This window comes from Artemia franciscana, chromosome 10 (genome assembly GCF_032884065.1).
Source record: "Artemia franciscana chromosome 10, ASM3288406v1, whole genome shotgun sequence".
Taxonomy (NCBI): Eukaryota; Metazoa; Arthropoda; class Branchiopoda; order Anostraca; family Artemiidae; genus Artemia; species Artemia franciscana.
In genome coordinates, this window is record NC_088872.1 from 27288116 (window position 1) to 27426452 (window position 138337).

At 35.5% G+C, this 138337-nt stretch overlaps 2 protein-coding genes and 1 long non-coding RNA gene across 5 annotated transcripts; 2 read left to right on the forward strand and 1 right to left on the reverse strand.

Annotated features, from left to right (window-relative positions):
• Positions 1–800: 800 nt before the first annotated feature.
• LOC136032007 (uncharacterized) lies at positions 801–12035 on the reverse strand. Its single transcript, XR_010618624.1, has 2 exons — positions 11926–12035; positions 801–3003 (listed from the first exon to the last, which is right to left on the reverse strand). It is a non-coding gene; the product is annotated as an uncharacterized LOC136032007 (long non-coding RNA).
• LOC136032006 (enhancer of polycomb homolog 1-like) lies at positions 12016–73373 on the forward strand. 2 transcript variants are annotated; one of them, XM_065712073.1, is made up of 12 exons: positions 12016–12369; positions 19210–19348; positions 39954–40054; positions 44784–44927; positions 47544–47666; positions 50362–50492; positions 52655–52790; positions 61150–61308; positions 64070–64260; positions 65430–65656; positions 68695–68749; positions 73016–73373. In XM_065712073.1, the coding sequence occupies exons 1-12, from the start codon at positions 12229–12231 to the stop codon at positions 73080–73082; spliced, it is 1614 nt and encodes a 537-aa protein (XP_065568145.1). In that variant the 5' UTR covers positions 12016–12228; the 3' UTR covers positions 73083–73373. The 2 variants fall into 2 exon arrangements, with proteins under 2 accessions (XP_065568145.1, XP_065568146.1); XM_065712074.1 differs by having other exon boundaries at positions 52655–52784.
• A 12447-nt stretch (positions 73374–85820) lies between these two features.
• Positions 85821–123637, forward strand: LOC136032008 (ARF GTPase-activating protein GIT1-like). Of its 2 annotated transcripts, none has more exons than XM_065712075.1 (2): positions 85821–85866; positions 118463–123637. In XM_065712075.1, exon 2 carries the CDS (start codon positions 118469–118471, stop codon positions 120338–120340), a length of 1872 nt encoding a protein of 623 aa, XP_065568147.1. In that variant the 5' UTR covers positions 85821–85866; positions 118463–118468; the 3' UTR covers positions 120341–123637. The 2 variants fall into 2 exon arrangements, with proteins under 2 accessions (XP_065568147.1, XP_065568148.1); XM_065712076.1 differs by having other exon boundaries at positions 85855–85896.
• The last annotated feature ends 14700 nt before the right edge of the window (positions 123638–138337 follow it).

Consider the following 138337-nt stretch of genomic DNA (forward strand, 5'->3'; position numbering starts at 1 on the left):
GGAATATATAATTGACATATACCTGTCAGGACTTGATTAACATATATTCAACCTTCACTGAATAAAAGAATTAACCAGTTGATCAAACTGGTTTTGACTCATATTTCTGCATTAAAAAATTTAACCTTAATGTCTAAGTAACCATATACTATAATGTATGTACTTGACATTCTTTATTCAAACGAAAACTCTATGAATAAATTTTTTAGAGGGAATTGAATACAACCGGTTTACATTTTTATAGGAACCCTATATTAAGTGAATATAAAGCGGGATTTTAAATGTATTAAATTAAAAAGCGCCAAGAATAGAATTTTATTAATCGTGAAATAAAAAAAATAAAACTATGTCCAAAAAAATAAATAAAAATAAAAAATATAAAAAAATGAAGAAAATAAAAAAAATTATAAATGAAAATATAACGAAAATAAACAAATTTTATTTTTTCTAAATTACGAAAAATAAAAACAAATTTTAAAATGAAAGAAACTATTATAAAATAAAAATAAATTGAAAAATGAAAGGGGTTTACTCGTAATGCAACTTTGCATGCTCATCGAAAACTTAACACGAAAGAGAAGCCATAGTCTTTTTTTTATGAATTGCCATTTTTGCATGCAACAAACTCAGGTAGTAGGAAAATTCTTTTAGTTACTGAATGAGTACCAAAAATTTAACAAAAGCACTTTTGACTACAATAAACCCAGGTAGCTGATACATTCCGAGTATTTTACGTCTTGGCTGAGCACGACAAAAATTAACAAAAAGCACTTTTGACTGCAACAAACTCAACTACTTGGTAAATTTCAAGTCTTTTAATTTTTGACTGAGTATCAAAAAGATAATTAAAAGACACTTTTGCACAGAACAAATTCAGCTAGTAGGTAAATTCCGAGTGTCTTAGTTGCTGATTGAGCATCGAAAATTTAATGAAAGCACCTTTGACAAAATCAGTTCGGTAAATTTTTGAGTGTCTTAGTTGCTGACTGAGATCAATAATATAGTAAAAACACCTTCGACTTCAATAAACTCAGGTAGTTGACAAATTCCGAGCATTTTATTGCTGTGTCAATATAAAAAAATTAATAAAAACACTTTTGACTATTACAAACTCAGCTATTTGGTAAATTCCAAGTCTTTTAATTGGTGACTGAGTACAAAAATTTAATAAAAAAGCTCTTTTCACTGAGCAAATTCAGCCAATAGGTAAATTCCGAGTGTCTTAGTTTCTCAATAGTTACCGGAAATTTAACAAACGCACTTTTGAAGACAATAAATTGAGGCAGCTGATAAATTATGAGCGTTTTAGTTGCTAGCTGAGTACCAAATAAAAATTAATAAAAGCACTTTTGACTACAACGAAGTCAGCTACTTGGTAGTTTTCGAGTCTTTTAATTGGCGACTGAGTATAAAAATTAACCTAAAAGTACTTTTGCACACAACAAACTCAGCTTCTAGGCCGATTCCAAGTGAAATAATTGCTGACTGAGTACTAAAAATTTAATAGAAAGCACTTTCGACAACAATAATATCAGGTAGTTGATAAATTCAGAGTGTTTCACTTGCTAGCTGAATACACAATAAAATTAATAAAAGCACTTTTGACTAAAACAAACTCAGCTACTTGGTAACTTCCAAGTCTTTAATTGGTGAATGACTATCAAAAAATTAAAAAAAAAGTACTTTTGCATAGAGCAAACTCAGCTAGTTGGTAAATTCTGACTGTCTTGGTTCCTGTCTGACTATTTAATAGCTAATAAAAGCACTCTTGACTACAATAAACTCAGGTAGTTGATAAATTCCGAGTTTTTACTTGTGGTTGGGTACCAAAAAATTAATAAAGGCACTTTGGCCAAAAACAAACTCAGCTACCTCGTAAATTCTAAGTATTTTAATTGGTGACTGAGTATAAAAAAACACTTTTGCATACAACGAACTCAGGTCGTAGGTAAATGCTGAGTGTCTTAGTTGCTGACTGAGTATCAAAAATTTAAGAAAAGCAAATTTTCACTACAATAAAATCAGGTAGGTGATAAATTATGAGTATTCTACTTGCTGGCTGAGTATCAAAAAATTAATAAAAGTACTTGCAATTATAATAATCTCAACTACTTGGTAAATCCCAAGTCTTTTAATTAGTGACTGAGTATCAAAAAATTAATAAAAAAAACTTTTGCGTATAAAAATCTCAGATAGTAATTAAATTCCGAGTGTCTTAGTGGCCGACTGAGCATCAAAAATTAATAGAATCACTTATCACTACAATAAACTGAGAGAAGTGATAAAATCCGAGTTTTTAAGTTGCTAGCTGAGTACAAAAAAAAACTAACAAAACAACTTTTGACTACAACAACTTCAATTACTTGGTAAATTTTAAGTCTTTTAATTGGTCACTGAGTATTAAAAAATTAGTAAAAAAGCACTTTTGCATTCAGCAAACTAAGGCAGTAGGTAAATTCTGAGTATCTTTGTTGCTGTTTGAGTAGAAAAAAAATTAATAATGACACTAATAACCACATTAAACTGAGGGAGCTGAAAAGTTCTGAGCGTTTTAGTTGCCGACTGAATACTAGAAAATTAATAGAAGCGCTTTTGACTACAACAAACTTTGGCTACTTTGGCTGCTTGCTAAATTCCGAGTCTTTTAATTGGTTACTGGGTATCAAAAAATTTAATAGTAGCACTTTTAAATACAACAAACTCAGCTAGTAGGTAAATTTCGAGTGTCTTAATTGTTGACTGAACATCAAACATTTAATAAACTACTTTTGACCACAATAAACTTAGGTAGTTGATTATTTCCAAGTGTTTTACTTGCTGGCTGAATACCAACAAATTAACAAAAGCATCTTTGACTACAAAAAATTCAACTATTTGGTTAATTCCAAGTCTTTTAATTTGTGACTAAGTATCGAAAACTTAATAAAAATCACTTTTGCATAGAACAAACTTCGCAAGTAGCTAAATTCCGAGTGTTTTAGTTGCTCATTCAGCATCAAAAACCTGAAAAAAGAACTTTTGATAACAATAAACTAAAGGACTTGATGAATTCCGAGTTTATAAGGTGCTAGCTGGGCACCCACAAAATTAATAAAAGCCCTTTTGACTAAAAAAACTCAAATACTTTGTAAATTCTCATTCTTTTAATTTGTGACCGAGTATCAAAAAATTGACAAAAAAGGAGTTTTGCATACAACAAACTCAGCTAGTAGGCAAATTATGAGTGTATTAGTTGCTGACTGAGCATCAAAAATTTAACGAAAAGCCAGTTTGACTACAAAAACTCAGTTAAGTCATAAATTCTGAGCGTTTTACTTGCTAGCTGAATACAGAAAAATTAATAAAAGCACTTTTGATTAAAACAGTCTCTTTATTTGGTCACTGAGCATCAAAAAAGTTATAAAAACCACTTTTTCATAGAAAAAACTCAGGTAGTTGATAAAGTCTGAGTGTCTTAGTTGCTGACTGAACAACTAATATATAATAAAAACACTTTTGACTACAATAAGCTGAGGAAGTTGATAAATTCCGAGTGTTTTACTTAATGGTTGAGGACCAAAAACTCAACAAAAGCACTTTTGCACACATAGAACTCAGCTACTTGGTAAATTTCGAGTCTTTTAGTTGGTGACTGAGTATCAAAACATTAATAAAAAGCAGTTTTGCATAAAAAAACTTGGCTAGTAGGTAAATTCCCAGTACCTTAGTTGCTGACTGACTATCAAAATATAATACGAGCTTTTTTGACTACAATAAACTCAGGTAGTTTATAAATTGCTAGTGTTTTACTTTGTGGCTAGGTCCAAAAAGAAATTAATAAAAGCAATTTTGACAAGGATAGTAGTACCAGTATTTTTATAGGGGTTCAAGAGGGCTTCCTATTCAGATAGTCAAGGGGTATAAGCTATAAAAAAAGCTTTCTCCAAATTATTGGGGTGAACTGCCCCCTTGCCCCCCCCCCCCAACGACGCCCCTTCTTTTGACTACAACAAACTCTACTGGCTGATCAAAACAAAAATTAATAAAATCGCTTTTAACTACAACAAACTCAGCTAATTGGTAATTTTCAAGTGTTTTAATTGGCGACTGAGTATAAAAAATTAATAAAACCCCACTTTTGCATTAAACAAACTCAGTCAGTAGGTAAATTCCTAGTATCTTAGTTGCTAGCTGAGTACCAAAAATTGAAAAAAAACACTTTTGACTACAACAAAGTAAGGGAATTGATAAATTCCGTGATTTAGTTGCTGGCCCAGTACAAAAAAAATTAATAAAAAGTACTTTTGCATAGAAAAAACTGAGCTTGTAGGTAAATTCCGAGTGTCTTAGTTGCTGGATGAGTACCAAAAATTTAATAAAAGCACTTGTAACTAAATTAAATTGTGGAAGTTAAAAAATTCCGAATGATTTATTTGCTGGCAGAGTAACAAAAAAAAAACAATAAAAGCACTTTCAACTACAACAAACTCAGCTAATTAGTAAATTCCAAGTGTTTTAATTGGTGACAAAGTATAAAAAATTAATCAAAACCCGATTTTGCTTTAAAAAAACTCAGCTAGTTGGTAAATTCCTAGTATCTTAGCTGCTAGCTGAGTACCAAAAATTGAAAAAAAAGCACTTTTGACTACAGCAAAGTGAGGGAATTGCTGAATTTCGTGTTTTAGTTGCTGGCAGAGCACCGAAAAAACTTAAAAAAATGTACTTTTGCATAGAACAAACTCAGCTTGTAGGTAAATTCCGAGTGTCTTAGTTGCTGGTTGAGTACCAAAAATTTAATAGAAGCACTTTTGACTAAAACAAACTGTGGAAGTTAAAAAACTCAGAGTAATTTATTTGCTGGCAGAGTAACAAAAAAACTAATAAAAGCGCTTTTGTTTACAAAAAACTCAACTATTTCGTAAATTCCTAGTTTTTTAATTGGTGACTGAGTGTAAAAGAGAAATAATAGCACTTTTGCATGCAACAAACTCATTTAGTAGGGTAAATTCCGAGTGTCTTAGATGCAGACTGAAATTTAAAAATCTAATAGAAGCACTTTTGACTATGATAAACTGAGGGAGTTGACAAATTTCGAGTGTCTTATTTGCTGGCTGAATACCAAAATTAATAAAAGCACTTTTGACTACAACAAACTCAGCTACAAGGTAAATTTTGAGTCTTTTGATTGGTGACTGAGCATAAAAAATTTAATTGTACCACTTTTGCATACAACAAACTCAGCTAGTAGGCAAATTCCGAGTGTCTTAGTTTCTGACTGAGCAACAAAAATGAAATTAAAAAACTTTTAACTACAATAAACTGAGGTAGTTGATAAATTCCTAGTGTTTTACTTGCTGGCTGAATACCAAAAAAATATCAATAAAAAACTTTTGACTACAACAAACTTAGCTAATTATTAAATGCCGAATCTCTTCATTGGTGACTGACTGTCAAAATTAATTAAAAACACTTCTGCATTCAACAAACTCAGTATAAGGTGAATTACGAGTATCTTAGTTACTGACTGACAATAAAAATTCAATAAGAAAAACACCTACAAATACACAGAGTTATGAACACAAACATGAAAAGGACACTTGAGCCCACGCTAACTTAACCAAAACGAACCTAACTTAAAAGTAGTTATCTGAATGTAACCTAACCTTACGTTAATTTGTCCTTTGTGTGTCTAACTCTGTGTGTTTATAGGTGTTTTTCTTATTAAGTTTTTGATGCTCCGTCAGCAACTAAGACAATCGGAATTTTCCTACTAGCTGAGTTACTTCAATGTAAAAACGCTTTTTATTAATTTTCTTGAGACTCAATCACAAACCTAGAGACTCAGAATTTACCAAGTAGCTGAGTTTGTTGTAGTCTATAGTGTTTTTGTTAGTGTTTATGGCATTCAGCCAATAAAGTAAAACACTTGGAAAAACTCCGAATTTACCAATTAGCTGAATTTGTTGTAGTCAAGTGTACTTTTATTATTTTTTTGGTATTCAGCCAGCAAAGTAAAACGCTCGGGATTTATCAGTTACCTGAGTTTATTGTAGTCAGAAGTGCATTTATTAATTTTAGGTGCTCAGTTAGCAAATAAAACACTCGGAATTTACCTACTAGCTGAGTTTGCTGTATAAGAAAGTGCTATTATTAAATTTTTTATACAGTCATCAATTAAAAAAATAGGAATTTAACAAGCAGCTGAGTTTTTAGTAGTTAAAACTGCTTTTATTTATTTTTTAGCATTCAACCAGCAAGTAAAACACGTGGAACTTATCAATTCCCTCAGTTTATTGTAGCCACGTGTGCTTTTATTAAATTTTTGATACTCAGTTAGCAACTAAAACTCTAGGAATTTACCTAAGAGCTGAGTATGCTCTATGCAAAAGTGTTTTTTCATTCATTTTTTTATACTCAGCCACCAATTAAATGACTTGGAATTTACCAAGTAGTTGAGAGTTTGTTGCAGACGAAAGTACTTTTATTAATTTTTTTGGTACTCTGCCAGTAACTAAATCACTCGGAATTTATCAATTCTCTCAGATTATTGTAGTCAAAAGTGCTTTTTTAAATTTTTGCTATTCAGACAGAAAGTAAGACACTGGAAAATTCCATACTGGCTGAGTTAGTTCTATTCAAAAGGGCTTTTTTTATTAATTTTTGATGCTCAGGTACCAATTAAAAACTTGGAATTTACCAAGCAACTGAGTTAGTTTTAGTCAAAAGTGCTTTTTCTTGGTACTCAGCCAGCAAGTAAAACACTCGGAATTAGTCATGTACCTGAGTTTATTTTAGTCAGAAGTGCTTTCGTTAAATTTTTAATTTCGAGTTAGCAAATGAAACACTCGAAGTTTACCTACTAGCTGAGTTTTGTTGTGTGCAAAAGTGCTATTATTAGATTGTTTGATGCTCAGTTACCAATTAAAAGACTAAGAGTTTACCCAGTAGCTCAGTTTGTATTAGTCAAAAGTGCTTTTATTAATTTTTTAGTATTCAGCCAGCAAGAGAATCATTCGGAACTTATCAATTTCCTTAGTTTATTGTAGTCACAAGAGCTTTTATTAAATTTTTGATGCTCAATCACCAACTAAGACACTCAGAATTCACCTAAGAGCTGAGTTTTTTCTATGCAAAAATGCTTCTTTATTCATTTTTTTATGCTCAGTCACGAATCAAAAAACTTGGAATTGACCAACAATTCTACCCGCAGCTAATTCACTCGGAAGTTATCATCTCCCTCAGTTTATGTTAGTTAAACGTGCTTTTATTTAATTTTTTGTACTCATCCATAACAACCACTCAATCACCAATTAAAGGACTTGGAATGTACCAAGTAACTGAGTTAGTTTTATTCAAAAGTGATTCTATTATTTTTTTTAGTACTCAGCCAGCAACTAAGACACTTGTAATTTATCAACTATCTGAGTTTATTATAGTTTAAAATGCTTTGATTAAGTTTTCTATACTCAATCAGCAACTAAGGCACTCGGAATTTACATACTAGCTGAGTTTGTTGTATGCCAAAGTTTTTTGTATTAATTTTTTTATATTCAGTGACCAATCAAAAGACTCAGAATTTACCAGGTAACTGAATTTGTTGTAGTCAAAAGTACTTTTGTTAATTTTGGTATTCAGCTAGCAAGTAAAACACTCATAGTTTATCAACTACCAGAGTTTATTGTATTCAAAAGTCCTTTTTATTAATTTTTTATGCTTAGTCAGCAATTAAGACACTCGAAATTGACCTACTAGCTGACTTTGTTGTAGACAAAGCTACTTTTTTATTAATATTTTGATAACTCAGTTACCGATTAGAAGACTCTAAATTTGCCAGATAGCTGAGTTTGGTGCATTCAAAAGTGCTTTGATAAATTTTTTGGTACTCAGTCAGCAAATATAACACTCGGAAATTATCAACTCCCTCAGTTTATTGTAGTCAAAAGTACATTTATTTAATTTATGATGCTCAGTCAGCAACTAAAACACAATGAATTTACCTACTGGCTGAGTTTTTTCTATTCAAAAGTGCTTGTTTATTAATTTTTCGATACTCTGTCGCCAATTGAAAGACTTGGAATTTACCATGTAGTTGAGTTTGTTGTAGTCAAATATGCTTTTATTAATTTTTTGGTGCTCAGCCAGCAAGTGAAACACTCGGAATCTATCAACTGCTTGAGTTTATTGTAGTCAAAAGTGCTTTTATTGAATTTTTGCTACTCAGCCAGCAACTAAAACACTCTGAATTTACATATTAGCTGAGTTTGTTTTATTTATGAAAAGACATTCGGAGTTTACCTACTGGTTGAGTTTGCTCTACTCAAAAGTCCTTTTTTATTAATTTTTCATAATCAGTCACTTATGAAAAAACTTGGAATTGGCCAATTAGTCGAGTTTAATGTTGTCAAAAGCACTTTTATTAATTTTTTGGTAGTCATAAAACAAGTAAAACACTCGGAACTTATCAACTAACTGAGTTTATTGTAGTAAAAAATGTTTTTATTAAATTTTTGATAGTCAGCAACTAACAAAATCAGAATTTACAACTGCCTGAGTTTGTTGCATGCAAAACTATTTTTTATTAATTTTTTTATACCCAGTAACCAATTAAAAAACTCGGAATTTACCAAGTATCTCAGTTTTATTGCAGTCAAAAGTACTTTTATGATTTTTTTGGTACTCAGCCAGCAAGTTAAACACTAGGAATTTATTAACTACCTGATTTTGTTGTAGTCAAAAGTGCTTTCGCTAAACTTTTGAAACTCATTCAGCAACAAAGACACTCAGAATTTACCTAAAAGCTGAGTTTTTTGTGTGTAAAAGAAGAATCTTATGTCTCAGATGCTCCATTTTCAACTCGAATTGGATCCGGGGACAAAGGGGGTTGGAGGAGGGAAACAGAAATCTTGGAAAACGCTTAAAGTTGAGGAATCCGGATGAAGCTTGGTGGATAGAATAGGCAAATGTCGTAGATACGTGATTGAAGTAACCGTACTGGATTCGCTCTCTTTGGGGGAGTTGGGGGGAGGGTTTCAGTGCTTTGGTGATTTTGGCGCTTCTGGACGTGCTAGGAAGATGAAAATTGGTAGGCGTGTCAGGGAGCTGCACAAATTGACTTGATAAAGTCGTTTTCCCAGATTCGACCATCTGGGGGCTAAAGGGAGAGAAGAAATTAGAAAAAATTAGGTATTTATAACTTACGAGTGGATGATCCGATCGCAATGAATTTTGATATTTAGAAGGACATCGTGACTCAGAGCTCTTATTTTAAATCCCGACCGGCATTAAGCCTCTGATTTTCCATTTAAATCAACCTATCGAGTCTTAGAATTTTGTTAGAGCTCATACCATATGAGGTCTTGGCTCTTAGCTCTTCTGGCCTCGTCACAAGTGCCATGTGAGCTCTTAGCTCTTGTTCAGATATATGTTGCATAATCTGTGAAGCAACAATTTTTGTTCATTTTAAGGTTAAAATTCCTTCTTTATTTCCATTAAAAAACCTTGTTTTTTATGTTAATTATTCTTCATTTTTAGTAAAATAAACCTTACAAATGATATTTGTCTAGCTAAGGTGAAGAAACTGAATAAGTCAACATGAGTTTCTGTTAAGATAGGGCATTAAATGCTCTATTTTGCAGTTCTTTTAAAGTTTCCTTAAAAAACCTACAATTTTTCACACAGAAAGCGAAAGGGATATTATTGCCGGTATTTTCGCGGAGTTCCAGATAAAAATTCAACTATTTATGAAATGTTGTCCTATTTGAAATATTTAAATTTTAAGCATAATTTTGCACCTCTCAATTTGTGATAAAAGTGAACATTCTTGTGCAATATATAATGCAAGGAATCTTCGAAAAACGAGTTTATGACAGCATTTTAAAGAATGTGACTGCATTTCAGGGAATCAGGTAACGGAGTCACTCAAATACGGCATAAAACCCCAGAGAAGCAACTTTTCAAGAGAAATATGTATTATAATACCTTGTCAGCGAAAATTCGACTTTGGTCTATTGAAAATTATTGGTTTGCCAAGATGAGGTTTGCCGAAACTAATCGTTTATGGTTTTAAACTATGTCAAATAAGTGGCTTTCTTAGAAATTACACTCTTTGTTATTTTGACCCTCTTTGGATAAAAACTTATAATTAATGGCACAAATTGACAGAAACACAACAAAGACACCATTTTCGAGGGGTTCCAGGTTTTTTTTCAGAATTGACACAAATTCGTTTTCGCAGTAAACTTAAACTATTAAGACTAGCCGATAGAAAGTTACAATGTTTTATCAGCTTCAAAGAATGACTCTTCCTAACTTGATAAATTTTTTTTTTCAAGATTCCTTTTTGAACTTCCGGTTGCTATTAACGCTCTTTACTAGGTTGCAGAAATAGCTGCAATCAAAATGAATCCTCCTATTAAGGGTATTCAACGATATAAATTCCAATGATGTACTTTATGCTTGAATCGGATGTCAGGTTTGAGGGCCCCTTTTTTTATTGTGGAGCAGATTTCCCTAAAAATTTGCACATTACAATGCTGTAATTTATGCTTGAATATTTTCACACTCTCGTAACTTTGAACTTGCCGAATTGTACATCCTCATAATTATTACAAAAAGTTTATAACTTAGTTGAGGCTATCCTAACTTCTTTTGAAGTTTTCCTTACTGTAAGCAGGAGTCAATCTTTACTTATCACTCGTTGCTGTATATATGTTTAATATATAACATGAGCATAAAACCCAATATTTCCATTCAAATGTTGATAAAAAGTTCTTGGCAGCACTTGTCTCTCCCCTCCTGGAAAGCTCTCTGGCATTTATCATGCTGATCCACAACTTTATGTTCTGGAAAGAATATGAATGTAGGCTATTGTTATATAGCCTACAATACATATTGTTATATGTTATAAAGAGAAAGAACCTATTGAAACTTATTGCCATTATTTGCTTATTGTGCAAGTATTTGCTCATTGTGCTTGAGAGCCTAATAAGCTATAATTTGTTTTTTTACAGTTAGAAAATCCTTGTACTATTTGTTTATTTTATTCAACATAGGAAAAAGCCTTAGACTTGTCGCAGGCTTATCTATTAGATTAATCTAACAATATCTTAATATTTTGGGCTATCTTCAAATAATCTATGGTATGCAAGCTTTCTTTAAAAAAGAAATTTATTTTGATGTTTAAACTTTGTTTAATAGAGACAACATTTGCGCTTACTCAATGGGCTATGGTGATTAACTCTGGCCTAATGAGTTTCAGTGGTAGGAAATGAGCAGATTATATTTAAAAAATATAAGAAATTATGGGTTAAATTGTAAAAAATATAGATTTTGTTGTGAATATTTGGTCAAATGTCCCCTCCAGCATAATTCTCTGAAATATATTAGTAAGAAAACTGTGCCTAAAAAAAAAAAGTAATGCTGGTAAACTACTCCGAAAAGTCTTGTGTCTCCCAAACTCGACAGTTACACATCACTTTTGTGCGGAAAAAACTCCCTAGCAGCTTAAAAGAAAGAAACCGAAAGTTCTAGTTGTGTTCAGCTTGCATAGAAAAAATTATAAACCTTGAATTTTTTTTTACAAAATATAAACGTCAATTTCTGAAATTTGTAAAACGGTTCACTGAAAATAAAACTAAAAAGTTTTATTTTGTAAGAATTAACTAAAACCAATTGAAACTAGGACCGGGGGCTTTAAATCTCCCCATCATATGCCCCTCAAAAATCTGAAAAACTGCACAATTTCCCAAATATTGGAGGGCGAGTAATGAAGTAATTAACACAGGAACGCAACACGATCTTTTCTTTGGTTAGTTAGTGAATTTTGTTCTGAGTCTTGGTCCTTATATGAAGCCCCATCCTTTCTCAAACAAGTTACACATCTAGAAAATCATAACTTTTCTACGTTTTTACATACGCCAGAGGTTCTAGCAGCTGTACTATACATACCTGCCACCTATTCAGAGAATCCATTGCGCAAGCGTCATCGTTAAAGCCCCGCCCAGTTTGGCAAAATGTGGAATAGAATATTAACAGTTCTCCGCCATTTTCTGTATTGCAACTATTGAAAAATGAAAAATATTGGAAAATATTTTTGTGATTATTAAGCTAAGTGGCTGTCAAATAAGGCACATTTTATGCTTAGAATATGAAAGAGTGACTTGTGAACATAAATTAATACATATACCCTACGAGGGTTCTCGATTTTAAGAGTTACTGGTGTTTTTGTTGGTCTTTCTTTTCCAGTCCAAGATGAGCAAGCTGTCTTTTCGTGCCAAAACATTGGACAGCTCAAAGCCCTTGGCTATCTACCATTCCAAAGAAGTAGATATTTCACATATAAATAGAATAGTTCCTAAAATGCCTACTGGAATGGAAAAGGAAGAAGAATCTGTAAGTTCAGAATTATTTTTTTCTAATTAATCATGGCGGACATCCGCCATGTTTGTTTACATGTCAAGGCAAAAAATTTGAATATTTGAAATGTGACTGAACACCAATGACCTTAATGAAGGAGGGGCGTAAATAAATACTTGTTGTTAATGCGTAAATAGCAAGTTTTCAGAAAAACTTCGCTGAATAGGATATGAAAATGGAATTTCTTTAAGCTGTGAGCTACTGTGTTAATGTTGTTTTTCTTGGAAATATAAATGCAAGAAAAAAATCATTTGTTTTGTAGCAGGCTATTAAGTTCTAGGGTAAAATTCTAGTTTAGTGACTTTTGGCCATCTCAGAAAGGGGTTAAGTTAGGAAAATGAAACTTTCAGGGATGGGTCTAAAGGCTAAAGTATATCCCAGGAAGGTATTTCAAAGTACCCACCTCTACTCCTTCTCCCTCTAGAGGGCCCTAAAATTCACCTACATGACAGGTCCCTCTACCTACTGAAATTTTGACAAAACAAAATCTTACCTTAATTTTCATATACAAGTTGCTTTTTTTCTGCCTTTAGTTCTGAAAATACAATTCTTGTTATTTTAGTAGTTAACTAGAATTTTACCAAATTCTGAGCCATATCATTTTTTTTAATTCAGGAAATGTCATTGTATATCTTTAAAACCTTATAAATTAGGATTGAGCAAAATTGTAAAGCTCAAAACAAATCTGTTGTACTTCATTAAAGCCAAAGATCTATTTTTCAAGTTTTCACTTTTATAACACACATATTTTAAAGGTCAGGACCCTCTAGAGAGAGAGAGAGAGGGAGTAGAGTTAGGTACTTTAATATTCCTTCCCAGGACATACTTTAGCCTGTAGACCCATCCCTGAAAGTTTCATTTTCCTAACCTTACCCCTTTCCAAGATAGCAAGAAGCCACTAAACTAGAATTTTACCAGTTCTAGTTCAAAAATTTCTACCAGTTCCACTATACTTAGGTCTTTTCTGGCTAAAATTTTTCTTTTGGCTATCTTGGAAAGGGGTTAGACTAAAAAAATGGGTAAATATTTTGCTGCTCATGTAATTGACTTGCCTATAAAGTGAACATACCTCTCAGTGCCTTTTTTTCAAAATAAATAATGGTAATTGTTTAGTTTTGTCACAAGCTGTCTAAAGTGGAAACTAAGCTGCAAGGCAGCATAGTTTCTAAACTTTAGCACTTAAAAATCCTAATTCTAGAAGGGCATTCATTTCTGGTTGACCCTCCATCATGGGGCAAACTAAAAATGCATAAAGTAGGCAGGATTTTCAAGCTGAGGGACAAGTTGGGGTTGTACAAATTATGTTTTAAATACCAATTCCAGTTATCACTAGTAATTTTTGTATAGTAGGAAGTCAAAAGATAAGTAAAAAACTCATGCATCCATTCATGTTAATATCCAAGATTCTACACTTTCACTTTTGAGTTTAAACTAACCAGCTCCTGTCATATAGTCTATGTTATCAAGCAGTTTGTGGTAACGAACTGTAGTAAGGAGTGACCCAGCTCAATAGTAACCAAAACTCTAAAAAATTGAATTTTGATATCAATAGCTACATCAAAAGAATCGCATTTTAATGCTGATTTTAAATATATAAGTTTCATCAAGTTTAGTCTTACCCATCAAAAGTTACGAGCCTGAGAAAATTTGCCTTATTTAGGAAAATAGGAGGAAACACCCCCTAAAAGTCGTAGGATCTTAGTGAAAATGACACCATCAGATTCAGCGTATCAGAGAACCCTACTGTAGAAGTTTCAAGCTCCTATCTACAAAAATGTGGAATTTTGTATTTTTTGCCAGAAGACAAATCACGGGTGCGTGTTTATTTGTTTGTTTTTTTCTGTTTTTTTTCCAGGGGTCATTGTATCGACCAAGTGGTCCTAGAATGTCGCAAGAGGGCTCATTCTAACGGAAATGAAAAGTTCTAGTGCCCTTTTTAAGTGACCAAAAAAATTGGAGGGCATCTAGGCCCCCTCCCATGCTAATTTTTTTCCCAAAGTCAACGGATCAAAATTTTGAGATAGCCATTTTGTTCAGCATAGTCGAAAACCATAATAACTATGTCTTTGGGGATGACTTACTCCCCCAGAATCCCTGGGGGAGGGGCTGCAAGTTACAAACTTTGACCAGTGTTTACATATAGTAATGGTTATTGGGAAGTGTACAGACGTTTTCAGGGGGATTTTATTTTGTTTGGGGGTAGGGCTGAGGAGAGGGGGCTATGTTGGAGGATCTTTCCTTGGAGGAATCTGTCATGGGGGAAGAAAAATTCAATGAAAAGGGCGCAGGATTCTCTAGTATTACTATAAGAAAACAATGAAAAATAAACATGAAAACGTTTTTTCAAATGAAAGGAAGAAGTAGCATTGAAACTTAAAACGAACAGAGATTATTACGCATATGAGGGGTTCTAAAAATACTTTAGCATAAAGAGCGAGGTATTTAGGAGGAGATAAATACCTTGCTCTTTATGCTAAAGTATTTTTAGTAATTTCAACTATTTATTCTATGGCCTTTCTGATTCAGGGGTCATTCTTAAAGAATTGGGACAAAACTTGCGATTTAGTGTAAAGAACGAGGTATTAACGAGGGTACAAACCCCCTCATATACATAATAATAATTAAAGAATATAAAAGTTTGTTACGTAAGTTAATTCTAAAGTTACATATATTTGTTGCTAATAAAAAAATTCGTTAAAATTAAAATTAATAGTTAGCCTCCTTCCCCATCCCATATTTCTCAAAATCGTATGATCAAAACTAAGAGAAAGCCATTTAGCCAAAAAAGGAATTAATATGCAAATTTCGTTTGAATAGTTTACGTGTGGAGAGTCAAAATCAAACATGCATTAATTCAAAAACGTTCAGAAATTACATAAAAAAACTAGGTTTTTTTAACTGAAAGTAAGGAGCGACATTAAAACTTAAAACGAACAGAAATTACTCCGTATATGAAATGGATTGTTCCCTCCGCAATCCCTCGCTCTTTACGCTAAAGTTTGACTCTTTGCCACAATTCTGCTTTTTAAAACAATTAAAAACTTTAGCATAAAGAGCGTGGGACGCGGAGGGGACAATCCATTTCATATACGGAGTAATTTCTGTTCGTTTTAAGTTTTAATGTTGCTCCTTACTTTCAGTTAAAAAAACCTAGTTTTTTTATGTTATATTCTAGGGACTAGAAACTAGGGAAGGATAGAGATGATAGCTGTATAAGATTTTCTTTAGGAATGTTTTGGCCCCTGAAACCTTCATTCGCCTAGCACAATTACTTTCCAAAATAGCAATAAGACCTTCAGGTTGAATTTTACCTGAAGCTTTCTACCATCATGGCAAATAGTTGGTTTAAGTCAATAAAAGTTTCAGGAATGAATCAACAGCCTAAATTCTTCTCTACTGAGGTGTTTTCAAGCTCCTTGTCTCTATTTTGGTAGAGTTCTAGAAGCTAGGATATTTTCTATCTTAGGAAGTAAGTGAGCTAGGTAGCCTAAATGAAACTTTTATAAACAAGTCCAAAGTCTAAAATATACCTAGAAAGGTTTTAATCTATTATTTCTGCTCTTTCTTTGTTTCTGGGGCTGCTAAGACAGAATTATACCTATCTAAGTTTTGACAAAAGTGTTTCCTTAAGTTTTGGTTTTTCATTTCCTTCAAATGTCAGTGCCCTTTATTGGTTAGAAATAGATACTTTGAAAGATCTTTCCAGGATATCCTTTGGGCTTTGGATCTAGTCCTAAAAGTTTATTTGTCTAACTCAACTGCTTTTAAACATAAACAATAGCCCCTCATCTAGAGTTTTACTTTTTTTACTCTGGAATATTTTTAAGGAATAAAAATTGCAGAGAAGACAGGTCATTCCTGTATTAACCTTGGAAATATGATTTTTCATTTATTTTGGTTTGAGTCTATTTGCATTTTTTTCAATGTTTAGAAAAAATAATACATGATTTGAGTAGAATTAAAAGTTCTTAGGATTTTTTATTTTATTTTAAACAAATTTTTCCAAATTCTTTAAAGCTTTAGAATTGAGGATTTAGAAAAAATTTGCTTTTACAACCCAAAGTTTGTCCAAGTTCACCATACACTGCTGTCCTTTGGTAGGGGAAAGGCTAGGGGTAGATGTTTAAAAACATGTTTTCAAAGCTTAGTCCAGGCTTTGGAGACATGCCTAAAAGTTTTGTTCACTTAACTCAACTTCTTTCCAAGATGAGAAATAGTCCCTTTTACAGAATTTTACTGTTTCTTTTAACTGAATGTAAATCCCTGGGCTATATTGGTTCTCATTATGGAAGGGGGGATAGGAGAAGTGCATGGATGTATAATGACAGTAGTATTTAGTAGATTTAGAAACCTTTATCGAAATCCTTAAGTAGAATGTAATAGATATGGAAACCTTCACTGAAATTCTTCAGTCAGATGTTTTGACAGTGGCAATCTTAATGGCATGCTTTTTATTTCAATTTAATGGAATGGTTCTCTTTTGTATTGTAATTTAGTTCATCAAGTTTTATGAATTTTCATGATGAGTATTTAATCTTGAAGTATTTTGTTTGAAGTATTGTGTTGTGACACTATGATTGGATGAAGCTACAACTGGGAACTATGGAACTATGGTTCAAACCTTCCTGTCACTAGGGACATATTGAGCTGCACCCCATTGTGTAAATCTTACAGTGGCATCAAATAGGGGGGGAGGAGCAGGCACATGTCTCCCTAGGTTATTTTGTCCCTGCCTCTGAGATTTTGAAAAATAACTTTTCTTTGGATTTTAATTAAATATAGCTTTTGGTATTTTAATTAAAAGATAGAAAAACTCCACTAATTTCTATGGCACTTGGTATTAACTAAGAGACCTATAGCAATCACAAATTCTGTTGGTCTGTTGGTCTTTGGGTCCTGGTTTTGCTACTTTAGGCACTTCCAGGTAAGCTAGGACAATGAAATTTGGCAGACATATCAGGGACCAGACCAGATTAAACTAGAAATAGTCGTTTTCCCAATTTGACCATCTGGGGGGAAGTGGGGGCCAGTTATTTCAGAAAAAATAGAAAAATGAAGTATTTTTAACTTATGAATGGTTGATCAGATCTTAATGAAATGTGATTTTTGGAAGGATATTGTGTCTCAGAGCTATTATTTTAAATCCCAACCAGATCTGGTGACATTGGGGAAGGAGTTGGGAGGGGGAAACCTAAAATCTTGGAAAACACTTAGAGTAAAGGGATTGGGATGAAACTTGGTGGGAAAAATAAGCATGAGTCCTAGATACATGATTGACATAACCGGAACTGATCTGCTCTCTTTGGGGTATTTGGGGGAGGGGGTTAATTCTGAAACATTAGAAAAGATGAGGTATTTTTAACAAATGGGTGATCAGATCTTAATGAAATTTGATATTTAGAAGGATATTGTGTCTCAAAACTCTTATTTTAAATTCTGACTGGATCTGGTGATAACAGGGGGAGTTGTGGGGGGGGGGGCTAAATAATGGAAAACACTTAGATTGAAGGGATTGGGATGAAACTTAGTGGGAAAAATAAGAAGAAGTCTTAGATACATGATTGACATAATTGGAACGGATCTGCTCTATTTTTTTAATTCAGAAAAACTAGAAAAAAATGATGTGTTTTTAACTTATGAAGGAGTGGGGGAACCAGAAATCTTAGAAAATACTTCAAGAGGAGAGATCAGGATGAAGCTGGATGGGAAGAACAAAAACCTGTCGAAGATGCATGACTGACGTAACTGGACTGGATCTGCTCTCTTGGTGGAGTTGGCAGGGTAATTTGGAAAAATGAGGTATTTGCTACTTACAAATGGGTGATCAGATTTTAATGAAATTTGAGATTAGAAGGATCTTGTGCTTTAAAGCTCTTATTTTAAATTCCGACCAGATCCTGTGACATCAGGGGGAGCTGGAGGGGGAAACCAGAATTCTTGGAAAATGTGAAAATTGAGGTTTTTTTATCTTACAAATAGGTGATTGGATCTTGATGAAACGTGATATGTAGAAGGATCTTATGTCTCAGATTACGTTTTTTCTTCTCAAAGAGTAGTATCAAGCCATAAGCTTTCACCCAGGACAAACATAAAATTAGATGGTTAATAAGACTAACCAGGAAACCTTCTCTGACATAGACACCAACTCTTCTTCTGTAGTTTCTCTGCCAGATTAGTGAAGAACTGAAATCCAGATATTTGCAACAAACTTTTGGTAACAGGAATTGTAGTAAATTTTGGTAGAATCTCCACTAACCCAGCAATATCTGCTTCTTCTTTAAAGATCTAGAGGCTTGTTTATAAAATAATCACCATTGCTTAAGCTGACACGTAGGGTATTGTTGTTCTGTTTTCGTGACCTGTCATCCAGCAGCAAAGGTCGTGTAGGTGTGACCACATTTGACACAGGGGGTTTAGAGGTAAGTTAAGAGCTGTGACGATTTTTTTTGTCTATATGTAATATCTTTGCAAAGTTTTGACATAGATATAAGTGTGATATTGGAGGTTAGATCACATTTTTATTTTTTTTTATTTTTTTTCAATTTCCAGAGTCCTTTGGTTTACTTTCAGGGAAGGATTGGGAAGCCTAAAGCCAGGATTTGTATAGGGAAATGAGGAAATCTGCATTGGAAGTTTCTAATTATCTTCCTTTAGAAGGAAATTATTCCTTTTTGTATAGATTTCAGTTTCAGTTGGCAGGTCTACCCCCACCCCCCATTTTGCAGCTAGACCCATAGACGTCATTACTTAGGCCAGCTTGTTAAAAAAAAAAAAAAATGTGAAGTTTGCTTAAGCATTTCATTTTTTTCAAATCAGGAACACCATTTACAACGAGCCTTAGCAGCTGGCCAAGCCATTCCAGTCCCTGAAGTTTTCAATGTTCAGGATAAAGATAGATATAAAAGATGCTACCCAGACAAAGTCAAAATGTCAAGGCAACTTATTCATATGCAACGTAAGTAATCCTCTTTATTTTATTTGTCTCATGACTTAAAATCTATTCTAGTGATTTATTTGTCTTATTGTTTATAAGCTTTTAAATGCTTGAAAACTTATCAATACAAAAAACGAAGTTATTTAATGTTATTTTAGATCGTGTTGTATTTTCAACATCGATAAAATTTTGTTTATGACTAGTTGGATCAGTTTTGTTTATGACTAGTTGGATCAGTTTTTTTTAGTGCAAATATAGGGGAGCTTACAAAAGATGCGAATCCTCAACCCTCTTAAAGTTGTGATTTAGGAGCTGTAAGGTTGGGAATTTGTCCTGATAGAGTGTTTAGCATGTAATATTCTTGAACCTGCATTACATGCACACATAGGTATAGGCATGGATCAGCCAAAATTTGCCTTCAGCCCTCTCACTCCCCACAAAAAATCAAGATTTGACAAGTTCTTTATTATTTCAAATTGTTCCTTTAATTTGTCTGTTTTAGGTCTCTCTAAATCCGTCCACTCTCCGGTGTTGAGCTAAAATTGTTTGACAGAACTTGAGGTTCTTTCCTAGTGCACAATCTGAAATCTGTTTTGGATCTAATTTGCCTTGTGTTTTCCTGGTAAACAGGACGATTAAGTCGTCCAGGTAAACCTGGACGACTTAATCCCTTATTGTCCCCAAGGGAAGGGCTGCAAGTTATGAAGTTTGCCAAACTTCGAGTTTACTGACGTTTTTAGAGGGTTTTTCTGGTGGTGGTGGTGGTGGTGGTGGGGGGGGGGGGTCTGCGGTTACGTGGGAAGATCTTTCCATGGGGAAAGAGAATTTCCATGAAGGGATCGCTGGATTTTCCAGCATTATTAAAAAAAAATGAGAAATCAAATAAATAAAAAAACAAGTTTTTTCGACTGGAAGTAAGGGGCAACATTAAAACTTAAACGAAGACAAATTATTACGTATATAAGGGGGTTCGTCCTCTTCTCAATACCTCGCTCTTTACGCCAAAGCATTTTTAGTATTTTCAAAAGAGCTACTTATAATTAAACGGCCTTTGCGATTCATGGGTCATTCTTAAAGAATTGGAACACAATTCAAACTTTAGTGTAAAGACCGATGTATTAACGAGGGGCGTACCCCATCATATATGTAATAAAAATATACGAATATAGAAGTTCGTTACGTGAGTTAATTCGTAAGTTACGTATATTTATTACTAATAAAAACGTTCGTAAATAAAATTAAAAGTTATTGTGGCCTTTTTAAGTAACCAAAAAAGTTGGAGTTTTTGTTTTACCTGAAAGTAAGGGCGATATTAAAGCTTAAAACGAACAGAAATTATTCCATATATGAAAGGGACTCCCTCCTCCTCAATGCCCCGCTCTTTACAAGTTTGACTCTTTGTCACAGCTCTACTTTTTAAAACAATAAAAAAAAAAAACTTTAGCGTGAATTGCACTCTTCATCACGTTGCTGCGATCCCAAAAGATAGGAAATTCAGTGAAAATCCTCCCCCCCCCCTGGGGAAAGCTGTGAAAAGGGTTGGGCTACGGGCTGTGATCCAAACAGCCTTAAAGCTTACTGACCCAAAAGCTTGTATCTTATTGTGAAGACAATGGTTTATTTTGGATGATTATGCTTTATTTTATAAAGCAAATATACTAGGTGAACTCTTTTTCTTGGTGTAGTTTCACAAAAACTCAAACTCACAATATAAAGAGAAAAGTCTGAGTGAATGGTGCCCCTACTTGTAATTAGGGCAGTCTAGTCTCTGCAGGTAATAAATTACTTTGTAATAAGTTACTTTTTAGACTTTGAGATGCCATAGACATAAGTTTTTATTGAAGAACAGTGCGGTTTTAGAAAAGGTAGAGGATGTGTAGACCAAATTTATACTCTTAGGTTAATAATTGAAATGTACCTGAGTTATCAAACTCCTTTGGTACTCAGTTTTATAGATTATGAGCAAGCGTTGGATTTTATTGATAGGACCATTAGCAAAGGTTTTATCCTTGCATGGTATACCGTACAAATAGCTAAAGTGATTAGTGGTATATGCAAGAAAACACTGCTGCGGTTAAGACAGGAAATGAAGTTAGCAGCTGGTTTCGCGTTAAATCAGGAGTTAAGCAAGACTGTGTTCCATCCCCCATTATATTGACCATTTTGATGGATTTTGTCTTAAGAAGCACAGGAAAGGCAATAAGAGACCACGGAATCAAATGGGTAGGAAAAACTCTCCTGGTCTTAAATTATGCTGATGATTTAAGCATCCTAGATGAAAGTGCTGCTTCCTCATCAACGCCCCGCTCTTTACGCTAAAGTTTGACTCTTTCTCTCAACTCTTCTTTTTAAAACAATAAAAAATTTTAGCGTAAAGAGCGGGGCGTTGATGAGGAAGCAGTCCCTTTCATATACGAAGTAATTTCTGTACATTTTAAGTTTTAATGTCGCTCCTTACTTTCAGCTAAAAAAACTTGTCTCTCCGCAGAGGAATAATTAAAACGAAATTTGCATTTTTTTTTTTTTTGGCTAAATGGCTTTCTCATAGTTTTGATCGAATTATTTTGAGACAAAAGGAGCGGGGGAGGAAGCCTAATTGCCCTCCGATGATTTGGTTACTTAAATAGCAACTCGAACTTTTAATTTTTTACGAATGTTTTTATTAGTAAAAGATGCACATAACTTATAAATTAGCTTACGTAACGAACTTTTGTATTCTCATGTTTTTATTACATATATGAGGGAGTTCACCCCCTCGTCAGTACCTCGCTCTTTACACTAAAGCTTAAATTTTGTTCCAATTCATTAAGAATGACCCCTGAATCACAAAAGCCGTAGAATAAATAGTTGAAATTGCTAAAAATACTTTAGCGTAAAGAACGAGGTATTAGGAGGAGGTTAGCCCCTCATATGCGTAATAATTTCTGTTCGTTTTAATTTTTAATACTGCTCCTTACTTCCAGTTGAAAAAACTTTTCATATTTTTTTCATTGTTTTTGTTTTTAATAATGCTAGAAAATCTTGCGCTCCCTTCATGGAAATTTTCTTCCCCCATGACATATTCCTCGATGGAAAGTTCCCCCAACATATACCCCTCTTCTCAACCCCTCCCCCAACCAAAAAATCCCCCTGAAAACGTCTGTGCACTTCCCAATAACAATTACTATATGTAAGCACTGATCAAAGTTTGACTTGTAGCCCCTCCCACGGGGACTGTGGGGGAGTAAGTCATTCCCAAAGACATAGTTATTATGGTTTTCGACTACGCTGAATAAAATGGCTATCTCAGGATTTTGATCCGTTGACTTTGGGAAAATAATTAGCGTGGAAGGGGGCCTAGGTGCCCTCCAATTTTTTGGTCACTTATAACGGGCACTAGAACTTTTAATTTCCGTTAGAATGAGCCCTTCCGCGACATTCTAGGACCACTGAGTCGGTACGATCACCCCTGGGAAAACAAAAAAACAAAAAAAAAACAAATAAACATGCATCCGTGATTTGTCTTCTGGCAAAAAAAAGCGAAATTCCACATTTTTGTAGATACGGGCTTGAAACTTCTACTATAAGGTTCTCTGATAATAATAATAACAATAATAATAATAATAAGTAAGGTCAATAAGGATCATCTGATGGTGTTTCATTTCCGTTAGAATGAGGCCTTTCGCAACATTCTAGGACCACTTGGTCGATACGATCACCCCTGGAAAAAAAAAAAAAAAAAAAAAAAAACAAACAAACAAATTGACACGCATCCTTACTACAGTTCGTTACCAAGAACTGTTTGAAAACACTTAAATCATAAACTTTATATCATAAACACATCTACTCAAATTAATAATCTCTTTTAGACGAATCAATCCGATGGAAAATAAAACACGTTTTCAATGGCTTTGAGACTTGATGATCCTGTTGTTATTTAAGAGTCAGTGATGATAAAGCACCTTGGTAAATATCTTTTTCTCACTGTTATATTTGGGATCAGCATGAAAAAATATATTCTTTAAATAATATTGTAGTAAGAAACCTTTTTTTAATGTTTGGTTCTACTGGCACAGCTATCTCTTCATAACCAGCTTGTTACCACAAACAAAGTTTATGTTTAAACAGGTCGTTATCAGAAGCTGTAGTACAGTTTTAGTGCAAAAATGCTTCAAGAATGGAGATCTACTCTAAAAAGGGCACATCCCTTTTTTGACAGGGATTGGAAGGCTGAAATAATGAGAATCAATTTTCAGGCTATTTCACAAATTTTGAAGATGGTTCGTTTGAAAGAATTTTGTTCTCAGAGGACATTTTCCCCATTGCTTTCATGTCTGGGCTGGGATGCACATGAATGTAATCTTTCATTTATATTTGGACTGTGTTTGCAAAAAAAAACGAAAGGTGAACAACCACCCCTTGGGCACCTATAATGCAGGCAATGCAACTCAGAAACTCCGTTGTAGTTTTCATCAAGTAGCTTTTGGGTAGTGCTTCCAACCTTTTTCTTAAATTAAACAAAAAACAAGTTTATTTTATCCACACGATATCAACACACTGAATCTGTTTTTACTGCCTCATGTTCTCAGAACATCGTGAAATTTACGAACTTATTCTTGGCTATACAACTAGTTCGTTTACAAAGCTTCAGCTCTCATGTATCTTTTAAGTTAGAAATTAGCAAAGTTTAGAAAAAAACGTCTGTTTTGGTACACATTAATATCATCAAAAAAGAACATCCCAGATCCTAATTAAGATAGACTCAAATTCTGTACCAAATTGAAATTTATTTTTAAAAAGCATCAATATGGTGTGCAACAAAATTACTTTTGGAAACTAAAAATTTTTGTACTAAGATGATTTTTTAAAGCAATTTTGATCAAATTCAACTTTTTGAAATACTGGAAAAATATATGTTGTTCATGGGTGTAACCTCAGAATACATTCAAAATTATTGCTAAGTTTTATACAGACTAAAAGACGTGTATATCCCATGGCTTTTAGTCTGTTGGCCTGGAATGATCTAACACATTCAAAGTCAAGTAACTGGTGAACAAAAGTTTTACGAGTCTTAAGTGATACCCTTCATCCTGTGTTGAATATAGACGCGTCTTCTTCCATTATCACAGGCAACGAACTGGCGTTGCACTAGTAAGAGCCATGCACCTCCCTGGTATTTTTTGTCTATTTTCCTCTGACCACTTTGCAAATAAGGCGTGATGGTAGAAACTTGGGAGGGGGCTCTGTCGGTGTGAAATCGAAAGTCCCGTTGCCCTCTTGAGGTCCAAAAGAGATTGGAGGGCAACCAGCCTCCTCTAGGACTTTTTACCTTTGGCAAACCTCTTACTACCCTTGGTATTGAATCAAAACTTAAGGTAGCCATTTTGTTCCAAATATTCTGAACTTATAATAAGCATGCCCCCGGGTTGATGCGACCCTCCTGCCAAAAGGTAATGGTAAAGAATCGTGCCACCCACATATTACTTTTTTTCCTGACCAATTTGAATGGAACGGTTTATTGTAGAAACTTAGATGAGGGTTTCTTTGACTGGCAATATAAAGTTCTAGTACCCTTTTCAAAGGTCGATAGTGATTTAGGGCACATATCCCCATAAGTATGGCTGCAGAGATTAAATGACCCTTCATCAGTCCCAGTCCCTTGGGTAAAGGCCGTAAATCTGGCAAATTCTAGCTGCTTACAGATGGATTTTACAGGTAGAGATGCTTGATCTGTGATCTCCCAATTGGCTCGGAGCTTTCAGGGTTTGTGTGGCCTGTACCTAGAGGAACACTTGTTTTGTTATGAGGAGGGAGGTACTTAGGGGGCTGAAGTCCGACCAATTTTTTTCCCTAATGAGATGCAAACTTCTGGTCTTAGATCCTTGGGCCAGAAGGAACCTAATGTACCAAAAATGCATTTGGGGCACGGACTCTCCAAAAAAGGTCCCAAAAAGGGCAACACGTTTTGATGTTCTGCTTAAAACTATTATCCTCGAGTCATGGGACCAAGAGGACCAAAATGCACAAGGAAAGGGAGAAGGTGGAAATATTTCCCCCCCCCCCCAAGAAAGGGCAACTAACTTTATTCCCAGATGGCTTGAAAATTACAGCCTTAAGCTCATGAGCATATGCGTAAAATAAGTTTATGCTGGAGGCAAGAATTACCTAAAACTGGTGCCAGAAAATATTTCTTTGACTGGCTTGAACCTTATATCTAAAAGTCCTTGGGTCAAGGGGACCCGAACACACACCGAAAATTTAAGTTTTTCGGCAGAGGTATCCCTCAAAATTGTGTCCAAAAAGCGGAACTCCTCAGGCCAGTAGGAATCCCATGCTGAAGAAACATTGGTTTCAAACAGTTCGTGGTAACGAACTGTAGTAAGGAGCGACCCGGCTCAATAGTAACCAAAACTCTGAAAAATTGAATTTTGATATCAATAGCTGCATCAAAAGAATCGCATTTTAATGCTGATTTTAAATATATAAGTTTCATCAAGTTTAGTCTTACCCATCAAAAGTTACGAGCCTGAGAAAATTTGCATTATTTAAGAAAATAGGGGGAAACACCCCCTAAAAGTCGTAGAATCTTAACGAAAATGACACCATCAGATTCAGCGTATCATAGAACCCTACTGTAGAAGTTTCAAGCTCCTATCTACAAAAATGTGGAATTTTGTATTTTTTGCCAGAAGACGAATCACGGGTGCGTGTTTGTTTGTTTTTTGTTTGTTTTTGTTTTTTTCCAGGGGTCATCGTATCGACCAAGTGGTCCTAGAATGTCGCAAGAGGGCTCATTCTGACGGAAATGAAAAGTTCTAGTGCCCCTTTTAAGTGACCAAAAAAATTGGAAGGCACCTAGGCCCCCTCCCACGCTCATTTTTTTCCCAAAGTCAACGGATCAAAATTTTGAGATAGCCATTTTATTCAGCATAGTCGAAAACCATTATAACTATGTCTTTGGGAATGACTTACTCCCCCACAATCCCTGGGGGAGGGGCTGCAAGTTACTAACTTTGACCAGTGTTTGCATATAGTAATGGTTATTTGGAAGTGTAGAGACGTTTTCAGGGGGATTTTATTTTGTTTTGGGAGCGGGGCTGAGGGGAGGGGGCTATGTTGGAGGGTCTTTCCTTGGAGGAATCTGTCATGGGGGAAGAAAAATTCAATGAAAAGGGCGCAGGATTTTCTAGCATTACTATAAGAAAACAATGAAAAATAAACATGAAAACGTTTGTTCAAATGAAAGGAAGGAGTAGCATTGAAACTAAAACGAACAGAGATTATTACGCATATGAGGGGTTCTAAAAATACTTTAGCATAAAGAGCGAGGTATTTAGGAGGAGATAAATACCTCGCTCTTAATGCTAAAGTATTTTTAGTAATTTCAACTATTTATTCTACGGCCTTTCTGATTCAGGTGTCATTCTTAAAGAATTGGGACAAAACTTACGATTTAGTTTAAAGAGCGATGTATTAACGAGGGTACAAACCCCCTCGTATACATAATAAAAATATAAGATTATGAAAGTTTGTTACGTAAGTTAATTCTTAAGTTACGTATATTTTTTACTAATTTAAACGTTCGTCAAAAATTAAAAGTTCTAGTTGCCTTTTTAAGTAACCGAAAAATTGGAGGGCAACTAGACCTCCTTCTCCACCCCTTATTTCTCTAAATCGTCTGATCAAAACTAAGAGAAAGCCATTTAGCCAAAAAAAAAAGAATTAATATACAAATTTCATTTTAATAATTTATGTGCGGAGAGCCAAAACCAAACATGCATTAATTCAAAAACGTTCAGAAATTAAATAAAAAAAAACTTATTTTTTTAGCTGAAAGTAAGGAGCGACATTAAAACTTAAAACGAACAGAAATTACTCCGTATATGAAATGGATTGTCCCCTCCGCAATCCCTCGCTCTTTACGCTAAAGTTTGACTCTGCCACAATTCTACTTTTTAAAACAATTAAAAACTAGCGCAAAGAGCGAGGGATTGCGGAGGGAAAACCCATTTCATATACGGAGTAATTTCTGTTCGTTTTAAGTTTTAATATCGCTCCTTACTTTCAGCTAAAAAAATTAGTTTTTTTTTTATTTAATCGCGAAAAGGGGCCAATAAACTTTTTCCCTGAATAAATGTAAATTTAATGCCGAAAGTTCCTTGGCCAGGTAGATCATAATGTCACTGTTTCCTCTCTAAAAATGGTGCCCAAAAAGGCCTAAATTGCTTTTATTTCGATTGGCTGTGAAATTTAAAGGACTGGTGCCGTTTTTATGGCACTTGGTATTAACCAAGTGACATATAGCAATCGCAAATTCTGTCGGTCCCGGTTTTGCTACTTTAGGCACTTCCAGGTAAGCTAGGACGATGAAATTCGGCAAGCTTATCAAGGACCGGACCATATTAAATTAGAAATAGTCGTTTTCCCGATTTGACCATCTGGGGGGTGAGGGAGTGGGGGGCCGGTTAATTTCGAAAAAATGAAGAATTTTTAACTTATGAGTGGGTGATGGGATCTTAATGAAATTTAATGTTTCGAATGATATTGTGTCTCAGAGCTCTTATTTAAAATCCCAACCGGATCTGATGACATTGGGGGGAGTTGGAGGGTGGAAACCTAAAATCTTGGAAAACACTTAGAGTGGAGGGACCGGGATGAAACTTGATGGGAATAATAAGCACGAGTTCCAGATACATGATTGACATAATCGGAACGGATCCGCTCTCTTTGGGGTAGTTGGGGGAGGGGGTAATTCTGAAAAATTAGAAAAAATGAGGTATTTTTTACTTACGAACGGGTGATCGGATCTCAATTCAATTTGATGTTTAGAAGGATATCGTGTCTTAGAGCTGTTATTTTAAATACCGACCGGATCTGGTGACATTGGGGAGGGGAATTGGGAGGGGAAAACCCAAAACTTGGAAAACACTTAGAGTGGAGGGATCGGGATGAAACTTGGTGGGAAAAATAATCAAAAGTCATAGATACATCATTGACATAACCGGGACGGATCTGCTTTCTTTGGGGTAGTTAGGGGAGGGGTTAATTCTGAAAAATTAGAAAAAAATGAGGTATTTTTACCTTACGAACGGGTGATCGGATCTCAATGAAATTTGATATTTAGAAGGATGTCGTGTCTCAAAGCTCTTATTTTAAATCCTGACCGGATCTGGTGACATTGGGGGAAGTTTGGGGTGGGGGAACCTAAAATCATGGAAAACGCTTTATTGGAGGGATCGGGATGAAACTTGGTGGGAAAAACAAGCAGAAGTCTTACATACGTGATATACATAATTGGAACGGATCCGCTCTATTGGGGGGGGGGGGGTTGATTCTGAAAAATAAGAAAAAAATGACGTATTTTTAACCTACGAAGGAGTGATCGGATCTTCATGAAACTTCATATTTAGAAGGACCTCGTAACTCAGATCTCTTATTCTAAATCTTAACCGGACCAAGCGTAATTGGGGGGTGGGCAGTTGGGGGGACCGGAAATCTTAGAAAATACTTAAAGCGGAGAGATCATGATGAAACTGGATGGAAAGAATAAGAACCTATCTAAGATACGTGATTGGCATAACCGGACCGGATATGCTCTCTTTGGTGGAATTGGGGGGTGGGGGGTAATTTTGAAAATCGAGGTATTTGTAACTTACGAAAGGGTGACCAGATCTTAATGAAATTTGATATTTAGAAGGATCTTGTGCTTTAAAGTTCTAATTTTAAATTCCGACTAGATCATGTGACATTGGGGGGAGTTGGAGGGGGAAACCGGAATTCTTGGAAAACGTGAAAATTGGGGTATTTTTATCTTACGAATAGATTATCGGATCTTAATGAAATTGGATTTTTAGAAGAAATTCATGTCTCAGAGCTCTTATTTCAAATCCTGACCAGATCTTTTGACATTGGAGGGGGTTTGGAGGTGGAAATCTTGGAAAAACACTTGGAGTGGAGGAATCGGGATGAAGCTTGGTGGATAGAATAAACAAATGTCCTTGATACGTGATTGACAGAATCTTACTAGATTCGCTCTCTTTGGGGGAGTTGGGGGGAGGGGTTCAGTGATATGGTGAATTTGGTGCTTCTGGACGTGCTAGGATGATGAAAATTGTTAGGCATGTCAGGGAGCTGCACAATTTGACTTGATAAAGTCGTTTTCCCAGATTCGACCATCTGGGGGGCTAAAGGGAGAGGAAAAATTAGAAAAAAATTGGTATTTATAACTTGCGAGTCGGTGATCGGATCTTAATGAATTTTTATATTTAGAAGGACATCGTGACTCAGAGCTCTTATTTTAAACCCTGACCGGCATTAGTTTACTTTTTAAATCAATCTATTGATTCATAGAAATTTATTAGAGCTCATACCATATGATCTTTTGGCTCTTAGCTCGTGACAAGTGCCATATGAGCTCTCAGCTCTTGTTTTTTGATTTGTTACGTCAGAAACCAAGCCACAATGTTTTTTCCATGTCCCCTCTATAATCCAATACAGTGTATCGCCTGTATGGTCAAATCTTGTTTCCTTTTGACATGTGCTTTGTTTAAATGGAAGTTCTACAATTCTTGGTCGATGGAAAAATAACTTACCTTCATGTTGCAAATGTCCTAGTGCTTTTTTTAAGTGACCAAAAAGATTGAAGGGCAACCAGCTTTCTCTCACACGCTGTTGTTTCTCCAGACACATCTGAGCAAAATTTTGGCGTATACATTTTATTCAGCATGATTGAAAGGTTCAATAATTATGCCTTTGGGGATGACATGCTCCCCCTCCCCCATAGTCCCCGGGTCAACTTCTAAATTTTTGCCGAGGGAGAAGGGGATGATGGTTTGAAGCTTCGTAAGTTTTTGGGACAAAGGGGCCCAGTATAATAATTTTGGGTACATGCCTGCTCTCCCTAAAAAGTTAGGCCCGTAAATGGCCAAAAGCGGATCTCGAATCCGTTTTCAGTGAATAGTCAATTGTCGAATGATAGTGTGTGTGTTTTATTTCTCCTTTTTTGCTTTTGTCTTTTGCTTGTTTTGTTTGCTTTTTTTCCCTGCAAGGGGGGGGGGGTGTTTTTGTTTTTCAAAACAGTCGGTGTGTTTGGTGGGTATTTGTTTGTTTTTGTTTTGTTTTTTGGTTGATTTATAAATTTTAACTGCTGGGTCGGGTTTGAAAATTAAATTCTGATGTTCTTGCGACGTGGGTTCCCTAGTATAGAAATAAACTGAGACAAAAAAAGGCTCCTCCGAAAAGGGAAAAGAAATTCATTTTTTATGGGCCAACTTATCCGAAAGCCCATGGGTCAAAGGGATTACAATGAATAAAAAAAACAAATGACTCGTCGGAAAAAGGAACAAAAGTGTGTATTTTACCGAATTGACTAGTCACCGATAAATGTTACTATTTCACCAAAAATGTTGGGTATTGGGGTGGGTGGGGGACAAAAAATACGCTGATTTTTTTGTGTTTGGCCGGTTTAAAACATGCAATCATAAGCCTTGGGCCCAAGGAAACCCTATAATTGTACAAATTTCATTTTGGGGTGATGCACACCAAAAACAGGACCATGAAACTTTCTTTCCAATCGGCTTGAAAATTATTTCCCGAGTCGATTGGCCATGGCCCCTCCCCTCGAAAAAAAAAAGATTGGTTCATCCAAAAATGGGGCCCGAAAAGGGCCCCATTTTTTGTTCATACATTTCCTATAAGATAAATTCTATACCTCCTCCAGTCCCTAATTATTAAAATTCTTCGCTCTGCCTAGCTCTGGCAATAATGCTTTTGCTTGAAAAATAATACAAGTAGGCCTACAATATCTCAATAGAATTGGTGCTCAGAATGCGTGCTATTCTAGTTGCTCAGTGGCTTTTCTAAAGTGTATTGTTCATTGAGAAAGGTGCTATGATACTCTTTGAGTCTCTTGGGGGTCACTGGGCTAGTATTTTCATATAGCCCTGACCAGAAGGATTTGCTTGGTGATTATCCATGACCAAAGGACTTACTGATCCATGACACCCATAAACTGGCTCATAAATGACATGTCTCTGGCTGACCTGAGAATTTCTTGCGCCGTGTAAGTCTTAAAACAGCCAAGAAATTAATTTAATTTTAAGAGAGTTCTGTCAGCCATCAGCATAAAAGTTTTGTGTTATTGAGCCCCTGGTACTTAATTTTTATGGCACTTGCTATTAACCAAGTGATATAGTAGCAATCGCAAATTCTGTCGATGTGTCTGTTGGTCCCGGTTTTGCTACTTTAGGCACTTCCAGGTAGGCTAGGACGAGGCAGGCGTATCAGGGACCGGACCAAATTAAATTAGAAATAGTCATTTTCCCGATTTGACCATCTGGGGGGGGGAGGGGGGCGATTAATTCGGAAAAAATAGAAAAATGAAGTATTTTTAACTTACGAACGGAGTGGAGTATATTTAAACACTTGGAGTGGAGGGATCGGGATGAAACTTGGTGGGAAAAATAAGCACAAGTCCTAGATACATGATTGACATAACCGGAACGGATCCGCTCTCTTTGGAGTAGCGGGGGGGTGGGGTTAATTCTGAAAAATTATGAAAATGTGGTATTTTTAGCTTACGAACGGGTGATCGGATCTCAATGATATTTGATATTTAGAAGGATATCGCGTCTCAAAGCTATTATCTTAAATCCCGGCCGGATCTGGTGACATTGGAGTGAGTTTGGGGGGAACCTAAAATCATGGAAAACTCTTAGAGCAGAGAGATTGGGATGACACTTGGTGGGAAAAATAAGCAGAAGTCTTAGATACGTGATTGACATAATTGGAGCGGATCCAATCTATGGGGGTGGGGGGTTAATTCTGAAAAAATCACGTATTTTTAACTTACGAAGGAGTGATCGTATTTTCATGAAACTTCATATTTAGAAGGACCTCGTAACTCATATCTCTTATTTTAAATGTCAACCGAATCCAGCGTCATTGGGGAGCAGTTGGGGGGGGAATCTTAGAAAATACTTTAAGCGGAGAGATCAGGATGGAACTGGATGGGAAGAATAAAACAAGTCTAAGATACGTGACTGACATAACCGGACTGAATCCGCTCTCTTTGGTGGAGTTGGGGGGGTAATTCTGATAAATGAGGTGTTGTAGCATACAAATGGATGAGCAGATCTTAATGAAATTTGATATTTAGAAGGATCTTGTGCTTTAAAGCTCTTATTTTAAATTTCGACTAATCCTGTGACATTGGGGGGGGGGAGTTGGAGAGGGAAACCGGAATTCTTAGAAAACGTGGAAATTGGGGTATTTTTATCTTAAGAATATGTGATCGGATCTTAATGAAACTTGATATATAGAAGGATCTTATGTCTCAGATGCTCCATTTTCGGCTCGAATTGGATCCGGGGACATTGGGGTTGAAGGAGGGAAATAGAAATCTTGGAAAACGCTAATAGTGGAGAGATCGTGATGAAACTTGATGGGAAGAATAAGCGCAAATTCTAGATACGTGATTGACATAATTGGAAGGGATCCATTCTCTTTGGAGGAGCTGGGGTGGTGGTGGTGTTAATTTGGATGAATTAGAAAAATTGAGGTATTTTTAGCTTAAGAACGGGTGACCGGATCTTAATGAAATTTGATATTTAGAAGGGATTCATGTCTCAGAGCTCTTATTTCAAATCCCGACCAGATCTGTTGACATTGAGGGGAGTTGGAGGGGGAAGTCAGAAATCTTGAAAAACGCTTAGAGTGGAGGAATCGGGATGAAGGTTGGTGGATAGAATAAGTATATTTCGTAGATATGTGATTGCCGTAACCGTACTGGATTCGCTCTCTTTGGGGGAGGGGTTCTGTGCTTTGGCGAGTTTGGTGCTTCTGGACGTGGTAAGACGATGAAAATTGGTGGGCGTGTCAGGGAGCTGTACAAATTGACTTGATAAAGTCGTTTTCCCAGATTCGACCATCTGGGGGGCTAAAGGGAGAGGAAAAATGAGGTATTTATACCTTACGAGTGGGTGATCGGATCTTAGTGAATTTTGATATTTAGAATGACATCGTGACTCAGAGCTCTTATTTTAAATCCCGACCGGCATTAAGCCTCTGATTTTCCTTTTAAATCAATCTATTGGTTCTGAATTTTGTTAGTAGTAGTAGTAGTAGCAGTAGAACAATTTTAGTAGAAACTAGATCTACGTTGCATGGGCAACGTGAGGTGTTGCGGCAACCTTTGCTCGGCTTCGCCGAGTAAAGTGTTGCGAGACCAACACTTTGGTTTTGTTTACTCGCTGCGACTAAACGCTGAAGTTGTTAATCTGTAAGGATGCTAAAATACATACAAGGTACACCAACTCGCAAAAGTTGCAAACTCCTCATTGCTAAAGATGATTGTAGCCTTACAGCCGATTATTACTTACAAGTCCCCTACATGTCTTACCATTGGAACCAAATTGGTCGTACCATCAAATACAACGGAAACAAAAAATAGGTACACCAACTAGTAAGAGTTGCGAACCCCTCATTGCCGAGGATGATTATGAGCTAACAGCCGACTGTTGCTTATAACTCCCCTATATGTCTCACAATTGGTATCGGCCTATTTTTGGTTTCAGTGTGTACCTTACTACTGAAGTTGTCAACCCCTTTAAACTTTCAAACTGGTATATCTCATGAAGGAATTTTTGTACAAAAAAAATGGATGACATATACTTTGATCAGCTCATCAAAAGCTATCGACTGCCGTCGAAAAAAAAAAATCTATCTGTCTTAGTTCAAAAGTTGACTTTTTTGCCGTAGGCCAACTTTCTAACGTCATCACTTAGAAAGGAGCAAAGGATAAACTCTAATTTCTTTAGCAATGAGAGAACTTTTAAAGTTTAAGAGGCACATCTGAAACCATTTCTCTACCGCAATCCCAAGTGCGAAAAACCGAATGATAAACTCAGCTGAAATCACGAACAGAAATGGGTAGAAACAATAGATGGCAGCACTTACGGACCCGTGGGAAAATGCCGCTTTTTTGCTTCTCTAAATTTTACTATTTATCACTCAAAGAAGATATATTGGCTGTGGGGCAGGGTAACTGTCGCATATATTTAACACTTATAGATTTTAGTCCATCTTCAATTTGAAACTGGTGCCTGCCTGCTTGCCTGCTAGAACGGAGCTTTCCACTCGAAAGCAGAAACATGGTTTGATGAAACGAAAGCTTTGCTGCATAACTTCAGATAGTCCTGTCTGACATAAGCTATACAACTCCTCTTCTCACTTCACACACTATAGGCTCTGGCTCAAGGACAAGCAAAAACCATCCTTTTTGGCCCCAGGCAAGAGTTCTACGAAGCTTTCCAAAATGTAAACTCATATTCATCAATCCGGCCTAAGGTCCACGCTTTCCGTAAAAACCCGCAGAGGTTAGACCCTTACCACTTTCTAGGAATAAGCTGAAATCGGGGTGCTAGGAACAAAAAAAAAAAAAAAAACCACGACAAAACCAAAGTGTTGCTCTTGCAACACAATAAACATTTCTTAATCAATAGCACAATATAAGCGAAGCTTGCGAGGCTCTGCTAAATTCAAAGAAAATAAAGAGACAATATGGAGAATAAGAAAATATGGAGAATGAGACCATATACCGAAATCAACACAAAAAAAACAAACATAAACAATACACTACCTTGCGTGACCCCAAGACAACAACAAAAACAAACAAAAAAAATACATAAATATTACAAATGAATAACCTATGTAAAATTTATTTTAGTTAATCTGTTTCAAAAGCATACCTACCGAGCAACTCCACATGTAAATCAGACTTAAACTGGCCAAGGCTACCTATTTCCTTGATATCTATACTCAGTTTATTCCAAAGTTTTGAAGCTCTGTAAATAAGTGAAAAAGAAGACGTACTTGAAACTTATCGAGGAACCTCAGTATTACCTCGTATCCGAGTAATGTGGTGGTGAACATCAGACCTCTCACTAAATATTCCTGTAAAACAATCAGGAAGGCTATCACTGTAGTACTTATATATAAAAATCAACGTATAAAAATCACGTAATCCAGCTGCAGGCATTATATTTAAATCTCTATACACAGACCTCAAAACTCAAGACTCCTGGTTCCCAACACCACAAAAAACTCGGATAGCATTATTCTGGATCACACGGATTGGAGGAACTATCGAAGGGAAAGTACCCAGCCAAATCGACGAGCAATACAAAATGTAAGGGTGAATCAGGGAAAAATATAACAATCGTAGAACATTTGGGGGAAAAATATGTTTTAATTTGCGCATGATACCTAAGTTACGTGACAATATTTTCGAAACTGACTTCACATGATCTTTGAATGATAGGGTTTCATCAATATTGATTCCGAGGTATTTGGTGAATCTTGTTCGTTTAATAATTCCCCGCTCCGAAATCATTTCCGTAAACCAAGGGTAAAAATTCGGAGATCGAGAGAACAAAATTTGACTTATCTATATTCAGGTCAAGGTGGTTTATTTTAAGCCATGTACATATCCTGTTCATTGCGGCATTTATCGTTGACATGAGCAGTTGTTCTGCAAGGGCAACACACACCAAGGTTGTATCATCAGCAAATAAGGGCATAGTAAGCTGGGTCTTACTCGGACCATTGTCAACAAAGTCGTCATTTCTGGGCAGAGCTTTCACAACTTGCGGTAGATCATTAATAAAAATCAAAAACAGAGTCGGACCCAGTACGGATCCTTGGGGACCCCCCCCTCTATTAACAACATTTTTATTAGACAAAAATCCTTGTAAATTGACATACTGCTATCTATTTTGAAGATAACTGCAAAGCAATGTAGCACCCCTTAATCCATAAAATTCACATTTTTTTGATAATATTCGATGGTCAACAGTGTCAAACGCCTTAATTAAGTGTAAAAATACACCAGCTACCTTAAGCTTTTTATCAAGAGCATCATTAATTATAGTAGTAATAAATGAAATCGCCATTTCTGTTGTTCTGCCCTTCCTGAAACCAAACTGATTTGGATGTAGAAGTCTATGACGCTCCAAATGCTCATAAGTTCTAATATTAATACATTTTTCTAAAACTCGTGAAACAACAGGCAATAATGAAATTGGTCTATAATTCCCCAAATCATTCTTGTTACCACCCTTAAACACAGGAGTTATTTTTGCAATTTTAAGACAATTGGGGAACTTCTCTTGCTTAAAACAAGCATTAATAAGGGACGTTAATGTATGTGAAATGCTTGGAAACGCGGCTTTTAAAACAAGAAGGTTAATGGAATCACTCCCAGCCGAAGAACCTTTCATCTCAAAGATAATCTTACGAACTTCATCATGAGTGACAGGTCTTAGATACATTGATACATCGACAGAAGTACCCATAAAAGTCTCATGCGGAGGATCATTATCAGAAGCTACTGTAGTACGAGAAAATCGAGCCCCAAAGTTGCAAAATGTTCCGAAAGAGCATTACAAATTACATCAGGCTCATTCGATTTTAACCCATCACTTGTAGTAACTTCATCAGGCAGAACCGGATCTGTTGAAGATATAACACTATAACACTTATAACACTAATAATTGTCCAAGTTTTAGCTGGGTTACCACAAGCATCTTTAAATTTACACTCAAAATATTTTTTCTTCGCGTTTCTCAAAAGTTTATTAAGAGCATTTCTATTATTTTTATAAACTCTTGTGCAAACTGGATCATTTTCATTCCTTATTGAATCCCTGTATAACTGGTCTTTCTTATTTATGCACCGCAGAAGACTAGGTGACAACCACGGCTTTTTGGGCATCTTTTTCCTTGACCTTGTCCGATTCATTACACAAGTTTTACTCAAAATAGAGATCAATTTATCATAAAATCTCTGAAAACTTATATTTATATCATCTTGATTTTCAACTTTTTTTATTCCTATCAACATTAGAAATCTCTTCTTTAAACTTTTCTAAGTTACCCTGGTTGAGCACAGGTAACATACTCATTTTCAGTCTAGGGCCTTGCTGCCTCGGGAAACAAGCTTTAAAACTTGCCGAAATCCCAAAATGGTCAGAAACATCAGTAACAATAACCCCTGGATCTGAAAATTTAGAATTAGAAAAAATATTATCAAGTAGCTGTGCCGTTAAAGTGGTAACACGCGTACAAATATTAATAGTGGGAAATAAACTATATGACATGGAAAGCTGTAGGAAGTCCGTAGGAGTATTCGAATTCATATCATTAAGGTCAATATTAAAGTCTCCAAGCATGAAGAATGGGTGCGAACCAGTAGGTAGTTTATCCAACTATTACTCCAAAATATCCAAAAAGGCCGGTATAGACCCAGATGGTGGTCTATATAGTACAACAACATAAACATCTTTTGGCTTAAGCCTGAGCTGAAGGATAAGTGGCTCAAATAACATTTCGTGAAACAGCACTAGATCACTTCTTACCAAAACCTCGATATCGCTCCGTATATAAGCTCCAATACCTCCATGTTGACGAAATTGACGATTCCTATGATAAAATTTATACCCTGGAATATCCAAGAGAGCAGAGTTGTGCTCATTTAGCCATGCTTCTGTGAGACCAATAACCTGAAAAATGGAAAGTTCACATATCTCGGGATGAATTCACACCCTGGCAGTTAAGATGGAAAAGTCTGAGGTCTTCAGAATCACCACCACTATCCCCGGACCTCAAACCATCTTTAAATAGGTACTTTGAATTACAAGAAACATATTCACCAGCAATCCCAATATCATAATTCCGGTGGAGCTGCTCCGTAAATATACTACCAAAATCCACAAATGAAGCTTCCAAATTTTTAAGACGGCTGTTGCCCGGGGTGCCACGATCACCATCAACCATATTCATACAGTTTTACAACAAAGTAATATGGTCTCATCTCCACAACAAAAAAAGAAGAAGAAAAACAAATAAACAAGAACAAAATAGAATGTAACAAACAACAAAAGAATGACACTTTCCATCTCGGAAAAAAGCAAACCAAAAAGAAACAGGCCGTATTTGGTTTGCCCGTAACGAATCCATATACAAGTTACCAAATACAACGGCTACTAATTCCCACAATCATACAACCATAATTGTCGCGACAAAATAGCAAGTTTTATTTTTTATTTATTTTTTTATTATTATTATTTTTTTTTTTAATTGATTTTTTCAATAAAAAATAAACACTCACTAATTTTAACAACAGCAAAAAAAAGAATCCAACAAAGTCTTAGCATTGTACCAAGGCACTTTAATAACATGGTTGTCCTTTTTAACAGAGATGCTGGGTGGTAGGGTAGGAGGTATACAGCATTCTTCACCTTTATCCGCCAAACGCTTACGTAACCCAAGTAATTCTTTACGCAAAACCCGCACACGCGGTGAGACATCATCACTAATAAAAACAGACTTATAAACACCGAACTCTTTCCCTTTTAATTTTTTCGCATTACTTAGAGTCAAGAAACGTGCCTGGACACTGTCCACCACAGTGAATGGTGGCAACTTGTCAGTTGAGAGTGACAAACCAGCTACAATCACCTCGGAAACCCGAGATGCAGCCTCATTCAAGGGTACATCATTAAGGCCCCAAAACAGCAAATTATCCAACTTGTCCCGATTTTCATCAACAAGAGACTGGGACACAACCACATTCATTTCCTCATTGCATTTCTTAGTCAGCTGTGACTGGGCTTTTACAATACTTTGCAGAGCTAGAAATTCCGATTTCACTGTTGCAATTTCGTTGTCCGTTGCACTACTTTTATTTTCTAGCACCATAACACGACTTTTAACTGTATCCAAATCGTTCTGAATTTCAAGTACACTCTGCTTTAGGGTTTCCATGTTCACATTTTTAGATTGGATCATTTCCAAAATTTTAATGATATTCTCTGCATTCGTTTTCTTGCAATCCGCATTGACACTCGTATCCGAATTACTAGTAGAATTCATAACCGGATCCGATAACTCAGCTTCTGTCCGGTTGCGTTTGGGTCTGGCTTTCTTTCCCATTCTGACTTTATCAAAATAATATAAGTCACCTTCCTTTGCAAAAACTTATTTTTTACCCACGCTAGTTTACAGCGTGCAATTTGCATAAACCGTTAAAAGAGCAGGGCTAACACCCACATCAGGATTCCTCAAGAACTAGCTCGAACGCAGAACTCACTCCTTTGTATACAAGATTATATTGTAACAATTAATTTAAGCAATTATCACGATATTATTCACATAAGTCTACGACATGGCATAGCAACCGTTGTATCCGGGCAAAAGCAGTCAGACAAGTTTATCACAACTAAGTGCGAAATACCATATGAGCTCTTGGCTCTTAGCTCTTCTTGCCTCGTCACATGAGCTCTTAGCTCTTGTTTCACGATGAATTTGCGAGGTAAATTAAAAGACACGTACCTAGGTTGTTAATATAGTGTGTGTGGAATATCTTGCGAACGGGATTGGATTAAAACCTAGAGAGGGCTAGGGGCTAAGTGGACCTTAAGTTTTTACTTGGTTAGATATCTTTTCTCTCTCTCATTCTGTCTCTCACTCTCTCCGTTCATTGCTCCTTCCCTTCTTCTTTATCCCTTGCTCTTTCTCTTGTAATATAGTATGTATTGCTGGATCATGGTATTTAATGGAATATTCTCTATTGCTTTTTCTTTTTCTTTTAGCGTTTACCATGCAAGGTGATATTCCTGAATATGATATTGATTCATCTGATGAAGAATGGTTATCTCAACAGGAAGGAAAATTAAAAATAACACCATTGCAGGTAGCTTTGTTTTCTTTCCATCTTTATCTTTTCACATGTGTAAGGTATATATGCTCATTGATGACGAAAAATTACCCATTAAAACTGTATATTAATATATGTTGAAATGTAAATGCTTTGGTTTTAAGTGTTCGTCTTGATGGAAAGGGCCTCTGGCAGCTCCACGTTAAAGTATATTAAGAATTCATTTGTGCTACTTTTACTACTATCTCACCGCAGCACCAAGTCGCCTGAGGCCAACACAGATACACATGCTCCTCCATCCCGATCTGTTCAAAGCCTCCTGTCACTGATTCTTCCTCACAAAATAAATCTTCTTTCACATCCAAAATGTCACGATTTTTTTTCATTTTCCTAGTTTAACACATTCTCAAAATGTTCTGCCCATCTCTCTTTAACTCTTTTCTTGTCATTAATTGTGCCCTGTTCCTATCTTTAACTGGTACAAATCCTGATTAATCATTCAATCTCAGTTTATTAACATGCCAGTACAATGTTTTACCATTATGTTTTATGTTTATGTTTATCTATTATGTTTTATGTTTTACTATTTTACTATTATGCTGCCTTGATACATCTTCCAGGTTCCCGAAAGTTTTACCTATGACCTCCACACCTCCTTAGTTCATGTTTTTATGCTTTTTTCTGCTATCTTCACATTCCTCTTATTCTTATATGATCCATCACTCTTAATTCTTGTACAGGCTCCTTCTCCTTTCTATTAAACATAAAGCATTTTCACTAATATTCCTAGCTGTTTCGAATTTTCTTTCCTAAGACCCTATCCAGCAATTTCACCAATCATTTCCCTAAAATTGTTTCAGTCACCTTCTACATTGTCAAATTTCAAACCCTTCAGTATAGTATTCAACTGTTCCTGAAAAGTTTCTCTCAAATTCTCATCCTGGAGTCCACTAACATCATAACTTCCCAGGAGGTAGTTACCCTTCCAAAATTTCAGCTTCAACCCTAGACACTGCTTGATGATGATCTTTGTTTGTAACATCAATAACAGCACTGCTATATACCCTAATATCTTGTATTGATCCTGCCAGTCTTTGGTTTACTATAACATAATCAATAAGGTTAGCTGTCTTACCAGCATGTGTATATGATGTTGATTTATTAGCCATTTTGTAACCAAATACTGCATTGGTTATAACTAGATTGTTATTCCTACAAAATTGCAACAACCTGCATCCATTACTGTTTTCTTTTCCTACACCAATTTTACCTATGCTAGGATGCCATCTATAATATTTTTACTGACCCGGGCGTTAAAATCTCACAATAAAAACACCCTATCTCTACCTGGAATCCTGTCTGTTAGTTCTTGTAACGAACTAAAATTCATATGAGTCACTACTATCTCTGTCAGTCGGTTCTTCAAATGCATATACTACTATGACTGTTACTAAGCACTTTTTAGTCATAAAATGAACCATTAACATTCTATTTTTAATACTTTCTCAGCCTAAATAGGACCTAACACCTTCCTTATTCATCATGAGGCCTACTCCCGGTCTATGTACCCATTTCTTTGTGCCTGAGTAAAAAAAAAAAAAAAAAAAAAAAAAAAAAAAAAAAATCAATATCCTGTAAATTTCCTGAGCAAGGGAAACCAGAGGCTGCCTTTGCTCTCATTATGATTTGGACATTTTTTTATGTATACTCTTCAATACGTAAATGTTTGAAGAATAATTTTTTCTAGTCCCACACACTGTACAAGGGCAGCTTTTAATTTATTGTTCATTCCATTGTTCGTTTGGGAACTTTTTTTTAATGTTGCACTAAATTACTATTTCAGCAATAGATAGGTTGTGTTAATTCTGTTTCAGCCCAAGGACAAATAGTGACACTAAAATTCTGATTTACGTGTCATGAGATTTTTACTTAAATGTTTTTAAAATCCCTGTACCAAAACAAGGGTGTAATCAATCTAGAGAATTAGACTTCAGTTTTTAATATTTCCATAGGTACAGTTTTAGTTAAAAAAAATTCAAACCTAAATTATGCTTGAAAATTCTGCACCCCCTTCTTGGGAAATCTCTTCCCTCATGATAAATTCCTCCAAGGAAAGATCCTCACTCGTAACCCCCCCCCCCCCGAACCATCCCCTTCCCACCACCGACGTGAAAAAAAAAACTGAAAATATCTGAACACTTCCAAATAACCATTACTATATGTGAACAGTTGTCAAAGATTGTAACTGGCAGCCCCTCCCCTGGGGACTGTGGGGGATTAAGTCATCCCAAAGACCTAATTATTAGGTTTGTCGACTATACTGAACAAAATGGCTATCTCAAAATTTGGACCTGGTGAATTTGTGAAAAAAATGAGCGTGGGAGGAAGTCTAGGGGCCCTCCAATTTTTGGTCACTTAAAAAAGGCACTAAAACTTTTAATTTTCGTTAGAATGAGCCCTCTCACGACATTCTAGGACCACTAGGTTGCTACAACCACCCCTGAAAAAAACATAAAATAAATAAACACACATCCATGATCTGTCTTCTGACAAAAATACAAAATTTCACATTTTTGTAGATAGGAGCTTGAAACTTCTACAGTAGGGTTCTTTGATATGTTGAATCTGATGGTGTGATTTTTGTTAATATTCTATGACTTTTAGAGGGTGTTTCCCCCTATTTTCTAAAATAAGGCAAATTTTCTCAGGCTCGTAACTTTTGATGGGTAAAACTAAACTTGATGAAACTTAGGTATTTAAAATCAGCATGAAAACACATTTTTTTATGTAATTATTGGTATCAAAATTTCGTTTTTTAGAGTTTCAGTTATTATTGAGCCGGGTCACTCTTTACTAACTGTCTGTTCGTTACCACGAACTGTTTTACTTTGTTAATTTGAGTTATTTGGTTCAAGGCACTGAAAAGTCGTTGTCGAGAATATGGCTTAGGAAATAAATATGACTGTTTCTGATTCTTTATCAAAAAGGGTGAAAACTACATTTTTTGCTTTGTATAAGATGATATAGCAAGAGAGGAGTTGAAATTATTGGAAGTTGTTCAAACCATAGCAAAATTTTAGTCAGTGAGTTCTTGATATATCTTGATTGTATGCTTTATTTGTTTTATTATAATGAATTATGTATGAGCCATTCAGAATCGAAATTACTAAATTTCTTTTTTCTCTTTTTTTCTTGGTTTTAGTATGAAAGTACTTGATTGTCTTCAGAACCATTGAGAACCTAAAGGGTTCTCAATGGTTCTACGTAAAGGGTTCTACGTAAACTACGTAGGATCAGTGCCCTAAATGACTAAATGTATTTCAGTCCTCGATTTGTCAATCAACATTTTGTGCCTGTTGGTTGGACTGGATTGGCACTGATAAAAGACCAAAAACATGCTACAGCAGAATTTGGCTTTTGTTGGATCTTATTATTTATTTATATTTTTCTTTATTGGGTATTGTTCTTGATTTATTTTAATGTCAGAATTTCTGAGTTTGGTGCTGTATACTTAAAATATCCTTCTAGTCTCGTAATCTGGACCAGTGGAAGTGTTAATTTGGTCAAGAACATTTATGCTCTGCATCCTTTGAGCAGCTTTGCTCAGTATATAGATACAAAGTTTATTATTTTTTGCTTTTAAAAATCAACACCACAATTATGGTTGAAAGGAGCAATTTTACATTTGAAATTTTCAATATAGTTGGCTAGTTCACAATATCAGGTAGAATGTGCTGACTCTAAAAAAAAAACTTCTGGAAATGCTGTCTCTACTCGTGCCGGTATTCTTCTGGAGCTTCTCCATTACAAATACTCTTTTAGGGTTGGGGGAGGGGGTATTTGTCAACAATATATAGGTATAACGAAATGAAGGTTCATAACTTCTACAGAATAATTTGTATTTGTGTAATTTACTGCTTTCCAATATTTCCACGTTTTGATTATAGTATAAAACACAAAAAAGCCCCCCCCCCCCCCCAAAAAAAAAAATAAATAAGAGATTAGGAGTTTTAGCAACAAGCTACATATTTGTTTTGCTTTTTAAAACCTTTGCTTTTTTATTCGATTCAAAATTCGGAATTTTTTGAAACACCAAATGATTTTTTTTTCTCGCCTCAGATTGCTTATTTTTGCGTCTAGTTTGAAAATGATATAGGAAACAAATAAGTTTATTCCATTAGCTATTCAGCGTTGTTTTGTGATGTCATTTGAAATATTACAGAGAATGAAATTTTCAGAGAATGAATTTCTATTGGTTAAAGGGTACGGAAAATTCAAAATCGGAAATAGCTGTTTATTATGCATTGTGCAATTTATGTGACTGAGCTGCTTTCTAAAAGAACTTGCTTATCTTCAGTCTCCAAAAGTAATAGATTTATGGATCATAGTTATCATAATTGGACTTCCGAAGCTTTAGGAAAATACTCCCAAAATATCCTCCTTTTTCTCTTTTTTTTTGCTTAGCAACAATAGGATTTAAGCCAAAATTTATTAGCTTTTTTGGTCTCTCAAGAGTAAGAAAAATTTAATATCTGCAATATTTATTTTTCTCTGTACCATGGAATAATCTGCTTGACATCATCTCAGAAAGGACTTGTTTATACTTAGTCCCAAAATTGACGAACATAATCACATCTAAGGTGCATATTATCATATTTGAACTCATAAAGCTATAGAAAAACACTCCAAACCCCCCCCTCTTTTTTTGCGTAGCAACAACTTGTAGAGATAGAATTTAAGTTAAAATTCACTACCTTTTCTATAGTTTGAAGACATCATAGACAAATTTGAAAGGTCCTGTGGTACAACTGCAATAACATTAAATGATGCTAAGTCAATTCTTAAAGGAGTAGACGTCAGCATTGTCACTGCTGTCTATGATTATTGGCTGCAAAAAAGGATAACAACGGTAAATACATTCTTTTCCTTTTTTTCTATTCTAAAATAACAACTAGATTATTCAAAATAAAAACTAAAGTCTTTAATATTTGATCATCAGAATTTGTTATATTCTATGTTTTGTGTAGTTTTGACTTCTTTTTTTCTTTTCATATCTCTCTGTTTTTTGACCTGAAGAGTAAGTTTATCATCAGGCTTGAAACTGTTGTTTTTTTTTTTGCTTGATTTACAAAGGTACCAAGACTGGTCCAATTTCTGTTGTGTTTAATGGCAAATTTGCTTCCCCGATTCGACCATCTGGGGGAGTGGGGGACAGTTAATTTGGGTATTTTTAACTTACGAATGGGTGATCGGATCTTAGTGAAATTTGATATTTTGAAGGATATCGTGTCTCAAAGCTCTTATTTGGGGAGAGTTGGAGGGGGAAACCTGAAATCTGGAAAAACGCTTAGAGTGGAGGGGTCGGGACGAAACTTGGTAGGACAAATAAGCACAAGTCCTAGATACGTGATTGACATAACCGGAACGGATCTGCTCTCTTTGGGGTTGGGGGGAGGGGTTTATTCGGAAAAATTGGAAAATATAAGGAATTTTTAAATTACGAATGAGTGATTGGATCTTAATGAAATTTGATATTTAGAAGGACCTCGTAACTCAGATCCATGATACTAAATCCCGACCGGATCTAGCGTTATTGGGGGAGTCGGGGGGGACTGAACATCTTGGAAAACTCAGAGATCGGGATGAAACTTGGCGGGAAGAATAAGCACAAGTCCGAGGTACATGATTCACATAAGCGGACCGGATCCACTCTCTTTGGGGGAGTTGGGGGGAGCCAAAATTCGGTAATTAAGAAAAATTTGAAAAAATGAGGTATTTTAAACTTACGAATTTCCAATTTTAATTGGATCCTAATGGGATTTGATTTTTGAAGGATCTCGTGTCACAGAGCTCTTATTTTAAATCCTGACCGGTTCCGGTGAAATTGGGGGGAGTTGGAGGAAGAAACGGGAAATCTTTGAAAATGATTCGAGTGGAGAGATCGTGATGATACTTCGTGGGAAGAATGAGCACAAGTCATAGATACGTGATTAGAATAACCAGACCGTATTGGTTCTATTTGGGGGAGTTGAGGGGGGGGGGGTTTAATTCGAAAAAATATAAAAAATGAGGTATTTTAATTTACGAACGGCTGATCAGATCTTAATGAAATTTGATATCTAGAAGGGTCTTGTGCTCCACTGATTTAAAATCCCGACCAGATCTGGTGATATTGGGGGGAGTTAGAGGGGGAAACCGGAAATCTTGGTAAACGTGAAAATTGAGGTATCTTTATCTTAAGAATGGGTGATTGGATCTTAATGAAACTTGATATATAGAAAGATATTATGTCTCAGATGCTCCATTTTCAATTGGAATCGGATCCGAAAACACAGAGGAGAAACAGAAATCTAGGAAACCGGAAATCTTGGAAAATGCATAGAGTGGAGAGATCGGGATGAAAGTCGATGGGTAGAATAGGCGAATGTCGTAGATACGTGATTAACGTAATTAGACTGGATCCGTTCTATTTGGGGGAGTTGGGGGGGTCCAGCGCTTTGGCGAGTTCGTGCTTCTGGACGTGCTTGGACGATAAAATTATGTAGGCGGGTCACAGACCTGCACAAACTGACTTGATAAAGTTCCCAGATTCGACCATCTGGGGGCTAAAGGGAGAGGAAAAATTAGAAAAAATGATGTATTTTTAACGTACGAATGGGTTATCGGATCTTAATGAATCTTGATATTTAGAAGTATCTCGTGTCTCAAAGCTCTTATTTTAAATCCTGACCGGTATTAAGGCTCTGATTTTCCTTTTAAATCAATCTATTGATTCTTAGAATTTTGCTAGAGCTCATGGCATATGGGTTCTTGGCTCTTCTGACCTCGTCACAAGTGCCTTGTTTCAACTTGTAAAAATATATGTAGTAGCTATGTTTTATTATTATCATTCATTTATCCGTAATTTTCTTGATGTTGATTATATCCGCTTTATGTTATTGTTTGATGGTTAATTTGTAAGATGATAAGTTTTGTGCTCCCCTAGCAACTCATTGCTTATTGCATCTTATATAATTCGAATCCATTTGGTGTTATTTTGCTAATCAGTCCAACGTTAATTACCATTAACTTGATTATTTGAAAAAAAGTAAACAAATAAATTTATTGGGCATCCACAAAAAACAATCGTCATTATCAATATTAATATGGGGGGGGGGAGTCGCACCAAACTTATTCGAGACTCGGGCCACAAAGCCCAATTACCCCCACTCAAAAATAATGCTAAGGCTAAAGATAATTACATTAGGGATAATTAGGGTCTAACTCATAATTCTGATGCGTTTTTAAAAGAAAATAATATAATAATGAAAAACACTATCTTGGTATAAAGTTACTCCAACTTGAGTCCACTCCTCATTTTAGTGTATTTTCTTTTTTTACGTCAGTTAGAATGGCTCATTTGAAATATAAGACTGTTTTTAAAATAAAGAAAAAAAAAGGCCTTTCCATTATTTAAATCATCTATTCTTTTGTAGACTAGGCATACTGAATCATCCAACTATAGAGATTTCTGTTTTGTTTTTAGCAACAATCTTTTATACCTCAAATTAAGACTGACAAAGGAGCTGGATCAAATAACAATCCCTATGTGGCATTCCGAAGGCGAGTGGAAAGAATGACTACCCGTCGAAATAGAAAGAATGATGAAGTAAGTCTTTTCTTTCTTAGCCCACTTAATCATAAGAAAAAGTTTAGGTGTTGATGATAAATGGCATGTTTGTTTAATGATGTTCTTGGGTTCTACAGGTTGGCATAATCCACCGTAATCAATAAATTCGCTTTCAATTACTTTGCTTTACTTCTAAATCTAAATTCCTGATTAAAGGGAATACTGTTAAAATAAAGAGTCATTTAGTCACAGTTTTCTAATTTTCTTTGGAAAAGTGTGGTGATGATAGAAAGATGGGATCAGTAAGAGGTTTTTGCGACCATTTCAGAGCATGGTGCATGGAACGAAAGAGTACATCTCGCACTTATTTTCAAAAATGGATAAGCAAGCGAGAAAGATCTCTATGGACTTTAATACACTAGTTACATTTACAGGGTTTGAGGGGTGGTCTAATAGTGCATCAAGATCTATGGATCTTCATGCGCTAGTTTCATTTGTAGGATCGAATACGGAAATTATACCATTCTTTTTGTAAAATATAGTTGAAAAGTATCTGTAATAATTTAGTTTTGCCCTCCCATTCACACTCGCTGGAAAATATCAAGCCTAATCAGGCACTGTCAATACACCGTTTTGGTCATTGGAATCTGACAGATCTCTGTCCACATGTTTTCACAACCTGTTTGAATTGATTAATCTGGTCAGATTTCAGCCTTCCAATGCAATGTAGCTCTTGGAGGTAATGGTTCAAATATTTTTGATAATTTAGGAAGGCCTAATTTTGTCTAAATATGATTGTGTTATGGACCAAGTAATTTATCAAGTGGAAGTATTGATAATGCAAAGGCCGACATCTATATTAAGTGGTCAAATAGCACCCCGCCTCCTATTTCATAATAACAGGCCTCGATATATTGATGTGAAAGGTTGAAGCTGAAATAGTTCATTTTTTGGTCAATATTTTAGAAAATATCATGGAAGGTATTTTGGATCAATCTTGGGGGGTAATTATAAGGGACAAGTCAGACTGGGTGAAAACTTTCTCTAGCCAATGAAAGAATACCCTACACTTAAACATAGAGTATCTGTTTTTTTTTGTTTTTTGTTTTTTTTTGTTATCATTCTTAAATTCGTAGCGCCAGGTATTATTAAATATCTGGTTTGTCGCTTGTTTTTTTTTTCAAGTTTTTTGATGATTGTTGAACCTTCTTTTGAAAGAATGACAGAGAAAGTTTTATGGATCACACAGTAAAATCATTCAAAATCGAATGGCAATGTCGAATGAAGCTGTTCTTCAAATACTCTGTTCTAGACGTGCCAACCTCAAGATAATTGGATCAAGCTGTACGCCTTTGTCTCTGTCTTGTCGCTGGACATGGCGGAGGGTGAGGCAGGGAAAAACGAGAAAGCATAAGGGAAGGATGTTAATTTATGTACTTTTGAAAAAAAGCCGTTAACGTTGTATACAACCTTTCACAAGCAGACTGGAGATGATCTTGGGGAACGACTGAACCTGCTCTATTAGACCTACTCAAGATGTTTTAGAGTGGTGGCAAGAACATTCTCAGAACACCAACATACAGTACGTATCCATGTTCGGCGATGATTCTAATTCAAGACTTGTAAAGTAGGAGGATCAAGTTGAGCTGTAAAATATTTTTGCAGTGAAGGGACATCCCTAGCTTTCTTGCGCAGGATTTCGATCGGGAGATCATCAGCTCCTAGGTTTTCAGTGAATCGAAAATGACCGTCCAGGCATTAGACCCATTTTTAAGTTTCCAAAAGATCTATCCGTAGGGGCAAGGAGGCTTAGAATGGATCTTCATGTTTTGAAATGACTCCATGTGTCATGGTGTCATAGGCAATGTGATGCAGAGGGTTCGCAAGGTTGCCTTCCATGTCATTTATGTAGAGAATGAAAGTGTAGGTCCCAGATGTTGCTTTGGGGTACGCCAGTCTTTAATAAAAACAAATACATTTTTTTTCCGTGAATCTAAAGACAGATCTTAAAACATGAAACATGCGAAATCTGTCTACGCAGCATATTTAGGGCCGGGGGCTATTTAGGGTTCGGGGCCCACACAAAGTTTCAACAATATGATCACCCCTCTAAAAAAGGCAAATCGCGTGAAAATATAGAAAATATTGTGAAAATGATAAAAATCTCGAGATTTTACTTCGGGTGTGGGATTGCATGAGCCCTTTGATTTCCTGGTGTCCTCTTCTCGTTAAGGGACTGCTGTAAAATCCCTCCTCTTTTCTTTGTTCTTCAATTTAACTTGCACTTCGTTAAAAAAATGTGTTACTTAAGTTCTAAAAGCAAAACATTTTAATTGGGAGGGGAGGGGTTTCTGTTGTGCCAACAAAAACTTCAGTTTTCATTTCCATATAAGTAGCGAAAAAGAATGCAATGCACTGAAGTACCGACTCCTCGGAATAGAACAAAAAAAATATATAATATTAAGTTAAAATGTCTGAAAATCACATTTGTTGCACTCGTAAATGTCTTCGGTGTAGAACTATTAAACTTAATCGGGAAGAATTGGGGGGGAGTGTATTGATAGGGGGCAGCCCTCTTCTTATATATGATAACTCCTGTTCATTTTAAGTTTTAATTAACTTCTTAATTTTTTAAGAAGTTTTTTGGTTAATAAGTAAACGAATGACTTTTTGTCTATTTGACAGTAAAATAAGTTTTTAAATAATGTAAAATATGTTCTTTTTTAATTTACAGGTTAGTTATCAAAGAATTGTGAAGCTACGGAGGGACCTGGGCAGAGCGTTGGACTTGTTAGCCATGCTGAAAAAACGGGAAGAGGCCAAGAAGGACTTTCTCAAGCTTGGAATTGATATCTTCGAAAGAAGGTAAACGTTTTCGACAGTACCGTACCTGCATGTGTAGATTAGATGAATCATTCTCTCGTCACAAATCTAGCCGAGCGCTTACATATGCATGTAGGATCCAAGACAAGCAAGAATTTAAAGGTCCAGGTTACAGACGATTTAAAAAATAAAGTTTAGAAGAAACGCCACCTTTCTGTTCTTTTTACAATAGTATATCTTTTAAAACACTGAAGTTTGGATCAATTAACCATGCTTGTTATGCTTTACAAGGTTTTGATTAAAAGAGCGTAATCTCCAAATTCTTCTTATCTTCTTTCAATATCTAATTGAAAGCAATACATTCAATATCGTTCATTTTCCAACAATTGCTGCTTGCTTATTAACGCGTTAAAGACCACCCACATAGAAAAACAAGAGACGTATTTATTTGATGAAAAAAACAAATGCTAGCCCTTTAAGATCATTTGACAATGAAATAATGTAACGTTCAGGAGATCTTTTTGATTTTATGCATGGTATCCTTTTGGAAAATCCTGATTTTTCTTATCACAGTAAAAATAAAAATCAGAAAGTTTCCTACTTTCAAAGGCAATCTATTCTGAGCCATTTGTTTGCTTTTCCGTCAAACAAGTAAATCAATTGCTCCTCCAACTTGTTTCAGCCAAATTATTTCTGTTTTTTAATCTCCATCAGCAATAAAAATCCTGTATATAGACCACCATTTCAATAATGCAGTTTAATAACTTAAAATCAGTATTTATTATCCATCAGAGCGCTCGCATAAAATGAGTATAGGTGGAAACCAAATATAGTCCTTGTCTAGGTCCTCGAAAGGTCCAGAGGTTATAAATAAAACTGGTAAATTAAGATGTAAATGCAAAATTTTGTCATGCAAGTTGCCTCTGTTTTTACTGTCTGTTTCTACAGGCATTCTCTTTCCTCAGCCTTCTAAAATAAACATTGTTGTATTTAGGCTTTTGTAAATTGTCACAATTTTGAACAAAAGAAAAATGCTAGACAAACTTGTCGTCGCTTAGAGCCTTCGGTAATTAGCAGAAGCTTCTACCCGTAGACTTGGTATCTTTAGTACGTTCATCAGGATTGGATCAAGTGCAGTTTTTAAATTAATAAGTGGTTCTTTACCTCAAGTTTAGTATATTTAATATTGATATACAAGTTAATATCCGAATTCCATTTAGAGTTAGGGAGCACTCTATTAACTTTAACGTCAAGAATTTTCTTTTTAATAGTTATTAGATTGAAGCCAAGTTGACCATTAAGCTATAGAATTATTCTTTTAAGCTTGTTTGTCCTTTTTTGACTTACTTTATGTTCAAGACAAACAAAACAATAAATTGAATTAGCCTTTGAAAACCAATATTCTTGTTAGTAAAGAAATATGTTGAAATATTCAACTACAAACTAGCACTGTACACTCGGCAACCATAACAAACTCGTCTTATATAAAATAAATTTATAACTCGAATAAAGGCTGTGACTTTTTGAAATATTTCTTGGGTGTTAAAATAGTCTTTTCAATTTTTTTTTTCCGCTTATTGATTTTGTTTTTATGCTAATCCCAGCTCCATTACCGTTGATAAACTGACTCCTATGGAATCTCTACAAAGATTAACCTTAAAAAACGCTAACAATTTGTATTTCCTCTTCATGTTTATGCATTTGCGAGTGTTAATTTTCAGGAAGATTTTGAAGAATCAAATTTTGTTTTGCTGAAATTCGGGAAACCCCAAAAAATTTAGGGATATTGGAAGCTCTGATGAAGTCGTCTGTTATTTATTCAAAAGTAGGGCAACTTGACATATTAAATTTTTGTTCCCGATTCACCGTCGAAAATTTGACATTGTGGAAAAAGCTCTGTAAAAAAAATGCTCTTTAGGGGCGGAGGGCATTCCTGATCCCTCACAGGGTCTATCCAAGTACTCCTTTTCCTCCCCCTTTACATTTTTTAAACATACATCGTTTAAATCGCATACCTTATCAATTGTTTGAGTGCCAAGTCATACTATTTGCATAGGTATTACTGTTTTATTTCTGCTCCTTCTATTAAACCTCATAAGAGCCGTACTCTAAATAAAATCTGTAATAATATATTTGTCATTTGTATCTTTGGGAGGTGCTTCTTTGTTCGTATATAATTCACTATGGTTTTTTTTTTTTTTTAGATTTGAAATGGAAGACTTCAGCGGGGTTTTACTGTCAGAGGCAGCCAAAATTGCCAGTCAAAAAGTATCTCGGACTTCATTTCAGCCACTTACCTCAGCAAATGGAACTGCGATCTCACCTGCCTCTTGGGTAAAGGTCAGACCCTTGATACGTTTTTCTTGGTGCATTATGTGATTAATTGCCCAACCAGAGGTAAAATAAGTATCAATTTAGGAGGTTTTGTAAAATTTCTTTTTGCTTGTTTGTGTTTCAAAACATTGTCTATTCCTTATCTAGCTTTATGTTTACTAGAATGTTAAATGGTAAGCTAGTTTTTAAAAACAAAAAAATCTAAATCCTTGATTGTAAAATCTTGCTACTGTATTCAAGATCTGAACTTGTTTGAATTAAAAGAGTCTTTACTTGAAGCAAATTATCAATTCTAATCAAGGCATGCTTACTATTACGCTTAAGAGAAAATACATTGGGCCAATACGCATTGGCCACACAATCCAGTTAGACACCCTAGTTGCTATGAAAAATTCTTGGATATACTGCCCTCCTGAGTGTAAAAGTTATAAGTATCAATAGCCTGTTTAGGGGCTTAAAGATCTGTATGCCAGTTTCTTTTAAATAAGGTTTTAATCAGAAAGCTTTGTGTATTTTTAAGACTGAAGCCGTTCAACATCATCGATACCGAACTTGGTAGCCTATACAACAGTGTCTTCTTATGGTAGGATATTGACAATAAATTTATCATTCGAAAACGTTACTTAATGAGAAGGAAGCTGTTAAAATCGTTAGTTTTTTGTTTTGTTTTTATGGCACTTGGTATTAACCAAGTGACATATAGCAATCGCAAATTCTGTCGGTTGCCGGTCCCGATTTTGCTACTTTAGGCACTTCCAGGTAATCTAGGACGATAAAATTTGGCATGCATATCAGGGACCGGACCAGATTAAATTAGAAATAGTCGTTTTCCCGATTTGACCATCTGGGGGAGGGGGGAGTGGGGGCCCGTTAATTCGGAAAACTTGAAGTATTTTTAACTTACGAACGGTTGATCAGATATTAATGAAATTTGATGTTTGGAAGGATATCGTGTCTCAGAGCTGTTATTTTAAATCCCGATTGGATCTGGTGACAGGGGGGGTGGGGTGGGGAGGGGGAAACCTAAAACTTGGAAAACACTTGGAGTGGAGGGATCGCGATGAAACTTGGTGGGAAAAATAAGCACAAGTCCTAGATACATGATTGACATAACCGGAACGGATCCTCTCTCTTTGGGGTAGTCGGGGGGGGGGGGGTTAATTCTGAAAAATTAGAAAAAATGAGGTATTTTCAACTTACGAACGAGTGATCGGATCTCAATGAAATTTGATATCTAGAAGGATATCGTGTCTCAGAGTTCTTATTTTAAATCCCGAACAGATCTGGTGACATTGGGGGGAGGAGTTGGGAGGGGGAAACCTAAAACTTGGAAAACACTTGGAGTGGAGGGATCGGGATGAAACTTGGTGGGAAAAATAAGCACAAGTCCTAGATACATGATTGACATAACCGGAACGGATCCGCTCTCTTTGGAGTAGTTGGGGGGGGGGTAATTCTGAAAAATTAGAAAAAATGAGGTATTTTTAACTTACGAACGGGTGATTGGATCTCAAAGAAATTTGATATTTAGAAGGATATCTTGTCTCAAAGATCTTTTTTTAAGTCTCGACCGGATCTGGTGAAATTGGGGGGAGTTTGGGGTAGGGGAACCTAAAATCATGGAAAACGCTTAAATTGGAGGGATCGGGATGAAACTTGGTGGGAAAAATAAGCAGCAGTCTTAGATACGTTATTTACATAATTGGAACGGAGGGGGGGGGGTTAATTCTGAAAAATTAGAAAAAAATGACCTATTTTTAACCTACGATGGAGTGATCGGATCTTCATGAAACTTCATATTTAGAAGGACCTCGTGATTCAGATCTCTTATTTTAAATCTCAACCGGATCCAGCGTAATTGGGGGGGGGGGCAGTGGAGGGAACCGGAAATCTTAGAAAATACTTAAAGCGGTGAGATCAGGATGAAACTGGATGGGAAGAATAAAAACCTGTCTAAGACACTTGACTGACATAACCGGACCGGATCTGCTCTCTTTGGTGGATTTGGGGGGTTGGGGTAATTTTGAAAATTGATGTATTTGTAGCTTACGAAAGGGTGACCAGATCTTAATGAAATTTGATATTTAGAAGGGTTTTGCGCTTTAAAGCTCTAATTCCGACCAGATCCTTTGATATTGGGGGGAGTTGGAGGGGGAACCCGGAATTCTTGGAAAACGTGAAAATTGGGGTATTTTTATTTTCCGAATAGGTGATCAGATCTTAGTGAAATTTGATATTTAGAAGGAATTCATGTCTCAGAACTCTTATTTCAAATCCCAACCAGATCTTTTGACATTGGGGGGTGAGTTGGAGGGGGAAATCTTGGAAAACACTTGGAGTGGAGGAATCGGGATGAAGCTTGGTGGATAGAATAAGCAAATGTCCTTGATACGTGATTGGCGGAACCATAAGGAAAAATTCGAAAAAAAATTAGGTATTTATAACATACGAGTGGGTGATCGGATCTTAATGAATTTTGATATTTAGAAGGACATCGTGACTCAGAGCTCTTATTTATATCCTGGCCGGCATTAAGCCTCTGATTTTCCTTGTTAAATCAATCTATTGATTCATAGAATTTTGCTAGAGCTCATACCAAATGATCTCTTGGCTCTTAGCTCTTCTTGCCTCGTCACAAGTGCCATATGAGTTCTTAGCTCTTGTTTGTTGTGTATTATACCACTCAAGAAAATTTGGTAATGAGCTCTGTGTATATTACGATTTTGGCATCAGACGAAACCAAGTAAATTACGAACTCTATCCCATATTAACTATTAAGTTAAAAACGGATTTTGGAAATAGACTGTCGCATGAGAAAGAGTTGTCATTTGAAGCTGATTCAGGAATTATAACTATTACGATTCATCTTAATGGTAAAAGTTTATTGCGAAAATAAATGTATAATAATTTTGAAAATTAAACTAAAAAAACGAGAGGGTTTGCCATTTTCGTAGTGATGGCCACCTTTCTTTTGCGAAAATTGTCTTTTTCCCATGTTGTCATCTGCAGTAGTCACGTCATTACTGGTATTAGGAATTTTCAAACCGATAGAAATACCCTTTTAATCTTGAATTGCGTAAATTTTGAACCTAGTCTTTTTTGGGTCTAGATCAGAATACGAAAAAGATATCTGTGAAATACATAAACAGTCAACAGACTTATTTTCATTAAGAATCAGTGAATAACTTCCAAATTAGAACCAAGAGGAACCATTAGGAGCAAAAAAAAATTATAAAAAATATGGTCTTGGGTTTTCAACCTTAACTTAGGAGAAATTTTCTGACTGGGACTAGGGCTTTCCGTTTCTCCTTTAAGACGTTAACTGAGTAAACAAATAGTTCGTATTGATGTAGGAAGCCCAAGGTACATATGAGAAATTGGAGGAGAAATAGTAACAGGGTAAAGGCAAATTTTAAAGTCTGGCAGCCTACTTGCTTTGAAAGGTGGCTCACTGAAGAAAGGTAGTGTGGTACGTGTATAAGAATGGCTTGCATTGTTGAAAATTGCAAAAGTTGATGTCGACCCATATTTTACTCCTCTTTACACAGAATCAACATGAAAACTAGATGTGAATTTAACACTAAAATCCCCACGAAAACCAATTTGATGATCAACATCATAATGTCTATCCAAAATTTCTAGTAAAGGACATCTTCAAATAGTTCAAAGATGACTGAGTTAACCGTGACAATAGGAGTCACAAAAATGGGGGCTCCTTCATTTTTCGTCGTGACATAAGTCACAATGCATACACTGCAGTGAGTATGGACTGCCCCGTAATATAAGATTGGAAAACCAGATTGGTAATATTTTTAACATAACATCACGGTACTAAACAATGGATGTTCAGATTTAATTCCATCTGTCCGTGGTAGAAGAATCAAACAGTTCGTGGTAACAAAATGTAGTAAGGAGCGACCCGGTTAAATAGTAACCAAAACTCTTAAAACGGAATTTTGATACCAATAGTTACTTCAAAGGATCCCATTTTAATGCTGATTTTAAATATATAAATTTCACCAAGTTTAGTCTTACCCATCAAAAGTTACGAGCCTGAGAAAATTTGCCATATTTTAGAAAATAGGGGGAAACACCCCCTTAAAGTCAACGTCCCTTTGACTAAATATAATATTTCAACGCCCCGCTCTTTACGCTAAAGTTTTTACTGTTTTAAAAAGTAGAGTTAAGAGAAAGAGTCAAACTTTAGCGCAAAGAGCTAGGCGTTGAGGAGGGAACAGCCCCTTTCATATACGCGGTAATTTCTTTTCGTTTTAAGTTTTAATGTCGCTCCTTACTTTCAGTTAAAAAAAACTTGTTTTTTTTTATATTTAATCTGAATAAGAATGGATGACGGTGCAATAGAAATGAAATTTCGGCTATGGTCTAATCAGAAATGGTCCAGAAGCATCAATTTATTTGAAGCTTGGAATCTCCTGTACAAAATGGAACAATAAGTTTACAAATTAAAACCTACTAAAGAATAGTTATGGACCTGAAATATTCCATTTGCGTGTAAAAGTCTTCGAAAACGATTTTTCTTGAATGGTGCCTTATATATGTTGCGCAGTGTAGATTCTGTATAAGTGATGAACACTTTAGTTGTGTGATCTCATTTTATATCAGGGTAAATTAATGCCCTGAGAAGAACTTTCGAGTACCTTATTAGTTCCTCTCAGGCGATGTAATTTGCTATTCCGCACAAAGCGTTTTGCATATTGTGGAAGCTATAAATCTACGTTATATTGGCATAAGAACGTTGGCTTTGCATGTCACGCGATATCCTTAGGAAAGGCGCTGAAACGAGTGTCATTTTTTTGAGTGTGCAATTTCTTGGACCATCTTGTATATAATACAATGTTTTAAGCTTAATTTCCTTCAAGAGTAACATTAATATTTTACATCCTTACTCAACTTGCCAAAAATGTCAGATAAGCTTTTCGTCCGCCATAATTCCGATTAATTTTGTATCATAAAAAATTATTTCAGAAATAATTCTGCATGACATTTTATCAACAAAATAATAAGTCCTTTCCTCTTAATTGTGTTGCGAGAGCAACGCAATTAACACTTTGGTTATGTCTTTTTTTTCCTTTTCTTTTTTTTTCTTTTTTTTTCTAGCACCAAGATTTCAACTTTTTCCTAGAAAGTGGCAAGGGTTTCTAATCTCTGGTTTTTACGGAAAGTTTGAACCTTAGGCCGGATTGATGAATATGACCTTCCGTTTTGGAAAGCTTCGTAGAACTCTTGCCTGGGGCCAAAAATCTATTGTTTCTGCCCATTTCTGTTCGTGATTTCAGCTGAGTTTATCATTCGTTTTTTTGCACTTGAGGTTGCGGTAGAGAAATGGTATCAGATGTGCCTCTTAAAGTTTGAAAGTTTTCTCATTACTAAAGAAATTAGGGTTTATCCTTTGCTCCTTTCTAAGTAATGACGTTAGAAACTTGACTTACGGCAAAAAAGTCAACTTTTGACTAAGACAGATAGATTTTTTGTCGACGGCTCTTGATGAGCTGATCAAAGTATATGTCATCCATTTGTTGGTAGAAAAGTTCTTTCAAGAGGCATACCAGTTTGAAAGTTTAAAAGGGTTGACAACTTCAGTAGTAAGGTACACACTGGAACCAAAAATAGGCCGATACCAATTGTGAGACATGTAGGGGAGTTTTGAGCAACGGTCAGTCGTTAGCTCATAATCATCTTCAGAAATGAGGGGTTCGCAACTTTTGCTAGTTGGTTTACCTATTAATTGTTTCCGGTGAATTTGATGGCGAAACCAATTTGATTCCAGTAAGTAATAATCGGCTGTTAGGCTACAATCATCTTCAGTGATGAGGGGCTCGCAACTTTTGCTAGTTGCAATGAAGGGTTTGTAACTTTTGTGAGTTGGTGTACCTAGTATTTACTTTAAGATTCATACAGATCAACAACTTCAGAGTTTTTTTTAAAGCGAGGAAATAAAACCAAAGTATTGCTCTCGCAACAATTTACTTGGCGCAGCCGAACAAAGGTTGCCGCAACACCTCACGTTGCCCATGCAACGTAGATCTAATCCTACATCACTTTTGCTGGGAAGAAGGATTACTTCTCTTTGTAAACACAACTTACTCTTCATTTGATTTGCAATTTTTCGAATTTTTTTGCTAATTTTGAATTTGCTCATGAATATTAAAAATTGTTTCACATATTTTGAATTTTATGAATAGCGTATTAAACAATAGCTCTGATAGTAGCAACAAATGACGTACTTCAAGGAACTCTAATCCAAAATAGTTACTTATTTCCGCTCCGTTGCTAATTGTATGTTATTCTAGCGTTATGCCGTACTGATTCAATAATACATAGTCGACTATTCTAGGAAATATCCAAGGGGTTCTAGGAAAAATAAATGTAATAAGGAACGTTTGACCGCATTGATTTTTCTTATTGTTATCTCTTATTACTCACGAACAGATAGTTCTTGATATTAAAAATGAAAATATCGGAAAATACATAATATATAATTTTTCGGACGGTAACGTGAAAGGAGAGAGATGTCGACTACAAAATTTAATTTAATCCTCTTTATTGCTCATGTTTTCGTTCATGGTGAACTAAGCAGAAATGGTTACTCATCTTGAACTAAACTGATTTGGCTTTGTAAATGAGGGACAGTTTTACCATGTTTAATGTCCCTTTTGCGCCATATTTACTCTTTTCACTTTGGGCATTGTTTTATTATGTTTTCTAACTACATAAAACTTGACTGGTATTAGAAACATAAAATGCTGCAATAAAAAAAAGAACAAATTTCAGAAATGACGGTGTGCTCAAATTTTCTTATGCCACTACCAGTCTTACGCAAGAATTTTTTTCGGGGAGTGGATGAAAAAAACATAATATTACAGTTTGAATTAGAAGTATACACAAGTTTGAGAAAATTTTGGATTTTCTTGGGGGGGGGGCTCCCTCGCTTTGTCACTCCGAATACTCTAATTGACCTTTCTATTGGTAATATTCTGTGTTTGCCATATTGACACTTAGTACTATCATATACTCTATTTAATAGAACTATGTAGTTCTATTTTTTATAGAACGATGCTTAAAAACTAAACTCTGCTTTTTAACTGACATTCCAAATTTAGTTTTATTATGTCCAAGGATTAGGTCGTGAGAATTTCAGGAAATTGATATTATAATTCTTCTCAATGAACGTTTTTTCTTTATTAGTCATCTTGCGCGAATTAGGTAGCGTGTTAGATTAGTCGTATTAGTCACCTTGCAATTAGATATCCTTGGTATTAGATTCAGTTACATTCGAAGCTAATTAATTATCAAAGGAAATTTCAAGATGAAGAGTAAGTTCTGTAAAACGAACATAATTGTCCCTACTATTTAAGGAAATTACGAATTCCGGAAGTGATGAGCGGCTTTTCTTTTTTTTTTCTAAAAAGTGCAACTTTCGTTATCTTATCATTATGAAAACCACAAAACATGTTACTTCTATAGACCTGCTTATGGCAGAAGCTACTTGTGTGCGTCTCTAATGCTCATCAGTGATTGCATCGTAAAACAATAACCTGATTCCGTTGCTTTTATTTCAAATATTCTTCTTGTTTTTGTATTCTAATTATACTTTCTGTTCCTTCATTAATTTGCCTTCCGATAATGGTGTTATTGGCAGAATCGTGCAAATTTCATAAAGAGAGAATTTAAGAAGTGTGACATACTAAGAGGATATAATATAAATAGTCGAATAAAATTGAGATTAAAGATTGAATGTGTTTTGCCTTTCGCAGCTAAGAGTTTACTAGCAAAGTTTAAAAATTCTCAACGATAAGTTTTTGGCCTATTTGAACAGGAGCTTTACTTTTTAATAAAATCAATCCGAAGCACAACATTTTCTTGTTTTAAGCAAATATGCAAGTCCATAGGCGCAAGCAATCTGAGTTTTGCGGGGTACTAGAAGAAAAAAAAGATTATATTATACTAGAAACACATAATTGGGTTTTGCTTTACAGTTTTAAGCATATAATAAATCTTGCGGCCTGTGGTTTAAATTAATAGATAGTATTATTTCCTGTTTAAATCTGAACACATAATAGCAATAAATTTTGTATGGCCCATTTACAAAATCAGCGAAGGAGAGGCGCAATAAAAATTTGAATCTAAAATTTAAGCTACTAAATTACTATGAATAGTAATTGTCGTGAAGCCAAACTGCCGTAGCTGAAATTGCACGATCCTGCTGATGCCTATAAATTTGGCTCAAGTAAATTTTTATCTTGTAGATGTCATCCAAAATGCTGTCTTTCCGTAGTGTTGCTCTACCTAACCTTCACCTCGTGTTCCTCCTCAGAGTATTTGTATTTTATACATGACTTTTTAGGAGGAGAAAAAACGACCATATAAAAGAAGGAAACGTCAGCCTGAGACGAGCCCTTCGGTCGCGACTCCTCCAGGAGAGTTGATTGTACAAGAAGAGGTCCCCTTGGAGGCGGAACAAAAATTTCGATTTATTCGAACTGTCAACTGTGATTTCCTTGGTGTGAGTATTTTTATTGAATTTAAACTAAAAGTACTGTTTTGGTAATTTTAATTTATTCAAGAGAATATATTTTAAATAGTAATAAAACCTGCCCACTTAGTAATTGTAATCCATTCAAGAGAATACATTTAAAATGGTGATAACACCTGGCCAAAAGAGAGTCTCCAAGCTTGGAACGGAGCCAAAACTACAACAAATCAAACAAGGGACGAGGAGTGGATCTAATGTAAATTCTTGAAGGGGGTAATGTGACAATGACGCCTATAAGTAGAATCTTGTGGGGTTGGGAGCAATGTAACGAGGGTTGCCAATTATTGACAAATTTATTTTGAAAAACAACGAATGAGGGCGCCAGAAAAAATATTGGGGACAGGGTCCCCCTCCCCCTGGATCCACCACTGCAAGGGGCCAAAAGTTTGCAGTTGTATTTTGTTTTATGGGAATCTCCAAAAAAATTTATTGCTTAAAGCAAAGAGCTACACACAAGTCGTTCAGTGTTAGTACTAATGGTGTTTATTCAATTGCAAATGTCCTAATAGTTCTATATTTGATTGCATGAAGGTAAAGTCATTTTTAGTGTTACTTTTGATCAGAAATAAAAAAATTGCTTGAGGGATTTGCCATGTCAAATTTTATATCTCTACCAGAATATTATCAATATATAAGCATATGTGGTACATTTTCTTACAACTGTTGAGTAACAAAAACAGCCTACTTTGCCAGCAAAAGCCTGTCTCTTAGTTTTGTTATCCTTACAGTAAAACTACCTCAGAGGTTCCTCGTTTTTATTGTCCTGGGTCCTTTTAGCTCCTTAAATTTGCCCTCTAATAAGAACTATGTGTAGAATCATGTATGTATTTTTAGTTGCATTTAACACTTGCACTTCTTCCCTTCATCCTGGCTTCTCGAGATTTCGTCTTTTGTATGCCCACCTGTGGCTCTTTTTGAAGTTGTGATTTTGTTCATTTTTGTCTTTAATTTTAAGCGAATGTTTGTTGTGGGTAGATTGTTTGCACATAATATAATCCATGTATTCTTGAGATTTATGGTTTTTGGACATGCATATAATTTCTCTGGGGGGAAAACTTTAGTGAAAGTCCTATCCTTGTGTTGTATACCTGAATAGTATGTTAAACTTAATAGTTATGAATGAGAATAATTTAACTGCAGTTAAAATAGCAAGGGAGAGTAGTAGCTGGTTCAGTGTACATTATTTTCATGGACTCTGTCTTGGGGAAGGCTTTGGGAGATCATGGTACTGAATATGTGTTTAAGACACTCATAGACTTTAAGAACTAATTGCCTGGGTGGATAGCTTCACCAACCAAGGTAACAACAGTAGTGAAGATGTAAATAGTTGAATATCCAAAATGCAGGTTGTTTGTTTCGTAGGTTAAGAAAGTTTGGAAGAATATAGAGATAAACCTTTGAAATTAGATTAGGATACTCAAGTATTTCTCTAAAACCTCGGAACTGGGAAAGGTTGAGGGAAATATGCTATATGTTTGCCAGAGGAATTTCCTAAGGATAATTTTAGCTACTTGTTTGTACGACCATACATCAAACATTAAACTATACGAAGAATGTGAAAAGATCTCATTCTCTAGTGCTATAACGAAAGATGGGTTTAAATGATGTATTTTCTGTGGAAAATAGGTTCCCAAAAATAGCTGTTTTGACAATTCATATTGGGCCAAATGTAAGTTATAACATCTTCAAACGGGTTTCCTCAAGAGGTCCTATGAAAAAATTAAACAAAATAGGAACTTAATGGAAGAAAGTAAAAGTTGAAGCTCTGAACAGCGTGGAGTGGAGGAGTGTGGAGCTTTTTTGACCTCATGTGAGGTAGCACGGTGGTAAAGTGAATGGTCAGTAGTATTACTCCTTTTGTGGCGGTTGAGTTATGTGGACATCATTTTTTTAGATGTGCTATCTAATTTTATTGTGCTTTGTTGACTATTGAGCTGACTTGAGTTATTTTAAATAATATCTTGCTCTTCAGTTTGTTTTGTTCTGAGGGGAACGACTTTAAGAATCCTTAATTAATATTTTGGGTACTTAAGCACTGTTTAGAAATTCCTGAAGTGTTTGATAATCTTAATTTTATATACAACAAGTATTACACAAGGTCATCGAAAACTCGTTACGCCTGATGTTTATATTTAATAGAGAAAAATTGCGTTTTTTTTTTTTTGTTCTTTTTTAGAGATTCTGTTGTTGTTGGACTTAATTCATAATTCCAAAAAAAATACTGTCTATGCCAATAATTACCTCAACTATCTTTAGTTCCCACTCAACTAACTGATGGTGCCAATTTAGAATACGGTGGAAGCCAGTTGAAATATTTATTTTGTGAGATATTATTAGTCAAAAGCTTTTGCTGTGAAAACAGAGGTCTTATCGTGTTTTACATCATCAGCTAAGTTTTTTTGTTGGTAATATGGACAGAAGATTTTTAATATGATTCAATTCTGGTTATAAAAAACCATTAAACTTTGACCGATGTCGCTCATCATTCATATTCACAGCATTTCCATTAGCTTTTCTGAAGGAAATGGCTAATTATTCCGTTTACCTTAACGGACCCTTGATGTTTATTCATTGTAGGTTCGCAGACTTTTAATGAGGAGCATATTGAATGGGAAATACAAGTTCGAGCCATATTGGATATTTAAAAAAATTATTATAATTGTTACTATATCCATATTGCTGGAATCCTAGTTCAAATGTAAGTCTTAAAATGACTATTTTATGATTTCAGCCCATTCCTTTCGGTTCTTTTGAAGAAGACACTAGTCGCTCGCGAGGAGGAATGGTATCTTTAAGTAGTTGGACTGGTAAGGCAAGACGGAGAATCGGTCGTGGCGGCCGTGTAATTTACGATAGACTTCATTTCGACTCTCTTAGGCCACCTTATTCACCTATGCCTGAGGAAGAGACAAATTTCGAACAGTAAGTTTCTCATTCTTTTGCTATTATCACTGTATCTTTAACTCCAGCTATAACTGTGTTCTTGGAATTGCTATGTCCTGTATGGTCCGTAACCCGTCCGTGATATCATTTGTACTCTGGACGTAGCTATTCTTAAAGTTAAAATCAAAATTTATCTGGACATTTATATGAATATATGTACTCATTATGGTTTTAAAACTTTAATTTTCATTGAATTGTTCAGCCTTTAATGCGCGTCAGATTGTTGCCAACTGGTTATATACTGTGAGTAACAATCTCAGCAAAATAATATGAAATTAATTGTATTTCAGTTGGGTGTTGCATGATTCCAGGGCTCAGATTAGTTCTAATAAATATTATAATTTTTATGTTTTAAAAACAAAATTCTTTATTAATTTTGTTGCCAAAAAAAGATCCAGCTTTTAATAAAAGTAAAATGAAAAACTAAACTCTTTTTTCTCTAAGCTCAGTTTGCTTAGAATATTGGCGAATATAATAATAGTCAAATGAGTATTGTAAGCAAGGATGTATTAAATAAATAAGCTATACAAAAAAAGTTTATTATTTACTTTTTTTTTCATTTGACGATTGACTTCATGCTTAATATCCTATTGACTTTCGATGCAAGAAAACGGACTTATGGGTGGCAATTATCATAAGCGAATTATTTCTCTCAGATAGAGCTCATGTGTGGTAAGTATGGTAAAAACAAACTAAATAAATAAGATAGAATACCACTAAATTGTTTACATTTATATTGCTTTAGAAACTCTACTGCAAAACTTTAGTTATTTCTGGGACTTCCAATTCTAATCAAGACAATTTTAACTGGCGTGTAATTGTTTTTAACAAATGTTTTATTGCTAAGACTTTCAAAGAAGGTTGTCTGGATAAGAAAGAAAAATATCTTTTTATTTGTATAAAATTATAATATTACTTATTACGTCACGAAAAATTTACTCATCTAAGTTTAATCTCACATCGAATATTTTGTTTGATACTAATCTATTGATTATGTATTTCCATTTTCAAAAGTTCCAATATGTGATAATTGCTTCGTCTTTTAAATGTATCACTCAATCTTCTAGGATACATAAAAAAGGGTTTTCGTTAAAGCTTCTTTTATTCGTATCTATTTATTGAGACTAAAATAGATGCTTGTTTTGTAGATATTTCCGCCCAAGGTCACCGGGAATAGAGGAAGAATTAGGAGAGATCGTAGAAGATACAATTATTCCAAAGAGTGTGTTGATAGCTGCCGAAGATTCAGATGGATGGATGCAGTTTGACCTGGATAAGACGGAAGAGTTTATTTCAGATTTTAATTTAGATCCTCCACTTGAGTTGGAGGAAGACTTCCCGCCTGTGTCTTCAAAATGGACTAGGTCATCCAAAGGTTAATCTTAGTAACATTTGATGATAAATTTTGTCTATTATAAGCTTCATTGCAAATTAATGTCTAAAAACTATTCTCCACAAAAAAAAATTAAACATTTTAATTCTTTCGTCTCAGAAAAAAAAGGGTTTTTATTTGTAGACACTAAACCAAAGCCTAGTTTTGCAGTATATTCTGCCACCAATCAACGGAAAAAATAATACATGTTTGATTTTATACTTGTGTGATATATTTAGTGTCCTAGATTAAACTTAATGTGTCAATGATAGGAAGTAAATGGATTGACAGATATATTTTTCGTTATTTAAAGGATAAAGTGGTTATAAAAGAGTCATATAGATATTAAGTAAATTGAGAGTCATATGTACTGGGCACTATGTGACGTGGTTTTGTCTTTTTTTATTACAACAACAGATTTTGACGGTTGATACAGTTTAACTATGCAGGTGCTCTAGGGTACCGGTTGATACAGGCTCTAGGGTACTGATTTTGACGGTTGATACAGTTTAACTATGTAGGGACTCTAGGTTACTTGCCATTAGTATAGTGTTGGTCTCGCTAATGGGTGTGCTGCCTTAGAGCACTTGGTATACTGAAATAGTAACAACTGTAACCCTAAAGTTGCGATATCTCTTGTAAAAAAAGTTTGAGATTTCTGCCCCTTTGAAAAACATTCTTTTCGTAGCCTCTGTATTCATTCTAATAAACTATTTTTTTCTTATGTCTCTTTTATTCAATTTAACTTATGTAAAAAAAAAATAAATCATAAAGATAAATGTTTAGAGCCATGGGAAAACTTGTCTAAATACACTCCTCCACGGGCAAATATAATTTTAGATAATGAGCTAATGTTATATGAAAGGCTCTTTTGCTTTTACTCATTTCTTTTCAATAAATGCAAAATGCAGCAAATCTCAAGCTTTATAAAGTCTTCTTGTCAATTGGAATGCTTGACAAAAATTATAACGTGACTCATCGAAAGCGACTAACTTCTTAAGGTTATTTTTTTATTTTTTTTATTTTTATTTTTGATAGTTGTATTTGATAGTTGTACCTCCTCTCGACTTAATTTCAAATTTATAGCTTTATGAGTCCAAAAGCCTAATCTAAAAACCGATTGGTATTTGCTTTGATTTTTCACTTACAAGACTTCGAATACTCAGCCATAAATAAACCGATTATATTGTGGAAAGTTCAGTTTATTCCTCTGTGAAGTAATAATTGTGTGGGATAATATAGTTGTCAAATTGCATGCAATATGTGTTGATTAGTATAAAAAAAAATACTTAATTGTTTGTTCTTGTATTTGCTGTGGGAGCAGACAGGGACGCTATTTTGTGCCTGCTCTCTGCCACTAAAAGCGCCAGAAAGGAATGGCATCTTTGCCACGGAAGTGGCAGAGCCTCAGGCTTTGCCACTTCCTACTGAATTTTCGAAATCCACCAGTTGGTCTGAGGTGGTTTTTGGTAGTTGTGCCCCAATTCTTAAATTGACCGATAGTTCACCTATGCCAGTCTCGCAAAGGAGTAGTTGGAAGCAGTTGATTGATGTATGATATGATATTGTCTTTTCACAATATTCTATTAATGGCAACTTTTACCTTTTTTTGAGTAGATATTAGTTTGATAAAATTGAAATGTATGTTTTCTACTATAAAATTCTAACGAAAACCAAAAACGTAAAAGTAGAGGTCTCCCTTAAGCTATAAGTTATTTCTGAACGAAAATATGTCTTTAGGCTGCAGCCCAATAACTTGTCACATTTTCGAAACTTTGATGTAATTTTACTCGGAAAATCACTATCTATCCATTGAATAGAAAGTTAACAAAAAATGTCAGCTCCGTTAGTTAAGGTTGTTGAAATTTTAACTATATTTACATGAGTCGCAAAGTCTGTGTCGAGAACTTTCACATGTTTTAAACTCAATTGCATCAAACGTTATTATTTTTTTTTTTTCTGCGTTTAGAATGTTCACTGCATGTGAGAGTATAAGTAAATTGTAGATGACACTCTAGTCATTTGGGGTGTTTACGGTAAAATTAACTACCTATCGTCTAACAGGCTGTGTGTGTGGTGGAGGAGTATGGTCTTACTTTGTGTCTCCGATCGTGCAGATCGGAAGCACTTGCTTACTTCTATTATAGACAAGATATAACATTGCGGTCTTTGTAGTAAAAGTTTTAAAGTGTGGATGGGGGCTGGTGGGACCATGGGTATATTCTATGCCCTTTATTGGTATCAGTGGAAAATCCAAATATGATTCAACTTCAAACTGAATGCGGCATGGCCACATTTCCCTTAAATAGCTGAAAGCGGGAAATCAGGTTTTTTAAGGACCAAGGGTCATGTTTCGCCTCCAATCATACATATTGAAAAACGTTTCATGATTCTGAGTTCAGCATTATGCATGATGCCTGCTTTTTTGCTACAAGTTGGCGTTGAGTTAAAGAGGCCACGTATTTACTTGTGTCTTTCGAGCAAATAGATTAAGGATTTTCTTGGGGGATTCGACTTAAACAAATATGCAGCATACGTAGCTTTCTGCCAAAAACTGGTCGATGGATTGTAGGGGCTACAGAATTACTTTTGACCCATAATTATAAAGTTTGAAAACCATTGCATGACACCTTTTCAAACAAGGTTAAAAATACTTACATTTCTCCTAAATAAAAAAAAAAAACCTGATAGCGGTAGGGGCAATTGGGTATTTGGGGACTTCTTAGCCTTTGAGCTAAGGCCTCTTAGCCTTTTGAAGCATATGTTTTGATGTCTGTATCATAGCCTTAAATGAATCAACAAAGTTAAGTTTTCAGTCAGTAAGGATCACCGTGTATATTTTACGAATTATTTGTGATTCTCAATTTGAATTTTCCTATCCCAAATTGTTACGGATTAAAATTCCGTTACAGGTTAAAGTTTAAAATTTACGGATTAAAGTTTTGTCTTCTTCCTGTTAAGTTTTGAGCTAATTTTTGCATGAAAGCAATATGTGATGGTCACAAATGAAATGGCTGAACTGATCTTTAGTCTATTTTCAGGTCTTGAAATGGATCTTAAACTCCCTGTAACTGGTGATGACTTGGCAGATGATAGGTAAGTTATTTTTTATTTTTTTTTGTAAACACTGTCCTTTGTTATCAACATGTCATCAAGCCTTTTTTTTATTTTGAAAAATTTTTCGAATTACTCAGTGCCTTGTTTCTTTGTTTATGGCAGTGGCATTAAAAAAATCTAAGTCTTCGAAAAATGTTTGGGCCTTGGTAATGGAACTGCGGATAGAAGAAGCAACAGTATTCAATTCGTATAAAAACATTGAAAATTGGAGTTTGAAATAAAAAACATTAATAAATTCTAAGGTCTTGAGTCATAACTTGGATAATTCCTTTGGCACAGATCCAGATAAAATTGTTTATAATCTTGTCTAAGTCTGTAAGGTACTTCTGGTATGAGATACTCTTGGTAGAATTTTTTTTCTCTGTTTTGTTTTTTTAGTCTTTGTAAACTGCTTAATCGTGTTATATACATATATATATATATATATATATATATATATATATATATATATATATATATATATATATATATATATATATATATATATCATGAAAAGAGAAATCACCAATGCAACAGCACAAACACAAAAAAAAAAGAGAGAGACAGAAGGAGAAAAGGAAGACTGTTTTCCTAAATTAGTGATTAATATAGACCAGCACTTGAATGAGGCCTTAACCCTACTCATCCATACAATCACATACGTCAAACAGCATAGCCACACACAATCAACCATAAAGAATAATCCATGGACAGGCAGTCATGTCGTCAATAAGTATAAGTCGTCATTTACCAAACAATAGAAAAAATAATATAGACAAATAATTCAGAGGCAACACCCAACATAAGGGCTCATCAGGAGAATACACTGGCCTATATAGGGTTTCGCCACTCTAAATTCTCTACCCAGCACAGTGTTGTGGCTACCACAGAATATCCATGGCATCCCCGCGTCAGGTATCACCCCCAAAATACATGCCTATGAAAGAAAAAAAAAAAACAGCAAATGTAAAACAACCAAGTAAAACCAAAACAAGCTTATCCTGTTAATATATCCCTCCCTTTAGCAACAATAGGTAAACTAAATATTATAAATTTTACCAAATCACAAATATTAACACATTGCAAAAAACCTGAATGAACTAAACAATTATGGAATTCATCTTTACCATGTGGCTAATTTTTAAGAAAATCCGCTCAATTATAAACACAATTCAAAATAAATGGCGCTGCGACAACATTTCTCGAACCTCCGAAATTAGTTGAAAATTTCTTTAAGGATTTCTAGATAATTCTTTTGATATTTATTTAAGAATTCGTTATAATGAAAACTAAATTTTTTAAATTGCCAAGTTAATTTATTTGCAGAAAAACCTCTTGATATCAATTTTTGGCTTAAGATTTTACATCTATTTTTAAAATCAATATAATTACTTCAAATCCTTGCATAACGAAGTAACTGTGAGAAAAACGCTGAATATGTGATATTTGAGTGTATATTACTTTCAGGGAATGGGAAACTAATCACTTCAAAATCAAAATCATCCGTTTTATTATACATTTTAAAACTTAATTTATTCTTATCACAAATATTAATATTTAAATCTAAGAAATGATCTTTATGACCAGCGCCATGACTAGGCTCAAGAATAAGCTCTGATGGATATATATTTTTAGAAATATCAATGAAATCCTTACAATTTAAGACCAAAATATCATCTAAATATCTTTTATTATTTGACAAAGCATGTTTTAAATTAATTGGATTATTCTTATCCATCATATATTTATATTCTAGGTGACTTAAAAACAAGTCAGCTATAAATGGGCTGGCATTCCCCCCCATGGGAATTCCCACAATTTGCTTGTACAAATCACCCCCAAATCTTATATAAGTATTGTATAAAACAAATTCCAATAACTCAAAAATCATATCCAAGCTGTAACATCTCAAGTTAACTGTAGTATTAAAGCAATTTGTCCATATAGCTTTTTTATTATAAATGTCTATTTTTAAGAACCTTTTACTAGATAAGAGGAAAGATTTCTTGATAACAGTTTTTAAATTATCAAACACTACATTAAGTGATAAATTAGTATACATTGTCGCAAAATCGAAAGACTCAATTCTTTTAGCTGAAACCATTGTTAAAGAATCTATTACCTGCAGTGAATTATTAACACTCCAATATAGATTACAATTCGAAAATTTTTTAATACCAGAACAATAGGTTTTAAGTTTATTTACAATTTCCTTTAAAATTAAAGAAAGGTCAGTAGCAGTAATGCGGGTTGGACATTTAGCTGCTCCAGCAATAAACCGTGGTTTAGGGGGATTCTTATGAAATTTTACAGTCCAATATAGGAAAGGGAACTTTTTATCATTGTCATTTATTTTAATATTAAAATTTTTAAAAAGTATTTCTTCAGTCTTTTCAATTAAATTCTCATCCTCAATATTTACCTTTTCGTAAACATTAGTTGTGCATAACTCCCTTTTTAAGATATCACAGTACAGCTTCTGACAAATTATGGCAAAATTATTATTAGCTTTATCCACTGGCACAATTACAAATTCATTCTTTAGATTAGCAATTGCTTGTTTAATCTTCGCGTTATAAAATAATGATTTAGTGTTACTATTTTTTAAGTCAGAATATATTTTATTTCTTATTCTACTAATACTTAAATTCTTCCAACTTTGAAAACTCTCTTTTTTTTATTCTCTTTCTTACACCACTTATCAATAAATAAATCAAAATCATTTTCCAAGCCATTAAGAACACTCGATGGTTTCAGATGATGAGAAAGACGGAAATTAGCCCCTTTATTCATTATAATTTGAAGATCATCTTGCTTTATTATTGACAAGTCCCCTGTTATAACATGTTTGTAAGTAGGATTTACAAATGGGCCGAGTTGCTTACAATTACAAACCGGTTTCCAATTTATGTCACTATCTAGTCTTTTTAGTATTAAATTATAATTAAAAATAATTTGCCCAATAGTTTTTGAAAATTTATAAGTTAAAACTGGACTATCATTATAATTCAAATTACTAGGAAGGGCCTGTTTCACATGCCGCTGATTTAAAATTTCTGGTAAATTAATATCTTCAATCTGCCTACAAGTAAAATTAATAGGTAAATATAATTTGTTATCCTTATTACTAATCTTATCGAACTTTTTCTTTTTTGAAATAAATTTCGTTTTAGTTAGAATGCAAATTGTATCACATATTACTTTAAAATTATAATCAAGAGCTGTATTATTCTTAACAATCCAGAAAAGTTTGATTAAATTCCTCTTGGATAAATTATTTAGACATTTTATTACAGAAATCATACCCCTGGAATCAAGTAGCTGGCATAGATCTATAGAAAGCATATGTACATCTAATTCATTTTTTCTATTATTTTTCCTATGTCCTCTCGATCGTTTTTTACGTTTAGTATGACAAGTAAAAGAATATATATATATATACCTATTAATTTATTTTCATTTCATTCAGTTACAGAGTGAAAGGTAGTGGGATTTAAAAATTTATTTATTATGTTTTATATTTTAAACCTAATTTCAGTTTGGAAGGGTCAAATTTCTGGATCATAGCCGTCTTTTATTGTTCTGCTTTTTATTCCAATCTTCAGGTTTATAGTATTGGGAGTAATGCTCTCTGTGTTCTGCGAAAACAGTCAAAAAGTATGGAATAGCAGTATATACCCATGAAGTAGTGAACTTTCCTGTTTTTTTCCTGGAGTTTTTAGTAAACATTTCCAATAAATTGTATGATAAAAAAAATACTCTGATGGGAGCAGGAAAGTTTATTTTTCCGTTTCGAAAAGTTGTAAGTTGCTATACAGACATTTAAAACATTAAGGTTTTATGGTTGTTGTCAGTATTTGAAACTAATTGCGCTTTCCTGGCTCCATGGATTCAGGACAAAACTCTATACGTTTTGCGGGAGTTGAGGGTTTCTAAGTATCCAGCGGTAAAATGCAAAACCTTTATTTCTTCTTAAGTTTCTAAAGCAAGCTGTGGTAATGTGAAAACATTATGAGAAGTGTCGGCAATAGTGACGAATAATGCTAGACCATTGACTAGCAGTTTGTAGGTTTTTCTACACTAAGTTTGCTAAAATACCCTTTCAGAAGTCAAAATTCTTTCACACCGCCAGGCTCATGTAAAATGAAAATAATCTTGGTCATTTTACCGACCAAGCAACTATCAGAAGATAATTAATGTCGACATGCAAGAACATCTTCTTTGTCAAATTCGCTTTCCTCTATAACAGCCTCTCTTCTTTTTTAGTTCTGTTAGTACATCGGGCGATGACGTTCGGTTACAAATGGGCAATCCCGTGAACGAAGTATTTTGAATTAACATTGGTTCTATTTACGGCTCAGTCAAAAACAGCTTGGTAGGCCTTCGGCTTCTATTTTGAAATCAGCAGCTGCCGATTCACCCATCTTATACCAGCGTGTATTCATGAATCCAGCAGTGTTGCCGTTACCTGCAGTTTGCGCACATTTCAGTGCAATTAAGACGCCATCTACCTTAACTAACTCGTCCTTTGTTTGCTCCGTTTGTGAGCGACGGAGTTTAGTTGTTAGTATCGCTCATAACAATGTTCTTTAATAAATGTTTCTTAATATAAACTGTTATTGAATTGTCATTTTGATGATTTTTTCTGCAGTCAGCATTTTTGCCGTTTTCCTTTTCATGTGTAGCTAGGTATACTAATTTTTAGGGAAAAGGGAAAAATTTAATTCTTTAAAAGGGAAAAGCTTTTTAAATGCAATACATAATTGAACTGTAGGGAGTGCCGTTTAGCTTCCTCGGGGGGGGGGGGGGCAAGAGTCAAGGATTATCCTGGACGTGGTGTAGGAGCTGCATAGAACTAGAGATGGGTTTGTTTCTAGTAAAATTTTCTCATTCGTTATGTATATTATGAAGTTGAACATCAGCAGGTTGAGGATATGTATCTTTAAAAGAATGAATAGAATTCCGTTTTGCCTATTTTCAATAAAGTAAATATCATCGAAATTATTAAGCTCTATATAGCTATAATTAGACTTTGAATTTTTAAAAAGATACATAAAGAAAACGTGTTGCGTTTATTTGAAACTAGCCTGATGTGGATAGAAATTAATAATCCTGCAAAAAAAAGGCGCACAATTCCAATTGCCCCGTTTGGCCAGCCAAGTTTTAGTATTTCATTAGTTCGAAGTGGGTTAAGGATGTCTACACCGCATAGACAGAGTGAAGTTGAACGGAAAAGATACACTCATCAAAGAAATATTTCTTATACTAGAAGATTGTGTAATTCCTCTTCTGATGTTACAATATATAATGTTGGAAATTTACCAGTGAATAAATATTGGCATATTTAGGAAGCCCTGACAAGATTGATTAATATAGAACAGTGTTGTTTTGTTTTTCAACAAAAAAAGAAAACCGCAGTTAAAAAACAACTAATTTATTGAACTTTTTACAGTAGTACGCACTTGAAAAAATGCTGTTTTTGAACATTTATGTCAGAAAAAATTAAATAGTGTCTGATTTAATTGGTGGCCTGTGTTTGCCCCCCCCCCCCTCCGCAGGTAGTTGGTCTCCAATAACTTTTGACTTATAAGAAAGGACTAGAACTCGTAAGTTTTTTGTCTGTACACCCACCAAAGTGTTTGCGTCCATGAGATAGAGGTGTGGACGAAGAAGGGGCAGTCCCCTTCCTACGCAGAATAAATTCTGCTCATTTTGGGGTTTAGTGTTACTCTATATTTTCATAATAACAGAATATACCAGAAATAGTCCCAGAAATCATAAGAGAGTACCAATTTCGCATTTTCAACGAGTTCCCCCCCCCCTAACAAAAATTCTGGCTACAGCTCTGGGGATTATACATCAATTTCTACCTCCTCTCGTCTCTCCCTTAGAATTCATTCTGTATTTATTTGATGGCTTAATGAGAGCTTGGATGTTTTGACTGTAAAATGTACCCTTTGGGGTATCTCCCTCCCTAACTACAAAACAATCAGATCCCCATTATAGAAGCTTAAATGCCTTTTTAAGTTTTGCAATTTGTCAATAGGTTACAGACAGTATGTTTCATTATGAAACATGGATTTTTTTTCACGGGGGGTTTTCTGCAGGAGCAGGGGGTTTTTTAGTGGGGAGAAAATTTTCGAGAATAATTTCCTTTCTGGTGGGGGGGGGGTAGACGCCTAGAATCGTTATAATTCTTTGGTGGTGAACTAGTGAACTATTTCACAAAGGTTGTAAAAGGTAGTGAGATGCGTTTTAAAATCAAGGAATATAAAAAATACATATTATAATGAGAGAGAGACTTTTATTTTAAAAACGATTTTCACAGCGCTTGCCGCCGGATTTGCGCTTTACGTCAGGCATTACAGTCATATAAAAACTTGTCAAATAAAAAAAAGAGAAAAACACAGACACAGTGTCAGACAGACACTCGTCAGACTAAAGAAAAACTGATCATCAACTAAAAAGCTGAGTCAATGCAACAAATTCACTGATTAATAATGTTTACAAATGCAGGAATGAAGCTCTTCCTGTATGTCTCGTGGATTGGTGGGAGAGGTTGAAAGATGGGGACTTTCTGGGAGTTGGGTCTTAGAGGTTGGGATCTTAAAGGTTGAAAGGGGGGGAATAAATCTTGGAAAAGGGGTTTTGTCATGGCTTTATTGCCAAACCGAGTACGCAGGAGGGTTCTTCTCTCTGATAGGGTAGTGAGCTGGAAATGCTTAAGAAGAAAGTGATATGGGAGTTTACCTTGACCAAAGATAATTCTTAATGCTCGCTTCTGGACTGACTATTGAGTAAGATTGGGAAGTAGTTCAGCCAAACAGGACAAGAATATTCAAAAAAGGGCAGATGAAACTTGTATAAATTCTTAAAAGGTGGATTGCAGGGCAAGAAAAATTTAAGCGTAGAAAGTGCTAAATTAGCTTGCTTTGTGATGTTAGTAACTTGGACCTCCCAAATCTCCGGAGGGATTTGTTGCTTGAACGAAGGTGTACTCTTCAAGAAACTGACAGTCATGATATTTGACTTTTTGGCATTCACAGTCATGTCGGCCTGTGCAGCGTCACCTGAAATTTCTTCCATGATTTCGATGACTTCATTTTTTTTCGGCATTTTTCCAGTAAGGACATGTTATCGACAAATTTGCAGCGGTCAATGTGTTCAGTAGCAAGTCCATTTATAATAATCAGGAGAGGACTAAGGAGTGTACCCTGGGGCACACCACAATAAACTTGAAGGGATCTGAATAGACATTTTTATACTCTACACCTTGAATTCTACTGGGAAGGAAAGACGCTATTATTCTAACAAGGTCTTGGTTAACATGAAATTCTTTTAGGGGTTTTTCAACTAAAACATTGTGGTTAATCAGATCAAAAGCTTTTTGGAGGTCTATTAGAAGTAGATTTAGCCAAGCATCAGGGTTTTCCAAATTTTTATGACACTTGGTATTTACCAAGTGACATATACTGATAGCAATTTCTGTCCGTTGGTCTGTCGCTCTGTCTGTCTGTCAGTCCCATTTTTGCTAGTTCGGGAACTTTTAAATTCCAACCGTATCTAGTGATATTGGGGGGAGTTGGAGGGGGAAACGATAAATCTTGGAAAACGCGTAGATTGGAGAGATCGAGATGAAGCTTAGTGGGCAGAATAAGCACAGGTCCTTGATACGTGATTGAAAACCCGACCGGATCTGCTCTCTTTTGGGGAGTTGGGGAATAGTTCGAAAAAATTGAGGTATTTTTAACTTACGAACGGTTGATCGGATCTTAATGAAATTTGATCTTAAGAATGATCTCATGTCCCAGAGCTTTTATTTTAAATCCTGACCGGATCCAGTGACATTGGGTGGAGTTGGAGAGGGAAACTGGAAATCTTGGAAAATGCTTAGAGCGGAGAGATCTGGATGGAACTCGGTGGGAAGAAGCTGCACAAGTTCTAAGTACGTGATCAATATAACATGACTGGGTCCGCCCTCTTTGGGGGAGTTGGGGGGACATAATCCGGAAAAATTAGAAAAAATGAGGTATTTTTAACTTACGAACGGGTGATCGGATCTAAATGAAATTATATAGCTTTTATTTTAAATCCCGACCAGATATGGTTACATTTTAGGGAGTTAAAGGGGAAAACCGGAAATCTTGGAAAACACTTAGAGTGGAGAGATCGGGATGAAACTTGGTGGAGATAATAAGCACAAGTGCTAGATACGTGATTGACCTAATTGAACCGGAGCCACTCTCTTTGGGGGAGTTAGAGGTGGGGAGATTTCTAGTGCTTTGGCGAGTTTGGTACTTCTGGACGTGCTAGGACGATGAAAATTGGTAGGCGTGTCAGGGACCTGCACAAATTCACTTAATAACAGTCATTTCCCCGATCGACCATCTGGGGAGAGGCGTTGGAGGGAGGGGAAATTGAGATATGCTTTCTTACGAGTGGCCGATCGGATCTTAATGAAACTTGATATATAGAAAGATCTCATGTCTCAGATGCTCCATTTTCAATTCGGATTGAATCCGGGGACTTAGCAGGTGGAGAGGGGAAACGGAAATCTTGGAAAACGCTTAGAGGGGAGTGATCGGGATGAAACTTGATAAGAAAAATAAGCACATGTTCTAGATACATGATTGATATAACCGGACCAGATCCGCTCTCTTTGGGGAATTTGGGGGATTTCTAGTGCTTTGGCAAGTTTGAAAATAAGCACAAGTTATAGGCACGTGATTGACATAAGCGGATTGGACCTGACATCTTGGGAGAATTGGAGGGATTATCAGTGCTTTGGCGAGTCCGGTGCTTCTTGAGTGCTAGGACGATGATATCGATAACTCTAGTACCGAGTTTAATTCTAGGTTCCGACTTCATCACAAGTGCCATATGAGCTATTGGCTCTTGTTATATATTTTATCCAGTAAGCTTACAAGATAATGAGTAGTAGAAAGGCAACGTTGATTACCAAATTGCTTTTGGTCAATAAGTTCTTCAATTTTCGATTCGAGCCAATCAGTCAGAAAGCTTTCATATAATTTCGAAAAAAAAATTGAGGCGAGTGTAATTGACCGAGCTCCATTGAAACCCTCCACAGCGTCCTTCTTCTGAATTGGCGTCACGAAACACTGCTTCCAGGTGTCAGGGTGGCATCCACTTTCTCCGATCATGCAGAAAATGTCTGCCAGTGGTAAGGACAACTTGTCAGCGAAGCCTTTGACAAGTACGATCGGAATATCTGATGGGCATATACTTGTCCTTTTTAGGTTATTTATCTTCTTCTCGATATTCTTTTGTGATATATGGGGAAGGTTTTAATCCTGACTATGGGGAAAAGACTCAAGAGCCATTGCGGAAACTGGAGGTAATGCCTGGACAATCTTGGCGAGTCGTTTGTTAACGACTATTAGCAATTTAATACTAGGCTCATCAAGCTGAAAATCAATATTACTAATTTGCTTGCCAGAAAGTTTTTTATTTAGATCATACCACTTCTTGGGGTTATAATTAAAAATATCCTTCATATTATTTTTATAGTACGTGGCAGCTGCTTTTCGAATTTGTTTTTTTTTATTATTATTATCATTTTACCTATATAGTTGGCTTCATCTTTTTGCCATTACGAAGTACACGAATGTCTTCTTTGATTTTGGCTTTTAGAGATTCAATAATGTATGGTTTATCATTTGAACACTTCTTAGTTTTCTTTTCGGCAAAAGATTTTCCATAATTATCAGATAGCTTCCATTGAAAGATTTGAACTTTAGAACTGACATCAGGAGTAGCTAGGACCTCAGACCAGCGCTCTTCAGAAATCCAGGAACCGAAACTGAGAATACCTTTGTCGGTTAGTGAGTTTTGGATTAAGTTCCTCACGGTACAGCAAGAGAAGTCCTCCGCCACGCTTACCCAGCGGGTGATAGGTTGGCCTCAGTTTCAAAATATTTTTGTAGCCCAAAACTTTCAGGGAGTCAGGGTGTTGCGCCTGGACTTCGGTTACGGCAGCAAGGTAGGAATTTGTGAGATTTGCCGTAATAGCCAGTTCTGTTATTTTCTTGAAGTTGAGACTCTCAGCATTACAAAGCAAGAAATTTGGAAAATGGTATCTTGAACCAAACGAAGAAGAAACTGTTTTATTTTTTATTTTCGGGGCTCTAGGGGAACAATCGGGGGATGTCTGAAGAGTGAACGAGAGATACTCTGATGTCACAAATGAACGTAAGACTGGAAGAAGTTTTAGGATGGGCGGGGGAGGGGATTTAAAAGTGCTTGGGAACCCAAAAGTGCTGTCATCTTCAATCTTAGTTTGCGATTTTGGTTATATTCGCCATTCCATGGTATCACATTTGCTTACTAGACTTTAATAATTCTCTCATTAGTGAATGAATTTGAACTTATCCTTTGCTGCTTCCTTCCTTCTTAGGGTCATTAGGAAGTTGACCAATGGCAGTGAAATGAATCTTGGACGAAAGAAGATGGATTTTTTTTTAATGTTGCAAAATAAACCTTGGTCAACTGATTAAAGTATTTAACATCAGTTCTTTACACATAACTCTGTTCATGAGATTTACCATTTCGATAAGTTGTCAGCTTCATTGATGAGGTGCAATTGTTAAAGAATAGATCGGATAATAAAAGTACAAAAACGAGCTATCCCTTGAATAACTGAAAATTTTATTAATTAAAGAAAATTCACGCTAATAAGCTCTTCTATTCTTGAAGTCTTCTGAAAAACATTTATCCCAGTATTAATGTATATATATCTTCTAATGAGGTGAAATCTGTTATGATCTGACTGTTATTTCAATTCATATGAAATTTAGGTATTTCATATTTTCTAGATAAGGGTTTTAGAGTTCCTATGCATGTTGAATTTCATTGTTAAAGTTCCATCAAGATCCTTTTTGGGGAGTTTCATTCCCACTTTTGAAATTATGCAAATCCTCAAGTGGTAACACCAACGATAAGCAATTTAAAAATTAATACATTTTCCATATTTAAAATCAGCAGAAAAAATATTTAACTGAATTGAATTGCTTCATAATACAGTCATGAATAATGAAGGAAGGGCGGAATCTGTCTTTGTGTTTGGGAGGGGGGGCTAAGATACCTAAATGTATACGTTTCTACATATTTAGCAGAAATTATAGCGCTTATGAGCATAAATGCGGCAAAATAATCTTTTTAGCGTAAGAATACCACAAATCACCATCATGAAACTCAAAACGAATAGAAATTACAATAAATAGCTGAGTCAAATTCAAAACGAGCAAAAATTAACATGAGTAGTGCTGATAACCGCCATGTCTTCTTAAGACCAGATCATAATTTGCACTGTTCAGAAAAAAAAAACAAATAACCATAGATTCCTTAAAGTTAATTTTTTTTTATTTATTAAGTAAAAAATGTGAAAACATTTAAACTGTTTTTTTTTTTTCAGTAAAGTGCAAATTCTATTCTGGTCTTGAGAAGACATGGGGGTTGTCAACCCTAGTAATATTAATTTTTGTTTATTTTGATCTTCACTTATTTATTGTAAATTCTTTTCGCTTTGAGTTTTATTTGTGGTAGTTTTGAGTTTTAATAGTGATTTGTGGTGGTTTTACGCTTGGAAGATTATTTAACTTTATTTCTGCTCATATTTAGCTTAATGGAGTAACTGTCTTTGAAAAACTTGTTTTGTGCAAAATGTTTTTTAAATTAATTTCTGTTTGTTTTTTTATTTATATTGTCTTTTTCATTGAAGAAAAAATATTTTATGTCTTTTCAATGTTTATGACACTTGGTATTTTCCAATTGACATATTGCGATCGCAAATTATGTGGGTCTGTCGGTCCCGGCTTTTCTAGTTTAGGCACTTCCAGATAAGCAAGGACGATGAAATTTGGCAGACATATCAGGGACCAGACCGGATTAAATTAGAAGTAGTCGTTTCCCTGATTCGACCATCTGGAGAGGACTTGGGGGACGGTTAATTCGGAAAAGTTAGAAAAAAACGAGGTATTTTTAACTCATGAACAGGTAATCAGATCTTAGTGAAATTTGATATTTAAAGGATATCGTGTCTCAAAATTCTTATTTTAAATCCCGACCGGATCCAGTGAAATTGGGGGGAGTTGGAGGGGAAAACCTAAACTCTTGGAAAAAGCTTACAGTGGAAGGATCGGGAAGAAACTTGGTGTGAAAAATAAGCACAAGCCCTAGATACTTGATTGGCATAACCAAAACGGATCCGCTCTGTTTGTGAGAGTTGGGGGAGGGTGAATTCTGAAAAATTAGAGAAAATGAGGTATTTTTAACTTAAGAAGGAGAAATCGGATCTTAATGAGATTTCATGTTTAGAAGGATCTCGTAACTCAGATCTCTTATTTTAAATTCCGACCGGATCCAGTGTCATTATGGGGAGTTGGGGGGGGGTGATCTTGGGAAACACTTAGAGTAGAGAGATCGGAATGAAACTTTGTGGAAGTATAAGCACAGGTCCAAGATACGTGACTGACATAACCGAACCGGATCTGCTCTCTTCGTGGGAGTTGGTGGGGGGGGGGTAATTCAGAAAAATTAGAAAAAATTAGGTATTTGTAACTTACGAACGGGTGATCAGATCTTAATGAAATTTGATATTTAGAAGGATCTTGTATTTCAGAGCTCTTATTTTAAATCCCGATGAGATTCGGTGACATTGGGAGGAGTTGGAGGGGGAAACCGGAAATCTTGGAAAATGTGAAAATCGAGGTATCTTTATCTTACGAATGAGTGATCGGATCTTCGTGAAACTTGACATGTAGAAAGATTTTACGTCCCAGATGCTCTGTTTTCAATTTGAATTGGATCCGAGAACATAGGGGGTTGGAGGGGGAAACAGAAATCTTAGAAACCGGAAATCTTGGAAAACACTTAGAGAGGAGAGATCGGGATAAAGCTTGATGGGAAGAATAAGCACAAGTTCTGGATACGTGACTGACATAGTTGGAAACGATCCGCTGTCTTTGGGGGAGCTGGGGGGTGGATTTCCATTTCTTTGGTGAGTTCGGTGCTTTTGAACGTCCTAGGACGATGAAAATCGGTAGGCCTGTCAGGGACCTGCACAAATTGATTTGATAACAGTCGTTTCTTCGATTAGACCATCTGGAGGGCTGGAGGGAGAGGAAAAATTGAAAAAAAGAAGTATTTTTAGCTTACAAGTGGGTGATTGGATCCTAATGAAATTTGATATTTAAAAGGATCTCGTGTCTCGGAGCTCTTATTTTAAATCCCGACCGAATTCAGTGATATCGGGGAGCTGGAAGGGGAAACGGGAAATCTTAGAAAACGCTTAGAGTGGAGAGATCGGGATGAAACTTGGTGGGAAGAATAAACACAAGTCCTAAATACGTGATTGACATAACCAGACTGAATCCGCTGTCTTTGGAGGGGTTGGTGTTAATTCGGAAAAATTGAGGTATTTTTAACTTAGAACGGGTGACCGGATCTAAAATCAAATTTGATATTTAGAAGGAACCCATGTACCAGAGCTCTTATTTCACATCCAGACCATATCTGGTGACATTGGGGGGAGTTGGAAGGGGGAACTGGAAATCTTTGAAAGCGCTTAGAGTGGAAAGATCGGGATGAAATTTGATGGGTAGAATAAGCAAATGTCGTAGATACGTGATTGACGTAACCGGACTGGATCCGCTTTCTTTGGAGTAGTTAGGGAGGTCCAGTTCTTTGGCAAGTTCGGTGCTTCTGGACGTGCTAGGGCGATGAAAATGGGTAGGTTGGTCAGGGACGTGCACAAATTGACCTGCTAAAGTCGTTTTCCCCGATTCAACCATCTGGGGGGGGCTCGGGGGATAAGGGAGAGGAAAAAATTAGGTATTTACAACTTACGAGTGGGTGATCGGATCTTAATGAATTTTGATATTTAGAAGCTCCTCGTGCTCTCAGAGCTCTTATTTTAAATCCTGGCCGACATTAAGCGTCTGATTTTCCGTTTAAATCAATCTATTGATTCTTAAAATTTTGCTAGAGCTCATGCCATATAAGCTCTTTGCTCTTCCGACCTTGTCACAAGTGCCATATGAGCTCTTAGCTCTTGTTGCCTATAAAAATCCATAATTTGGCTTGCTATTTGTAAGATCGAGAATCTTTTTAACAATTTTTAATCTGCCTATTATATATTGTTTTGGCCTATGTATTCCTTAATTTTTACTGTGTTTCGTTTTTATCCTGAAATCCAGATTATTGTTTTCTATGTTTATCTCATTTCACTTCTTTTTTTTGTGTATTATTCCAAAGTTTTTCTTTGTTGATTGGAGTGGATAATAAATTATCATTTTATCTTTATGCAGTTTTATTTGTTTTACCCCAAGATGAAGCCACATTAGCCTATTCTGTTCATCCTTGTAATTTTAAAAGACTTTGTCCTATGACCAAAAAGTCTTATAAGGTGGAGAAAGGACAAATTATAAATTACGGGTCAAGGGATTTTCGGACCCATAAACCCTTGGACCCTTCAAGAGATGTTTTGGCCGATTTGACTAGTATTTTAGGGAAAAAGTTGATTCTGAATTTTCATATTTTTGTTTGTTATTAGGTAAAAAAAATTATTTTTTACCTTTCAATATTCTTTTTTGCTTTGAGTTTTAAAGTACGCTTTTAAAATTCAACAATTCGAACGAATTATAGCTTCTATAACCTATGTTTATTATAGTTAGGTTTCATAATCAAACAGTCCGTGGTAACGAAGTGCAAGTAAGGAGCGACCCGGCTCATAGTACCGAAACTCTAAAAAACAGGATTTTGATGCCATTAAATACATCAAAAGAGTTGAGATCTCATGTTGACTACAAATATATAAGTTTCATCAAGTTTAGTCGTACCCATCAATTTGTACGAGCCTGAGAAAATTTATTTTATTTTCAAAAAAAGGGTGACACACCCCATAGAAGTCATAGAATCTTAACAATAACCCTGCCATCATATTCTGCGTATCAGAGAATCCTAACATGGAGGTGTGAAGCTCCTATCTGCAAAAATGTAGAATTTTACATCTTTTGCTAGATGAAAGATCACATATGCTTGTTTATTTGTTTTTTTTCTCAGGGGCGATCGTATCGACCTAGTGGTCCTAGGATACTGGGAGAGGGCTCATTCAAACGGATATTAAAATTTTTTGAGTGACCAAAAATGGGAGGGCAGCTAGGTCCCCTTCCACGCTTAATTGTTTTTTCCAAAGTCACCGGATTAAAATTTTGAGCAATTTTGTTCAGCATAGTGGAAAAATTCAATAGCTGTGTCTTTTAGGATGACTTAATCCCCCACAGTCATCTAACAGACTTTCACTTGTCTTCTAACAGCACAATTCTATGATCTTCGATTTCATGTTTGACATGCCCTGATTTTTCATGTCGCTTATCTTCTAACCACATATCTTTGCTCTTAACTTTCATTTTCCATTCGTTCTGATCCTCGTTGTTGCATGTGTTGTAACTGTATTTTTTTTTTGTTCTTCACTTTCGTTTTTGCCTCGTTGTAATTGTCCGTTCCGCTTATCTTGTAACCTCATATTTTTTTTCCCAGATTTTGTTTTTCAGTGCTTTTGACATTATTCCAGTAGCCACATATTTTCTTCTTCTTCACTTTCTTTAACTCGTTTTAATTTTCGCTGCCACTAATCTTTTCACCGAATATTTCTTTGTTCTTAACTTTCGTTTTTGAATCATTGTAATTGTCGTTTCTTCAAATATTCTAACCGCATAATTTTTTTTTTCATTTTCGCTTATCGTTACTTTAAATATTTGCTCAATGTCCTTTCCCTAAGCTGCTTGGATTGGTTCTGTCACATTTGATGGTCTAGGCTGTTCATTCTTCCCCATTGTGAATTTTCATTTCTTAGGTCGTCCTCTTGATATTGTCTCATTTGATGGTCCAGTTTGTTCATTTTGAGCAATTGTTGACAAACGTTTCTGGTCTCTAGGTATTATAAAATTGCTTAAAATGCTTCCTGTAAATAGACTCATTATATATGGCATTTTAGACACAATTATGTTTTTTGCGCAGTTTTACATGCGCTGAAGGTACTAAAACGATAAAACCACTCATGAGGCGGAAATGACGTATTTGTGCTTTTCAAATCTGTTCATAATTATGACGTTACCCATATGATTTTTTTCCGAAACGAAGGCTCTTGACGTGTTTTCTCAAACTTGTGACCTGTCTAGATCATTTTTTTCCGGCCCAAATTTAAACGTAGGTGCATGCATAAATAAATGACAATTATTTCTCTTTTGCAAAATACAAAAACATTTACTGAATATAAATTTACATCACCTAATGTTAATATATGAATTTACATATTTCTAAGTTATTGCTCTGTAAATTTTACTAAAACTGTCAGATTATCTAATTTCCTTGCGTCTTCACTTTGATTCGGCATAAATACTGAACTGTTTAATTTATTTCAGATTCATTATTGATGTTAAATAGTTTTTTATTAATTTTAGCCTGGAAAAATTAGTTCTCACCAGGAAAAACGCTTACAGGATTATATTTGTATTATCCTGAATATTTATCAGCTTCAAAAAACTGTTTATTTTTATGGCAGCGTGGGGCCCTTTCAAACAAGGGGTCCAATTGGACTCAATCACCCTTTATTTTGCCCAGCTGGAGTGTGCGGTCAAAAATTTTGCTCGAGAATTGTCAATGACTAGCACAAACTCTTTGAAGCTATAGTTACTACTGCCTCTGTCCCTATTCTGAAGCAAATGCTGGGTGGTCGAAGGAGTGGAGCCTTAATTGGGAAGCTGTTGGTCTTTCGACTGCACCTGGCTACTAAACATCATGAAAACAACTCAATTGTCTTCAAAAGAAAAAATCAATGGCTTGTCCCAAGTTGCAAGGGACATAATTTACTATGGGGCCAGGGGGTGCAACTTCCCTTCTTATATCTTGGTTCTTACTTATTTAGTTAATTGTATATAAATGGTTTAATATTAAAAAAAAAGTCTTATGGGCTGGTCAAAGACATCGGCATCCTCTTAGTTATTAAACGGCATCTACATAATCTGTGTTTTTACATTATCCAGCCTTTAAAATCAGAAGAAACAGAAGGTAAAACTGTATGACTAATTCAGATATTCAAGGTAGCCTCCAAAAGCAAAAACAGAAATGCAGTATGCTAATGACTATTTTATATAGTCATTAACGAATTGCCCTATAATTTATTTATGACTGATAATTGTTCTATAAGATGAGTCATCCATTTCTAAAGAAATATGATGTGGATTACCAAACTTCAAGACACTGGCATAGCTAGGGGGAGGGCAAGGTAGACTACTTGTCCCTGGGTGTAACTTCTGTTGGGGTGCCATTGAAATACATTTCATGAGCATAAATATGCAGTAAATATGACATAGTTGGCCACATTAAAAGAAATGTGCAAATAAAATGAAAATAATTGACCTACCACTAAATTCCTTATTTAGTCTCTTGCCCAATATCATTGTTGCTTTTCTGAAAATGTACCCTACCACTCCATCCATGTTCTTGGATATAAAAGACTTTGAGAAAACACTGAAATCCTCACTGTAGAGTCTCTACTAAAAATTCAACTGTCCTTGATGCTGCTAAAACTTGATTATTTAGTGATTCTGGATTTTTTTGGCTTTGTTTGGCTAGACTTTCAAGCAGGTTTATTTAATGCTCAAACCTTTTCCTTATTTAGTCTCTTGCCCAATATCCTTGTTGATTTTCTGAAACTGTACCCTACCCCTGCCTCCCTGTTCTTGGATATATAAGACTTGGAGAAAAGATTGAAATCCTCACTGTATAGTCTCTACTTAAAAATATAACTATCCTGGATGCAACCAAAAATCAATTATTTAGTGATTCTGGATTGTTTTGACTTTGCTTAGCTAGAAGAATGACTTAAAGAAAACATTAAAATCCTCACTGTAGAGTCTCTACTTAAAAATATAACTATCCTAGATGCTGCCAAAACTCAATTATTTAGTGATTCTGGATTGTTTTGGCTTTGTTTAGCTGGACTTTCAAGCAGATTTATTTAATGGTCAAACCTATTGACATTATTCTAAACTCTGAGCCAAGCACCTATTTTAACTTCAGCTCTAACCCCTGTTCATCCTTTTTGAGTCATACCTAGTTGGCCTTTTGAGAAAATTTTTTCTTGAAATGTGCTATTATTGCTGCTGTAGAAATATAATTCTTCAAAGGTCCTCCCAGGAAGAGTTTCTCAGGTATAGATGTATGAGCTGTCCACCACATAAGGAGATATGTTGAGAAAACAATTCTTACTTCATAACTTGCTCAGTAATCTTAGTTAATATATTTTTTAGCAGGAGAAACTATCTTTATTTCTTTTCTTGTTTGTCTAGTTTTTCAAAGAAATTCATGAATTTCTTAGAACCTATATATTAACAGAGTGTATACTCCTACACTCTTAATTTGCATATATATACCCAGCATTGTATTCTGAATCTAAATAAGCCTTTAATTGCATCACAAATGAAATTTATACACACCCCTAAATATATCCAGATCAGGGTATATATTTGCACATCATGGGGGGGGGGAGGTAAAGTTCATTTGTGATGCAAATAAAGATTATATATAGATTCAGAGGGCAATTCAGAATATAGTTGGGTAGGTTATACACTCTGTTAATATATAGGTTCTAAGAAATTAATGAATTTCTAAGGAAAACTAGAAAAACAAGGAAAAAACTGAAGATAAAGGCTCTCCTACTGCAAAACATATTAACTAGGATTATTGTGCATATTATGAAGTAAGAATTGTTTCCTTAACATGTCTCCTTGTGTTGTGGGCTGCTGATACATCTATACCATCAGTCAATGTCCTCAAAAACCAGTTGATAAGTGTAAGCATGTGACTTGATCCTAAACAGTGAAAGTTATTCAGTATTGTGTAGTGGTTGAATATTTAGATATGTCAGACCCTGAATAAAACTGTTTATAAAATGATTTGTCACTTGACTTCAGCTTGATACAACAGCAGAAAGGATGGTATTTTCAAATGAAATCATCACTAATTCCTTTACAAAATTACAAGTGAACTTGAAAAAAAGAACACTGAATTCTAAGTGCTTCTCAGACCTCTTTGAAAAAATTCAAGTAATAGAAAAATAATTATAGAGAGTGCTCCTAGCCAGAACTGAAGAAATAAAGACATTTTGGCCATCTCACAAGTTATTCCTGATATAAAAAAGACATAATCAGTAAAACTACCTGTCAGAGTGGTTAAAATCTGTAGCAAGCAGGTTTGTGTGGTTGCTAACCAAGTAACTCAGTTTAGACTTGGACACCTAATAAAACAGGAGCTAAGAGCTCATATGGCACTTGTGACAAGGCCAGAAGAGCTAAGAGCCAAGAGATCATATGGTATGAGCTCTAACAAAATTCTAAGAATCAATAGATTGATTTAAAAGGAAAATCAGAGGCTTAATGCCAATTGGGATTTAAAATAAGAGCTCTGAGTCATGATATCCTTCTAAATATTAAAATTCATTAAGATCTGATCACCCACTTGTAAGTTATAAATACCTCATTTTTTCTAATTTTTCCTCTCCCTTTAGCCCCCTAGATAGTCAAATCTGGGAAAATGACTTTATCAAGTCAATTTGTCCAGCTCCCTGACACTTTTACCAATTTTCATTGTTATAGCACACCCAGAAGCACCAAACTCGCCAAAGCACTGAACCCCTCCCCCAACTCCCCCAACTCCCCCAAAGAGAACGAATCCAATATGGTTACATCAATCATGTATCTATGACATTTGCTTATTCTTTCCACCAAGCTTCATCCCAATTCCTTCACTCTGAGGGTTTTCCAAGATTTCCAACTCCAACTCCCCCCCCCCAATGTCAACAGATCTGGTCGGGATTTGAAATAAGAGCTCTGAGACATGAATTCCTTCTAAATATCAAATTTCATTAAGATCTGGTCACCTGTTCTTAAGTTAAAAATACCTAAATTTTTCTTATTTTTTCCAAATTAACATCCCCCCAGCTCCTCCAAAGAGAACGGATCCATTCCAATTATGTCAATCACGTATCTAGAACTTGTGCTTATTCTTCCCGTCAAGTTTCATCCCAATCTCTCCACTCTAAGCGTTTTCCAAGATTTCTGTTTCCCTCCTCCAACCTCTATGTCCCTGGATCCAAGTCGAGTCAAAAATGTAGCATCTGAAACATAAGATCCTTCTATATATCAAGTTTCATTCAGATCCGATCACCTATTCATAAGAAAAAAATACCCCAATTTTCACATTTTCCAAGAATTCCGGTTTCCCCCTCCAACTCCCCCAAAGTCACAGAATCTGGTTGGAATGTGAAATTAGAGCTTTAAAGCATAAGATACTTCTAAATATCAAATTTCAGTAAGATCTGATCACCCAGTTGTATGTTACAAATACCTCATTTTTCCAAAGTACCCCCCCCCCCCACTCTACCAAAGAGAACAGATTTGGTCCAGTTATGTCATTCACGTATCTTAGACTTGTTTTTATTCTTCCCATCCAGTTTCATCCTGATCTCTCTGCTTTAAGTATTTTCTAAGATTTCAGGTCCCCTCCCCCAACTGCCCTCCCCCAATGACGCTGGATCCGGTTGAGATTTAAAATAAGAGATCTGAGTTACAAGGTCCCTCTAAATATGAAGTTTCATGAAGATCTGGTCACTGTTTTGTAAGTTAAAAATACACAATTTTTTCTAATTTTTCAGAATTAACCCCCCCCCCCAAATAGAGCGGATACGTTCCAATTATGTCAATCATGTATCTAAGACTTCTGCTTATTTTTCCCACCAAGTTTCATCCCAATCCCTCCACTCTACGAGTTATCCATGATTTTAGGTTCCTCCCCCCAAACTCCTCTCAATGTCAACATATCTGGTCAGCATTTAAAATAAGAGCTTTGAGACATGATATCCTTCTAAATATCAAATTTCATTGAGATCTGATCACCCATTCATAAGTTAAAAATACCTCATTATTTCTAGTTTTTCAGAATTAACCCTCCCCCTCAACTACCCCAAAGAGAGCAAATCTGTTCCAGTTATGTCAATCATGTATCTAGGACTTGTGCTTATTTTTACCACCAAGTTTCATCCCAATCCATCCACTCTTAAGTGTTTTCCAAGATTTAGGTTTCCCCCTCCCAACTCCCCATCAGTGTCACCAGATCTGGTTGGGATTTAAAATAAGAGCTCTGAGACAGGATATCCTTCCAAACATCAAATTTCATTGAGATCTGATCAACCATTTGTAAGTTAAAAATACTTCAATTTTTCAATTTTTTCTGAATTAACCGGCCCCCACTCCCCCTAGCTAGTCAAATCGGGAAAACGACTATTTCTAGTTGAATCTGGTCTGGTCCCTGATACACCTGCCAAATTGCATTGTCCTAGCTTACCTGGAAGTGCCTAAAGTAGCAAAACCAGGACTGACAGACAGACAGACCAACAGAATTTGCAATTGTTATATGTCACTTGGTTAATACCAAGTGCCATAAAAAAACAGAAAAACTGTATATTAATTGGTCTGGAGGATAGTATTACAGTAAGCCAGAAAGCCGAGAATGAAATTGATCTTCAGTATCCTAATTAGGTATCTGTACAGTAGCTGTATCTGTACAATCTGTACAGTATCTGTACAAATAATATCTGTACAGTATCTGTAAAAATAAGGTCTGTGTGTATTCTCTGTGCATCTAGTAAAAAACAAGAAGAATAAATGGACCTGTGAAATTGATCTCCAAGTCCCTACTAGATTGTGATGTAGATACCTTCTTTTTCCAGAGTAAGCTTGATAGCATTAAGGCAAACATACTAAACTCTCATGTTGCTCATGAAATAAGTAATACAACGCTCACTGATAAGAAATGTATGATGAGCTTAAATATAGGTTTCTGAGAAAACAGCTGTAGGACAAACTGGCTGGAAAATCAAAACAGGGAATAATGGACCTTTGCTAGTACATGAAAAGAGACTTTTTTTTATACCTAAACTGATGTCAGGACATGAACATCTTGTTTTAAAATATAAAAATACAGATTGTTTATCATATAACTATGACAAGTAGTTGTATTTGTTCAAAGCTGAAAAACTCGCACAATTACTATGACTAAAGATCCACCTAAGGATTGTAGTGATTCCTCTTTTTATATTCAGCAATTAAGTAGTTTTGATATACAAACATAATACTAACTATGGACATGGAGTCTGTGTCTTTATTTCTTCTTTTCTTGGCTTTCAATAAAAAAGGAGTAGATTCTGAGTTTAAGAATGAAGAATATTAAATAGTTAGTATAGAATTGAGATATTCAAGTTTGTCTCAAAATCTTTGTAGGCTATAGTAGTTGCCTATTGTAGCCCTTCAAAGAGTGTTGATAGTGCTTCAAAAGTGGAGAGCTTACTCAGTTACCTTTTTACATAAATAGAAGGACTGATATTGCAAAATATTGAAGGCAGTGCAAGACCAGTCTTGTTTAGTATGATCTAATTGGATGAGGTAAAGAATGTCATAGAAAAAAATTTCAAATTTTAAAATTCAGAATCATCTCAATGAAATAAGAAAGTTGCATTAAAGGTTTTGGTTGTTAGTGATTTTAATGCTCCAAGTATGCTTTGGTTATCACATGATAAAACATGTTCTAATTTGAATTTTCAGCAAATGTCAGTTCAAACACTGGATGATTGTTTTCTTCAACAGCATTTTACCAAGGCCACTATGTTTTGGATTGGATCAAATCCATGTATTTTAGACCTTGCTATTGCTACACCCATAGCTGACCTAAATAGTCTTAAGTTTTTGTCCCTAGAAATAAAAGTGATCACATAGTGGTGTAGTTATTTGTTAGTGTGAGTATTAACTTAAATCTTAAGTCAAAATTGTTTTATGATTGCTCTAGGTATAAGTAAGATGTAGCCTATTTGGGGTGCTTTTGCATTCAATTAATATGTTTTGCAAGTTTCAGCACAGTTCCATGAATGTGAACATAGCATTTGAATTTGTCCATCATGTAGTGACAGAGAGGTGTGGAAATCTTATTCCAGGGTAATAGGTTAGAGAGGATCTAGAAAAAAATAAGAGCCTGCCAAAAACTGTCCTGGATGTAGGATCCATTAAGAATAAACTTCAGAGAGATTATTTGTTGGTTAAGGATGATTAATCATAATGTACTTATAGGAGGGCTAGAAATGATGCAACAATGTTTCTGCAATCATTAATTAAAAACTTTTTCTGTAAAACAAGTTTTTCAAAGAAAAGTAAAGAGCTCCATTAAGCTAAGAATGGGTAGAAATGAAGTCAAATAATATTCCAAGCATAAAACTACCACAAATCACTATTAATAAATAAGTGAATCTCAAAACAAAATTACAATAAATAGCCAAGTCAAACTCAAAACAAGCAAAAATCTACCCAAGTAGAGCTAATACCCCCTATGCCTTCTCAAGACCAGAACATAATATGCACTTCACTTAAAATAAAAATTAAAAAAAAAACAAATGACTATGGATTGTCAGGCTAATGGGCATAAACTGATATTTATTTCTTAAAATTTTGACAATTTTTTGTTTATTGAAGTAAGAGAAGTGAAAACATTTAAAATGTATTTTTGTTTTCAGTAACAGTTGTAATCATTTTGTAGTTTTGAAATTTATTAATAGCAACAAGCATTATTGCTTACTGTTTGATGTATTAATAAATGAATAAATAAATAAAGTAGAGGGTGGAGGTAAGAAATGGAAATAATTGATAAATGATTAATTAAATAATAAATTAAAAAGTAAAAATGATTACATAATAATAGTTAAAATGATTAATGGTAATTAAATAATTTTAATAATAAATTAAAAAATAATAAAAATAAATTATTATTAATTTGCTAAAATTTGTCCAAAAAATTTGTGGAATTTAGAGGGGGGAGGAGCTACTAATCAATAATACTCAAATTTTGCATCTTGCACCAAAGATGCCAGAACTGTCACTGAATATAGCCAACACATTAATAGTGGGGAAAAACTTACATAGCTAATAGAGTCTTGATTAAAACCAAATAGCCTATATCCTGTACTTTTTTCACAAGTGAGGTAAAAAAAAATATTGATGTACCAAATATTTTTCCACTGATTATATTTTCAGAGGCATATTTATTAAATGGGTTATATGGGGGGCTGGTCATAAATACTAGGACATTCTAGAAGTGTCTTAAAAAGCTTTCTATTAGAATTCAATGGCCCTTGTGTTTCAGGAGCCGTTCTTAAAGAATTGGGACAAAAATTCAAAGTTTAGAATTAAGAAAGGAAGATGAGGAAAGGACAGCCTCCTCATATACAGAATAATTATTCTGTGTATGAGGGGGGCTGCCTTAAAACACCAAAAAAGCAAATGACCATTGATTGTCAGCTTAATTGGTGTACACTGACATTTATTCCTTAAAGTTTTGACAATTTTTGTTTATGAATGTAAGAGAAGCAAAAACATTTAAACATGTTTTCTGTTTTCAGTAAAAGTGCAAAATTATGTTCTGGTCCTGAGAAAGCATGGGGGTTATCAGCCCTACTTTTGTTAATTTTTGATCGTTTTTATTTTGACTTGTCAAATTGTAATTTCTGTTTGTTTTGAGTTTCATTTATATATTGATAGTGATTTGTGGTAGTTTTGCGCTTGGAGAATTATTTGACTTTATTTCTGCTCATTCTTGGCTTAATGGAACTCTGCTTATCTTTGAAAATCTTGTTTTCTAGAAACGTTTTTTTATGGCATGTGGTATCTACCAAGTGACATATAGCAATTGCAAATTCTGTCAGTCAGTATGTCTGTCTGTCATGGTTTTGCTAGTTTAGGCACTTCCAGGTAAGCTAGGACAATGAAATTTGGCGAGCATATCAAGAACCAGACCAGATTAAATGAAAAATTGTTGTTTCCCCGATTTGACAATCTGGGGAGGGGGCGGAGTGGGGGGACGGTTAAATTGGGAAAATTAGAAAAAATGAGGTATTTTTAACTTACGAACGAGTGATCGGATCAAAATGAAGTTTGATATTTAGAAGGATATCGTGTCTCAGAGCTTTCATTTTAAATCCCGACCGGATCTGGTGACATTGGGGGGAGTTGGGGGGGGGAACATAAAATCTTGGACAATGCTTAGAGTGGAGGGATCAGGATGAAACTTGGTGGGAAAATAAAAAGAATTCCTAGATACGCGATTGATATAACGGGAACGGATCTGCTCTTTTTGGGGGAGTTAAGGGGGATAATTCTGAAAAATTAGAGAAAATGAGGTATTTTTAACTTACGTAGGAGTGATCGGATCTTAGTGAAATTTCTCGTAACTCGGATCTCTTTTGTTAAATTCCGACCGGATCCAGCTTCATTTGTGGGGGGGGGGGTGGACCAGAAATCATGGAGGATGCTTAAAGCGGAGAGATAAGGATGAAACTTGGTGGGAAGAATAAGCACAAGTCCAAGATACGTGACTGACATAACCAGACCGGATCCGCTCTTTTTGGTGGAGTTGGGGGGGGGGGAGTAATTCTAAAAAAGTAGAAAAAATGAGGCATTTTTAACTTACGAACGGGATCAGATTAATAACTTAATGAAATTTGATATTTAGAGGGATCTTATACTTTAGAGCTCTTGTTTAAGATCTGGTGATATTGGGGGGAGTTGGAGGGGGAAACTGGAATTCTTTTTAAACATGAAAATTGAGGTGTCTTCATCTTATGAATGGGTGATGGGATCTTAATGAAACTTGATGTATAGAAGGATCTTATGTCTCAGATGCTCCATTTTCAATTCAGATCCGGGACATAGGGTGGTGGAAGGGGAGGGATAGAAATCTTGGAAACCAGAAATCTTGGAAAACGCTTGGAGTGGAGAGATCGAGATGAAACTTGATGGGAAGAATAAGCACAAGTTATAGATACGTGATTGACATAATTGGAACGGATCTGTTCTCTTTGGGGGAGCTGGAGAGTGTTAATTTGAAAAAAAAAAGAAAAAATGAGGTATTTTTAACTTAAGAACGGGTCACAGGATCTTAATGAAATTTTATATTTAGAAGGAACTCATGTATCAGAGCTCTTATTTCAAATCCCGACCTGATCTGTTGACATTGGGGGAAGTTGGAGGGGGAAACCTGAAATCTTGGAAAATGCTTAGAGGGAGAATTTGGAATGAAACTTGGTGGGTAGAATACGCACATGTCGTAGATACGTGATTGGCGTAACCGTACTGGATCCACTCTCTTTGGGGGAGTTAGGAGGTTCAGTGCTTTGGCGAGTTTGGTGCTTCTGGACGTGCTAGGACAATGAAAATTGGTAGGCGTGTCAGGGAGCTGCACAAATTGACTTGATAAAGTCGTTTTCCCCGATTCGACCATCTGGGGGGCTGAGGGGGGAGGAAAAATTAGAAAAAAATGAGGTATTTAGAACTTACGAGTGAGTGATCGGATCTTAATGAATTTTGATATTTAGAAGGACCTTTTGACTGAGAGCTCTTATTTTAGATCCTGACCGACATTAAGCCTCTGATTTTCCTTTTAAATTAATCTATTGATTCTTGGAATTTTGCTAGAGCTGGTACCATATGAGCTTTTGGCTCTTCTGGCCTCGTCACAATTGTCATATTAGCTCTTAGCTCTTGTTTTAATTTATTTCTTTTCGTTTTTTATCGACATAGTCTTTTTAATGGAAAAAAATATTTTACATCTTGTCAGTTTTTTCTATAAGAATCCACAGTGGGTTGCCAATTGTACATTGGAGAATTTTTTTTAACAATTTTTGATCCTGTCACAGACAGTATTTTTTAATTTAATTTTATAGCCTCTGAAGTTGACCTGAAAAATAAAACTTATTATCATTTCCAAAAGATTCTATCTATGCTCTCTGACAACCTGTATACAACTACACTCTTTTTATGTATTAAAATCGTAAAAGCAGAGGTAGTAATAGTAGTATCCCTAAAAGTTTCAACTTAATACCCTCAGTCGTTCCCGATATATTGCTGAGGTGTCTTATTGGCAACCATAAACACAATTACTTTTGATTTATTTTAAAGCAACATTTAGTTTTAAAGTATAATTGGCCAATTGCATAGTTGGGGGGGGGGGCATGCCTAATATCTTTAAAGACATAGTTGCTGGACCGTTCTACTATGCTGAGCAACACGGCTGTCTCAAAAATTTGACTGGAAGCGTTTGGAAAATGAATGGATCAGGCTTCTAGCTATTATAGAGTGGTGCTGCTTATGATATTGCTCATATGCTCCTTTTAAAACTTGCATGCATACAGTTTTTTTGTTTAAGTGAAACTCCTAAACATTCCCTATAAGTTTCATCTGAATACCCTTAGCGTCATTAGTTACTGTGACTAGAGTGGTAGTATTAAAAGCGTACATATAGTGCCTTCTGGCTAGGTCAAAGTCCCTAACAACTTAGCCTTTATGGTCTAAATTAATAAAATAAGTTGCTCTTCAGATGTTTTTTTGCTATCTTTTTGAAAGTCCACATGCTCATAGTTTGTTTTGATTTAGTTCAACAACCGCCAAAATATTCCTTAAAAGCTTTACCTTAATACCCTTAGCTTGTGCAGTAACAATAGTTGTAGCTGCATTAGTGGCAGTATGCGCATAGTACCTTTGGTTTCTTCAATATCCCCTTCAACATGCGCTGAAAATTCCAACTTAGTACATACCATCAACCGATCCTCAAGAATTTCTGATGTATCTGCTTGACAACCTGTGTGGGCATAGAGCGTTTTCATTTAGTTCCATACAGTTTCTCTGTATCCCAAATTTTTCAACTTAATTTTCTTAGTTTTAATAGCAGTGGTAGTAGTAGTAGAAATATAACAGTGCAAAATAGGGATGAAACCTTTTAATTGACAGTGAAACATATATATATATATATATATATATAAATTTTTAACTGGATATTTCGAACACATATACAGTGTCCAGCATCAGCAGTAAAACTAAAAGACAATAATAAAAACAATACAAAATTATACCCAATAAACTAAATACCTATAGTTTATTGCTCTTATTTTTTTCAGTGCAACAGCGGAAGCAAATCTCCTTGACCTTTTTGGTTCCGGTTCATAGATTTATCTGACACTAGCTGTTGGGGTGGCGCTTCGCGCCACCCCAACACCTAGTTGGTGGGGGCGCTTCGAGCCCAACCCCCCCCCCCCCCCAAGCCCCCCGCGCGCGTAAGTCGTTACGCGCCATATTAGTTACGCGCCATTGTAGTTGTGTCCCTGTTTACCACCTATGAACATAGATAGATTTATATATGTGTTTTAAACTACGTAAAACTTGCGAATATACAACATTCTTGGCTTTCCCATTGTCTGTGCATATACAAAGCCTTATGTACTTATAATGACGTCATATGCAAACGCTCTTTTTAAAAACAAACAAACATGCATACACACAACTCGTTTTTATATAGATAGATAGATAGATAGATACAATACAAATTAACTGCGTAAGACTTGCGAATATACATTCTTCGCTGTCCAATTGTCGCTGCATATAAATAGATTGTCAGGTTTACCGACCCTGGAACATGCAACGTACAATTGTCCATGGGAAAAACAATCAGTATTAAGATCTATACCACATTTTTCTAATGATTGACCTTGAGCTTTGTTGATGGTGATTGCAAATGCTAATCGAATTGGGAATTGCAATCTTTTAAATTGAAAAGGCAGATCCGTTGGAATCATGGGAATGCGAAGAATAAGAACAGCCTCACCCTCAAAAGGCCCTGTCAAGATTGTGGTCTCTATTACGTTTTCCATTGTTGTTTTTTTTTACGGCGAGTCGCGTGCCATTGCAAAGCTTTGGTGGGTTGATATTTCTTAAAAGTATTATTGGTATGCCTATTTTTAGTTGTAGCACGTATGGTGGAAACCCTGAAAGATCCACGGAATTTAAAAATCCAGATGGATAATTAACCGCCTCATTTGGTTCCAAAACTGTGTCGACTGACTTGTAAAGGACTGCCTGGTCTCGAATCTTGGTTAAAACAATATTGTTGATTTCGTGGACGTCTATATTTTTGGGTGCAAGAATCGCTCTTTCACTTAGCCATTTATTATTTTTATAATTGTTTAGAATATTCGGAAATACTTTTTCAATCAATTCATTTTTGGACGTCACTAAATTACAGAATTCAGCAGGTAGTTGTATACGTCCTGATATTGAGTCTACTGGGAGCTTTCCGTTTCCAATTGCCAGCAATTGATCTGAAAATGTTTGACCAGAGTCATCGTTTTGCAATTGGACACGCATATTTGTAGTTAATTTTAATGTTTTTACGTGTGTCCATAAATTAGAATTTTTCAGGCAAGCATTCATTTCGTCTGCAGGGGTTGATCTAGGTATTATAGGTAATGTTTGCCTGAAATCTCCCGCAATGCCAGAATCAGTTTTATCACAAACGTTTTACCAGTAGCTCCTGGCGCATCCAAAAAGAAAATTTCTCCAACGTTGTTATCGACACAATGCATTATCGTATCATAAATGTCTTTTTGTTCCGACGTTAACTTGGAAATGTTATTTTGTACATACGACAATAGATCACTCGTACTGTAACTTTGTTCACGATCCAATTCTACACATGTCGAAACAGCAGCGGTACGATTAGGTGAAGGCATTCCCAAATCCTGAAGAGATTTGTTTGCCATACATACGCACAAATCTTCTATAATAACTAAAGTGTAGTTATAAATTTCTGATGTAAAATCAAAAGTCATATCTGACGTCTCTAACCGTTTTCGATGGAGTATATCTTCGGACATTTTCGATTGATATTTTCCCCATAACTCTGTAGGAGCTGAAGGAGAGCAAATTGTTAGAATGATTCTAAACAATGCACGAATTTGACTTGGAGTTGACGTTTCGCACGCGTCATTGATGCAGTTATCCCAGTGTTGGTCATTCTCCAATAAATTCAGAGCTTGGCATGCACTACGGTAAGTGTCATGTATAGTACCGTTTACAGTTCTCAAATACTCAAAGGACGTCGGACCTTTACATTCACCAAAAGCAGGCGTAGAAAGAAGCATTCATGTTGATTGGGGTGAACGGTGTAGAGTCTTCCTATCGTGGTATCTTTGAAGATGGTAGGCTGGCCGTCGACTGACTTACCCTGTTTTCGACGTTCAAATACTTTATTTTTAGTATTCCACGTGTAATACGAAGGCACTTCAGTATACAGCAGTTTTTTGCAAAAGAATCATTTTTGCATAGCGAAAAGAAAACAGTTGGACGTTGGACTCCGAAAAATAAACACGTCGACCATTCTGTAAATGTACCGCTAAGTGAACAACAGCTGGACTACGTTCATGTATCGGAAATGAAAGAATTCGCCAAACAGCTTCATTACTGCTTATCTATCTTCCAGCCTGATATTGTACGATTTCGTCGATATCTTTGATTTCTGACTGCAAGCCAAAAACTGCCATGTCACTGCCTTTGTTGACGTATTTATATATGTATTTGATTGCCTTTACGGAGTTACAGTATTCAACGTTTATGTGTACATTAAATGTTTTTGATAATAATGGGGAATATGGAACAATCCACTGGTTATCTACTTCGATGGTGGTACTGTTACGCTTCTTTATTATTGCTGTTTTACCGCCATCTTCAGTAGATCTTCTTCTATATTGTGGGTAACCATCATTGCCAGTAATTATGTTGGGTACTAAAAGTCGAGGATATTGCTTTGTGCACCTTCCTTTGGTCATGCATGGTGAATTTTCGTTCAGTGCACCGCAAGGTCCATGCATCATATTTTTTACAACAATATCATATAACCCCTTATCGACATTTTCATCAGGTATTTCAGGGAAATCACATCATCAATTTCATTAGAAGTAATATTATAATGTAGCCAGATTAGTATATGTGCGTGTGGCAATCCACGTTTTTGCCATTCCACTGAGTACATCCAGCATCGCACTGATCCAGGTTGCTCTTGTGATTCCTCGGCACGCTTTCTTTTGGTGATTTCTCTTTGAGACGCAAGCCTAATTTCACGCTGTTGTTGTGATTCCTCGGCACGCTTTCTTTTCTTACTTTCTCTATCAGCCGCAAGCCTGTTTTCTTGCTGTTCTTGTGATTCCTCGGCAAGCCTTCTTTTTTCACTTTCTCCTTTAGCAGCAAGTCTGGTTTCGCGTTGCTCTAGTAGTTCCTCGGCACGCTTTCTGTTCTTACTTTCTCTATCAGCTGCAAGCCTGTTTTCTTGCTGTTCTTGTGATTCCTCGGCACGCTTTCTGGCATAGACTATTTGAGCAGCTTCCTCGGCTGTTGCCATTGTAGGTTCTTCAGTCATTTTACAATTAAACGTTTTTCCATGAACGAATGTCTTAAATACCTTTAATGACGTCATCGTCATAACAAACATGACGACAACTAACTTCATGACGACATGACATGATGACATGACGTCACTCGACAGACACACAGACAACTTATTTATCTATATATCTATATATATAAAAATAAGTTGTCTGTCTGTGGATGGATGGATCAGGTGACGTCACCTGAAAAAACTGGATCAGGTGACGTCAAAACTGAAAAAACTAAAAAAAGGCAAAAACTACAAAAAAAACTAAAAACTAATAAAAAAAATAAAAAAGCTAAAAAACTAAAAAAACTAAAAAAAAGGCAAAAACTACAAAAAAAACTTAAAACTAATAAAAAAGCTAAAAAACTAAAAAAACTAAAAAAAGGCAAAAACTACAAAAAAAACTAAAAACTAATAAAAAAAATAAAAAAGCTAAAAAACTAAAAAAACTAAAAAAACTAAAAAAAGGTAAAAAACTAAAAAAACTAAAAACTAAAAAAAATAAAAAAAAGGAAAAAACTGAAAAATAAGCTAAAATAAAGGTAAAAACCAATAAAAAACTAAAAAAAAAACTGAAAAAACTAAAAAAAGGCAAAAACTACAAAAAAAACTAAAAACTAATAAAAAAAGTAAAAAAGCTAAAAAACTAAAAAAACTAAAAAAACTAAAAAAAGGTAAAAAACTAAAAAAAATAAAAAATAAAAAAAAACTAAAAAAAAGGAAAAAACTGAAAAATAAGCTAAAATAAAGGTAAAAACCAATAAAAAACTAAAAAGAAAAAAAGGAAAAAACTAAAAAAAATTTTCATCTAAAAAACTAAAAAAAACTAAAAAAGGTAAAAACTAAAAGAACTAAAAAAGAAAAAAATAAATGACGAAACTCAAAGAGAAAGCGACCAGGACAAAAGGAATGTTCGATTAGCAATCAACAAAGCACCGGGACACAGGGAGTATAAATGACGACCAGGACATAAGTAAAAAAAAAAATTAACAAAACTAAAAAGAAGGTAAAAACTACAAAAAAACTAAAAAGAAAAAAAAACTAAAAACTAATAAAAAAACTAAAAAATCTAAAAATCTAAATAAACTAAAAAAGAAAAAAAAAAGGAAAAAAATAAAGGAGAAAAACAAAACTAAAAAACGAATGTATATACAGACCGGTACACCGGGATACAAATGACGACCGGGACACAGGGAATATAAATGACGACCGGGACACAGGGACACAACTACAACGGGGACACCGGGGGAAACAGGGGGATATAAATGACGACCGGGACAAAAAAACTAAAAAGAAAAAAAAACTAAAAACTAATAAAAAAACTAAAAAATCTAAAAATCTAAATAAGCTAAAAAAGAAAAAAAAGGAAAAAAATAAAGGAGAAAAACAAAACTAAAAAACGAATGTATATACAGACCGGGACACCGGGATACAAATGACGACCGGGACACAGGGAATATAAATGACGACCGGGACACAGGGACACAACTACAACGGGGACACCGGGGGAAACAGGGGGATGTAAATGACGACCGGGACACCGGGACAGGGAATGGTCGATTAGCAATCACCATCAACAAAGCTCAAGGGCAATCATTAGAATCATGAGGTATAGATCTGAATACAGATTGTTTTCCCATGGACCATTATATGTTGCATGTTCAAGAGTCGGTAAACCTGACAATCTATTTATATGCAAAGACAATGGGACAGCAAAGAATGTTGTATATTCGCAAGTTTTACGTAGTTAAAACCATATATATATATATATATATATATATATATATATATATATGGTTTCAGCTAAAAGAATTGAGTCTTTCGATTTTGCGACAATGTATACTAATTTATCACTTAATTTAGTGTTTGATAATTTAAAAACTGTTATAAAGAAATCTTTCCTCTTATCTAGTAAAAGGTTCTTAAAAATAGACAGTTATAATAAAAAAGCCATATGGACAAACTGCTTCAATACTACAGTTAACTTGAGATGTTACAGCTTGGATATGATTTTTGAGTTATTGGAATTTGTTTTATACAATACTTATATAAGATTTGGGGGTGATTTGTACAAGCAAATTATGGGAATTCCCATGGGGGGGAATGCCAGCCCATTTATAGCTGACTTGTTTTTAAGTCAACTAGAATATAAATATATGATGGATAAGAATAATCCAATTAATTTAAAACATGCTTTGTCAAATAATAAAAGATATTTAGATGATATTTTGGTCTTAAATTGTATGGATTTCATTGATATTTCTAAAAATATATATCCATCAGAGCTTATTCTTGAGCCTAGTCATAGCGCTGGTCATGAAGATCATTTCTTAGATTTAAATATTAATATTTGTGATAATAATAAATTAAGTTTTAAAATGTATAATAAAACGGATGATTTTGATTTTGAAGTGATTAGTTTCCCATTCCCTGAAAGTAATATGCACTCAAATATCACATATTCAGCGTTTTTCTCACAGTTACTTCGTTATGCAAGGATTTGTAGTAATTATATTGATTTTAAAAATAGATGTAAAATCTTAAGCCAAAAATTGATATCAAGAGGTTTTTCTGCAAATAAATTAACTTGGCAATTTAAAAAATTTAGTTTTCATTATAACGAACTTTTAAATAAATATCAAAAGAATTATCTAGAAATACTTAAAGAAATTTTTAACTAATTTGGGAGGTTCGAGAAATGTTGTCACAGCGCCATTTATTTTGAATTGCGTTTCTAATTGAGCGTAATTTTTTGAAAAATTAGCCACATGGTAAAGATGAATTCTATAATTGTTTAGTTCATTCAGGTTTTTTGCAATGTGTTAATATTTGTGATTTGGTAAAATTTATAATATTTAGTTTACCTATTGTTGCTAAAGGGAGGGAGATATTAACAGGATAAGCTTGTTTTGGTTTTGGTTTTACTTGGTTGTTTTACATTTGCTGTTTTTTTTTTTCATAGGCATGTAATTTGGGGGTGATACCTGACGCGGGGATGCCATGGATATTCTGTGGTAGCCACAACACTGTGCTGGGTAGAGAATTTAGAGTGGCGAAACCCAATATAGGCCAGTGTATTCTCCTGATGAGCCCTTATGTTGGGTGTTGCCTCTGAATTATTTGTCTATATTATTTTTTCTATTGTTCGGTAAATGACGACTTATACTTATTGACGACATGACTGCCTGTCCATGGATTATTCTTTATGGTTGATTGTGTGTGGCTATGCTGTTTGACCTATGTGATTGTATGGATGAGTAGGGTTGAGGCCTCATTCAAGTGCTGGTCTATATTAATCACTAATTTAGGAAAACAGTCTTCCTTTTCTCCTTCTGTCTCTTTATTTTATTTTATTTTTTTATTTTTTTATTTATTTTTTTTTTTTTTTTTTATTTTTTTTTTTTTTTTTTTGTGTGTGTGTTTGTGCTGTAGCATTGGTGATTTCTCTTTTCATGATATATATATATATATATATATATATATATATATATATATATATATATATATATATATATATATATATATATCTATATTCACAGGTGGGACATAGGGACACAACTACAATGGCGCGTAACGACTTACGCGCGCGGGGGGGCTTGGGGGGGGGCGCGAAGCGCCCCCACCAACTAGGTGTTGGGGTGGCGCGAAGCGCCACCCCAACAGCTAGTATATATATATATATATATATATATATATATATATATATATATATATATATATATATATATATATATAGATATCAGGTGGACAGAGGTTAAAGCTCTCCGGTGAAATGAGATTTACTTTATTTGACCTCGGTAAATTACCATAAATTGAATTCAATCCAAATTCACATGGATCTTTGTTTATATCTTTAATTATTCTTGAATAAAACTTTTTAAATTTCGATTGCTTCCCTGAAAATTTGCTTTAAACCTTGGTCCCTAGAAATCAAAGAAACATTCTCAAACAGCATAAAATCATTTGGGTAATTATAGGCCTAAATATGCTCTGATAGAGCCGACGTAAAATCTTCAGGTTTGAAGTTTTGCTTTAAGGATGATGATTTGGTGTATTGACCAGACTTTTTCGAAAAAAAGGAAAAAATTTCTAGAATTTTCTAACAATACCCTGGAAACAACAGTTGGTGGTAACGAACTGTAGTAAGAAGCGACCCGGCTCAATAGCAACCGAAACTCTAAAAAGCGGAATTTTGATACCAATAGTTACATCAAAAAAAATTTCAATTTAATGCTGATTTTAAATATATAAGTTTCATCAAGTTTAGTCTTACCCATCAAAAATTACGAGGCTGAGAAAATTTTCCTTATTTTAGAAAATAGGGAGAAACACTCCTTAAAAGTCATAGAATAAATCACACCATCACATTCAGCATATCAGAGAACCCTACTGTAGAAGTTTCAAGCTCCTATCTACAAAAATATGGAATTTTGTATGTTTTGCGAGAAGACAGATCATCGATGCGTGTTAATTTGTTTGTTTGTTTGTTTTTTGTTTTTTTTTCTCCAGGGGTGATCGTATCGATCCAGTGGCCCTAGAATGTCACGAAAGGGCTCATTCTAACGGGAATTGAAAGTTCTAGTGCCGTTTGTAAGTGACCAAAAAATTGGAGGGCACCTAGGCCCCCTCCCACGCTCATTTTTCCCCAAAGTCACCGGATCAAAATTCTTAGCTATCCATTTTATTCAGCATAGTCAACAAACCTAAAAACTATGCCTTTGGGGATGACTTACTCCCCCACAGTCCCTGTGAGAGGGGCTGCAATTTACAAACTTTGACCAGTGTTTACACACAGTAATGCTTATTGAGAAGTGTACAGACACTTTCAGGGGGATTTTTTTGGTTGGGGGGAGGGTTGAGGGGAGGGGGAACTTTCCATGGAGGAAGTAGTCATGGGGGAAGAGAATTTCCATAAAGAGGGTGCAGGATTTCTTAGCTTTTTTTAAAGAGCAATGAAAAAATAAATATGAAAAAGTTTCTTCAACTGAAAGCAAGGAGCAGCATTAAAACTTAAAACGAACATAAATTATTGCGTATATGAGGGGTTCACCTCCTCTTAATACTTCGCTCTTTACGCTAAAGTAATGTTATTAATTTCAACTATCTATTCTACGGCCTCTGTGATTCAGGGGTCATTCTTAAGGAATTGGGAGAAAATTTAAGCTTCAGTGTAAAGAACGAGGTATTAACGAGGGGGTGAACTCCCTCATATACGTAATAAAATAATACGAATTTAGAAGTTCCTTACGTAAGTACCTTCGTAAGTTACGTATTTTTTTAGTAATAAAAATGATAGTAAAATTAAAAGTTGTAGTTTCCTTTTTAAGTAACCAAAAAATTGGAGGGTAACTAGGCCTACTCTCCCGCTCCTTTTTTTTCTTAAAACCGTCCGATCAAAACTATGAGAAAGCCATTTAGCCAAAAAAACAAATTAATATGCAAATTTCGTTTTAATTATTCATGTGCGGAGAGCCAAAGTCAAAACATGCATTAATTCAAAAACGTTCAGAAATTAAATAAAAAAACAAGTTTTTCTAACTGAAAGTAAGGAGCAGCATTAAAAATTAAAACAAACAGAAATTACTGCGCATAGGGAAGGGGCTGTTCCCTCCTCAACGCCCCGTTCTTTACGCTAAAGTTTGACTCTTTCTATCAACTCTACTTTTCAAAAAAAAAAAAATATGCATTATTGAAATATTTTAAAATATTATGAAAATATTCCAAATAAAAAATATTAAAAATATTATGTGGCTTAGCCACACATAATATTGAGAATAAGACGCGAGAAAATAATTTTTCGAGAAAATTTTCAGAAAGTAGAGAACTTTAGAACACTTTTATGGAAAGTGAGACACCGACAAGTATATACCAAGATGAAGCGCTCACTGTGCCACAGAAAAATGAGAAAACATTTATTGTACGCGCTTTTCCTCGTACAGTTTGATAAATTTTGATGTAATATGAAAAACCAAATGTCGGGATCCAATTCCCATTTGATGATGATTTATTTATTACTACGACAAGAGAAAAGAAAACTAAAAGAGAGAAAATAAATATTAAAAGGAATTACAATAAAGAACTGCAGTCGAAGATACTGGAGTCCAATTCAGATTTAACGGTGATTTAATATGCGCGATGGAAAAATTCGAGAAAGGTAGAGATGAAAAAAGAAATACTAAAAAGAGAAAAAATTGGCAGATTCGTCTGCAGTAATGGAAAACAAAATTTTTGATAATTACAAAATGGCAAGAACAGAAAAGAGCTCAGGGGGGACAAAGAGGTCCAAGACCCACTGGAAATAAGACAAGACTATACCAGAACAGTGAGATCTAAGAAAAGGGACACTTGTGATTCAATTGAAAGTTGAAGATGATTTATTTCGTGGAACAAGGATATGGGAGGACAGTAAGGAGAAATAAGAGACACAAAAAAGAAATTTGATTTACAAATTCAGCCTGTGAGTGTGGAGAATAAAATCTTTGGGGAATTACAAAGCAAATTTAGGAGAAACAAAGAGGGCCAAGACCCATTGGGAATAAAACAAGATGATCATAAAATAGAGCTGAACTACCTACAATGAGTTTGGGAAAAGTTGACGGATATTGAATTTCCGATTGGATTGGAAAAGCTTGGGAAGGAATCTGACATGAGTCCTATCAACTCTAAGGGAGATTTAATCTCTTTTGGGGAGGAGCCCCTTTGGGGGACCATGAATGATGGACGGTTCGCTCAACGGAAAGCTGGTTGGCCAGTTGTAACCCTGTTACCAAGATTTTTCTTCTCGGATCTGGAGTCCTTGGTGAATTCTCTCTCCCAGTCACTTTATATTTCACACAAACCTTTGTTTAGTAACCATATTCACGGCTTCAACTCTTCATGGGGATCGACAGTTTTTCCTGCAAACCTTGCTCATCGAGCGACGTATCCAATTTCATCTTCAGTTAGAATCAATACCCATTCTTCATTTGATTATCATAGGGGAGGGGACCCAGAAGAAATTGATTCATGGTTCATTGAGATTCCTACCTGTTTTCCCTGTACTTTCACAGGCCTTTGCATTTTCGGCCTTGGATTATTTCAAATTCTGCCAAGTTGCAATTCGCGTTTTAATTGAGATGTGGCGTTTATTTTAATTGAGTTGTTTTGCAATAAGTAAGCTTGCGAACGAAATTCTATTTTGGTCTTCCTGTTTTAGGCCATTGAAAGATAATATTATACAAAAGAAGCCAGGGATTTGAACTTTATTTTAGTGGATTGGCCAGGGCCAGTCTAAGGTCTATCCCTACAGGAAGGGCTTTTGTAAGGAAGTGGTGTTTGTTTTTTAGTCTAGATTGAGATCCCGCTTTGGGAGTCTTTTTTTTTAGAGTTTATATACATGATTCTTTTGTCAAGTGACCTTTGGAAGAATACGAGTAAGCTATTTTCTACAGCCGTGTAAGATTATTTTTCCAGGAACCCAGGCAGGGTAGGAACAGAGTTCGCGAGAAATAAAGTCACTAGTATATCGACAGAGGGGCCCGTTTACACTCCAAAGAGATAGTTGCTAATCTATCAGAGATAGTTTACTAATACCCTCCAAAATATTGGTGGTGACCCAGGTTGGGTACACCCTTGGCCTAGGGTTTGGCCCGTTAGTACCGTAAAAGGGTACTAACATACTCTGTATTTACGGTATGGTAGTGGTAACCGCGAGACATTCCATTACAATATTTGGTGCCAGCGAGGCTTTCCCCTCCAATAAGTGGTGCAGCTCCATTTCTTCGCCAATATCTGCCAGCAGCCATGGTTACCATTCCAATAACATCCCAAACTGTTCCTAAGATATTTCTGTCACACTCTTTTGAAAACCTGCATACAGAGGGCATGTTCTGATTCAGTTTATCTTCCCCCCCTAAAATTTTTTTGAAAATTTCACCTTCATACCCTTAGGCATAGTTGTAATAGTAGTCTCAGTAGTAGTATTTGTATTACTAGTAATAGTATTGAATAGTGGTAGTACTACTAGCAGCAGTAGTATTAACCTATTGGCTTTTGGTCAGTTGAACATCCCTCTAATCAAGTCCTGGAAGTTTCAACTTAATACAATTAGCCATTGCTCTGACATTGCTGATATGTCCTTTTGATAACCTGTACGTTTATATACTTCTTGAAATTTTCATATCAATACTCTTTGCCTTATAAGTAGTTACAATAGAAGTAGTAATAGTAATAGTAAATGTAGCAGTAGCAACAGTATTAGCAGTAATGTGAATATACTGCCTTTTGGTGAGATGATCTTTCCTTTTAAGTATTTTCTGGAAGTTTCAACTTAATACCCTAATCAATTCTTGAGATAGGCTCTTCTGTCAATGTGCATGCACACGGCATCTTTTGATTTAGTTTAAATTTCTCCTTAATACTGTAAATGGTGTAGTGTGGTCGTAGTACTGGCGGTAGTTGTAGTAGTATTAGTAGCATGCAACTATTGCCTTTTTTTAATCATCTCCATTATTATTTTCTGAACTTTCCAAATTAATATACTCAGTATTCCTGTGGTATACCCTTTTGACAATCCATATATGCATAATGTGTTTTGATTTAGTCCAAGACTCCCCTCAACATTCTCTGAAAGTTTCTCCTGAATACCCTTCGTCTTCTTGGAAAATAAAGTTCAAAAATGCATACCTTTCTCATTAACATATACTAGGGGTAAACAATGAACGAATTGCCTAACTTACAGCCCTTGTCCTGAGGACTGTGGGGTTGTTGACATCCCCAAAGACATAATTACTCGACCTTTCAGAAAACTTCCAATCTTATGAGCTCCATCCGATCCAAAGTTTATACGACTACCCGTTCCATAGAAACCTTATATATCCCGTGCATAACTTACAATCAATGCGAATGGGCTCTGGTGGATTGTGCCCACCCTAAAGACATTGTTATATGATTTTTGGACTATTGGTAAGAAAATGGCTATCCCACAATTTCAGTTGAACGCGTTTTGGGAAAAGAGGATGTCAGGGAGGGGGGCTAGCTACTCTCCATCATGTTTGACTCTTAAAAAGGAACTAGAACTATACTTTCCATATCAAATGAGCCTCTTCTAAATTTTATACGACCACCCCTTCCATAAAAAAAACTTATTTGCCCCTGAGGCATAACTTACAGCCCTTACCTCCAGACTCTGGGGGATTCTCTCCGCCTTAAAGACCTTAGTGTTTGACGTTTGTATATTTTTGAACAAATGGCTATCTCAAAATTTTTATCGGATGCATTTGTGGAAAACACAACGTAGGGGGGGGGAATAGTGGGTGCATCTGATCACTCTGACTGAAAAAAAAGTGAACTAGAATATCTGATTTCCAATCCAATAAGCCCCCTCCTGAGTTTATACGACCACCTCTCCATAAAAACCTTATATGCCCTCGGGGCATAGCTTACAACCCTTGCGCTGAGGGCTGTGGGAGGGGGTCGTCATTCTCAAAGACATAACTTCCAGAATTTTCAACTACGCCGAGCAAAATGGCTATCTCAAAATTTTAATTAGATGTATTTTGGGAATTGTGAATTGAATTTGGGGGAGGGGGCTTGTTGCCCTCCAAGCACTTTTTGACTATTAATAGTCACTTTTGACTATTAGTTTCACTTTTGACAATTCGATTTCCATTCGAATGAGACTTTTTTGAAGATCTTTTAGCACTCAGTTAATGGAAATAATTAATGATTTTCAAGGGATGGCTGACTTAACTCAAAAGTTTGATTGTGTTCATCTTCATTTTTATAAGGCATTTAACAAGGTTTCAACACCTCTGCTGTTAAGTTAAAACAATACCGAACTTATTGAATTGGATGCAGAATTCTGACTTGGATTATGGGTGCCGATAAGCTGAGTTTAGGGGGGGGGGAATACTTTAAATCCTTGAATATCCGTATGTACTTTATTGTTTCCATTAGAGAGCACCTTATTGCACAAACACACGATTTTTCCTTTAAAAATGTAAAATGAAATTTTGATATTGGCCTTGCATTCAAAACCAACAAAAACAAAGCTAAAACACAATGGTGGCAGAAAATCTTTCCAACAGTGGTGGGTTCCGCTAAAAATCGCATTTGCCGTATTAGCGACATTCTCTATTGTGAAAAACATGAAAGAAACGGGAGTTTGCAACATAGCCACGAATTTTTAATCATTACAAATTCAAAAACTTATGATAACTCAAAAACAAGAACTAATAAAGAAAACGGATTTTAAATTTGGATTTATCCGAATCTTAAAAAAAGTAATGAACTCATGAAAAGAAACTTGCATAAATCCCAAAATTAAAAGATTTCAGAAAAAGCAAGTTGTAGATTTCGCTTCTGTTTAGAAAATTTGTCTACAACCAGCTCTTCCAAATTGAGCTCTTGTAGTCTACAGCTTTGAATACTTAATAAGCACAAACCTGGCAGGCGTTCTTCACTCATAATGCTCCTCAGCCACGTTTTTACTCACCTCAGGCTGCTAAAAGATCCCTCCACAGTACATGTTGTTGGCGGGATGTTCAGATAGTCAACAAGGGCTCTCATAATTGCAGGGGAAAATATAGTGTTAGAGAAGCGGTCTATGAGCTTCACGTCTTCACCACAGTCTTTGCTTTTCCACCCATCATACCAGGTTCTTGCTTCCACTTCTAAATTTTCATTGTCATAGAACTTAGATAGATCTTTTATAGCCTTTTGCAAATACTTGCAAGAGGCTATGAAAGAGCACTTTCCTTTCAATTGAGTCCCTAAACAGCTTTATATGATGTTCCACTGCCCTGTTAGGGGCTGCCTCCTCCTCAGTCCCCTGCTCCTTATGCAAAAGTTTACCTTTCTGTCCCAATAATTTAAGAGCGACTGCTAAAACACAAGGGCAGTTTAATCGGGATAAAAAATATTTTAAAGCCATTAGAAAACTTTAGCGTAAAGAGCGAGAAATTGAGGAGGTAGCAGCCCCCTCTGATATTTGTAATATTTTTTTTTGTTTTAAGTTTTGATATCGCTCTTTATTTTCATATGATAAAACTTTTTTTTTATTTTTATTATTTAATAAGTTTAGGAACCAATGGGCCACCGCGTGGGAACATAGCTTCCGAATTTGGGAGCTTTTGTTAATAGTTCTAAGATGGTTCTAAGTCGGTTGACTATTTAACTGTTTTTGCTCGAGTATATTTTATCCCTAGTTAGCCCAAAGTTGTTTTGTAGCACGAAACGAGAAGAATCAGCACTTCGCTGCAGCAACATCTCCGTTGTTCCTTAATATTAGTACCAAAGTTCGAGTTGCGCGCTAATGTTTCCTACTGAATCTCTTTGACCACCGAAGAACACTTGTCTGCAAAATAAATAAGCATCGATGACCAGCTTTCTCGGGGAGAATTTAATTTCTTGTGTTTTGAAGATGGGACCTTGAAACCACTGATTCTTGAACATGTTAAATTTGATGATGTGATTTATCATCAGAATCGATGCGACACCTTTCCTTTGGGGGGGGACGTTTTGAATACCGGAAATGACTATTAAAAGTAATTATGTATATATATATATATATATATATATATATATATATATATATATATATATATATATATATATATATATATATATATATATATATATATATATATATATATATATATATATATATATATATATATATATATATATATATATATATATATATATATATATATATATATATATATATATATATATATATATATATATATATATATATATATATATATATATATATATATATATATATATATATAAATATATATATATATATATATATATATATATATATATATATATATATATATATATATATATATATATATATATATATATATATATATATATATATATATATATATATATATATATATATATATATATATATATATATATATATATATATATATATATATATACATATATATATATATATATATATATATATATATAATATATAATATATATATATATATATATATATATATATATATATATATATATATATATATATATATATATATATATATATATATATATATATATATACTAGCTGTTGGGGTGGCGCTTCGCGCCACCCCAACACCTAGTTGGTGGGGCGCTTCGTGCCCCCCCAAGCCCCCCCCCCGCGCGCGTAAGTCGTTACGCGCCATATTAGTTACGTGCCATTGTAGTTGTGTCCCTGTGTCCCACCTGTGAATATAGATAGATTTATATATGTGTTTCAAACTACGTAAAAATTGCGAATATACAACATTCTTGGCTTTCCCATTGTCTGTCCATATACAAAGCCGTATGTACTAATAATGACGTCATATGCAAACGCTCTTTTTACAAACAAACAAACATGCATACACACAACTCGTTTTTATATAGATAGATAGATAGATACAATACAAATTAACTACGTAAAACTTGTGAATATACAACAGTCTTTGCTGTCCCATTGTCTGTGCGTATAAATAGATTGTCAGGTTTACCGACCCTCAAAGATGCAACATACAATTGTACATTGGTAAAGCAATCTGTATTAAGATCTATACCGCATTTTTCTAGTGATTGCCCTTGAGCTTTGTTGATGGTGGTTGCAAATGCTAATCGAATTGGGAATTGCAATCTTTTAAATTGAAAAAGCAGATCCGTTGGAATCATGGGAATGCGAGGAATAAGAACAGCCTCACCCTCATAAGGCCCTGTCAAGATTGTGGCATCTATTAGGTTTTCCATTGTTTTTTTTTTACGGCAAGTCGCGTGCCATTGCAAAGCTTTGGTGGGTTGATATTTCTTAAAAGTATTATTGGTACGCCTATTTTTAGTTGTAGCAGGTGTGGTGGACACCCTGAATGATCTATGGAATTTAAAAATTCAGATGGATAATTAACCGCTTCATTTGGTTCCGAAATACAAATTAACTGCGTAAAACTTGCGAATATACAACATTCTTCGCTGTCCAATTCTCGCTGCATATAAATAGATTGTCAGGTTTACCGACCCTCGAACATGCAACGTACAATTGTCCATGGGAAAAACAATCAGTATTAAGATCAATACCACATTTTTCTAATGATTGACCTTGAGCTTTGTTAATGGTGATTGCAAATGCTAATCGAATTGGGAATTGCAATCTTTTAAATTGAAAAGGCAGATCTGTTGGAATCATGGGAATGCGAGGAATAAGAACAGCCTCACCCTCAAAAGGCCCTGTCAGGATTGTGGCCTCTTATTAGGTTTTCCATTGTTTTTTTTTACGGCAAGTCGAGTGCCAATGCAAAGCTTTGGTGGGTTTATATATCTTAAAAGTATTATTGGTACGCCTATTTTTAGTTGTAGCACGTGTGGTGGAAACCCTGAAAGATCTATGGAATTTAAAAATTCAGATGGATAATTAACCGCTTCATTTGGTTCCAAAACTGTGTCGACTGACTTGTAAAGGACTGCCTGGTCTTGAATCTTGGTCAAAACAATATTGTTGATTTCGTGGACGTCTATATTTTTGGGTCCGAGAATCGCTCTTTCACTTAGCCATTTATTATTTTTATAATTTTTTAGAATATTCGGAAATACTTTTTCAATCAATTCATTTTTGGACGTCACTAAATTACAGAAATCAGCAGGTAGTTGTATACGTCCTGAAATTGAGTCTACTGGGAGCTTTCCGTTTCCCATTGCCAGCAATTGATCTGAAAATGTTTGACCAGAGTCATCGTTTTGCAATCGGACACGCATATTTGTAGTTAATTTTAATGTTTTTACGTGTGCCCATAAATTAGAAATTTTCAGGCAAGCATTCATTTCGTCTGCAGGAGTTGATCTAGGTATTATAGGTAATGTTTGCCTGAAATCTCCCGCAAGCAATATTAAGGTGCTGCCAAAGGGTTTCGACTTCCCTCGCAAATCTTTCAAGCATTGATCCAGAGCCTCGAGCGATTTTTTGTGTGCCATTGTGCACTCATCCCAAATAATAAGTTTGCATTGCTGCAATACTTTACCCATCCCAGATGATTTGGAAATATTGCACGTGGGAGTTTCTGTAGAATGCAAGTTCAGAGGCAATTTCAAAGCGGAATGAGCAGTTCTTCCACCAGGCAGCAATGTTGCGGCTATTCCGGACGACGCAATTGCCAACGCTATATCATTTTTAGATCGAATTGATGCCAGAATCAGTTTTATCACAAACGTTTTACCAGTACCTCCTGGCGCATCCAAAAAGAAAATTTCTCCAACGTTGTTATCGACACAATGCATTATCGTATCATAAATGTCTTTTTGTTCCGACGTTAACTTGGAAATGTTATTTTGTACATACGACAATAGATCACTCGTACTGTAACTTTGTTCACGATCCAATTCTACACATGTCGAAACAGCAGCGATACGGTTAGGTGAAGGCATTCCCAAATCCTGAAGAGGTTTGTTTGCCATACTTACGCACAAATCTTCTATAACAACTAAAGTGTAGTTATAAATTTCTGATGTAAAATCAAAAGTCATGTCTGACGTCTCTAACTGTTTTTGATGAAGTATATCTTGGGACATTTTTGACTTATATTTTTCCCATAACTCTGTAGGAGCTGATGGAGAGCAAGTTGTTAAAATGATGCCAAACAATGCACGAATTTGACTTGGGGTTGACGTTTCGCACGCGTCATTGATGCAGTTATCCCAGTGTTGGTCATTCTCCAATAAATTCAGAGCTTGGCATGCACTACGGTAAGTGTCATGTATAGTACCATTTACAGTCCTCAAATACTCAAAGGATGTCGGACCGGGTACATTCACCAAAAGCAGGCGTAGAAAGAGGCATTCATGTTGATTGGGGTGAACGGTGTAGAGTCTTCCTATCGTGGTATCTTTGAAGATGGTAGGTTGGCCGTCGACTGACTTACCCTGTTTTCGACGTTCAAATACTTTATTTTTAGTATTCCACGTGTAATACGAAGGCACTTCAGTATACAGCAGTTTTTTTGCAAAGGAATCATTTTTGCAAAGCGAAAAAAAAGCTGTTAATGTTGTATCCGGTGGATTCAGGACTCTTTGTTGCACGTTGGTTTCCGTGAAATAAACACGTTGACCATTCTGTAAATGTACCGCTAAGTGAACAACAGCTGGACTACGTTCATGTATCGGAAATGAAAGAATTCGCCAAACAGCTTCATTACTGCTTATGTATCTTCCAGCCTGATATTCTACGATTTCATCGAAATCTTTGATTTCGGATTGCAAGCCAAAAACTGCCATGTCATTGCCTTTGTTGACGTATTTACATATGTATTTGATTGCCTTTACGGAGTTACAGTATTCAACGTTTATGTGTGCATTAAATGTTTTTGATAATAATGGGGAATATGGAACAACCCACTGGTTATCTACTTCGATGGTGGTACCGTTACGCTTCTTTATTATTGCTGTTTTACCGCCATCTTCTGTAGATCTTCTTCTATATTGTGGGTAACCATCATTGCCAGTAATTGTTTTGGGTACTAAAAGTCGAGGATATTGCTTTGTGCACCTTCCTTTGGCCATGCATGGTGAATTTTCGTTCAGTGCACCGCAAGGTCCATGTATCATATTTTTTACAATAATATCATGTAACCCCTTATCGACATTTTTATCAGGTATATTCAGCGGAAATCACATCATCAATTTCGTTTGAAGTAATTTTTTTATGTAGCCAGATTAGTATATGTGCGTGTGGCAAACCTCGTTTTTGCCATTCCACTGAGTACATCCAGCATCGCACTGACCCAAACACTTCATGTTTTACAAGGTAGTTTATCAGTGATTTCAACTTTTGCCGGAAGACACGTGCCGTAATGTCATGCCTATGAACCGCCGATTGTCCTTGAAGTAAAAGCTGCAGTATCTAGTCCCAAGATTGATTACATGTAAATGTAATAAATAAATCTGGACGACCATAGAGACGAACATACGCAATAGCATCTTGAGCATATTCATGCATATGACGGGGACTGCCAGCATATGACGAAGGTAAAATTGTTAATCTTCCAACGTTTGTGGTATTACCGTCATTTATAACTGCATCTCGCAAATGAATGTATTGTTCAGAGCGGAGCTTGGTCTGATTCAGGCGGATATATAGCAAACGTTCTGATTCAATTTTAGCATACATATCCACGACAAATTGGTGAAACAATTCACGTTGGGAGAAATTTCGCAACATGCATTCAATTCAGAATTTCTATCACTGATGAAGTACAATTGTAAAAATTTATGATTCTCGCCTGAGAATGGTAGAAGGGACCCTGCTTTATGATAAATTTGCCCTTTTACTTTGAAAGTAGACATAAATTGATCTGGATTTTCGATTTGGGCTCCAAACGACGTCATTTGGAAACATGAGTTGTATTGTCTGATTTTTGACAAAAAACGCTTAGATTCGGACGTAGTTCCAGTAAGGAAAGTCTTCAATGGCTCTGGTGGTGCAGCCAATAGAGGAAGTTTAACTTTTCCTGAGGCGCAACACATTCCCATTGTTTCACCATTGAATTTCAAGGCCTTGCAATAGGGACAAATTTTAGACATTGTCCCGATTTGAACACATCTACTCAAGCTATAATCATCGACTGGGTTGTACCTGAATGCCAGGCGATAACTTTCAGATTGCTCTGATTCCTCGGCACGCTTTCTTTTCTTACTTTCTCTATCAGCAGCAAGCCTGATTTCTTGCTGTTCTTGTAATTCCTCGGCACGCTTTCTTTTCTTACTTTCTCTATCAGCAGCAAGCCTGATTTCTTGCTGTTCTTGTGATTCCTCGGCACGCTTTCTTTTCTTACTTTCTCTATCAGCAGCAAGCCTGATTTCTTGCTGTTCTTGTAATTCCTCGGCACGCCTTCTTTTTTCACATTCTCTTTTAGCAGCAAGTCTGCTTCTGCGTTGCTCTGGTAGTTCCTCGGCATGCTTTCTGTTCTTTCTTTCTCTATCAGCCTCAAGCCTGTTTCCCTGCTGGTCTTTTGATTCCTCGGCACGCCTTCTTTTTTCACTTTCTCTTTTAGCAGCAAGTCTGCTTCTGCGTTGCTCTGGTAGTTCCTCGGCATGCTTTCTGTTCTTTCTTTCTCTATCAGCCTCAAGCCTGTTTCCCTGCTGGTCTTTTGATTCCTCGGCACGCCTTCTTTTTTCACTTTCTCTTTTAGCAGCAAGTCTGCTTTCGCGTTGCTCTGGTAGTTCCTCGGCACGCTTTCTTTTCTGACTTTCTCTATCAGCAGCAACTTTTTTGGCATATACTCTTTGAGCATCTTCATCAGTCATTGTAAACTTAAACATTAATAGATTTCTACGCGAACATATGTCTTATATAACTTGAATGACGTCACCTTCAAAGCAAAAATGACGGCAACTAATTTCATGACGTCAGCCGAAACATGACGTCACCTGATCCACAGATCCACAGACAGACAGACAACTTATTTTTATATATAGATATATATATATATATATATATATATATATATATATATAATATATAATATACATATAATATATATACATATATATATATATATATATATATATATATATATATATATATATATATATATTGATATTAATTTTCCTGCTTTTGGAGTCTGTCTTACTATTGGTATGGGTAATTTTTTTTTTTATATTTTGTTAACCACAAACTATATGACTATTTAGTTTGTAAGAAAAATTCTTTTTACCTAGAAAATAATTGCAAGTTTGCAGATTTGAGAGGATATTTTCTTCTCTGTTTCGCGATACCAGTATCGGGGAAAATTTGAATTTTTGTCCTACCGCTTTTGAATTTCAGACCGCTGATCACGAGAGAGAACTCTCCAAAAGCAATGGAGCTGCTCTGCCCTTGTAACACAACTAACGTATTGTTAAAAAACAAACATAATCACTAACAACTGGACAAGATGGTGATCTTGCTGATCGGATAAATGGTCGAAGCATAAAAATAAAACCGAATAAGTATTTTTTTAAAGAATAAAAAAAATGTTAAGAATTTCCTAATTTTATCGGTAATCTTGGTATAATCGTAAAGCTAAAACAAACACATTTTGTGTGTAGTTTTATCGTAATAGTTCATTATAGTTTTATTTCAGTTAAAAAAAAATCCTCATAGATTTGCGGTTTTAGGTTTTTTTTTATATTATTTTTGCAAAATATAGTCCAGAGTAAGTTTGAATTGTTGCCTCTCGTATCCGACAGTAATTGAGCTATTGAAAGATTGTAAAACAGGACACTCTAGTTCTAGAGGGATATTAACATTTATCCAATTAATCTCTCAGATTCGTAATTAAATCTCTTTGCTTCTAATGCATTAACTGTTTTTCCTTGTTTAAGGTTTCGATGGATACCCTCCTCAAAAAAGGAGAATGCGGAGAGTGTTCAAGCAAACAAATGCGCTGGGTTTCAATGAACAAATTTCTTCTCCTTTGTGATGACTGTGCCAGCGTTCATCTTGAAATGGGTCGACATGTCAGCTATATTAGACCAGTCAGTGGAATATTTAATCAAGATGAAATACGACTTCTCAGTTGTCTTGTAAGTGTTTCGAACTCTATTTGGGAACATCGTCTTCTAGACCCAGCAAATATAAAAAACGCTAAAAAGAAGCCAGTAGCAACGGATCCAATCTATCCTGTGAAAGCTGAGTTTATTCGAGCGAAGCATATTCATAATGCCTTTATTTTCAAATATAGCACCACTGCCGCGTCTAATGAAGATGATGATTTTTCTGAACAGTTGCATGGTTGTGTAAGAACTGCTAATTTTGAAACAACTTTAAGACTTCTTATTTGTGGTGCAGAGCCTAACTACTTTCACCTGGAAAAGGGTGTTTCAACAGTCCATGTTGCAGTTGAGAATAATCAGTCTGCTCAGGTCTACCTTTTGTATTTGTATGGGACTGACTTGAATTCGTTGGATTCTAAAGGTCGGGCACCTCTTGATATAGCTCAAGAATTACGAAATAATGATATGATGGAAAGGCTAATTGAATTACAGCACATGGTTAGCGACAGAATATCTAAGTTTTTGTGTGGTAAGGTTCCTAACCATAAAGAAGGACTGCACTATCTTATACCCAAAATAGATCCATCCTTAGCATTTTCTTCAATGAATGGTGTTTCGAGAATTCAAAATCTTACAAATGAACTATTTGAAGAGCTTGTAATGGACTTATATGATGAGCTGGATCGTCGAGATATTGAGCGGGCTTGGAATAATATCCAAACATTAGAAAAAAGTGACTTACCATTCCCTGTAGCTTATCTCACGCCAATTATTGCATATTCTGGGAGTCGAAATGAAATTAGAAGACGACTGTCAAAATTAAATCCTACAGAATTTGCTATTTTATTAGTTGACACCCTGAAAGAAATTAAGAGGCGTAACGATATTTTGATAAGCTGTGAAGAAGAGCATGTGTATGATAGGGTTGCATCGGAGGATTATTTCCCAATTGATCTCATGACTCCACACTTTTATTCAGAGCCCCACGATACTCTTTCTTCAGGATTAATTGGGTCAAAAGGCTTAACACCTGATACTACGAGGCATATTCAAGAGCAACTTGCTGCTTCGGACGTCAAAATGGAGGCAAGATGGAAAAGTGTTGAACAACAAATTAAAGACCTAAAAGAAACAGTTGAAACACTTCTAAAAGAGAAGTCAGCATTCAAAAAAAATATTTTGGTTGAAAAACTTCCGCCGCTTTACCCAAAGATAAATGAAAGAGCAGTAGGATCTCCTGAATTACTTTATTCCAAGCCCATAGATGAGGTTCTAGCCGTTGCTCATAGAAGCCGGTCAAATAGACCAATAAGCATGTTTGAACCGAGAAAATCTTCCACTCAGCCTCTTCCAAGTGCCACTGAAGTATCAAAACTGGCGAGTGCAATTACGTCAAGTGTAAAAGAACTGAAGAAATTAGTCGATTCTGGCCAAGTGTTAGAACTTTCCAGTGCTGCAGAAAAAGTTGTTGGTGCTGCTTTAGCCGTCCTTGGAACACTTAATAATTCTGCTCAAGATCATACTTTACAAGTTTCTTTGAATAAACTATCCCAAAGTCTCTCAAATTTACAATCTACTTGTAAAGATGTTACTGCGAATCAGAGCAAATATGAGTGTTCATATATAACGCAAAAAGTATATCCATGTGCTCATGATGTTCTTTGTGCAGTAAAAACTATCATGAACTTCTTTCAGTCTCACTGTTAAATGGCAGTTTCACTGCCAGTTAAGTTCCTTTATTTACCACTATACTTTCCCTTATTATGTACCTTTGTTGTAATTTCCATAAGTGCCTATTGTAAGCGTTAAAATTCCATCAACTATATTTCTTTTTGAAGTTTTACTCTGTAGTTGCTATGTTTTTAAGAGAAATAAATGTTTTATTCTATAATTACTACTTAAGCCATTCAAAATTGTAACACATTCCTTGTAGAAAGTAGTCGTTAGCATAAATTCATGATCTGGATAGTATATATAAAATAACAGATAATATAAAATAGTAATATGTAGGATAAAATATATAGTAATAAATAAAGTAATATATATGATAAAATAAAATAGGATAGTAATGTAAAAGCTTGTAAAATAGCTTGACTATAGAAAAAGCATTGTAATACCTTACCTTACAGTACATCCTAGGTCTTCATGTGCCTCCACAGGCACCGAGGTTGTCGACAAGGAGTATCTAGTCTTCTTGGTATCCTGCTGCCGCCCCACTCGGGTTTCAAATGCGTGTTACGAAAGTGCAGATGTGATTGATATAGGGGACGTAGCGTGTTCTTGTAATGACTCATCCTTGGTCCTGGAGGTTGCTACTGGGAAGTTGCCTTGGTAGCTCTATGGTCCCCCATTCTTAAGGCATGGTGAAGATGTCACTATTCTGTGCAAATGATATAATTAGTTGGAGCTGGGTTGGTCATTTTCTAGATCTCCAAGTTAAAGAATCGATCTGTCCAATGTATGTCTGGGATTCTTCTATATCAAGTATTTTTAAATGTCGGGATCCAGAAATTTTGCTCTGAATCAATGTGCCTTGATTCAGATGCGTACGTTAGAATTGGTTGAACATTACTATAGGGGAGCTTAAGCTAATTTCTTTCGATCGTTAGATTCCCTTAATTCTTTTGAAAATTCTACTTGTGTTGCCTACACGGAACGCTTCTTCTTTCTGCAATGAGCCAGAGTTTTCAGTTATGCTGCCCAAGACTTAAGATTTGACCACTTATTCCAACTCGTTACCACACTTGTTCTTAAGTGGGAAGTCTGGAGTAACTATGCATTAGTTTTGTTGGCGTTGATTTTGAGCCTGACTCGTTTTGCCTTGGTGTTGAATTCATCGTGGAGTCACTGTAGGCGTTGCTTGCAATTGTCAAGTATTGATAGTGATGCCATCAGCGAAGCCAAAACCATATAGGTATTTCTGCGGTTGTATTTCTCAATACATATTCAGTTACTATGATGAACAACAATAGTAATAGGACGTAGCATTACCTAACTCCTGATGGAATCTTGAAGTGCCGTATTAGGCCTTGAGATGTATTAACACTAGCCTCCGTATTCAGATGCACAGTGGAAATTATTTTGATGATCTTTGATGGGATACCATAATAGATAGAATCTTTTAAAGACTTTCTTTGAAGAGCGAGTCGAATGCTTTTTCAAATGCAATGTATATGATGTAAAGTTTGGATCGCCATTGACAGGATTCTTCAGTGAGTACTTGGAAGGTTAATATAAGATCTGTGCACGAGTTGTTAGATCTGGAGCCATTATGTTCATCTCTGAGTTTAAAATCAAGTTTGGATTGAATGTGTTTGAGAATAATGTGTAAAAATAGCTTTCCAAGTGTAGAGAGTAGACTCATTTCACGTCGATTGTCACATACAGATGCATCACACTAAATCAAAAAACATTATGCACATACTGGTTGTCAGGACGACATATACGCAATGTCTCAGGAACTGTTTATGGTATTCGGCTGAAACTTTAAGCGCGTGTTGAGGGGGATGTTGAAAAAAAAACAAAGGCGCTATTCAAGGAATGTTTAGGCAGATGTTGAACTAAATCAAGACGATCTATTAGCATGGAGATTTTCAAAATGTAGTAACAGCAATATCTCAGGAACGGCTTACATTATTAAGTTGGACTTTCAGGTTTTCTTGTGGTAGATTTTGAACTGGCCAAAAGGTACTATGTGTGTACAACTGTTACTGAAAGAGGGCATGTTTGACCTATTGTGATCCAAAAGACCGAGTGCATTCAAGTGAAGCTTTCAGAGAATGTTGAGGGGAGTACTGAGCTAAATGAAAACGTGTTATGTGCATACAGGTGTCAAAAGGGGAAAACTCAGAAATAACTGAGGGTTTTAAGCTGGGATTTTAAGGGAACGGTAAGGGGGATACTCAATTGACCAAGGGTATGTTGAAGATGCTCCAACTAACCAAAGGCGACTGTATGCTTGTTTGCACTATTGTTACTATAATGAATGCTATGACTACTACTTCTAGTGAGTTATTGGATATTAAGCTGAAACTTTTAAGGAATGTCTAGGGGTATTAAAGTAAGTCAAAACACAATGTGTGCATTCAGTTGCCAACAGGATGTATGAAAAATCCCTTTTGAATAACTTAGACCATCAGGTTGAAACTTTCAGGGCGCGTTGATACGACTGTTGAAACTAACCAAAAGGCACTCGGTACATTTTGCTACTACTTATTCTCCTTCTATTACTATTATTGCTATGACTACTGCTACTGAGGCAATGGCTAGGAAGTTAGAATTTTTTGGGAAAGTTTAGGGTTATGTAGAACTAAATAAAAACACACTCTGTTCAAGCGGTTTATCAAAATTGGCATATCAGCAGCGTCTGGGAAATAGTCTTAGGTATTAATTTGAAACTTTCGGGACATGTTAATAGGGATGTTGAACTAGGCATACAAAATGTGCATATTTCTACAACTGCTTCTACTACGAAGACTAGTACTATTACCACTAAAGCTAATGGTATTACATTGAAACTTTCAGGTAATGTTGAAGGGCATAATTCCAAAATTTATCCTCTACTGTTATTATATATACTGGTAGTATTTTAAGGAATAAATACCAGTATAGGTATGTTAAACTGTTAATGCATATTAATTTTTTTTTCAATAGTCTTGTTATAAAGGTGTTGTTTTTTATCTTGTGAGAAATAAAAAGATTCAGCTTGAAATAAGTATTACTTCGAGCATAGTAAAGTGTAAATTACGTCATAGTATTTAGAAGCCACAGAGGACGTTCGTCCTTCTCCTCTTTGTGGTAGTTTCTGCTCGTTTTGAGTTTGACTTGGTTATTTACTCTAATTTCTGTTTGATTGCGGTTTTATTCCTTTATAATTAGTTATTTATGGTAGTCTTTCACTTGAACAATTATTTGACTTTATTTCTACCTATCATTGGACTAATTTAGCTCTTTACTTTTCTTTAAAGAACTCCTTTTTTGAAAAATAAATTTTTATGGCACTGAGTATTAACCAAGTGACATATAGCGATCGCAAATTCTGTCGGTCTGTCTGTCTGTCCCGGTTTTGCTACTTCAGGCACTTCCAGGCAAGCTGGGACGATGAAACATGGCAGGCGTATCAGGGAGCAGACCAAATTAAATTAGAAATAGTCTTTTTCTCGATTTGACCATCTGGGGAGGGGAGTGGGGGTCCGGTTAATTCGGAAAAAATAGCAAAAATTAAGTGTTTTCAACTTACGAACGGGTGATGGGATCTTAATGGAATTTGATGTTTGGAAGGATATCGTGGCTCAGAGCTCTTATTTTAAATCCCGACTAGATCCGGTGACATTGGTGGGAGTTGGAGGAGGGAACCTAAAATCTTGGAAAACGCTTAGAGTGGAGGGATCGGGATGAAACTTGGTGGAAAAAATAAACAGAAGTTCTGTATAAGTTATTGACATAACCGGAACGGTTCTGCTCGGTTTGGGGGAGTTGGGGGGGGCGTTAATTTTGAAAAATTAGAAAAAATGAAGTATTTTTAACTTATGAAGGAGTGATCGGATCTTAATGAAATTTGAAATTTGGAAGGATATCGTGTCTCAGAGCTATTATTTTAAATCCCGACCAGATCCGGTGACATTGGGGGGAATTGAGAGGGGGGAAGTAAAAGCTTGGAAAACGCTTAGAGTGGAGGGATCGGGATGAAACTTGGTGGGAAAATAAGCACAAGTCTTAGTTACGTGATCGACATAACCGGAACAGATACGCTCTCTTTGGGGGAGTTGGGAGGGAGGGTTAATTCTGAACAAATTAGAAAAATGGGGTATTTTTAACTTACGAAGGAGTGATCGGATCTTAATGAAATTTGAATTTTGGAAGGATATCGTATCTCAGAGCTCTTATTTGAAATCCCGACTGGATCCGGTGACATTGGGGGGAATTGAGGGGGGAGCCTATAATCTTGGAAAACGCTTAGAGTGGAGGGATCGGATGAAAATTGGTGGGAAAATAAGCACAAGTCCTAGATACGTGATTGACATAACCGGGACGGATCTGTTCTCTTTGGGGGAGTGGGGGAGGATTAATTCTGAAAAATTAGAAAAATGAGGTAATTTTAACTTACGAAGGAGTGATCGGATCTTAATGAAATTTGATATTTGGAAAGATATCATGTCTCAGAGCTCTTATATTAAGCCTCGACCTTATCTGGTTAAGGGGAAGTTGGGGGGGGACCTAAAATCTTGGAAAATGCTTAGAGTAGAGGGAACGGGATGAAACTTGATGGGAAAAATAAGCACAAGTCCTAGATACGGGATTAACATTACTGGAACAGATCTTCTCTCTTTGGGGGAGTTGGGTGGGGGGGGGGTTAATTCTGAAAAATTAGAAAAAATGAAGTATTTTTAACTTGCGAAAGAGTGATCGTATCTTAATGAAATTTCATATTTAGAAGGACCTCGAAACTTAGATCTCTTATTTTTTATCCCGACCGGGTCCAGCGTTATTAGGGAGGGGGGGACCAAAAATCTTGGAAAACGCTTAAAGTGGAGAAATCAGGATGAAACTTAGTGGAAAGAATACGCACAAGTCCAAGATGGGTGACTGACACAACCGGACCGGATCCGCTCTCTTTGGTGGAGCTGAGAGGGGGGGAGAGGAGTAATTCGGAAAAATTAGAAAAAATGAGGTATTTGTAACTTACGAACGGGTGATCAGATCTTAATGAAATTTGATATCTAGAAGGATCTTGTGCTTTAAAACTCTCATTTTACCTCCCGACCAGATCTGATGACATTAAAAGGAGTTCGAGGGGGAAGCCGGATTTGTTGGAAAACGTGAAATCGAGGTATCTTACGAATGGGTGATCGGATCTCAATGAAACTTGATATATAGAAGAATCTTGTGTCTCAGATACTCCATTTTCAATTCGTATTGGATTCGGGGACATAGAGGGTTGGAGGGGGAAACAGAAATCTTGGAAACCGGAAATCTTGGAAAACGCTTAGAGTGGAAACATCGGGATGAAACTTGATGGGAAGAATAAGCACAAGTTATAGATACGAGATTGACAATTGGTACGGATCCGTTCTCTTTGGGGGAGCTGGGGGTTGTTAATTTGGAAAAATTAGAAAAATTGAGGATTTTAACTTAAGAACGGGTGACCAGATCTTAATGAAATTTGATATTTAGAAGGAATTCATGTCTCAGAGCTCTTATTTCAAATATTGACCATATCTGTTGACATTGGGGGGGGGGGAGCAGGAGGGTGAAACCAGAAATCTTGAAAATGCTTATAAATGTCGTAGATACGTGACAGACGTAACCGGACTGGATCCACTGTCTTTGGTGGAGTTAGGTGATGGGGCTCAGTGCTTTTGTGAGTTTGATGCTTCTGGACGTACTAGGACGATGAAAATTGGTAGGCGTGTTAGGGAGCTGTACAAATTAACTTTATAAAGTCATTTTCCCCGATTCAAACATTTGGGGTGCTGAAGGGAGAGGAAAAATTAGAAAAATTGAGGTATTCTTAACTTGCGAGTGGGTGATCGGATCTTAATGAATTTTGATATTTAGAAGGACCTCGTGACTCAGAGTTCTTAATTTAAATCCCGACCGGCGTTAAGCCTCCGATTTTCCTTTTAGAGCAATCTATTGACTCCTAGAATTTTGATAGAGCTCATACCATATGAGCTCTTGGCTCTCGCCTCTTCCGACCTCGTCACAAGTGCCATATGAGCTCTTAGCTCTTGTTGAATTACTTTTTTTTCTTTTTTTTTATTACATAGCCTACTCGTTTTCATTGGTTAAGAAAAGAATACTTAAAATTAAGGTTTTTCTCTATAAGAATCCAAATTTTTGCTTACTATATATATATATATATATATATATATATATATATATATATATATATATATATATATATATATATATCGTCGAACAATATTTTGCAATGATTTTGTAATAATAGTTGTACTATAATGCTTTGGATTGATTGGGTACGGGGGAAAATATTCAAATACATGGGTTTTTTTAGTAACTTATTTGAAACCAACCTTAATCCCAAAAAACAGAAATAAACTTGCCATCTCACATAGCTCAACTTGAAAATACTTTTGCCTTTCATATCGACCGTAATAAATTATCAAGTCATAAATGGAGTTGACATTTCTTTGTTTCAAGTATTGATTAACGTTTGAAGCTCCAATAAATAAGAGGATATTTGATTCAGGTCAGTATTAGTAGACGAAAAATAGGCAAAAATGACAATTGCGACAACGCGTTTTTGAAACAAATTAAATAAAAAAAAACTAGTTTTTTTTAACTGAAAGTAAGGAGCGACATTAAAACTTGAAACGAACAGAAATTACTCCGTATATGAAATGGGCTGTCCCCTCCGCAATCCCTCGCTCTTTACGCTAAAGCGTTTAATTGTTCTAAAAATTAGAATTGCGGTAAAGAGTCAAACTTTAGCGTAAAGAGCGAGGGATTGCGGAGGGAACAACCCATTTCATATACGGAGTAATTTCTGTTCGTTTTAAGTTTTAATGTCGCTTCTTACTTTCGGTTTTAAAAAAAAGTATTTTTTTTTTTATTTAATTTCTGAACGTTTTTGAATTAATTCATGTTTGATTTTGGCTCTTCGCACATAAATTATTAAAATGAAATTTGTAAATTAATTCTTTTTTTTGGCTAAATGGCTTTCTCTTAGTTTTGATCAGACGATTTTGAGAAATAAGGGGTGGGGAAGGAGGCGTAGTTGCCCTCCAATTTTTCGGTTACTTAAAAAGGCAACTAGAACTTTTAATTTTTAACGAACGTTTTTATTAGTAAAAAATATGCGTAACTTAAGAATTAACTCACGTAACAAACTTTTATATTCTTATATTTTTATTATGTATACGAGGGGATTTGTACCCTCGTTTATACATCGCTCTTTACACTAAATCGTAAATTTTGTTCCAATTTTTTAAGAAAATGACCCCTGAATCAAAAAGGCCGTAGAATAAATAGTTGAAATTACTAAAAATACTTTAGCATAAAGAGCGAGGTATTTATCTCCTCCTAAATACCTCGCTCTTTATGCTAAAGTATTTTTAGAACCCTTCATATCCGTAATAATCTCTGTTCGTTTTAAGTTTCAATGCTACTCCTTACTTTCAATTGAAAAAACGTTTTCATGTTTATTTTTTCATTCTTTTTTTCTTTTATAGTAATGCTAGAAAATCCTGCGCCCTTTTCATTGAATTTTTCTTCCCCCATGGCATATTCCTCAAAGGAAAGATCCTCCCACATAGCCCCCTCCCATCAACCCCACCCCAAACAAAAAAAAATCCCCCTGAAAACGTCTGTACACTTCCCAATAACCATTACTATATGTAAACACTGGTCAAAGTTTGTAACTTGCAGCCCCTCCCCCAGGGATTGTGGGGGAGTAAGTCATTCCCAAAGACATAGTTATCATGGTTTTCGACTATGCGGAACAAAATGGCTATCTCAAAATTTTGATCCGTTGACTTTGGGAAAAAATGAGCGTGGGAAGGGCCTAGGTGCCCTCCTATTTTTTGGTCACTTAAAAAGGGCTCTAGAACTTTTCATTTCCGTTAGAATGAGCCCACTTGTGACACTCTAGGACCACTTGGTCGATACGATGATCCCTGGGAAAAAAAAACAAACAAATAAACACGCTCCCGTGATTTGTCTTCTGGCAACAAATACGAAATTCCACGTTTTTATAGATAGGAGCTTGAAACTTCTACAGTAGAGTACAGTATTTTTGCTCTAGGGTTCTCTGATACGCCGAATGCGATGGTGTGATTTTTGTTAAGATTCTATGACTTTTAGGGGATGTTTCCCCCTATTTTCCAAAATAAGGCAAATTTTCTTAGGCTCGTAACTTTTGATCAAAAAGACTAAATTTAATGAAACTTATATATTTAGAATCAGCATGAAAATTCGATTCTTTTGGTGTATCCTTTAGCATCCGTTTTTTAGAGTTTCGTTTACTATTGAGCCGGGTCGCTCCTTACCACAGTTCGTTACCACGAACTGTTTGACTAAGAGAAAGAAAAACTGCTATTATAACTGAAAGCTAGTGATTGGTTAAAATTTAGAGAAAGGAAGGAACAAAAGCGGTCTCTAGAGAAGTCACAATTAAGTGCTAAATAAATTAAACATATAAAAAGGGATTGTCTTATATCTTTAAGAAGTGAGGAAGGAATCTTCTGGTAAGTAACCTTTCTTTAACTAAATTGTGGCAACCACAAGTCTGGTCTCAACTTCTTTGAATGTAATGTTACGATAATATCATAAACCTTTTTTAACTTTCTTTCTTTTGTGTTGAACTAAGTCATCAATTAAATCCTTTTTGTTTCCTTTTTGGCCCTAAATTTAGTTAGAACTGTATCTTCCCCTTTGGAGGAGTTACACATTTGGTTTATTGGAGATTTGAGTCTCTCAGATAATTCGAAGTATATTTTAGATTTATTCTGATTTAATTCCTTTGATTTAGGTGTTTCACTAAAGTCTATTCTGATCACAGCAGAAGGCTGTAATTATCCTTTAAATAGCTCAAGTTTCTTTTTAGATTTTGCTTTAATTGGTGACGGGTCTAATAATTTTGTGTTATTCCTTCTCTTAGTTAAGGCTGGGCCGGTCAAAACTAAAGCATTATTGAAAGATTACTCAATTCAAAAAAAAGGTTAATCTTAAGATATCTCCCTTTCTTAAGGACTCCAGTGCGTTCTTTTCCAAAACTTAAATTACTGTTAACTGTGCAGCAGTGAGAATTAACTTAAAATAGCAAGCTGCTAACGTGGCGGGACTCGCAACAAGGGATAGAAAGTTATTAGAATATTGTTCCCTTAGTGTCTCTTACTTAGTGTCTCTTGGAACTTAAGTTCAGTGTTTGCAAAGAATCTTAGACATATAAATTGGAATACCTTAGACTCTGGTTCTTATTTACCTCCTAGATTCGTTCTCTGGTGTTCACACGGTGGGGAAATTCTGATGAATAGGAGACAACGATTCAATCTCTGTAGCGGAAAAAATGAAGAGGACCCAACTATTGATATAATAGAGAAAAGGCACCCCATACCGTTTGGCGGTGTAATTTATAAAGAAAATTATTAAATCCAGAGGATAAAAGTAATTTAGTGAGTTTAAATTGTGCTCCATTGAGAGAATTATCAGTCCTATAATTGCTACTACTATGATTGTGATGTTTAAAGACACAATCTCCATTGTAATATGTCCGCCATACACCATATTTATCTTTAACATATCCGTTATTAAGGAACAACCGTTTGGCACTTCTACAATTAAGCTTTGTTTTATGTATGCAATCTTATTCTGTTTTTTTTCTCCTCGCATTTTAAAAGGACCCTTATTACTTCTCTGAAGGGAGATGTAATAAAAATATTATGTTTTTCCAATGTGGTGAATCAAGATTTTATTCGCTTATACAATTTTGATTGTGCATAATTTTTTTTGCTAAGCTACCATTTTGGAAGAAGTTTGCAAAGCTACAGGAGGCCATTTGTATGCCTCTTATAAGAAATTGGGAACTGCATAATATTGGTATACTGTCAAAGTTACATTCTTCATCTAGAGTGTAGTCTGCTAGGAAGTATCTAGGTTGATCCTTATTAATCCCAAAAAATTTATACTCGTTCTCTATTTGAAAAAAAAATACAAAGCACTGAGTACCAGAAACGGAATGCTGAACATCTCAAAGATTCTGAACTTATCTTATTGGTTCGAGAAAGAAAAATTATAAATTACTTCTAGTTTTGAGTTGTTGTGCGGTCAAATTACGAGGAGTTGCTTATATAATTCTAATAACTTGTAACGTCTATAGAGACAGGAAAATTGACGCTCAGACATGCAGAGAGAGAGAGAGAGGGAGAGAGAGAGAGAGAGAGAGACAGAAACGTACACAAACATAGAGTCAGACACAGTAACACACAAAAACAGACGCTGAGACATCAAAACAGACACTTAGACACACGAGCACGGTGACAGAAAGACAAAAAACACATACAAACACACTAAACACAAAGACAGACACAGAGACAAACAAACAGACGCTCAGGTCTTTAGGCATGGAGAGAGAGAGAGAGAGAGAGAGAGAGAGAGAGAGAGAGAGAGAGAGAGAGAGAGAGAGAGAGAGAGAGACAAAAAACAAACACACAGAGTCAGAGATACAAACAGCAAAGACAGACGTAGAGACAGACAAACAGCCAAACAGAAACAAAAACACAGAGAGAGAGAGAGAAATAGGTAAAAGCACACACAAACACAGAGAGTCAGACATACAAACATATAAAGACTCACACACAGAGAGAGACAGGCAAACAGACACTCAGACATACAAGCACACACAGAGAAAGAAAGAGAGATAGAGAAAGAGAGAGAGAGAGAGAAAATACATACAGACACACAGAATCGGACACACAAACACTTGAAGACAGACACGGGCAAACAGACGCTCAATCACACAGGCACGATGAGAGAGATAAAAAATAGACACAAACACACAGAGTCAAACAAAAAAACACACACACAAAGACAGACAAAGAGACATACAAACAAACGCCCAAACACACAGGCACAGCTAGAGAGAGAGAGAGAGAGAGAGAGAGAGAGAGAGAGAGAAACATAAAAATACACACGAGTCAGACACACAAAGACAGGTACAGAGACAGGCAAATAGATGCTCATCACACATAGACAGGGTAAGAGAGAGAGACAATAAAACACTGACAAATACACAGAGTCAGACATACAAACACAAAAAGGCAGACACTTGACTAGAAAAGTACTAACTCCCACAACATGGGTACCTGCAACCAACCTATAACTAACCCAGGTAACTGCAACCAACCTGTTTCACCCTGGGTACTTACAGGTGATCTGGTTTAATAGCTGGAAAAAAATAGATTCATTTGGGATTTCGTGTAAACTCTCACCATTTTCTAAGAATTCAGCCTTTCTCTTACATGCTACTAGGTTAGGTTGACCTAACCTACGCATGATAGGTTTGGTTAACCTAACCTTGGTTAACTTAACCTAAAAGGCTGAATTTTAAAAAACGGTGTGAGTTTACACGAAATACCCATGTGAATCCCTTTATTTTTATAGCTTTTAAAACATTTCGACTGCAGGTATCCAGAATGTGACACATTTTTTCAGGTACCCAGGTTATTTATAGTTTGGCTGCAGATACCCATGTTGGGGAAAGTGGCATTATTAGTTGTCAAGTGTCTTTCTTTTTGTGTTTGTGTGTCCAGCTCTGTGTGTCTGTGAGTGTTTTTTGTCTCTCTTTCACCCTATCTTTGTGCCTAAGCATCTGTTTCCTGTCTCTGTGTCTGTGTTTGTGTGTCTGACTCAGTGCGTTTGTATGCGTTTTTTGTCTCTCTCTCTCTCTCTCTATGTGTGCCTGTGTGTTTAAGCGTCTGTTTGTCTTTCTCTTTGTGTGTGTGTTTGTGTGTCTTACTCTGTGTTTTTGTTTGTATTTTTTTGTATTTCTCCCACCATGCCTCTGTGTCTGTTTGCCTGCCTCTGTGTCTGTCTTTATGTGCTTATATATGTGTTTTTCTCTCTCTCTCTCTCACACACACACACACACTCTCTCTCTCTCTCTCTCTCTCTCTCTCTCTCTCTCTCTCTCTCTCTCTCTCTCTCTCTCTCTCTCTCTCTCTCTCTCTCTCTCTCTCTCTCTCTCACCCTGTATGTGTCTCTGGATATGTGTTTGCCTGTCTCTATCTCTATATTTGCGTATTTGTGTATCTAACTCTGTGTGTTTGTGTGTTTATTGTCTCTCTCTCAATGTACCTGTGTCTTCCACTTTTCGTTTGCGTGTCTCTGTATCAGTCTTTTTGTGTTTGTGTGTGTGAATCTGTGTGTTTGTCTGTGTCTTTTTGTCTCAGTGTGTTTTTGTGTCTCTCTCACCGTGTCTGCGCTTCTGAGTGTGTGTTCGCCTATCTGTGTGTCAGTCTTTGTGTGTCTTTTTGGATGTGTGTCTAACTCTGTCTGTTTATGAGTGTTTTCTCTCTCTCTCTCTCTCTCTCTCTCTCTTTCTCTCTCTCTCTTTCTCTCACCATGCTTGTGTGTCTGACTGTGTGTATGCCTGTTTCTATGTCTGTTTTGGCTTGTTTGTGTTTTTTTGTCTCTCTTATCGTACTTGCGTATTCGTCTGTCTCTTTGTCTGTCTGTGTTTGTTTTTGTGTGTGTGTATGCCTCTGTGTGTGAGTTTTTTCCAATGTTTTTTGTGTCTTTCTCACCTATGGAATCGCTTTCTCACCTATGGACATTGCCAGAGGGCCAGTCATAGTCTGGCACGGTGCTGTTAATTGACGTTGTGTATTACGTAGAGGTTGGCTTGCAAAAACATGAGCCAATGGATTCAAAGCATGATTTTTAACAAGAAAATACCTGAAAAATGCATTAGGAGTGATGAGATTTTTCAGAGGGTCAGTCATAGTGTGGCAAGATGGCGTGAATTGACATGGTGTATCACTGTGAAGGATGCTTGCAAAAACTCGAACTAATGGATTGATAGCATATTTTTGACAAGAAAATATCTGGAAAAGATCTTCGGAATGATGAGGTGTGACAGAGGGCCAGTCATAGTGTGGCACGGTGGCTTGAATTGACATGGTGTATCACGTTGAGTTTTAACTGCTTTTTTCTGCGATTTCATGATTTCATAATGTTTTTTTACTCATAAAACTTTTATGTAGAATAAAAAGTCTTTGTCTTGCAAAGCAATGTTTAGGTATGTTTGAAAATTAATAGCATTGTAAAAAGCAGGTGCAGGTCAACTTTAGCCAATTTCCAGTAATCGATTTTCTCCCCCGCATTTCAGTTATTCAAGACATAGGAAACGCATTATCCATAGATTTTTCGATACGTTTCCATTTGACAATATTCCCCAAATCATAATATTAGGAAGGCTTTCATGGTCCAGTTGCCTAGCACACGGTTCCATTGGAGGGAGAAATCTCTTTCGATTCCTAAAGTAGACAAAAAACTTTAAGTTATAAAGCTTCCCTGAGGAAAAATCTTGAAGAAAATGTCTTGAAGAAAAAACAAAAAGAAAGTCCTGAAAAAAAGATCTGTTGAAATATTACATAACATCCCACGTGTGTGCCGTCCTCAGTTATAGCCGGGGACTCCTCACATGACTGGCGGGCCTTGACCTCTAACAAGTCACGCCAGACTGTAATCCTTAGTTGCTAACGGGGGTTCCCCACGGACCATTATGAAACAAGTCACGCAAGAATGCGTCATGCTTCACACAGGTAAACATTTCCTATTACGTAACAACCAAAGAAATCTTGAAGAAAAAAATAACACCTCTTGGCTGTCATGGAATGGCGGGATGTGTATGTGTCGTGGAATGGTGGGATATGTGTGTCATGGAATGGCGGAATATGTGTTGTAGAATGGTGGGATATGGGCGTCGTCGTAATGCCCCGCTACGCAACAACAGGTGTACTATACCATTACAAGTCCACTATAGTATTGTATAGGACCCAGGGGTGCGTAATAGCGTTTTGAGGGATTAGTGGCTCAACAGTACACCCCTATCTGTCTGCCCGAATAGATTGGGCCGTCACTGCTATGCTCTTAATCGTTTTGAACACTAAAGGTCAAATTTTCGCAGTAATAAATGCTATATATAAACAATGGGTGAATTACATAACTTACAGCCCTTACCTTTAAGGCTTTGGAAACCTTTCAACTATGTTGAATGAAATGGCTATCTCAAAATTTTGAACAGATGCGTTTGGGGGAATAACGGGCGTGAAAGGGGAGCCGGATGCCCTCCTATCTCTGAAAATAATTAAAAGGGCACAAGAACTTTCAATTTCCAACCTAATGAGGTCCTTTTGAAGTTTCTATGGCAATTCCTTTAATACGAAGTACATTGGTAAAAAAAAGAGAAGGAGAAAAAAAAAATAGATAAACGATACATTTTTGCCCACTTCCTTATTTACATGAGCAACGCTGTTGCGCTGCCTCTGCTTTTAAGTAATAACATTTATTCAGTAATAACATTGAAAAAAATGAATGGAATCAAAAAGTTTGCCGCGTTTTTTGAGCAAAAGTGCAAACGAGACAAACTAGATCATAAGTAATGCTCTGGCATTGCATATAGTAACGGGCCGTAAGGCTTCAGTGTAGTTTTTTTTCCAGAGGTACTTCATTTGCAAGGATTTATCGTATAAATTTTGGAATTGGCCTTTTCGACGCTAAATCGACAGTCATGGTGTCAACATTTCATTCGAATGTCTTGGGGGCAATGGGAGACATGGGATGGGGTCTTGAAATGGCATTTGAACTTAAAATTTTCGTTTGAATTAGCCCTCTCTCGATCTTTTAAGACCCCTGGTTTGATACTATCATCCCTGGGGTGAAAAAACCACCATTTGTGATATTTTTGACAGAAATATAAATTCCAAATTTGTCTGAATGAAAGCTTGAATTCTACGGTACGGTTTTCTGATCGTTTTGTAGTTTGAGACAGGGTCAGATACCTAAAAGAGTGCATTTTAATGAAAAATGTCATAACTCTTATTGAGTCTTCTGATAAATACAGAGTTATTTCTAAGGAAGGGGAGGTGGAGGTTATTGATAAATAATCCATCTTGATTTTCGGGATTATTTCAGGTCTTTGCCGTTTTTATGAAAGTACAGAATAACACTTAACCCTAAAACAAATCGAATTTATTCTGTGGAGAAGGGGACTTCCCCCCAAACCTCCCCCTCATGATCATAGAAACCTCAGAGGATTTTCATTTTACAGGAAATTTGGAGTTCTAGTTCTCCTTTAATGTCGAATGTGATTTTATGTCGAAAGTGATCAGTGACCAACCAGCCCCTGTCCTAGAATCTGGTCTTTTTCCAGCAAGGAATTATCTGTAGGGAGATTTGCCGGGGATACTTCGGCCCACGTGACTACGACTACTTCTACTACTACTATTGCAATACTTGTTTTAACAAATGCTACCCCAATGCTCCTACTGCTGTTACTGCTATTTCCATTTCTACTATTCCTATTGCTAAGAATAATTTAAAACAAATTAATTAAACAGGATAAACCCTTAATGTTAGTATTAAGTTGCAGTTTCTGCGATATTTTAAAGTTGTTTTAAAACTATATCAAAACAAACTGCGTATATGCGGGTTATTAAAGGGGTGTACCAACAATATCCTAAGTATTAAGCTATGATTTTTAGGATTACTAATATGATTACCACTGGTTTTTTTTTTCCATTGAGCTAAATCCAAGTTGTTTAAATGCCTCCAGGCTGTCAAAATGGAAAAACGGAACATATTAGGACAGGAATAGGATATAAAATAAACACTTTCAGGGAAAGTTCATGCTGCTAAAAAACTACGAGCAGGCTAGTTTTCAATAGGACGCATCAGCAATATGTCAAGAACGGATGAGAGTATTCAGTTACAGATTCCATGGCTACCACTATTACTACTACTGCTACTATTTTTGAACAAAAGCAAAAGGGTTTGTCTTAAGAACAGAATAAGGTATCAAGTTTTAGTTTTTCAGGTAAAGCTGAGGGGATGTAAAACTAACTCAAAAGATACTGTCTATATTTCGAATGCCAAAAGGACGTATTTACATTATTCCGATAGCAATTGATGGTGTTACGTTGGAACTTTTAGAGCATGTTATTGGAACTGTTGGATTAAACCAACATACTTCATGTCTATTCAAATCTGTCATAAGGGCGTATTTGCGGTACTTTCGAACGGATAAAGGTATTAAGTTGAAGCTTTCAGAGCATGTTGAAGGGGATGCTAGTTAAATATGCATGTTCAAAAGGCATATTTGCAATGTATCTGGAAGGACAAAAAGGTAATGGGAAGTGTGTCGAACAAAATAAAAATGCACTGTATGCGCGCAGATTGTCAAAAGGGCGTATTAGTAATATCAGTAATGTCTTGGGAACGGCTGGGGGAAGTAAATTGAACATTTATGGCTTACTACAATTACTACTTCTATTGCTACTGCTACTACTATCACTTTTACAGTTACTACTTATATGACAACTACTAATTTCACTATTGCTATTGCTATTTACGACTGCGAGTGCTTGCTTTTGTGACTACTTTGCACCTACTAAAGATTACGACTCCTGTTGCTTGTGACTGCGGCAGCGACTGCCTGAAACTGTGATTTTGACTGTATGTGACTTTTACTGTAAAAACTACTTGCCTCTGCAGCTACTTACAACTGCGACTACAACTAATTGGGGCTGTGACTGCAAATACTTCACACAGTGACAATGACTAATTGCAATTACCTGTGACTGCTACTGTGACTGCTAGGAACGTAACTGAGGTTAAATGTGACTTTGATTATTTGTAACTGTAACTTTGTGTGACTGCCACCGCTGCCACTAATGCTGCTACTGTTGAAACCAGATTGGCAAAATGTCATAAATTCAATAACTCAAGAATAGAATATGGGTATCAAGTTGAAACTTTCAAGAAAAGTTGAGGGGAATGTAAAACTAAATCAAAATAACTATATGTATCCAGATTGTCGTAAGGATATCTGTGCAATATCCAAAGAAAAACTTAGGGTCTTACTTTGTCTCTTCATGATATGTTTTGGAGATGTTAAATTAGACTAAAAGACTTTACGTACATCCAGTTTTGTCCAAATGGCACATCTGGGATATGCAAAATTGTCAGGGTATATTGAGTCTCTTAAGAAAAATGCTAGATTTACATCCACTGTCTTCAGTGGGATGTATCTGTGATATATTATAAAAGATTAAGAGGGTTAATTTGAAACTTTCAGGGCACATGGAAGGGGATAGTCCATTAATATTTGTCTGAACTTAAGACTGTGACATGATGAGGTTTAGATTTGCATAAGTCCTACAAAACCCCAAAGATTATGCTGGTTTGTGACCCGTATATTTGAATATTTGTCCCTCTACCCAACAATCCAAAGCGTTATAGTACAACTATTAATTTCAAAACAAAAGTTTTTCTGAGAGTACTAAAGAGTGAAGTTGAAACTTAAAACGAAAAAAATTATTACTTCACAGCCTATGAAACATTTATCAATAAAAGCTAGTGCAAATAAACAAGCTTGTGATATTTCCCTATGTTTGTGGGATAATAGAAAACTTATGCTTTACTGAAAACACAAAACAATTTAGGAGCTTTGGTACAGGTGAAGCAAAACATTTAAGAAAACCTTTAACAGTAAAGAAATCAATTATTTTAGGATTGCTGTTTTTTCCTTTTTTTTCATTTAATATAGCACCACATTTGCACATTGAGATCAATCCAATGATTGACTGTTGTTTTGGATCTGAAAAAGACATTTCATGATTATTTTGTGGAAAAGTTCGTAAAAAAGTAATCTTGATAGTATTAGGATTACAGACTTGCTTTAGAATTTTTATCATAACTAGAAATTCTCTGTTGTATAGAGAAATAACCGGATCCAGAGTTCATATTATGAACTCTAATAGTAGGTTAATAATAGGAGGTAATAGTAGGTTACTGGTTAAATCAATCCATTATTTTTGTATGTTGTTTAATGAATTTACGCTTATTAAAATAATATTTATTTTAATTTCTAAGTTTTTAAAATAATTTTAATTGTATACTGAAAGTTACTGATATCACAGCTCGTGCAAGACTATAAAAAGTGTTATAGATTAGTTTGTTGTT

Excerpts from the sequence above, each read along its gene's own strand:
- LOC136032006 (XM_065712073.1), top strand. The coding sequence starts at position 12,229 with ATGAGCAAGCTGTCTTTTCGTGCCAAAACATTGGACAGCTCAAAGCCC. Across the intron at positions 64,261-65,429 it reads GAAGAGACAAATTTCGAACA|ATATTTCCGCCCAAGGTCAC; the intron begins GTAAGTTTCTCA and ends CTTGTTTTGTAG. Across the intron at positions 68,750-73,015 it reads GATGACTTGGCAGATGATAG|TTCTGTTAGTACATCGGGCG; the intron begins GTAAGTTATTTT and ends CTTCTTTTTTAG.
- LOC136032008 (XM_065712075.1), top strand. The coding sequence starts at position 118,469 with ATGGATACCCTCCTCAAAAAAGGAGAATGCGGAGAGTGTTCAAGCAAA.